This window comes from Schistocerca piceifrons, chromosome 2 (assembly GCF_021461385.2).
Source record: "Schistocerca piceifrons isolate TAMUIC-IGC-003096 chromosome 2, iqSchPice1.1, whole genome shotgun sequence".
Classification (NCBI taxonomy): domain Eukaryota; kingdom Metazoa; phylum Arthropoda; class Insecta; order Orthoptera; family Acrididae; genus Schistocerca; species Schistocerca piceifrons.
This window is the reverse complement of record NC_060139.1, coordinates 238,840,511-238,984,689: the sequence shown is the minus strand read 5'-3', so window position 1 is coordinate 238,984,689 and position 144,179 is coordinate 238,840,511. Positions and strand designations below refer to the sequence as shown.

Below are 144,179 nucleotides of genomic sequence, written 5' to 3'. Positions count from 1 at the left end.
GGATAATGCACGACCGCGTGTTGCAGGTCCTGTACGGGCCTTTCTGGATACAGAAAATGTTCGACTGCTGCCCTGGCCAGCACATTCTCCAGATCTCTCACCAATTGAAAACGTCTGGTCAATGGTGGTCGAGCAACTGGCTCGTCACAATACGCCTATCACTACTCTTGATGAACTGTGGTATCGTGTTGAAGCTGCATGGGCAGTTGAACCTGTACAAGCCATCCAAGCTCTGTTTGACTCAATGCCCAGGCGTATCAAGGCCGTTATTACGGCCAGAGGTGGTTGTTCTGGGTACTGATTTCTCGGAATATATGCACCCAAATTGCGTGAAAATGTAATCTCATGTCAGTCCTGGTATAATATATTTGTCCAATGAATACCAGCTTATCATCTGCATTTCTTCTTGGTGTAGCAATTTTAATGGCCAGTAGTGTATTATTATTATTATTTTTCTTTTCTTTTCTGCCTCGTTCTTTATATATGCTCTTCAGTTTTTTAATTTCTTTATATTCATCTGATCGTCTCCATAAGTGATAACGGGCGGGCTTATTACGAGTTCCGCCAAGTTAATATTGCTAAATTTTTTTTTTCTCTATAAGTGGTAGTGGACGGACGTATGAAGAGTTCCGCTGCAGTAATATTGTTCAAAAATGTGTATTCTAACTGGAGATTAAAGACGTGTTATAGAAGTTATTTGGGAGACGAAGTTTATTAAAAAAACATCTGTTCATCATTCCGCACCACGCCGAGAATCCTGCATCAAGGGGATCGAATCATACAAGAGGAATTTGCTTGAGCAGAGGAGGGGTGTTCGTCATAACCAGCTCTATGCACAATGGCGGTAACGAGAAGTACGAAAATGTAAATGGTGAATTTTGATCTTAAATGTATTGAATATTGAAGGTCTGTTGATATTAGTGGCAGTTAAAGTTCACCCAGGTTATGTGTATCTTCCAATTTCTTTCGCTTATTCTTTAAAAATTTCCGTCTTAAATTATTTAAACAGTAATTTTTAATCAGTTTCGATAGATATTACGTTTTATTCCCCCCCATCACTATCCAACTAGCAAACGTTTATATTGCTACTAATTACTAGCAATATAATTCACATCATACAACTGCTTATACTTTTGGAATGAGAGCACTTGAGTGGGGGGAGGTTTCACGCTTTGCGTAAATGATGCCCCTACATTCATTCACAAACTTAGAAACTAACCTAGTCGTGTCCTGACATAGGTGGGAGAGGGAAAAAGGGGTTGCTGGTCAGTCTGCGCTCCCGAGCGGTACAGAGCAGAAGGCAGAAGAACAATTCACAGTGAAGGCATTTGATTGTTTTCTTCTATCTGAGCCAACACTGGTACAGGCATTTACTAGAAATGCAGGTGGTGAGACTCGGTAGGGATCTCGTTGTGGAGACTCTTGGACGAACAGGGTTTTGAAATAGTTGTTTATTCCAGACAAGACTAACTAATACGCTGGACGTTAGTTCTAGGGCTGGAAAAAGCATGAATAACACTGTTACAACAGAAGCCAGTGCAGAAGTCCCAGGAGTGGATGCTAACCACAGTAGCAAACACTAGCAGCATCTTAAGGCAACAACTTAGTTGCAAAACAAAACATAATGAATGTGACACTGTTCATTGAGGCACTCCAAGAGAGAGAGCAGACATACGAGGAGCTGGACCGAGGCTGGAGTCGGCGGACGCGGATTCGGCGCCCTGATCGTCTGAATGAGAACTCTGCCAAAATGCGGAATCTAGGGGTTTTAAAGAGTCGCGTGGGGGCACTGTTTCCCCACTTAAAGCCACCCAGCCAGTCCCGTAGGTCTCTTGCAGGTCCCCTCTACTGCTCCTAAGGCGGGGATGCTAATGCAGTTGCACTAAGTCCGTATTTGGTATCAACATTGTTCAGCTGAAAGCTAAACGTAACTGCTGTGCCTAATAAGGCTTGAAACAATGTTGTTATACGTCATTTAGCCCCGCCCCTCGGGCTCCCCGGAGTAGGGACTGCTAGGTCAACAGTTTTTGGCGTTTTCGCTCTCTTTCTAACCCTTGTGAGTCTACTGACGTTGCTGTTCTCAGGGCTGGTATCAGGCTGGCTTTATACACTAGTACGTACCAGTTGGTTACAAAGTTCTACAGTGACAACTTACTACAGCGTCTAGACGACATATGAAGTTACATGTTAATTCCTTGAAGAGTAACTAACGCCCTGGAACCGCGTCTGGGGGCGTTTGCATTTTCGCAAGGCTCTCCACTTACTGTTTACTTCATGTAACAATATTTCTCCTAGTTTCGTCTGCCCTCAGCATCGTCTCTGCTTCCGCGCCTTGGAACGCCTGTCCTCCTTCCTCACAGCTTCAAGATAACAGTACAATAGCAAGGAATAATCAATATATTACACCTCCTCTCGTGGGAGAAATTTTTTGACAGTCACTTGTCAACATATTTGTAAACTGGCTTCTGTTGTGCTTTAAACATCTTATCACTAGAAATGATTTTAATTATATTCAATTTTTGCTAAACACTTCAGTCTATGAACAGTCCTTTAGTGTCTTGTCACAACGTAAAACACTTTCACTGCACACATAGATCATCACTATAAAATGGTTCTCTTTTACACGAAAACATCGTTTTCACATATTTTTTTTTACAAAATATTCACTTAACAAGTACGTCACATATGCATATACATCCAAAATTTAATACATTTACTTATTTAATTGCTATTTTTGGTTTATTGATTTTATTTACTCCAGAACATTTTTTTCATCACAGATACACATCAATACAGAAGTTGTATGTTGCATTTAATATAAGCAATATCAAAAGAGTACACATGTTTACATTATTCAGTTTATGTAGAGTGACATGAATTACAAAATTGGTTTCTTATGTACTAAGGGGGGTTTTCTGCAGTGTCTTGTTTTATCTTTGATCACTACTCGGAACTGGCATCGGTAGAGGAATACTTTCTTGATTGCGTGCTGAAGTAGCAGAGTCCTCATTTCGCTCGTCACTACTTCTAACGCTGTTTCGGAGGGGTCGTGTACTGCGGATGCGTGTCATTTCTGACCCTTCGCACGTATTTACTATTCTTGTTCGCACACATGTTCGGCCACAATATTCATCTCCAATGCCTTTCCACACGTATTTGAAACAATCTCGGAAACATTTGCAATATCGGTACAAACAACATACGAGGGCAGTTCAATAAGTAATGCAACACATTTTTTTTCTCGGCCAATTTTGGTTGAAAAAACCGGAAATTTCTTGTGGAATATTTTCAAACATTCCCGCTTCGTCTCGTATAGTTTCATTGACTTCCGACAGGTGGCAGCGCTGTACGGAGCTGTTAAAATGGCGTCTGTAACGGATGTGCGTTGCAAACAATGGGCAGTGATCGAGTTTCTTTTGGCGGAAAACCAGGGCATCTCAGATATTCATAGGCGCTTGCAGAATGTCTACGGTGATCTGGCAGTGGACAAAAGCACGGTGAGTCGTTGGGCAAAGCGTGTGTCATCATCGCCGCAAGGTCAAGCAAGACTGTCTGATCTCCCGCGTGCGGGCCGGCCGTGCACAGCTGTGACTCCTGCAATGGCGGAGCGTGCGAACACACTCGTTCGAGATGATCGACGGATCACCACCAAACAACTCAGTGCTCAACTTGACATCTCTGTTGGTAGTGCTGTCACAATTGTTCACCAGTTGGGATATTCAAAGGTTTGTTCCCTCTGGGTCCCTCGTTGTCTAACCGAACACCATAAAGAGCAAAGGAGAACCATCTGTGCGGAATTGCTTGCTCGTCATGTGGCTGAGGGTGACAATTTCTTGTCAAAGATTGTTACAGGCGATGAAACATGGGTTCATCACTTCAAACCTGAAACAAAACGGCAATCAATGGAGCGGCGCCACACCCACTCCCCTACCAAGAAAAAGTTTAAAGCCATACCCTCAGCCGGTAAAGTCATGGTTACAATCTTCTGGGACGCTGAAGGGGTTATTCTGTTCGACGTCCTTCCCCATGGTCAAACGATCAACTCTGAAGTGTATTGTGCTACTCTTCAGAAATTGAGGAAACGACTTCAGCGTGTTTGTAGGCACAAAAATCTGAACGAACTTCTCCTTCTTCATGACAACGCAAGACCTCACACAAGTCTTCGCACCCGAGAGGAGCTCACAAAACTTCAGTGGACTGTTCTTCCTCATGCACCCTACAGCCCCAATCTCGCACCGTCGGATTTCCATATGTTTGGCCCAATGAAGGACGCAATCCGTGGGAGGCACTACGCGGATGATGAAGAAGTTATTGATGCAGTACGACGTTGGCTCCGACATCGACCAGTGGAATGGTACCGTGCAGGCATACAGGCCCTCATTTCAAGGTGGCGTAAGGCCGTAGCATTGAATGGAGATTACGTTGAAAAATAGTGTTGTGTAGCTAAAAGATTGGAGAATAACCTGGTGTATTTCAATGCTGAATAAAACAACCCCTGTTTCAGAAAAAAAATATGTTGCATTACTTATTGAACTGCTCTCGTATAAACAAAATAGTCAGTATTACAACTGCTAGGTAAGGCCAGAACGAATGATGATACCAAGAAAATGGTTCAAATGGCTCTGAGCACTATGGGACTCAACTGCAGTGGTCATCAGTCCCCTAGAACTTAGAACTACTTAAACCTAACTAACCTAAGGACATCACACACATCCATGATCTAGGCAGGATTCGAACCTGCGACCGTAGCGGTCACGCGGTTCCAGACTGTAGCGCCTAGAACCGCTCGGCCACCCCGGCCGGCGATAATACCAAGAGATTTCCGAGAAATGTGCTGTTCTTGGAACGCAATCCCTTCCTCTGTTTCGACTAATTTTTGTGATGTGTTCACATCGAGGTAATAGAATCTATCTCCTCTGGTTCAAAGACTATGTACGCTAGCCAGTATCGATTTTGTCTCGCGCTGGCTGGGTATATAGCGCATGTCCGTGGCAACCGGGGGGGGGGGGGGGGGGGCGGACGGAGCTGAGCGACCAGGAGGCGCAACTGTGGTGCGCTGCGGCTGGAGCACAGTGTGCGAGAGAGGCGAGTGACGGCTGGCTGGAGTTTCAGTCTTGCCGATAATCTTTCTAGTGAGCATCATTCCAACGACAACTGTGGTTATCGCAAAAATTAAAGAATTGCGCAGGCTCGTTCGTCATATAAAAACTTTCTCAGTTCAGATTATGATACTGGTGCTGCTCATTACTTGTCGGTAATTAATATGCGACTAAGCCGGGACATGATAATTGGTTGCGAAAGGGGCATTTTGGTTTTCGTATGTGTATATCAGTGAATGTTCTTTTCATTAGTTAAAGAGAGATGTATAATTGTTAATTTTTTTTTACTCGTAATTGAGTTGCGGGGCTGTTTTCTTAATTGTATGGCCACTATTTTATTGTGTTTTATTTGCTTGTTAAAGACTGCAACGTATGTATAAGGCCGTGGGTAGAAATGTTTCTATTAGTAGATTTCTATGTGTTCTAGAAGGCTTTCTCGTTCTGGTTTCAATGTTTATGTACTTTGACCCGGAGGGGTACACGGGTCGTGTGGGTCTGTTCGGAGAGCAAGAAGGGCATTTGTCCAGAGCAGGACTGTAAAATTCTAAATTGTATTTTCTTCCTGTAACTTAGCACTCTTATTGAGCTATAACTGTCTGAGTAGCTTATGCTTAAATGTGTGGTAATTAAGCTTGCAGAAATTTTGCTTTGTTCAAGGCTTGCTAAGGTAATGTTGAACGTTCAATAATTTTATTAATTGGGTAAACATTTTTTTCTTTTTTATATGCAATTATGCTTGTGTCTTTTTAACGTTGAGTTTTTTAGTATATTTTATTTAAGGGAAAGGTAAACTTTAGCCTGGTTGTGAGGCGAGTTTCCTTCTGAGTTCACTTCGAAAGCCTTGGCTTACATTTTTGGTGTTCCTGAAATGGTTTAAAAAGAATTTGATAGTGATTGTATTTATTTCAAAATTTGTTTGCTACAGGATAAAGAGTGTAATTAATGTAAATTGTACAGTATATATATATTTTTTTTTATTTTTTGCTTCCCCCCATGAACCATGGACCTTGCCGTTGGTGGGGAGGCTTGCGTGCCTCAGCGATACAGATAGCCGTACCGTAGGTGCAACCACAACGGAGGGGTATCTGTTGAGAGGCCAGACAAACGTGTGGTTCCTGAAGAGGGGCAGCAGCCTTTTCAGTAGTTGCAAGGGCAACAGTCTGGATGATTGACTGATCTGGCCTTGTAACAATAACCAAAACGGCCTTGCTGTGCTGGTACTGCGAACGGCTGAAAGCAAGGGGAAACTACAGCCGTAATTTTTCCCGAGGGCATGCAGCTTTACTGTATGATTACATGATGATGGCGTCCTCTTGGGTAAAATATTCCGGAGGTAAAATAGTCCCCCATTCGGATCTCCGGGCGGGGACTACTCAAGAGGATGTCGTTATCAGGAGAAACAAAACTGGCGGATCGGAGCGTGGAATGTCAGATCCCTTAATCGGGCAGGTAGGTTAGAAAATTTAAAAAGGGAAATGGATAGGTTGAAGTTAGATATAGTGGGAATTAGTGAAGTGCGGTGGCAGGAGGAACAAGACTTCTGGTCAGGTGACTACAGGGTTATAAACACAAAATCAAATAGGGGTAATGCAGGAGTAGGTTTAATAATGAATAGGAAAATAGGAATGCGGGTAAGCTACTACAAACAGCATAGTGAACGCATTATTGTGGCCAAGATAGATACGAAGCCCACACCTACTACAGTAGTACAAGTTTATATGCCAACTAGCTCTGCAGATGACGAAGAAATTGAACAAATGTATGATGAAATAAAAGAAATTATTCAGATTGTGAAGGGAGACGAAAATTTAATAGTCATGGGTGACTGGAATTCGAGTGTAGGAAAAGGGAGAGAAGGAAACATAGTAGGTGAATATGGATTGGGGGACAGAAATGAAAGAGGAAGCCGCCTGGTCGAATTTTGCACAGAGCACAACATAATCATAACTAACACTTGGTTTAAGAATCATGAAAGAAGGTTGTATACATGGAAGAACCCTGGAGATACTAAAAGGTTTCAGATAGATTATATAATGGTAAGACAGAGATTTAGGAACCAGGTTTTAAATTGTAAGACATTTCCAGGGGCAGATGTGGACTCTGACCACAATCTATTGGTTATGACCTGTAGATTAAAACTGAAGAAACTGCAAAAAGGTGGGAATTTAAGGAGATGGGACCTGGATAAACTAAAAGAACCAGAGGTTGTACAGAGATTCAGGGAGAGCATAAGGGAGCAATTGACAGGAATGGGGGAAATAAATACAGTAGAAGAAGAATGGGTAGCTTTGAGGGATGAAGTAGTGAAGGCAGCAGAGGATCAAGTAGGTAAAAAGACGAGGGCTAGTAGAAATCCTTGGGTAACAGAAGAAATACTGAATTTAATTGATGAAAGGAGAAAATATAAAAATGCAGTAAGTGAAACAGGCAAAAAGGAATACAAACGTCTCAAAAATGAGATCGACAGGAAGTGCAAAATGGCTAAGCAGGGATGGCTAGAGGACAAATGTAAGGATGTAGAGGCCTATCTCACTAGGGGTAAGATAGATAGCGCCTACAGGAAAATTAAAGAGACCTTTGGAGATAAGAGAACGACTTGTATGAATATCAAGAGCTCAGATGGAAACCCAGTTCTAAGCAAAGAAGGGAAAGCAGAAAGGTGGAAGGAGTATATAGAGGGTCTATACAAGGGCGATGCACTTGAGGACAATATTATGGAAACGGAAGAGGATGTAGATGAAGATGAAATGGGAGATATGATACTGCATGAAGAGTTTGACAGAGCACTGAAAGACCTGAGTCGAAACAAGGCCCCCGGAGTAGACAATATTCCATTGGAACTACTGACGGCCGTGGGAGAGCCAGTCCTGACAAAACTCTACCATGTGGTGAGCAAGATGTATGAAACAGGCGAAATACCCTCAGACTTCAAGAATAATATAATAATTCCAATCCCAAAGAAAGCAGGTGTTGACAGATGTGAAAATTACCGAACTATCAGCTTAATAAGTCACAGCTGCAAAATACTAACACGAATTCTTTACAGACGAATGGAAAAACTAGTAGAAGCCAACCTCGGGGAAGATCAGTTTGGATTCCGTAGAAACACTGGAACACGTGAGGCAATACTGACCTTACGACTTATCTTAGAAGAAAGATTAAGAAAGGCAAACCTACGTTTCTAGCATTTGTAGACTTAGAGAAAGATTTTGACAATGTTGACTGGAATACTCTCTTTCAAATTCTAAAGGTGGCAGGGGTAAAATACAGGGAGCGAAAGGCTATTTACAATTTGTACAGAAACCAGATGGCAGTTATAAGAGTCGAGGGACATGAAAGGGAAGCAGTGGTTGGGAAGGGATTGAGACAGGGTTGTAGCCTCTCCCCGATGTTGTTCAATCTGTATATTGAGCAAGCAGTAAAGGAAACAAAAGAAAAATTAGGAGTAGGTATTAAAATTCATGGAGAAGAAATAAAAACTTTGAGGTTCGCCGATGACATTGTAATTCTGTCAGAGACAGCAAAGGACTTGGAAGAGCAGTTGAACGGAATGGACAGTGTCTTGAAAGGAGGATATAAGATGAATATCAACAAAAGCAAAACAAGGATAATGGAATGTAGTGTAATTAAGGCGGGTGATGCTGAGGGAATTAGATTAGGAAATGAGGCACTTAAAGTAGTAAAGGAGTTTTGCTATTTGGGGAGCAAAATAACTGATGATGGTCGAAGTAGAGAGGATATAAAATGTAGGCTGGCAATGGCAAGGAAAGCGTTTCTCAAGAAGAGAAATTTGTTAACATCCAGTATTGATTTAAGTGTCAGGAAGTCATTTATGAAAGTATTCGTATGGAGTGTAGCCATGTATGGAAGTGAAACATGGACGATAAATAGTTTGGACAAGAAGAGGATAGAAGCTTTCGAAATGTGGTGCTACAGAAGAATGCTGAAGATTAGATGGGTAGATCACATAACTAATGAGGAAGTATTGAATAGGATTGGGGAGAAGAGAAGTTTGTGGCACAACTTGACCAGAAGAAGGGATCGGTTGGTAGGACATGTTCTGAGGCATCAAGGGATCACCAATTTAGTATTGGAGGGCAGCGTGGAGGGTAAAAATCGTAGAGGGAGACCAAGAGATGAATACACTAAGCAGATTCAGAAGGATGTAGGTTGCAGTAGGTACTGGGAGATGAAAAAGCTTGCACAGGATAGAGTAGCATGGAGAGCTGCATCAAACCAGTCTCAGGACTGAAGACCACAACAACAACAACATATTTTTTTGAGTACCAAGGAATGTGAACATGTGCTGAGGAACTACACTAGAATAAAATTTATTATATGTGCGAACTTGGGCCTAGTCCTTCCTTAATCAAAAGTGAGAGCCTGTTCTAAAGTTTTTAAGTCATCGCTACCTTATGACCAGCGATCTTGAGGTCGTCTAAATGCTGTACTACGTGCTCTAACGGCATGTCTAACTTCAGCTCCGATATTTTTCTTTGTTCTTTGTTAATTATACAACAATCAAACTGCATCTTTAGAGCGGGCACTATATCCTCACTGGTCACGTTAGTTCTTATGATTTGTTCAGACTGTATGAACACTTGCGTTCCGTATGCCTTGCACCTGCCATAAAAGGCCAGTTGTCCTATACTTTTTACCAGTACATCTGTGGGTTTGTTATCGTTACACAAAACGCTCAACCCTTCCTCTTTCGGGACAACCATTGATCCTGACTCAAGGGAGTCCGTATACTATCATTCAATTTTACAAACTTTTTAATGCAATCACTAAGAATTTCCCTTATGGGTTGCAACATTCTAGCTTCACACGTTTCATGATCGTACTTGGACATTAAAACAAACTTTTGTTTACGAATTTTTCGAACACGATCTATTTCCTTACGCAATAGTTGTTCGCTACTCAGTTTGACATAGTGTCACTTAGCTTCGGCAATTAACAAATAATGTGTCTCGGGTTGTATGTACATGAATACATTCTGATTTCCATCAGTTTCTGAAGGTAAAGGTAACACTTTGTGTAAATTGAACAACTCATTTTCCACTAATGGAACATTATGTACATAACTTAGTATATTGCCTGACAAGAAAGCATCAACATCAATTATGTGTAGCAGCTGGTACCCACTCTGTTCTGTGAGCGTAATTGGGAACTTCTTATCTTTAATGTCGTCCGGAATTAATTGTAAGTATTTAACTATTTGAACTGGTTTAATTATATGAGGTTCCAGTATTCCTTTTTGTGCGTTTACGATTGCAGCAATTAACAACTCGTCTTCCCGTTCTAATTCCGTAAATATTGATACCAACTGTATCAGTTGTTCGTTAACAGTAGTAAGAACAGCTAAGTGTTGTATTTTTTGATCTGTGCTATTAGCATATTCATTCATGTATCTACGAAGTTTCTCCATGTTCTTGACAATAATTTCTTCGTTACGTGCAAGGCTAGATACTGTGTGATTGAAACTTGTCAAAGTGGCTTGTTCTTTTGTCAGCTTAAGCAACTGCCTCTGTTCGCTTTCAATTAAATCAATCTTTGGTTTGAAAAACGAGGCATCCTGTTCGTCTAGGGTTCTAAACATAATTTTACTGACTTCTCCCACAAAATTCAATACACCTCTTTTTCTACGAGTCTCATGCCTTGTTAATTGCCCAATTAGACCTTGTGCAGTTCATATCTTTCGGACATGCCATTCTAAAGCCTGTTCCACTAATGTGCATTCCCGATCGCCAACTCCCAGACTGGTAAATTTCTGTTTACAATAACTTATAGATAAATGTGCAAATTTCTCTGTTTCATCAGCTTTAGCTTGGAGTTCTCCGAAGTGAATATAACTTCGAATTTTTCACGTCACACTGTAGATCTGCACCTTGCCATTGCTGTTATAATACAAGCCTGGGGACAAAGGAAATTTTTCCACACTAAGATCTTGATAGTGTCTGAGGGTGCACACGGCGGCGATACAGCTCACCAGATACAACACTCCCGTCAGTTTCCTCATCTGTAATTTCAAGAAAATCCGGTTTTAGTAGAATTCCTTTAATCTGCTGGCGTGTACTGTTAAAAATTTGTTTCTTCTTAAACGGATAACTACATTCGGTCCTTTTGTCCTTACTACAGTGAAGGGGCCACGCCACTGGGTGTCTAGCTTACGACTTCTACCTCTTCTGACACTTGCATCGTACAACAGAAACTGATCACCTGTTTTGAAGTCCTTTGGGTTCTTCGTAATATCATAGTATTCCTTATTTTTGTTTACACTGTTTGTTATGATCTCTTGCGCACTGGTGCATTTGCCTCATTTTCTCTTTCAATTCAAGAACATAATCATCGAAATTATACGTAACACCAGTGGGATCTCTTTGCAGTGTTCCAGTTATTTTGCATTCTCTACCGAAAAACAACTCATGGGGTGTATAATTGGTTGCACTATGAGGTGTGGTATCGAACACGAAGACAGCGAATTGAAGCCAGTCGTCCCAGTCTGTTTGCTGTCTGTTGATATAGTGTCTTAGGAATTCTGTTATGGTGCAGTGCGACCTTCCCAATGCGCCGTTCGACTGCGGATTATAACAACAAGTTTGTACTCTGCTAATCCTCAACATTTTGCACACTCTCTTTAGCGTGTCACTCACGAAGTTGCTGCCATTGTCACTATTACCAAAAGCATTCCAAACTTCATAATTATTTTTTCCACGAGGACGCGAGCCACACAGCCTGCGTCCTGTTTTCTCTGTGGGTTCGGCCGCAATGAACTTCGTTAGCGCGTCTTGAAATGTCAGTATATACCTGTAGTTTTTCTCGGTTACCTTTAATGGGCCGACAATGTCAATATCACACCGATCAAATACGCCTTGCGGCGTTGGTGTTATAACCAAAGGCATTTTTGTCTTATTCTGTGTTATTTTGTTTTTCTGACAACTAGGGCATTTTCTAGTATAGTCCTCAATGTCCTCCTTCATACCGGGCCACGTTCAGTGTTTTCGTATACGATCGTAGGTTCTCACGGACCCTTGATGGCCACCTATGGGTGCGTCATGGAATTCTCGCAAAATTTTCGCCTTTTCTGCGTCAGTTATTTCCTGTTGTTCATCTACCTGACCTACCGGTGTTTCCTCACTTTTGTTTATACCTTCCGCCGTAATTGGCTCCGCTGGTGCACGGTCTCCTTGAGAGTCCGGGAGCTGCTCCGTGGCTGCCTCTTCGGCCGTGCCCTGACCTAGGCTACTGTCGCCGTCCGGGCTGTTATCAGACGCCCTGAACTTTCTCACTCTCGAGAGCGCGTCAGCAACCAGATTATTTTGCCCCTTTTTATACACAATTTCGTAATCGTATTCTTCTAATTTCAGTCTCATCTTCATTAAACGTGAGGACGGATCGCTATCCGATCCACTGTAATGGCTTATAATCAGTACAGATGGTGAACTTGCGACCAAACACATACGGTCTGAAATGTTTGACGGCCCAAACCACGGCCAATAATTCCCGTTCAATTGTACTATAATTTCGCTCTGCATTGTTTAGGGTTCTGGATGCAAAGGCCACGGGGAGGTCTTTGTCTATTTCTCCTTGTGATAGGACAGACACTATCGCAAATGAACTCGCGTCAGTTGTAATGATAGACCTTTTTGAAAAATCTGGATACTGTAATATCAAGGGGTTAAGTAGCTTCTCCTTCAGCATTCGGAACGCATTTTCTTGCTCTGCGCTCCATTCATACTTAACACCCTTTTTTAATAATTCATGGAGTGGTTTTGCCACTTCGCTGTGGTCACTCAAGAAACGCCGATAATATCCTATTAATCCAATAAAAGGCTTCAATTCTTTTGTTGTTTGTGGCTTCGGAAACTCCACCACTGCTTTCAATTTGTTGGGATCCAGTTTTAACTCATCTACAGTCAAAACATGCCCCAAATATGTGACTTTCCTCCTTAAGAATTCGCATTTATGAACCTGCAACTTCAAATTATGTTGTCTTAGTCTCTCGAAGGCTTCACCCAATCGGGAATTGTGCTCTTCCAAAGATGGACCAAAAACTACTATGTCATCTAAATAAATAAACATCTTGTCACCCTGCAACCCAGTTAATACGGCATTAATCAATTTTTGGAAGGTGGAAGGTGTTGAACGAACTCCCATGGGCATCCTTTTATACATATAATGAGCATATGGCGTACTAAAAGCTGTAAGTTCTCTATCGTTTTCTTCTAATAACACCTGATTATATCCTTTTGCCAAATCAAGTGTTGAAAAATATTTCGCTTTGCCTAAGCCATCCAGAATTTCATCAATTCGCGGAAGTGGAAACACTATGTTGACACTAATGTCATTTAGCTTCCTGAAGTCGGCAACTACTCGCCATTTCTTTTTACCTGATGCATCCATCATTTTTGTAATCATAATTAAAGGAAAGCTGAAAGGACTGGTGGAAGGAACGATTATATCGTCCTCTAACATTTGATTTCTCTCTTGTTGCAACGCTTCTTTCTGCGCTTCCGGGATTCGGTATGCGCGCGAACAAATAATTCGCCCCTGTGCCTCAGGAATCAATTGTATCCTATGACGAAGCGTCTCTGTACATGTCAACGTGTATCCAGGCAGATGGAAAATGTCATTATACGCAGAACACACCTCTATTATGGACTGTTTTTCTACATCATTTAAATGATCCAATCGTAAATTCTCCTGAAGTAAACTGATTCTAGACTTTTTCTTGCTCGAGACTTCTACGTTACGCACGGTCCGCTGCGGCCTAGTGTTGAAGTGTGAACTCCCTCCACTTTAATCCGAGGCATCTCAAGAGAAATCGCCTCGTCTCGTGTATTTAACACACTAATTAAACAAGAGTCGTTTCTTATTCTCACCAACGCTTCTGGGAGGTACACTCCTTGTAGCAATTCTTGCTTTTCCACAATGCCTTCCTCTAGGCTAGCATCTGCAACATCTATCCTCAAAACCTCTCCTCGCGAGGACCTAACTCTATTTTTGCCACCTGGCCTGTCCTAGGCTCGGTAGCGACTTTTTCTTGTAGGCGACATGTCTGTCTACCGGTATCCTGTGTACTGCATTCTCTCTCTGCAGTTTCATATTCCATCGGCAGCCCCTTAAGCCCCGGCTCTTGTGTACGTGGGCTTGGTGTCTCCACCCCCATACGCAGTTTAACTGATCTGCCCCTGATCCACAATGTTCCTTTTGCGTAGTCAATCACTACGCCATACTTCGTAAAGAAGTGTCTTCCAATTAAACCAGCATAGGGAATATGCAATTCGCCTCCTACCAGATGAAACGTGTTCTCAGTACATTCTCTAGCCATGTGTCTTGGCCTATGACACGCTTAACACACAACTGATTTAGCATTCTTGCAGGGACCTCGATGTCCCAATAAATTGCAACTTTCACATTTAACTGTTTTTGACGTCTCTGATTCTCGACACGCTTGCGCCGATTCGAGTTTGCGAATCCGTTTCTCAAGTCCGCAGTCTTGCGTTAAATGGCCCAATTTCCCACAAGTCTTGCACCTGATATTACTCCTGCAATCCTTTGAGGTATTCCCTACCCGACCACAGGTAAAACACTTGGAGTAGCTTTCCCCATTTTGCCCTGCTGACTTCTGTCATTAAATCCTTTCTCCTTGGTGGACCTAACTGCTGACTCTTCCGTCAAAGGGACCTCGACCGCTTCAGTCAGAGTAATGTTTTCGCCCTTTGCACGCACAATTGTCTGTATACGCTCATCATAGATCCCCTGAATGAATACTGCTCTGCTTGATTTTCCTACCATAGTTCAGTTCTTTTATCTTGGCGGCTCGCGCATGGCCGCCCAGACGCGGGAGATTGCTGCGTTGCCAGTTGCACGTGCCAAGAGAAGCAGCGCCATAGAATACTATAGTTCGCAAACTTCCGTTTAGGGGGGAGCGCGCAGTTTATGAAGTAAAGCCACCACGGCCGCAGTAACCCTTTCGCTGGTACAGAGACGTGCTCCCCGCATTCGGCGCTGTGCGCGATTTTGTCATCACTGCACTGCTCGCCTCTGCAGACACCTGGTGTTCCGACTGCTTCGACACACTTATCATTCAATTTCACAAAAACTATTTGGCCCAAAAACTTAATTTTTACACATCTTCTTGACTGATATCTTTCCCCCCATAAATGACTTAATTTTGTTTCGATATTCAATGCAGTTATTGTGCAGCATTAAATGTAGTAAACCATTGCACGAAATTTTGAAGAGTTTGCAGAGGTAAAAGTCCACAGCGTATACTTTCTGTACGGTCGATTTTAGTTGCGACTAGAAATTTCAAAAAATTACATTCAAACGAATAAAATTCATGAAGTAAGACACTTCGATATTGTTTTTAAATAAAGAAAATATTAAGCACTATACTGGGTTTGAACTCAGAACGTTTTCCTTAGCAGCCAAACACCTTTTTTTTTTATTCACCAAAAACAATAACAAAAATGGCTTAACCATTACGCTAATGCAGCTCATGATTCAACAGAATTCCTGGAGGATTTTAAACAATCACGCAAAATCTCGACAAACACTGTTAGTATGACTATGAATTACGTGTACGAGCAGTTTGATTCGTGCAGGACTCTAGATTCTTGTTTTGACAAATTTTAAAAGGATAGGATGATCTGCTTCAAGTACTAGTTCAAAGCCTATGTCCACATTATTTATAAATTCATTTAATGTTGACTTAGTGCTGAAAGGTGGCTACACTGTGCCACTGCGCCAGAGATTGCGCCAAAGAGTACTATTAAGCCGCCTCCACAGTGCTAGTAGAGAGCTCGTGGAAGTCAGTGGTTGTCGAGAGTTCATGGCAGTCAGTGCTTGTCGTGTCGTGAAGTCGGAGCGAGATGTTGTAGTAAAGAGTGTTGTTCCATGTTTTATGCAGTTATTTGATGGGAGAGATAGCAGATGCTATTGTAATGAGTGCATTTCGTCAATATATATGAAGGTAAAAACTACGATGTTCTTTTATTAATTGTGTGTCTGAAATAATGCGTCACTACAGGTTCAGTCAACAAAGCATCTGGCTTGTGTTCTTGTATTAGAGTGAATTCTGGTTTTCTTGCGTAATTATAGTTTTTCTAAATTTCTTTTGTCACGTCAGCATAGTTGGTATTTAAAAATTCTTGTCTTGTTGGAAAAGAACCGTGCCAGATGTGGACGTTGAGTCACACTCCCACATACAGAACAGTTACTCTTGTGCTTGTTGGCTTCGTAGATTTTATAGTTGCTGGGGACTTAATTAATTAACTGTGTTTACGAAAATTTTCTTACATTGTTTGTTGCAGTCAGATAGCGTAATAATACTAGTCAGGGCCAACCGTTTACGAGACACTACGTAATCGGACAGACAGCTACTAAAACAAAAAATCATTTTCAATCATTATATATTTAATTAAGCCCCCATGCACGTGGCGACCGCTGCTTCGGATCGTCCCTTGGATTCTTCTGATTGTAAAAATAGTAGACTGTAGTATTGTTGTGGTAATTTGTAGTTTAGTAATTGTAGTTTATATTGCATGTGTAGATTTGGTAATTGGCATTCTTCTAATGGTATTTTTCAAAATTTAATTTCTATTGCCTTGTATACGCGTTTGACAAATTAGTGCAATTATTTCAATTGTTCGATTGATCGTGTTTGAGGGAGACATTGCATGTAAATGGTTTTGTTGGAGATAAGGAGGCATTGTGTGTAATTTTCGAACAGTGACGAATTTTTTTATGTTTTGTAAATGATTACGCGGTCAATGAAACAGGCAAAAATGATGAATAGTCAGAATAACGAAATTGTTAACATGGCGAACTCGCCAACAGAGGAAAACAGTGTCATGAATAATGTAGTGGAAAACAATGTAATAAGTCGGGAAAATAGTCCGGAAACAGTTCAAAATTTTTCACAATCGAAAAATTTTCAGAATACGAGATTAACGACAGAAGAGATAGAGCAGTTGATGGGTGCAATATTAAATCTGGGATCACAAATGGGAACAATGGTAACACAGATGGAAGCAATGACAACACGGATATGCTCACAAATAGGGTCATGTTTCAAAAATACGAATGATGAATCAAAGAAAGAAATTAGAGAAGAAGTACAACCGATTTTGAATTCTCACAATAATAGTTTAATTTCAGTAGAAATCAGACAAAAGGAACAGGATAGAGAACAGGAAGAAAGAGATCGCGTGATAGCACAGAAATTTTCAGAGTTAAATTTTCAATGTGCACACGATAAGGAAGAAATACTTGAGAGAATCGAGGAATCCGTACCAAACGACAGAATAAATAACTTAACGCAACAGTATGAACAGTTCTCTACCAAATGTGACAATACTGAAACCCGAGTCGCGACACTTACGGAAAACGTAAATAAACAGAAAGAACAATTAGGTGACTTATCGGAAAGAGTTGAGGAAATTTCAGATAAACTGACAAATCTTAGTTTACATGGGGACAGAGATTCAGATGATACAGCTCCATTGCCATTTGCAAAAACCGAAGAATACCAGAACATAAATAAGCATGTTGAAAATCAGGGAAAATTTAATGAACGCGTGAAAAGGGAATTTGAGGCATTACGAAAGCAAGTCAAGCAGATCGAAGGCGAAATTGTAGGAAAAGACAGTAGAAGAAACTTAGATTCACAGATAGCAGAGGGGTATGAAGAAAGTAATTTATTTCATTTACGGGATGCAACAAGAGAGCGCCAGGCCCGTGAATTTAACAATAATCGTTATTGTGACTGGGACAGACGCGGTAGGTCTTTGTCGCCACGAGGCGAAAACTTTGACTATGAACACTTTTTAACTGTTCGGAAATTTAAGATCTTTCGTAATTCTAAGGATGACATACATCCATGTTCATGGCTAGATCAATTTATGTACGCACTTCCGCCAAAGTTGCCATTAAGTCGCAAACTGGAAATTATGTGCAGCTATTAAGGTCCTCAGGGGATTCACTACTCTAAGTGAATATGTGCCGTAGCGAGCATAGGGCCCCGAGCTGTAGGGGTGCTATTTCTCTTTTAGTTTTCTGGACCGCTGCCTACTCTTTTACTATTCTTTGCATCTGTCAAAACAACTCTTCGACTATCAATCTATCTAGTGAGTAAGTAAACAATAACCAGATTTGACTAATTTACCCAAAAGTGACTTCGAAAATTACTGTTTGGACTTAATGTACCTAATGCAGCATTCATTCGTAGTTTAAACGAAATTTTACCTGTTTATTTTCGTGACAATATTATTTCATATGTTGACGACATTCTTATTGTTAAACGTTCTTGGAGTGAGCACAACAAAATTTTGGATTCATTATTACGTATTTTTGCACGAGTTGGCATGACAGTGAACTTGGAAAAATCTGAATTTGGTCGTTCTCAGGTGAAATTTCTCGGTCACATTATTTCTACAGAAGGTATTCTTCCTGATCCAGAAAAATTAGATGCTATTCGTAATTATGCTGTTCCTACTACAAAACGTGATGTTCGTAGTTTCCTTGGTGTCTGTAATTTTCTTCGACGCTTTGTTAAATTGGACGATTTGGCCACACCACGTTTATGTGAACTATCTGGAAAGAAATCTAATTGGTGTTGGGATGAGGAAGCTCAGTCAGAATTTGAACAGCTTCGTGATGCTTTAGTTGCTGCTCCACTTCTTTCACATCCGGATTTATCTAAAGAATTTTGTTTGGCAACGGACTCATCATACAAGGGCCTAGGTGCGCATTTATTTCAAGAGATAGAAGAAAACGGCGTTGTAGTACAGAAAACTGTTGCATTTGGAAGTCGTGTTCTTTCTAAATCAGAAAAGAATTATTCGATTACGGAACTTGAAGCTTTGGCTGTTGTTTGGGCTTTCACAAAATTTCGCACATTTTTGTTTGGCAGACATACTAAGGTTTACACCGATCATCGAGCTCTGGAATTTCTTATGTCAACAAAATTAACTCATGGCAGATTGTCACGATGGGCGTTGTACCTACAGGAATTTGACTTTAGTATTGTTTACATACAGGGTTCTTCTAATATTGTTGCCGATGCTTTATCACGTGCACCTATGGGTTTGAAACAAAGTGCTGAAGAGGACTGCAAGGAAGACAATTATTGTTTGATGTGTATTCAAGGTGTTGCGTTTGAGAACTTTATTTCGTCTTCGCTCCAGGACATCGCTAAGGAGCAAAATAAGGATCCTATCTGGAAGGACATTAAGGAGAAGTGGAGGAAAAAGGAAAGCGTAGCGATTAGACAGCATTATCTAGTTCGCAATGACATTCTTTTTAAACGGAAATCGGTCGACAACTCCGTTTGGTTAGTTTGTATTCCTGATGAGTGGGTCAATAAATTGATTTGGTATACGCATTTCAGTTATGCACACTTTGGTCCCCGAAAATGCTTTCACAAATTACGAGAAAATTGTTACTTCAGTAATATGGAAAAACGTATTCGATCTGTTCTTGCCAAATGCAAATTATGTCAAATGGCTAAGCCTCCAACGATTTCTCACAGAGCACCGTTGTTTCCCATCATTCCAGCGAAATTAAAGGAGATGGCTGCAGTCGATTTGTTTGGTCCAGTGGTTCGTTCTACTAATGGTTTTGCGTACATTTTCGTAGTAGTGGAACTGACATCAAAATATGTGTGTTTTACACCTTTACGCAAAGCAACAGCTCGTTCAGTATCTAATGCTTTCATCAAACATTTTCTTAAAGAAGTTGGTCATGTTGATAAGGTTATATCAGATAATGGATCACAGTTTCGCTCTAAAATTTGGCTTCGTACTATACGGCGTCGTAAAATTAAACCAATCTTCATTTCACTTTTTCACCCTCAATCTAATGCTTCAGAGAGATGGATGAAGGAAATCAATAAATTGTGTCGTCTTTATTGTCATCAGAATCACAGAACTTGGGATCAGTATCTTCATATTTTTCAAAACATTCTGAATGAACTCCCTAATGATTCAACTTCTTTACCGCCTATAATGATACTAAAAAACAAAGCACCGACAAATCGCATTTCTGAAATCGTTCCTTTTCCGCCTTCACGGAAACTGCGACATTCTGAAGTTGTCAACCTGGCTCTACAAAATATTGCATCTGCGGCTGCTAGAAGAGAGAAATCAGCGAAACGTCCTGGTCGTTTAAAAACTTTTTCAGTTGGTCAGAAGGTATTAATTAAGTCCCACCGTTTGTCTCATAAAGGAAAAGGCTTGTGTCGCAAATTTTTTCTGCTTTATAACGGTCCATATAGGGTTCGCAAAATTATTCGTGATAACACTGTCGAAGTAGAAACTCTTAAATCACGACACTCTAAGGGAATACATCACATATCTAACGTAAAAATTTTTGTGGAATAACATACTTTAGAGAAACTAACAGCTAGATGTAAACATGCGGAGAATACAAGGATACCGCGCTGTGTTTTGGCGGCGGCACATACTCAAAGCAACAGTCAAGTCTGCGCGCCGCACAAGGCAGTCGTTGACCGCGAACAATAGCTTCCTACGTCACGCGCCTACAGCTGATCGAGCGCTCAGTGCGAATGCACTGACAGCCGTAAACAAATACACAGTTTAATTTCTCCGACTAAATTCAGTATAAAGCTATAGTGACTTGATGAATTATGTTATTAACATTCAGTATTTTTCAGGATACGGTTCTATAAAATATTTAAGAACTTCAGGTAAATTCTGTGCGTGTCCGACGTTAAGACGACTTGCTATCGAGAAAATTTCAGGAAGAATGTAATTTCGAAGAAGAAAGTAATAAACCAAAAAAAAGGTAACTATTAATTGAGTTCATTTTTCAGGTAACATATTTCCACTTAGGTACGTACTTTAGACGTAATTTGCTGCTTGCTTTACGTGACTCATACTTTGTGCTAAATTTTATGTTCTATGAACTTACTTGTGAAGCGACGTGCTTGTGTACATTTACTGATTTTGACAATTATTGATTAATGAACTGGGTTGTAACTTGTGTATATTATGCATCGCTTGGCTGCACTGCTTTTTCACTGATGTCATTTTTTTTTAATTATGTGCCTGCTGTGCTTATTTATTTAAATTATAATTGTCACCTGATTAATTGTGCTGATGTGGTTAGGTATGTAAGTTATACTATGTGATTTATCTGCTTGCGCCTTCATGTTTACTTATTAAGATTACATATGAACATTTATTTGCTTATGCTGATATGATGCTAATGACCTGTTTATTACGTAAGATATATGTTTGCTGCTTTTTGCATGGATTACATATTTATACATTTCTGTTTTGTTGCCATAACTGCTCTTTAATTTGGTGTATAGAAATGCTGATATACTGTGTATGAACATAGAGTTTAGGTCACACTGTGGTATTAATTATAGATTGTTCACTTGGCAGAGCCTCGTTGTAGGATTTGTGCTGCATCCACTTTTTGACATTCTGTTCTCTACTGGTATATTTACTCGCTATTGCAAGTTTTGCTTACGCTCAGTGCCTTATATTTTAAGATAAGAAAATGAACTGCTATAATTCGACGAACGACATTAGTACAAGAAAGTCGTTGAAGTCACATGAGCTGAGGTTTTATGGAAGCTGTATAATTTTATGCTAATAGGAAGGAAGCTAACGACATGACAGACCAAAACTAGGTTTAGACCATTGACAGTATCACACTGCATTTTCGTGAGCAATTGAAATAGGAAGTGACACTTGACACAAGAAATACTCCACATGTTTGCTTCTGCTATGATTCTTGAAGTGGTGTACACACTGTGAAATATTATGATCATTCACACTCCGTAATCGTACGTAATTACTGAGAGTTATTCGAACTAAGTCTGTTAGAGGTCAGGTATGCATTTCTTTTATTTAATGATGGACAAGGAACCAAAATGTATCTTATAATTTATAATGAGTAGAAAATTTGGGTCAGATGGATTACACAGAGGTTGTGTGTTGACAATGTGTCTTCGGATTGTATGGGATGATGAGGTTTGCATTAGGATTTTATCTGTACTTGTTCGAGGAGACTGACTAGAGGAAAGAGTTGTTATGGAAGTGTAATGATATTGGTGCTGAGGTTTATATATATCGACGTATTATTGAGGTATTGAGAGTATGTGAAGTAGATGATTATTGGAGTTTTCGTGGACAAGAGGTAAGGTAAATGCTGTTAATGATGAGGTTTATATGTATCGACGTATTGAAGAAGTATTAGTGACGTATTGAGATTAAGTTGATGATTATTGGAGTTTTGGTGTATAAGAGGTAAAGTAAGTGAGGAGCATATTCTTTTTTTGTTGGTCTTATGGAACAAGGAGGATGAAGATAGCAGACTAGAACACTAAAGTAGAAGGAAGATAGTCTATACACACACTTTGTTAAATCACTAAGCAGTATATACTTTTTTTTGGAGAGAGGAAGTAATTGCATATCTTGGCTCACTGACAGTTGTTCAGCAACAGTACATTTTGATCTGGCTTGGCAAACATTGGTCTTGACATGATAACTATGACGTTGACTAACTATTAGTGACTGTTATACATTGCTGTAACTACTACTTGATACACATGATGAACATTAAATTTTGACAGAATTGCATTTACACAATTAACACTATTCAATTACACAGTAGTACTTAATGTGGATGAAAGATGAGTGAGTGTGTTTTGTGTGTTTTCCTTTCTTAATCCTACCCACCTATCTTCTAAATATTATTTTATTTGTTGGTAGTGGCTTGCACTGACACCCATAAATATTATAGGTTTACTGGTATTTGTGTATTGTAATAGTTAATAGGACAATTATCTGATATCATTTGTGTGTTTGTTATGATTTGTATGTTAGTGTAAAAGCACTGTATGTGTATTCAAACTATTGTTCATGCCTGGACTGTCTGATTGTGAAGATAAATATTCTGAACTGTTACCTGCACTTTTCAACATGATGTGTGACATTTGGTCGTGTTTAATTTCTGCTGATGAACTGTGTGATCAGTGATTGTAAAAAAAATTATGGACTGTTACTTGTACCTTTCCTTCATGATTGGTGCCACTAGGACATGTTTAATTTCTGCTCATAAACTCTGATGAACAGTGTGATCAGTGTTAGTGAATTTTGTGGAACTGCTTCTGCTGAGAGATGTGACTTTTTGGTGTCTGCACCTGCTCAACATTGCTGGGTGCAACTGATGAACTGTTTCTACTGAAATGAAGTCACTTGTTGCTGTCTGCACCTACTCAACATTGCTGGGTGCAACTGATGAACTGTTTCTACTGAAATGAAGTCACTTGTTGCTGTCTGCACCTGCTCTCAACATTGCTGGGTGCAACTGATGGATTGCTTTTACTGAAATGATGTCACTTGTTGGTGTCTGCACCTACTCAACGTTGCTGGGCGCAACTGATGGACTGTTTCTACTGAAATGATGTCACTTGTTGGTGTCTGCACCTGCTCAACATTGCTGGGTGCAACTGATGAACTGTTTCTACTGAAATGAAGTCACTTGTTGCTGTCTGCATCTACTCAACATTGCTGGGTACCTCTGATGGATTGCCTCTACTGAACTAATGTGACTTGTTGCTGGGTGTACCTGCTAAACTTTACTGGGTGCAACTGATGGACTGCTTCTACTGAAAAGATGTCACCTGTTAGTATCTTTTTTTTTTGTATAAACTAATCATTGAAGGCATTTTATGTGAACATTTGTATAAACTGATTTTTTGTATATTGTGTAAACTATTATGTAAAGCCACATGCATGAAAAGAAGTTGTATTGCTTACTGTATTTCATATATTAGGTTAGTGAAAGGTCAGTGCAAAGCCAAAATTTTAACATAATTATGTGATATTTAGGTATTAATATTATCTTTTATTTTTGTCTGTATTTTTCTGGACGAATTTGGTGGTATTTTCACCACCAATGCTGGCAAAAATACCATCAAATTCTGGCCTGTGGAGGAGGGGCATATGAAAGGTGGCTACACTGTGCCACTGCGCCAGAGATTGCGCCAAAGAGTACTATTAAGCCGCCTCCACAGTGCTAGTAGAGAGCTCGTGGAAGTCAGTGGTTGTCGAGAGTTCATGGCAGTCAGTGCTTGTCGTGTCGTGAAGTCGGAGCGAGATGTTGTAGTAAAGAGTGTTGTTCCATGTTTTATGCAGTTATTTGATGGGAGAGATAGCAGATGTTATTGTAATGAGTGCATTTCGTCAATATATATGAAGGTAAAAACTACGATGTTCTTTTATTAATTGTGTGTCTGAAATAATGCGTCACTACAGGTTCAGTCAACAAAGCATCTGGCTTGTGTTCTTGTATTAGAGTGAATTCTGGTTTTCTTGCGTAATTATAGTTTTTCTAAATTTCTTTTGTCACGTCAGCATAGTTGGTATTTAAAAATTCTTGTCTTGTTGGAAAAGAACTGTGCCAGATGTGGACGTTGAGTCACACTCCCACATACAGAACAGTTACTCTTGTGCTTGTTGGCTTCGTAGATTTTATAGTTGCTGGGGACTTAATTAATTAACTGTGTTTACGAAAATTTTCTTACATTGTTTGTTGCAGTCAGATAGCGTAATAATACTAGTCAGGGCCAACCGATTACGAGACACTACGTAATCGGACAGACAGCTACTAAAACTAAAAATATTTTCAATCATATATTTAATTAAGCCCCCATGCAGTGCCATCAAAGGCCTGAGGGATCGAGTTTAACGCATCGCTTATTGAAATACTAGCCGTAGCCAGTCTGCTCTCAGTATTGGCAGGGTTAGGGGTCCTCATGAATTGCTGTGTTTGTGATGCAACGTGCTGAGTAGAGGCAAACTGGCGCTGCGCTAGACGCCTGCTGACGCCTGAAGGACGTGTCTCTGCGCTGCCCTGGCTTGGTGTCATGGGTGCGATGCCCTGGCAGTCCTCCCAGGACCGCAATAAGGCCCCGTCTCGTTGGCGCTCCGCTGCCACCACGACATCTGCTGTGTCGGTAGCCATGAAGACGGGCTGCCCTGGCCCCATCTCTCGGCGTCCAGCTTCAACGTCCGGCCTCCTCTTTTTCTTCTGTTCTTCTCGCTCCGTCTGCTCTCACTGAACTGCCAATGCTGCGGCTAACAGAGTCTCAAAGCCGTCAGTCCAGTCAAGGCCTCAGGCTGAGTAGGAACAAAGTATCTCTACCTATCTCAAAAATCAATTCCACCCAAAACAACCCCACACCTGGCACCAAAATATTACTCCTATCTTTATTTTTTTTGTCCAGTGTATAGAATGTGGAAAGGACGCTACAGATATTTTGTGTAATGCAACGGTATGAAAAGCGCTCAAAAACAAAGCTCAAAAACATACAAAACCTGCCTGCAAAGTGTTAAGTGCGCGTGTGAGATAGGTGGGTGTGCACATGATGAACTAAGAATGACAATACTTAGTGTGACATGAATTTCCTGTGCTCGACAATGTCATAAAAACAGGAATTTTCTGTGTTTGACAACATCGTAGAAGCGGCAAGAAACTTCCTTGTCGGCGGATGTCGGATGTACAGCTGGTATTCCTACTGAATAAGTGCGAGCGATGGGGTGAAATACATTCCCCAGGTCACTGATCCGGAAACCAGTTGTCACCGCATCGAGGATTTCACAAAGTAGCACGCCACTGAACACGAGCTTCACGAATTTGTGCAGCGAAGACTATGTGAACGCACGACACGGGCACTCTGACATTGTATTAAACGCGTGAAGTGAGCAGGGACAGTTAACGGGCGTCGACCTGCATGCACACGCTTTGCAAGCTAAACTCCAGGCATACACTGACTGACTATAATGGGACTATGCGCTTACAGCAAGCACTTTGTTATGAAGGAAAACTTATACATGTTTGTGTCAAGGGAGCTGACATACCTGTATAAACTGGTAACCATACAGGATAACTCAAATGGCCGAAATATAAAGGCTATGCCCATACTGGCCACAGTTATCAACACATAAAAAGAGAAATAAGCTCAGGCACTGTACACCTCCGTATGACATCAGTGCACAGCGGGGGGCAATTGTAATGTTGAGAGGTGGCAGAAGCCCCCTCTCATATTTCTATCTTACTCTGAGTAATTCGATTTTCCTCTCTAATTGCATGCGTTGAAAAGTTGCTATTCCTTCACCTGCGGACTTCCCATGAAGCATCTCTCGTCACCCGGGTGGTCCAGCGACAAGCGAGTTTCGGCTGGGCTTGAGATTCCGTTACTTCGCAGAAACTTAGTGTAAACCGTTTCTGGGGGCTACCATCAAGGCGTGGGAATGAATTGTGTTCCCAGGCAGTCTTGGCGGGCAAATTCCCGCGTTTTCTGCAAAATCGTAACTGTGATTGGCTTGCTCAGGGCATAGCTCCGTGACGTAGCAAAATCGGCGCAGAAATTGGCGCCACGAATTTCCATTGGTGGAATGATAGTGCTTCGGCAATAGAGTGGAATTTTCCGCTTGTTTTCGAGTTGCTGATTGGTATGTTTAACCACGGCCACTGTCGTGGGGGCGGGCATGCTCTGTGTTCAGCATGTACGGGTGCTTTTGAGAGAGTCGGCTCTCGCCTTTCAGTCGGCGTTGGTTACAAGACTGAGCCCTCGCTGCTCTGGACAGCCTGCCTTCTGTTGGCTGTCTAATATACTTTTATTTAATTGTAACTGTTTGACGAAGTTGCTGAAGTTTCGAACTCAACGTAACTTTCCGAGTACAGTTGGCAATTGAGAGTTCTGCGTACAAGCGGCCTATGTTGTCTGTCTTGAGCAGTTTTGGCTAAAGTTGACTGTATTGGAGTTACTGTGTGACTTCGCTTGTTAAAATCAATCACTGTACCGTCAGTGATCGTGTGGCGAACCTTCTTCATCTCCCTCAGAGGCGCATTTGTATTGCTAGGATGTCTTTAGTCTGGAATAACCAGACCAGGATAATTTGTTTCGGGCTATACTCGCGACATTATCATCACCACGACGGGATGTCAAAGAAACCAGCCATCGCCTTCAGTATACCAGATCGTGTCCTTGCAATTAAGAAGACAGCTTGGTAATGTACGTCCGCAGCACCGGCAAAGCAGGCAATTTTGCTAGGTGATAATCAGAGCTCAGCAGAGCGCGCCTGTTCGTCTTTTCTAACTTTGTTCTGTCTTGGGTGTTCATTGTCTGAGTTCTCACTACTGTAGCAGCAATTAATGTTGGGTTGGCTGTGTGTTTCTCTTAAGATTCGAGTTGCAAGGAATTGGCTCCACATACCATTTCGTCATAAATGTCACAATCTAGTTTAGGGACAACTTCACCTTCACAGCATTTATTTGAGTATCCACTTTGAGCCAATTTGATGTATTGTTATTTTGGACGGAACATTCATTCTGTTAATCGATAGAGCAACCCTATCATTTCTCACTACGTTAATGAAACTTTCCTTTATTTAACTTATTTATCAAATTAAATTATTGCAGGTGCCAAACTCTTTTCTACTCCACTTGCAGGGTCGATTACAGTCAGTTTGCGTTTCTTTTTAATCCATGTGCAACAGCAAAAGTCGGAGTTAGAATGGGGGGGGGGGCTTAGAGCGCCATTTACGTATGAAGATTCTAGAAGAATTTAGTGTTAAATACACTGCTAGCCCCGGCACCTCGCAATGTATCATATTACACAAGCTGGCCATGGTGGCCGAGCGGTTCTTGCCACTTCAGTCTGGAACCGCGCGACTGCTCCTGTCGCAGGTTGGAATCCTGCCTCGGGCATGGATGTGTGTGGTGTCCTTAGGTTAGTTAGGTTTAAGTAGTTCTAAGTTATTGGGGACTGATGACTTCAGACCTCCCATTGTGCTCAGACCCATTTGAACCCATATTACACTATTGGCCATTAAAATTGCTACAGCACGAAGATGAACGTGCTACAGACGCGAAATTTAACCGACAGGAAGAAGATGCTGTGACATGCAAATCATTAGCTTTTCAGAGCATTCACACAAGGCTGGCGCCGGCTGCGACACCTATAACGTGCTGACATGAGGAAAGTTTCCAACCGATTTCTCATACACAAACAGCAGTTGACCGGCGTTGCCTGGTGAAACATTGTTATGATGCCTCGTGTAAGGAGGAGAAATGCGTACCATCACGTTTCCGACTTTGATAAAGGTCGGATTGTAGCCTATCGCAATTGTGGTTTATCGTATCGCGACATCGCTGCTCGCGTTGGTTGAGATCCAATAACTGTTAGCAGAATATGGAATCAGTGGGATCATGAGGGTAATACGGAACGCCGTGCTGGATCCCAATGGCCTCGTATCACTAGCAGTCGAGATGACAGGCATCTTATCTGCATGGCTGTAACGGATCGTGCAGCCACGTCTCGATCCCTGAGTCAACAGATAGGGACGTTTGCAAGACAACAACCATTTGCACGAACAGTTCGACGACGTTTGCAGTAGCATGGACTGTCAGCTTGGAGACCATGGCTGTGCTTACCCTTGACGCTGCATCAGATACAGGAGCGCCAGCGATAGTGTACTCAACGACGAACCTGGGTGCACGAATGGCAAAACGTCATTTTTTCGGATGAATCCAGGTTCTGTTTACACCATCATGATGGTCGCATCCGTGTTTGGCGACATCGCAGTGAACGCACATTGGAAGCGTGTATGCGTCATCGCCATACTGGCGTATCACACGGCGTGATGGTATGGGGTGCCATTGGTTACACGTCTCGGTCACCTCTTGTTCGCATTGACAGCACTTTGAACAGTGGATGTTACGTTTCAGATGTGTTACGACCCATGGCTCTACCCTTCATTCGATCCCTGTGAAACCCTACATTTCAGCAGGATAACACACGACTATTTTTGCACAAAATATTTTCTTTTATTTCTTCCTTGAAATTTAGGTGTGTAGTTTATATCTGGCGGAAACATATTACTGGGTTAATATGCTGTTATTATTATTATTATTATTATTATTATTGTAGTTGTTAGTGGTGCACAGTAGTACAGTCTGGTACACTGTACTTCTGTGTAGCTGTTTTAGAAATGTATGTCAAATGAAACTCAAGTGAAACTCTTTTTAGACAGTGAAATCTTTTGTTATGTTCTCTTCAAAAAAAGAATTGTCTCGTTCTCCTACCTATGACAACAGGACTTTGACCTTGTGTGACTCCATTCTTACACTCCACACTCCTATTAATTCTTACCTTCCCAACCTACTGAGGTAAATGCCATGCCTAGTGAAACCCCATCTTACAGTAGTCATAACTGGTGCCATAAAATGTAGCCCCAGTCAGCAGTAATTAATGCCTTTTCCACCTCCAAATTAACATGCAGTATAACAATGCCAGAATGAGATCAATCATAGCAGCAGAACAGCTCGAGCATGAGCACATTCATGACACCAGTTAAGGAGGCTCTTTTTCTCAGGTTCATTTTTGGCTTGACATTATGAATCATTATTTACCTTTGTTCATTAGCAACGTAAAAGGTTACTTTTTTATAATTCCAGACAATCAGAGACACTGCATGAGTGTAGTACATTGAACATTTTCAGCATTGTTGAAATGTTTGTGAATTGAACTAAAGGCAAACGTTTCAGGTTCTAATCTCTGCATGACACACAATACTAAGGCCAATTTAGCCTGGCCATCATGTCATTGCACTGTCACATCAGAGTGTATTCACACTGTCTGCCACATCATGTTACATCAGTTCGCTTAGTCCACTAACAAAAGGTGAAAGTGAGGTTATGAGTTATCATCAGAGATACAAAATGTTGGAGTACCAGAATTGAGGAACTCGTAACAACACAGTTTATTAATTGTCAACTACATAGCATGTGTACTTTATCAATTTTGTGTGTTGCCAGCGAAAATTTGTACGTGCATACACATCAAACAGTAGTTACAATCGAATAAACAGAACCTATCTACTTTACCCATGTTTTTCTTATATAACTAATAACATCATAAACAACTGGACTTTTCTATTCATTAAGGCCAGTTCGCACTGGCCATCACTACACCACCTTGTCATGGTGCATTCACAGTTTCTGTCATGTCCCATTACCACAAGTCAGTTCAAGTCGTGTGAACTGAACTTACATGGCTGTCCTCAACTTCTTTCAATTTATAATAAATATCGAAAAATAACAAGAAACGAATAGATGTAGAATAACAATGATACCAATCACGAAAATCACGATCTCCGGAGAGTTTGATGAAACGAAGTATTGAGGATGAGAGTATGGCTGCGTATTGGGGGGAAATAAGGTTGGGGGTTATATGATCTGTGGTGTCTAGCCTGCATGCTCGGTTCGCTAGACAAACATTCAAACAAATCGTATTAAATAGTTTTAGTACAAAAAGAAGTTAACAATACTCAACTTTGCATTTGCACAGATGTGTCGCAAGCAAAGGGCGACGTACGAAATAAGCAATCTTCTTCAGTATAGGCAATTTCTAGTCTGTGCTACATAGAACGTACAAGCGAAGTAACAAGCGTTGACGTTTCTATAGAACTCGCTAATCTTGAAGCTGCTATTCAACTCGACCATCACCATTCGATCGTGGCACTTATGTCCTCTTTACATATGGACCGCTGCTGTCGCGTTGTCGTCCTGGAGGGAGGTCTGGTCAGTGTGTCATTGGCTGACTTCTTCTCACAGCCTTCACTTCTTTGTCGTTCTCGACTGGCGTGCCAGCGCTTGACTTTACGCCGTAACATTATCAACAACGGACGATGATGTCAGCTGTCAAAACTTTGTTCCTGAGAAATGTTGATGGCGCCATGACTTGACGTGATGTGAAGTGACAGCCAGTGTGTATGCCACCATTTGAAATACATTGCGGATTGCTTTAATGTGCTGTGACATGACGTGACGGCCATTGGAAATTGGCCTTTCTCACTTAAAGTGTTGTTTAATGAAAACTGTTTCAGCAACTTATGATAGTATTTATATACAGCCTCTGTTCTGTTATTTTAGAACCTAAATAATTATTAGCTTTCAGATATCAAAAAAATATTCAAGTCGTCATTTAATATTTGCCACGAAAACAAAGCACAATATAAGGTAATATTAAGAAGACGCAATGCACAAAATCCACTACTATAACGTGAGTGAGCGTGGTGAAAATAGGTTAACTTCCAATGTTAGCAGACTACATCACTGTCAAAACCTTTTCTCCCGAGAAACCTTGTGTTGGCAGTCCGCTGACGGCTACTGTCTGTGCTGACGTAAGCTGTTGCCAGTACACTGGGTGCAAAGAGGTTGCAAGAAGATGGATAGAGGCTAAAAGCAGACTCGCAGGCAACGCTCCGACGACATCCTCTCGACCGCCAGTACCTCGGTCGCCGCTGCGGTCTGGAGGGCCCAGTCAACCCCAGTCTGTCATCCAGTGAGTCAAGTCGAGTCTTCAGTCACAGCCCTGACAGCCGCAATCACTATCAGAGCCTCTGTCTCAGGCAGCACACAGCGATCAGAGTAGTGCGCATAGTGGGCCACGTACTTCACCTGCAGTGGGGCTAAAATGGACTGTTAAGGAAGAGCTTGTACCACCACAACTAGCTTCAGTTAAGTATCTTTCTTATTATGATGAATAAAAAACCCTGTTAATACATGAGTGCAGTTGTGTTATAGAAATAGGATATCGTCCACCAAACAACATCCTCTCCATGCTTCTCATGGTACAAGTCTACAGTGACAACGGGGCGACACAAAAATCTGTCGACAAGTATAATTCAGAGGAGATTTTGCTTTCTTCTCTTGTGCTTTAGCTTGTAGGGGTGTTCTCGTTCAAGTGTTTGATCATTTTTTTGTTGTGTTCTTGTAACATATTTGTGTAAACCATGGCTATCCCACCCCCTCCACCCCCTGGCCCTGGCCTCGCTGCAGATGGTCAATCTAATGGATCTAACACAAGCTTTTCAGTTTCAGAACAAAAAATTGCTGCCCTACTAACGACAGTACAACAGCTTCTGGTTGCACAAGCCATGTCGGCTGCACAATAACAATCGATCGACCGACCAGCCCAACAAGTGCTGCTGACCGGCATACCAACATTCCGGCAATTTAACGACTCCGAAGAGGAATGGCTCGAATACCTGACACTGTTCCAAGCACATTATGAAGTTCATCGAGTTGAAGGTACTCTGAAGCTAAAATGCTTTCTTTCGATTGCCGGTTCCCCAGTGTTCAGGTTAAAACAAAAACTGTTACCAACTGTGTCTCTCGATAACTCAGTTATGGTGAAATAATCGACGCATTAACTCAACATTATGACCAGCAAGTCCAAGCAGCTCCATCCAGATATCAGTTCTTTCGCTTGCAGAAAAAGCCGGAACAGCAGTATCATTAGTGGTACACAGAATGAACAGGCATGACTAGGAAGTGTAAATTTAAGTGTAGTTTTGGCAACTTTTACAGTGATTTAATGATTAGAGATGCAATAACATTCAAAGTCCCAGATAGTAGAATACTGTAACAGATCCTAAAGTACTCTGATCCATCACTTCCCTAGGTATGGCAAATATTAGAGCGATATGATTCGGATGCCATAGCACCCGATAAGTTTGACCAGGCCCTGAATTGTCAGATTGAGTCTCCCCCTGCTCGCGACCACCACAAGCAGTCACGACAACGACCACATGCACAGCTGTGTGGACAGTCAAGTAGACAGGCAAACAGACCTGTGAATTTCGTGAATTCTTACCCTAGATGTTTTTCTCGCCATAAAAAACAGGAGTGCCCATCACATAACACAACGTGTTCCATGTGTAGAAAACAAGGCCATGTCCAAGAAGTTTGTAAGCAATGGCACAAAAACGCCAATTTCGCCTGCTCCCAGAAAAAAACAATCTCGTGCACATGCAGTGAATGTTGAGTTTTCTATACCTATAAAGTAAGATTAAGCTTGTTCTTCCTTCTCGCCCTAGTGCTGTGCAACGATATTCCAACAAACTATTTGTCTCCTTACGAACTGCTGGCTGTTGTGTGAACTTTCAGTTAGACACAGGTGCCTCAGTAACTTTGCCTAATCGTGTCACGTATGAACAGTTAGGCTCACCATGGCTTTCTAAATCTAGCAAGCACCTCACTGCTTAAATAGACAGGAAATTCGAGTGCTTGGGTAGTGCAGTTTGCCTGCCACTTACAAATCTCACATTAGGACAGTGAATTTTATTGTGCAAAAATCAAGAGACAGTGAGAACATTTTTGTTTTAGATGCCTTTGAATTGTTTGGCCTTAGCATCAACGGCAATGTACTGTCCGTCTCGACATTTGTACCAAAAGACAGTGTAGATAGTTTGCTTAAAGAATTTGCTGAACTATTTTCAGAAAAGCTAATAACTTCGTAGCGCATGTTACTTTGAGAGACAATGCACAGCCTTAGTTTGTCTGGACCTGCCCTGTTCCAACTGGTTTAAGAGACAAAGTAGCCAGTGAATTGAAAGAATTGCAAGATAATGTTGTAATTGTTCCCATTCAAGCTAGTCAATGGCCAAGTCCTCTCGTTTTGTTGCCTAAGCCTTCTGGTCATATTAACATTTCTATTGACTTCAAGTCTACAGTCAACCAACAAACAATAGTTAACATTTATCCATTACCTCGCCCTGAGGAGCTCATGGACAGGCTTGGTGCAGGACGGTACTTTTCTAAGATAGATTTGCGTGATGCCTACTTGCAAATTCCGTTGGAAGAAGAATCACAGAACGTGTTCATTGTAAATACACATTAGGACTGTTCAAGTACATGCGTTTGCCTTTCGGCAGTGCTTCCGACCCGCTATTTTTCAAAGTTATTTGGAACAGCTGACGGCAAAAGTGCCATTTTGTTCAAACTACGATACTGTGGTCTCAAGCCGTGCACTAGAGAAACACATTGCCAATTCGCATACTCTTTTTCGAGTGTTGTCAGAAGCAGGACAGAAATGCTGTCTCTAAATGTGTGACTTTTTTCAAACTGAACTACAGTACTTAGGTCACGTGATAAACAGTCAGGGTGTGCACCCTCTTCAATCTCATTTGCTTGCAATCCGTGACCTGCCTGTTACTCGCAATGTGTCTGAACTGCAGTCAGCACTAGGCAAGATGACATACTACATTCGGTTCATACCGAATGCCGTTCAGATCGCGGCTCCATTCCATCGCTTGCGTCGCGAAAATGTATCTTTTATGTTGACTGAAACAGTCAATACGTCTTTCAGAAACTCAAAAATGCTTTGCTTAATGACAGATGTTTAGTGCATTTTGACCCTGCCAGGCCAGTAGTTTTGCAAGTCGACACTTCTTCCTACAGAATCGGCGCTGTACTTTCGCCCAGAATTGGTGCACAAGACAGACATATTGCTTTTGCCTCCAAGCTGCTCACACAAACTCAGTGCAACTATTCTCAAATTGAAAAAGAGGCTCTCGCTACTCTGTGACCAAATTCCATCACTATTTGTATGGTCACAAGTTCTGTATAGTGACAGATCACAAGCCTTTGCAATCCTTGTTTCATCCGTCAAAGCCGGTTCCTACACGCACTGCTCAAAAATTGCAATGCTGGGCTTTGTTGCTTTCACAGTATTAGTATGAAACTGTGTACAGACCTACAGCAAAGCATCGCAATGCAGACACTCTGTCTCGCCTTCCAATTGGCCCAGTCTCTGATTTTGATGCATCTGCCACATCTTCTTGCCAAATCGATGCGCAGGACTCTGAACTATTGGAATCTTTCCCCTTACACTGCAGAAAAATTGCACAGGCCACGGAAGCTGACCCAGATCTCAAGATTTTGTTGCATTACATTCGCATGTTTTGGCCGCGTTTATTGAACAGTATCCAGAACTCAGTTGTCCGCCGATATTTTGCATGTCACCATAACCTTTCAGTTCAACAGGGTGTGATTCTAGTTCAAAATGACAGTGAACAATCACTTGTGCTTATTCCCAAAGTGTTGTAAAAAGGTTACATGCGATTGATCCACCAAGGACATTGGAGAATTGTTCGTACTAAACAGTTAGTGCGCCTACACTGAACAGATGACGCCACAGTGCGCGGAAAACCAATCCGATCCGCCGCAGATGTTCTCAGCTTGGCCTAAGACTCAATCGCCACGGCAACGAGTGCCCATAGACTTTACAGGACTAGGTGGCTCATAGCCGTAGACTCTTTTACCGAGTTCCCATTTGTAGTGCCTACGAACTCTATCACATCATGTAGCACCATTCAAGCGTTGACCTCAATATTTTTCGTCGAAAGTTTGCCAGAAGTACTTGTGTTGGGCAATGGACCTTAGTTTACTTCATGTGATTTTGAACAATTTTGTAAATGAAACGGCATTCGTCATCTCACAAGTTCTCCGTTTCACCCACAGTCCAATGGAGAAGCAGAATGCTTTCTTTTAAGCAACATATGGCTAAGCTTCACACCACCCACACACACGGACAAGCCCTGCAACTCTTTCTCGCCTCTTATCACTCGAACCCACGAGACAGACCATCAACGGCGGAACTTCTGCATGGCCACTACAATCTGACGCTGCTACACCCATCACAGCATCTGGCGCCGCCCATGATCCATGAGTATCGATTTGTGCTGCACGATCTTCTTCTTTTCATGGTTTATGGCAACTGTGGGTGCTGGGAAAGAGGTGTAATCCAGGAACGCATAGGCTCTTCTTTGTATTTGATTACATGTCCCGATGGTTTGCAGTGCCACCATCAGAACCAAATTCCTGCAAGTCATTTGCCCCTGATTCTGATGCTTTTCTTCCCCCAGATTCAAGGGCTCACAGGACGGGGCAGCCTTCGCAGCCGCCTACTGGTGCCACCAGGGCACCCCAGGAGGAGCGGATGGACGAAGCGCCCTCGACTCCCAATCCCCAGTCGCTGACTCGGTGGACCTGGACCCGCCCTCGCCGTCGCCGTTGCCGTCATTGCCCCAGAAAATGCTCTCAGGCCTAGACATGTGCCATGGCAGCAGTTTTCCAGAGAATGTTCTTGTTGCCTCACAACCAGATGGTGGGGTATGGTTGGGAGTATGTTGTCCTCCACAGCTACAGCTCCCAGCTCATCTCTACATCCAGCGTCCTGCCTCCCTCCCTGTTGTCGTTCGCAGCCTCGCTACACTACAATTGTATGGCATTTCGAGGTCGGAGGAATGTACTGGAATAAGCTGTCATCAGCACATCGGGTGGCAAAGATATTGTGAGAAGAATGAGATTTTCACTCTGCAGCGGTGTGTGCGCTGATATGAAACTTCCTGGCAGATTAAAACTGTGTGCCCGACCGAGACTCGAACTCGGGAGTACCGGGCGTGAGTCGTGCTTCGGTAGCTCAGATGGTAGAGCACTTGCCCGTGGAAGGCAAACGTCCCGAGTTCGAGTCTCGGTCGGGCACACAGTTTTAATCCGCCAGGAAGTTTCATATCAGCGCACACTCCGCTGCAGAGTGAAAATCTTATTCTGGAAATATCCCCCAGGCTGTGGCTAAGCCATGTCTCCGCTATATCCTTTCTTTCAGGAGTGCTAGTTCTGCAAGGTTCGCAGGAGAGCTTCTGTAAAGTTTGGAAGGTAGGAGACGAGATACTGGCAGAAGTAAAGCTGTGAGTACTGGGCGTGAGTCGTGCTTCGGTAGCCCAGATGGTAGAGCACTTGCCCACGTAAGGCAAAGGTACCGAGTTCGAGTCTTGGTCGGGCACACAGTTTTAATCTGCCAGGATGTTTCAGATTGTGAGAAATTCGATAGAGGCCAAAAACAGACTTGCAGGCAATGCGCTGCCAACGCCCTCTCAACCAACAGTATTTAGATCGCCGCCACAGACAGGAGGGTCCAGTCAGTTTGAAGTCGTACCCCAGACGGTAGCAACTGCAATCAGAGTCTCTGTCTCAGGCAGCACATAGCGACCAGAGTAGTGTGCATAGTGGGACGAGTCCTTCACCAGCAGTGAGGCTAAAGTGGACTATTGAGGAAGAGCTTGCACCACCACAACTAGCTTAAGTTAGGTAGCTTTCTTATTCTGATGAATAAAGAACACGGTTAATACATGCGCGCCGTTGTGTTATTTATAGAGGTTGCCAACCACCAAACAACATCCTCTCCTTGCTTCCCATGGTACAAGCGTACAATGGCAACGAGACGACAGAAAACGTCAGTTCCGCCATTTGGGATGCACTGAGGAATGTTTTGACATGACGTGATGTGACAGCCAATGTGAATTGGCCTTTAATCTAGCAGGAAGTCTCAAACCAGAACACACTTTAGTGCTGGAGGGCGGGAGGCGAATTCAGCATGGAAACATACCCTACGTTGTGAATAAGCCATTTCTCCTCCACATCCTTTCTTCCAGGAATGCTAGTCTGACAGAGCACACAGAAGAACTTATCTGAAGTTAGGAAAGTAGGAGAGAGGTGCTTGGCACAGTAAGGCTTTGAGGCGCTTTTGAGTCATGCCTGGATAGCTCAGTTGATAGAGCATTTGCCTGGATCCCAGACTGCACACAGCTTTAATCTGCAAAGGCTGACATGGCCATCAATCGCTTCCGATTGACCCAGCTGGGCTAGAACGCAGAGTTTTGCTTTTTGCTTTGCTGCTGTAGAATGAAAACTTAGTCTGAAAAAAAAATAGTTTGAAATATTGCTTTTTTGTATCTTTTTTGAAAGTAGCGGTACACACAGAGACATAGTATACAAGGGGCATTCAAAAAGAAACGAGCTGGAAGCATAATTACAGAAACCAGTACTTGTATGTTAGAAATATTGACCTGGCTGTAGAGACACTTGTCCCACTGTGACACAAGGCAGTGAATGGCTGTCTCATAAAATTCCCAGGGCTGTGATGGTAACCAGTTTTGCATGTACAGCTGGACGTCGTCGTCCATACGAGTGCAGGAAAGGTTATGTTGACGTTCTTCTTTAACCAAGATGGCCCCACTGATCCACTTCCTGCAGCATGGGATAACAGTGAATGCCCAGTGTTACTCGCAAACCATGACCACCCTTCGCTGAGCGATCAAATCAAAACGACCAGCCCCGGGAATTTTGTGAGACAGCCATTCACCGCCTCGTGTCACAGTGGGATAAGTGTCTCAAAAGCCAGGGCCAATACTTCTAACATGCAGGTAATGATTTCTGTAATTATACCTCTGGCTCATTTCTTTTTGAACGCCCCTTATACTTTCCTTCAACTTATAACTCAATATTTAAGGCAACATCCAAACTGACCTCCTAAAGGTTGCCAAAGTTACGCCATTCCACGAAAAGGATCCTGAAAATTATGTAGTTAATTATGAGCCAGTAGCACAACTCAGCACATTTCTAGAAACATTTGAAAAATTGTCTTTTACCAGATTGGAAAGTTTTATTAACAGATTCTGTTTAATATCAAAGCACCAGCATGACGTTAGAAAAAAAAAAACAGTGGTGTATGAAGATCTCAACATTATTTTAAAATCATCAGATAATAAAGAAATTGCTACTGATATTTCTTAAAATCTGTCTAACGTTTTTGATATTGTCAACCACACGATACTCCTTAGAAAGGTACCTAATAAATGTGGAAGAGGAACTGCAAACCAATGGTTTGAATCATATCTGTTAGACAGAGTACAAAAAGTTGAAATGAAATAAAAAAAAAAGAATACTGATGTTCATCAGTATACTATGCACTCCTCTGAAGTTATGTCTGTTGCATATGGTGTGCTACGAGACTCAATGCTGTGGCCATACTGTTTCTGCTACATATGGATGAAATAGATATGAAGCCAACTTCAGGCCATACTAACCAGTTTTTGATGACACAAATCTCTGGCACGCTCCTAAACAGCCAAGAGCTATCCAATGAAAACTCTGTTAAGTTTCTTGGTATATGGCTTGAAGAAAATCTTAAATGCAACACACATATCAATTATATCTCTAATAAGGTGTAAACTGTGTGTTATGTTGTAACGGTACTCAGCAAATCAGTCATCAAATTATTCCTTATATAAGTATATTATTCTTACTTTTATTCCAGATTACCATATGGAATCATATTTTGAGGTAACTCACCCATCTACAAAACGCAAAAAAGAGTAATACTCGTACGTATAATATGTAATCTAAGATATAATGAATAATGCACGCAACGTTTTAAGAGACTTGGCATTATGACACTGATATTTGTTTAGATTTCATGTGTTACATCGTTCATTAAGATCTACCAACGAAACACAGACAGCTCATTAACATTAAATGAAACTGTTAATATCTATGAAACAAGGCAGCGGGCTGACTTACACATAATTCGGTCCAGAACAACTGGTCACCAGAAAGGTGTCCCAGATGTAGAGATACAGACCAGTCCAGTTCAATCCCCAACAATCAATCTTTCCTTCTCATTTTATCCCGTAAGTCTCTCCTGATTCGGGGTTCTGGGCGACTTTTGCGAACCCTCCCCATTTTCTAAACCTCACCAGCTCTTTTTCTTCGCTTCTTTGTCTTCCCCTTCAACCCTTCTGCCCGAAGAAGAAGGCAGTGGCCCCAAAAGCTTGTAAATGTAAATACCTTTATATGTGTGCTTTCATGCCAGCGCTTGGTGAGTAGATTTTTTTATCTGTCCAATTACGTTACATTTTCAAAAATTGATTATTTTTCATTTATACAAATTCATAGGTCGATTTTTCTCTATCGATCACACAGGACCTAGTTCATTGTATTCTCTGGGTTCGAAATGCCGGTGCGCATTCTGCCAACATTACTCGCAATATTAATAGATATTTGCTGATAATTTAATACAGGAAAAAACATGTTATCTCTTTATCGGATTCGGTTGTTTTTGTTTGATAAGTGTCAGCTTGAGGAAAATAAACATACATTCACACTGTCGTAAATGTACGATTCTGTTTACATTTCCTGTAGATACTGTTTTGGTTTTCGTTGTAATAAAGGCTTTAAAGCATAGCAATGTTATGAGTTTCATTCTGACACTTTCAATCTTGCAATAGATGTAGGGCTAATTTATGCAGAGAATGTCCATCGTGCGCAGAGCCGCGTGCATCGTTCAATACTTGTTTATGACGCCCAGACTTAAGAGTTTATAAAAGGCGACAGGATTTGAATTCGTACATTGCTGTGTGTTACAGTCATAATAGAAAACTGCTTTAAAGAATATATACCAGTTAGCACTCATTACCCTGTACCTGTTTATTGTTTGTGTTGGGGCTAGTATTTCGGTGGTTGAATGTACTGTTTTGTGTTGGCAGCATATTACAATATTGCCAGTCAGCTTTTAAACAAGTTTCCCACTTGGGTTCTTCGCTTCTTGCGTACTTGTTTGTTGACTGAGCAGCAAGTGGGTGGTGTTTGAATATCTCAGCGAAATGGCCAAGAAATCACAAACGAACGTGCGTAAAGGGCCCGGAACTCTAGGCACAGCGTATCTTTTCGCATATAACGTTGTCCAGTTCTTGGGGCAAGTATATAATGTGAAACGTACTTTTCATAATCATGAATGAAAATGTTGTTTAAATGATTATGTCGCGTTCCAGATGGTCGTATATTCTCTTCCTTACTATAAGACACCATTTGCAGCCCTCGAAAAGTGTTATATTGTGGGAAGTTGTTAAACTTCCTATATGCATCTTCCAGAATGCAGCTGCCCTAGAGGTAATAAAGTGATCTTTAAGAGGCAAATTTTCTATCAGCATTCTAATAAGATAGCATATTTTCTTCATTTTAGTGGGTTGCTGAATCAGCAATACTCTCAGTGTGTAACACTGTGATATTAATGAGTGTGAAGGGGTACATGCACTTAGAACTTGTTTGTGTATTAGCTTTTCCCCTGATTATTGTTCTCTTAGTATATGCTACATTGACTTTAGGGCCTGAACTTTATGGAAATGTTGCCATACAACTAGCATAAATATTAGTGATAATTTTGAGAAAATGTGAAAATCAAAACTAATGGAAGCGGTTGCTGTTCCTAGTATTATGCAATTTACATATTTCCCATGAAAATTTGTAAGGTTTTAGCGGTATTGTTTATGATGGTCTGTAAAGCCCAACAAGGAAATACCCTGATGGATGAGCAATGAGGGTGTTTCCTAAACTCAGTGTCTACAAATTATTACCATGTCTTTTGTGCAGTTTAAACTTGTCTATTCACTCTCTTTAGGTGCAGTCTGTAGTTGGATTGGAATATAATTGTAGAAGAATATAGGCCTATGTCTCAGTGCAACCCACTCACAGTTTCAATTGAAAAATATGATTCCAAATTTATTGAAATCTCAGTGCCGACTGAGATCTCTGCAGTTACTTTCTGCATAAAAGCAAGGCACATTCACATTGTCTGTTTTGTACTAATATACCCTTTAAGTTTTATAAGTGTTTCTTTCTTATATTCTCTTTATGTCTTCTGCCGATATCACACATTCCTAATCTAATTCCCATAGCAGCAACAAATTTAAGTCAATTACATACAGTTACTTATATTTAAATTTTCTCAGTGTTCATCTAGTAACCTCTTTCCAAGGCACTATACATTCTGGTTAACTAATCTTCAGAGTTCTTAGCAGTCACTGACAAAATTACATCAACAGAACTTAAAACTGTAACGTTTTCTCCCTGAACTTCAACATTCTTTCTAAATGTCTCTCAGGGTTCCTTTACAGCTTGCTCAGTGTACAGATTGAATAACGTGGGTGGTAGTCTACAGCCCTGTCTGAGTACCACCTCAATTACTGCCTCCCTTTTGAGTCCTTTCAATCTTACAACTGCTGTATGATTTCTGCATAAGTGGTATATAACCTTCTGTTTCCTGCACCTTTATCTGTGTTACCTTCAGAATTTCAAAAAGTTTGTTACCGTCAACATTGTCAGAAACTTAAAAATAAATAAATCTACAAATGCTATAAATTTAGGTCTGCCATTCCTCACAGTCTATCTTGTAAAATAAGTTGTTTGATGAAAATATTCTCTCTCATGTTGTTACATCTCTGTAACTGATCATCTCTTTGATATACTTATTTCCATTCTTCTGTAAGTAATTCATGTTAGTATTTTGGACTTCAGTGCATTAAACAGATTGTTAGGTAATATTCATACCTGCTAGGTCCTGGCTTGTGTGGAATTGGGTTGAGTACATTTTTCATTAAGTCACAGAGTGTTTTGTGTGTCTCTGTCACATTGATCCACCTCTCAAAAATGACCAGTGTCCATTTTTAAAGCATGACTAATATTATTTTATATTGAGAGCTTATTGTGTTAAAGTTTCTTTCCTGCCATTTTTCATCATTCTCCTCTCAGATTAGACTGGCTTTCCAGCTGAGGCCTTGATAATTCATACAAATACTTCTCCTAAGTCTTCTTTAATTTTCCTTTAAGTGGCATCTATCTTTCCAATAATCATGCAGCTTCTACAGTTTTTTATTTCATCTCTAGCAGTTCCTGCTTTGGCAGTTAGCATTTTCTGTCAATCTTATTTTTATATATGTCCAGCTTTAGTGCACTTGTGCCTACTAATGTTTCCAATAAGATTAAATGCGTGTTGCCACTACCATTCACAACTTGTTTACAGATACAATTGTCTCTGAATTTGATATTAAAACAACTAGTAAATTTATGTGCAAAGGCTTCCATGACCAGTATTGTCAATTTGAATAAAATCGTTTTGACATTAGATTGCATAACTGTAAATAATAGTTTTAGTTTTAAAATGAAGCAGCCAAATTCCCAATAGAAGTTTATTGCAACCAGTAAATTGTTTTCCTGGCACATTGGCCAAATGATAAGCTAAAATTAAATCACAAAACATTGTAAAAAAATAATAAACAATAACAATATAAATTGTTTACAAAGAACAAACAACCAGCACAGTTTTTGTACCTGAAGTATTCTAAAGTTCACTGTTCAGTTACTCTTGAAATTTTGTAGTTTCACCAAGTAAGGGGGCAGTTCAAATTCCCTTTGCTGATGCAGATTTAGCTTTCTTGTACTTTCCTGTATATGCTGGAATGGTTCCTTTGAAGGTGCATGGATCATTTCCTTTTCCAATCTAAGCTTCTCTTTCTTCTCTAATAACTGCATTGTCTGTGGGGCATTAAACCCCAATCTTCCTTCCTTTTTTCTCAATAATTTTCAAAGTTCAAAGGTGTAAATAAAAAATAAATTCAATAAAATTTCTCTTTTGCTGCTGCTATCATCATCATCTTCTTCTTCTTCTTCTTCTTCTTCTTCTTCTTCTTCTTCCTTTCAAGGGTTAGACTGTTGTCTGTTTTGAACTCACAAAAAAATCTTTCCCATCTTTTTCTAGGTCTTGCAATACCTCTTCTCATTTGGCTTGTCGCTCAGGGTCTTTTGAGGAATTCTGGGGCTTAGTATTATTATGAGGTGGTGTTTCCAATTTTCAGGGTATTTTTGAATTTTCTTCATTCACAACGAAAATATATTTAGTTCTGTTCTAATATCTTTGTTTCTAATCATATCTCTTCTTGTGCAGCCCTTTGATAATATAGGAACCACCATTACTTTATAGAATTTCATGATGGTTTCTTTTTGTACTTTATGGCCCAATATTCCACTAATGGTTCTACAGGCTGCTTGTAATTTGTGTATTTTATTTTCTGTATCATGGTCCAAATCAAAACTTATAGCACATCCTAAATAAGAGATTTGAGTCACTTGTTCTAAAACTGAGTGATCCAAAACTGTTTTTGCCCTGACTGGATATTTTCCGTGGATTGACATTTTTGTTTTGATGCTACAATTTTAAAGTTATACTTCATGCAAATTTCATTCAGCTGGTATATTGATGTTTGGAGGTCATCTTCATTCTTTTGAATAATAACGATGTCATCAGCAAACAAAAGTACTTCCAGATATTCCTCATTCTTTACCTTTATTTCTTTGTTTACTTTACATTTCCATTTGGGACACCACCAGCATGTTCATTGCTAGGCAGCAGGGTTCGCGTGCTTCGATGAAGTCAAGAGCTTGGCCAGGGATAGTGTAGCTACTAGCAGGGCAATCCTAGCTGGAGTGGTCTTGACTGAGGAGCCACGCGGAGTGTCCCACATCGTAGGACAGGCAGGGGTCTAGAGGCACGTTGAAATTAGCTTCCCTATGGGAGACAACCCCAACAAAAAATCTGGCATGTCGCGATACCTAGAGATGGCAGCGGTGCTTGTAACGCAACCAGGGGATTATAAAATTACTGGCAAACTCATAAACAGCCTCGAATACAGGACTGGATCAACTTTTGCCATGATTTGTTCTGTAGTTAGTATATTGGTGATTGATTGAAGCCCAAAATACAGACACAATTGTACACTGCCTGAGGAAAAAAGTGAAGCACCCAGAAGGGAAAATTCACACATTGAGAGTGTATTTGAGGTTCTTTAAGTGATTAAAATATCAAGTCACATTTACAAAGAGTGTGGCAGTATGAGCCCAGTAATCAGAATGAAGGTGCACTCTCTCTGATGTGGATGCATGCTCTGATTCTATTGGCAGGCTATTATAAAGTTGTTGAATCTTTTGCCGAGGCAAGCTGGCCCAGCAGTCATTATACTGGTCCATGTGTATACTGGAACTAGGGCAGAGTTGATGTCAGAGCTTGTCTCACATATGTTCTATTGGTGGAGGGGGGGGGGGGGGGGAGGTCATAGTGGGAATTTTACTGCTTTCAGGTGTCTCTTCATGCAGACAGTTCACAGAGACATGTACCATGTGTTGAAAAATAGTACTATAGTGCTATCGCATGAGAGGTAACACATGTGAGACGTTTCCTCAGTCTCTACTAGCGATGACCTTGTAAGGTTGCAGATACAGTTACTCCCTGAGTATTTATATCTGTACCTTACAATTAGCAGCTTTATGCAGTAACACTCTCACCAGGAGAACCCAAAGGGTTCGAGAAGCTCGGTTTGGCACCAGCTATCGGGTAGTATGGAATGCAAGAGTAGTGGGGAGTCATGGCGTAATGTCAGGCTTGGTTGAACGATATGTGACTGAGTGCCGTAAGAAGTTTGATAAATCTGTTAAATGTTGCAGTGTTCATGGATGAGATTGAGAACTCATCGTTATTAGAAGCAAGCCGTTAGAGCAAAGATCGGTAGAAGCAATGGTTACCCCATAAAAGTAATAACAAAGATGAAATAAGAGTGAACGTCAGTACGTGTGTGCAGAACTCTAGGAATGTGTACTGTGCCTTGTACTAGACAATAAACATATCAGTTCTGTGAAGCTGTTGTCTCCTTTTGAATCCTTTTCATATCTATTGGAACTGAGTGTGAAGATTTTTAGTAGCAAGTGTGGTGATTTTGATAGGGCATATATGGGTAGGCATATTCTTAGTCTTCAAGTGTACGCTCCTTTGGAGTAAGAGGCCCACTCTAAGCTGTACAGCATAAGCATTAATCCTATCACACAGTTAAATTAACACAGCTGGTTTTGTAGAGAAACTTGGCTGTGATAGAAACGAATAATGGAGTAGGCATCTTACAACCTGAGTTCATTCCCAGTGGCTCCCTGCACCGTGACACCAGGAGTAACACTGCTGTGTGTCATCTTCAACTTTTGTAGTCCTGTCTTCCTCAGTTGCATGTAATATTACGGTATATTGATAATTTTTACTTATGCTCCTTTGGAGTAAGAGGCCCACTCTAAGCTGTACAGCATAAGCATTAATCCTATCACACGGTTAAATTAACACAGCTGGTTTTGTAGAGAAACTTGGCTGTGATAGAAACGAATAATGGAGTAGGCATCTTACAACCTGAGTTCATTCCCGGTGGCTCCCTGCACCGTGACACCAGGAGTAACACTGCTGTGTGTCATCTTCAACTTTTGTAGTCCTGTCTTCCTCAGTTGCATGTAATATTACGGTATATTGATAATTTTTACTTATGGACTGTCTGACAGCAACTGAGTAAAACACAATTTTAGTGCCTTATGCGTTTTGCCTTTATTTTCTGCAAGGCATCTTCAGTGGCCTGGAATATGTACATATGTTTGCTATTTAATTTACATTTTTGTCACTGTACGTATAGGTTATAAACAGTTCTGGTGGTTGGTATTTCCTATTAAGTAGTAATGTCTTGAACTGTACTTACAGGTTGCGTGGACAGTTTCTTACATATTACGCTCCTGTTGCATTTTTGATGTTGTACTTCTTCTTATGAATGCAAATTTGTGTTTTTTTTTCCCCACATTCCATAGCACTATGAACTGAACGCTTGTTTCAATGCAATGTTTTGGTTTCTGTTGCGGACTGTCGAATGTTTTTGCCAAAGATCAAATGTTATTGCCAAACTTTCGAGTGTAATTATTGAAGTATCTGTGATCTATTCATGTATGCATTTGTGTGTGTGTGTGTGTGTGTGTGTGTGTGTGTGTGTTTTTTGGTGTGATATAATTTTTTTAAAGGTTATATATTCCTGATTGTTGAAATTTGTTCCTCTTGTTAGCTAGCTGGCTTAGGTGTGATTGGAGGGTTTGTCCAGGCTTATATGCTATTTTGAAGCCCTGTCTCGTTACGATGTTTGCAACTCTGTGTGTAGGTCATGGTGTACGATCTGGTTTTTTTCTGTGTGGTATTGTCATTGTGTGTGTTTTTTGAATGTGTTTGTAAGTTTTCAGCTTTTGAGTTCTCTTGTATTCTGGAAACGTTGTGTTTGTTTTGTATTTGTGTTTTTATTTTTTGATTGAGTCTGTGTGTCTCCAAGATGTTGAAAGAATGGTACCTCTCCTGAGGCCTCTGCAGTACTCACCAACAATGTTCATCAGGGATAATGCAGTATCATGATTCATCACTTAAAACGATGCGATGCCGTTGATCAGTCCATGCTTCCTGGTCACAGCACCACTCCAGATGCAGTATTTTGTGTTGTTGTGTTAATGGTTGTGTACGTGTGGGACAGTAATTCCCTAGTCTGGCTGCTGCTAGTCACCTCCGGCCAAGTGTGGGATGACACAGAATGTTGCTGGAAATCTGTTGTTTGTATTCAGGTGGTAGGCAAAGATGTGAAGGGCTGTGATGAGCTTGGTGCACAGTACGGTGATCCTCTCTTGTGAGATGTCGTTGACTGGAACACTGATGATTATACCTGCCCTCATTTCCTATGCAGTGCAACTCCAAGCCACTGTCACATCTGAATGACCTACAAATCTGGATATTGCACAATTTGACCAGCCTGCCAAATGATAAGTAATGAGGCCTCTTTCGAACTCAGTCAGGTGCTGATTGTTGTTGTTGTGGTCTTCAGTCCTGAAACTGGTTTGATGCAGCTCTCCATGCTACTCTATCCTGTGCAAGCTGCTACATCTCCCAGTACTTACTGCAACCTACATCCTTCTGAATCTGCTTAGCATATTCGTCTCTTGGTCTCCCTCTACGATTTTTACCCTCCACGCTGCCCTCCAATGCTAAATTGGTGATCCCTTGGTGCCTCAAAACATGTCCTACCAACCGATCTCTTCTTCTAGTCAAGTTGTGCCACAAACTCCTGTTCTCCCCAATTATATTCAATACTTCCTCATTAGTTATGTGATCAACCCATCTAATCTTCAGCATTCTTCTGTAGCACCACATTTCGAAAGCTTCTATTCTCTTCTGGCCCAAACTATTTATCGTCCATGTTTCACTTCCATACATGGCTACACTCCATACAAATACTTTCAGAAACGACTTCCTGACACTTAAATCTATACTTGATGTCAACAAATTTCTCTTCTTCAGAAACGCTTTCCTTGCCATTGCCAGTCTACATTTTATATCCTACTTCGACCAAAACTCCTTTACTACTTTAAGTGTCTCATTGCCTAATCTAATTCCCTCAGCATCACCCGACTTAATTTGACTACATTACATTATCCTCGTTTTGCTTTTATTGATGTTCATATTATATCCTCCTTTCAAGACACTGTCCATTCCGTTCAACTGCTCTTCCAAGTCCTTTGCTGTCTCTGACAGAATTACAATGTCATCCGCGAACCTCAAAGTTTTTATTTCTTCTCCATGGATTTTAACACCTACTCCGAATTTTTCTTTTGTTTCCTTTATTGCTTGCTCAATATGTAGATTGAATAACATCAGGGAGAGGCTACAACCCTGTCTCACTCCCTTCCCAACCACTGCTTCCCTTTCATGCCCCTCGACTCTCATAACTGCCATCTGGTTTCTGTACAAATTGTAAATAGCCTTTCGCTCCCTGTGCTGATAGTGCTCTATTACGTAAATATGCTCAATGTCCTCCACAGTGATCACTCAACAACTGAAGTTGTTTACGTGTCTCACCTTACCAGGTCTGATAACAATACTCAACATGAGCAGCTCTAATACACTTTGGTGTCTGTTCTTCCTGTCAAAGAGCATTTTAACTCTAATCAATGTAAATGTATATCTCTGTCAGTGGGGTGTACGTGTATGAAATTACATTGTCATCTGATCATGTCTCCAGATTGCTTCACATTTTTTGTCAGGCACTATGTTATTTTAGTGCCATGCAGTTATGCAGAATTTTAGGAAGAGATACTACAAAGACTTGTACTAAGCCAAACATAGGGCAGTTCACTCAGTGACAGGTGTGGTTTGTATCCCAAAACACTGTGTGCCAGTTACATACAATATCTTAGGTAAGCCTGGATACATTTCTATGTCAGGAAACATAGTACCTCAAATCAGTAAAGGTCAATGTTTCAACAAGAGATTCGTCTGTAAGGGTCTACTTAAATAAGGTGCATGGTACGCCTGTAAAATAAAAATTTGTCAACAAAACCAACTACACCATTATAATCATCTAAACATAAAAACTCTGTGAATAATAAGACCTAGAGTAACATAGATTGTGAAGTAAGTTTGATATTTACCAGATAATTACTTACTGAAAGTGAATTGCAGGAAGAACGAAAATTAGCTTTTATTTACTGTAGGAGACGGAGAGAACAAGTGTTTGCTCCACGTCATTACATTTCAGTTAGTGAGAAAAGTTCTACTGAGCAGTCACTGGAAATGATAAATTTAGAACCTTCTCTGAATATGTTCACATAGTGTGTCACGAGAAAGGAACATTTACACCAGACCATGATAGATCTCCTGCTTATTGCAAGTTGTCAGCTCAACCAAATAGGCCATCCAAACTATTAAGTCTAACCCTAAAATTCAGTGTTGTTTCTGTTTTTATCCAATTCTTGTGAATAAAGAGTCAGAAATTCTCCTATTGGGAATAACACAAGTCGTCTAATGGACATGTAGAACTAGGTCTTCCGCTGCCACAGGGATAACAAGTGATAGTGACACTGCAAGTTTGGGCTGGTCCTGCAGATAAGCTAGAAAAGCCCAGTTGCTTTAGATGACTGTCGATGATAAGCAGGAGATTTGATTAAAAATTGTTGTCTGCCTTAGATTTTTATTCATACCTGTGCATTCATAACGTTACAGGTTTAGCATTTCTAAATGGATTTCACTCATATCGTTTCAGCTCATTGCACTTCATTAAGTTCACTCTTGTTATCAACAAGCTTCCAGGTGGTACAGCAAGTAGTTTAAATTTTCTGCACAATATTTTGACAACTGACCTAGGTGTCATCTTAAAGTGCTGCGAGTTCTGCTGTTATGTGTATTCACTGCATGGACACCAATACGGCAGTGAACTGTTGTTGGACTCGTGCTGCTATTTACAGCCGAATGACTTATTATTCCACCTCCCCCCCTCCCCCCCCCCCCCCCCCCCTCCTCCCTGCCCCCCGGTCCTAGAGTTTACACTGATATTCTCGTGACAGGAATAATAAATCGTGTTGTGCTACCCGTACTTAATAAGTGCTCAATCACATGCTGAGAATAAACTTCAACACTTTTATTAATGCAAAATAACAGAAGGGAAAGAATCAGATGCTATAGGCGATGAGCTAATATAAGCAAGTAGAGAACAGAATAAATATGAAGTAAATGAGTTAAACTTCAAGGTGTAAGTAATAAGCATTAACACAGTGCTCCAAGCAGCGGACACAAACTTGGCAGGTGAAGCCATTCATCTGTCTCCTCAGTCATGCAACCCGCATCACTACTGCATCTCTGGACGAGTGCGAATGGAGGTAATGCGTGCGACCATAGCAGTTGACATGTATAGCACACTTAGTGAAAGCAGAACATGGAGCGTCTTTTCTGAGCCAGGCCAGTAAGCGGATATGTCGTCCAGAGTGGGTGGTGCATGTAGGTTCTGCAGCAACTTGTTGTGGCGGCAGGGCTGGAGGTCAGGGTCGTATGTGCCTGCTTTGCAGCACTTGACCACAACATAGGTGCCTTCTTGAAAATCACAAAAGTTGTTGGATAACCATGCCAGGATGCCTTTGTAGGTTTAATGCGGTTTACATGTTCCTGTAACTTGCAAAGAAACTCTCGTTGATCATCTGTTTCTGACAGTAGGATGGCATCAACTAAGTCCCCTAACAGGTGCACCACATCAAGATGAATGTGGGTGAAATGTGAAGCAGCATCTGGGAACTATTCAATTGGGGAATGAACCTGTAAGGTGATTTTGTAAAGTTAGCAACACTGGCAAGTTCTTTTCCAGTCATAGCAGTATCTGTCCCTGACCACAAGGGTCGCTTAGATACTAGCTTGAATGTTGACCGGACTCCAGGGTGACAAAGATTATGTAAGGCCTCAAACAATGGCCAGCAAAATGCAATGGAGATGAAAGGGCGTGATCTGCCACTTGACACCTCACAGTACAATTTCATGTTCTTGCCAGGCATGTTGTCTAGGTGTAGCTTAACTGTTGCAAGGGTCATTGTGCAATATGGTGAGCATTGCACAATGTGAGTGGAAATGAGAATTCAAACTTACCAGAGTAATCTCTACAAAATGTATTGTTATAACATCAAGTTGAACAAATATATTTCAAGGACGACACAATACATGTAAGTCACGGATCAAGTAAACAAAGTAAGACATGTGTACATGGTAACAGTCAAATCACCATTGAGTCCAAGTCTAGCGGCCGCTGGCTGGCTGGCCGCTTAGGTGGCGCGGCTGCTGCATGGCTGGCAGACAGCGCCGCATGTAGAGGGCGTGCGTAACTGCGGCAGCACTTTGAAAGATCGGCGAGTCACAACACTTTTCCCCCCTTTGAATTTTTTGCACTCAATGATTTAAGTCATCGCCATGTAATTCCCGATGTAGCGACACATGAAACGGGTGAAAGCGGTGACAATGCAGTATGCGCATGACACTACTTTGACTCAGTCCACCGGCTCTCGCAATGTCCCGTGTACTCATGTATGGGTTCATGGCAACAGCAGCTAACACACCAACTGCACATGCTTCTCCTGTGAAGGGCCTGTTATGGACCCGTTTGCGTGCTACGACCATACCTGTTGCGTACAGTTGGCAGTAGATGTTTTGCAATGTGCGGCACGTTGGATGCTCTCTGTCCGGGTACCGTTCTGCATACACCCTGCAGGCTTCAGCTGCATTTCGTCGACACTCACCATAGATGAGTATCATCTCTGCCTTTTCAGAGTTCGGATACACCATATTCACAGTTCCTACAACACTACACTATCACAGACGTCTGGTAACACGGTGTACTACAGTTGGTCTGCGTGCGGAGACGAATGCAGAATAACAATAGCAGCAAGCGCTACATGCGGACACTGTGACAGCTAGACCAAACCACAACAGTGCACTACAGCCACACTGGTAAACACGGTCATCATCGTAAACATGTCCCTGCAGATGCTGCTCGCCAACCGTGACCCGTGTTTGTTACAACACGCAACTGAACGTCGGAGGTTTCAAGCGTCAACTTTAGGTTACAATATCTCCAGATGTAATTAACATTTTACAATGCAACAAATGGCACTGATTACGTATTCATTTATATGTTCAGATGTGCTAACAAAACGAACGTGGTTCCATTTAAAAAAACGTAGGTTTGTGTTAAAAAACAGACTTCTGTGCATTTTTGTATGGTTTGTATTAAACAATTACACTAGCCCCTCTCCTCACGTTCGGTCTGTGGAATCGGTTCGTCAGTATTTGATGTGGTTTACAAAATATATCCAGCGGTAACGTTAGGTGACTCACCCTGTATAAATATATCCCTGTACATACCTTTATGTCATGTGGAACCATCACCTCACATAACCAGGTGCGCTTACCTATCACTGTGCACACTTTTCTCCCTCTAACACATGACGGTTCCCACATTATCTTAAACTGTACTCTTCCTGTTTATGTCTTTGTGTTTCATTGTGTGTATGCATATGGGTAGTCGTGTAGCCTGATTCTTTGGCCAGCTTATGGAAAATAAGTTGAAGGTTATAGAAAACCACAGAAATTGAGAAGACTTCAACGATAGAAGTGTATGCATATGGACAGAGGGAAAGATAGACTGGTACTCAAAAGAGAAGTAAGAAAGGAAAAAGTAGAAATGATTGCTAAGATCGAAACATAGAAAGAAGATAGCCCCAAAGGCAGGAAACCCTTCCCATCCCTCTTCCCCAGGATCCCCACTTCGCTGGTACTTGAGTGAGAAGCCGGAGGAGGTATGACGTTAAACATCTCATGCGGAATGGGCATTCTCACCTTCACCTTTGAAGTCCCTGAAGAAAGGTCTTAGCAGCTCCTATGGAATGGCAATGGTGACGAATCTCCCTCTTGTCTGTGAGGGTCGTTTGAAAGTTGTGGTGTGTGTGTAGGATTAGTCATGTTTGTACCTACTCTACCCACCCCTTTCAAAATTTATATAAACCCTCCCCATTATCATATTTCACAAAAGGCATAAATTATTCCATAATAAGTAGAAAACTATGTATCATATCATCATATGTAGAAATTATGTATCACATCATCATAAGCAGAAACTATGTATCATATCATCATAAGTAGAAATTATGTATCATATCATCATAAATATATAGTTATTCATATTACATCGTATCCTCCAATAGTTTAGGTCCAAAGCAGATCTAACTATACATTGGTTGGCTAGGCAAAAATATGACCTAACTATACGCGGATTCGAGATCCTTGATGACTACAGCGGAGCATGCTGTCAACTCACTTTTATATCGAGACTAAACCGGTTAACCCCACGGGCACCGGCAGTATCAGATGTTGGTGTCGACGTCAGCGGGTGCGAATTCAGCAACTCAAACAGCAACCAGCAGTGATGGCAGGTTACTGCGACTGGCTGGTTACTGCATCAGCATTGGCTGGTTACTGCGTGTGTGAGGATTGCTTCCTCCCCACAACCAAATCTTCTTAATCGAATCTTGCAGACCAATTTTTTGGTCTCGTCATTAGATGTTGCTATGGCAACTCTCAACTTTTTCTCATCTCAGTCTTCTTCAAAAAAATACATCCTTTGTGGCCTGCTCATTTTGGTTGCCTCGTTCTGGTGGTTTTGACATGACGATCTACTTTAGCAGTTAATCAATCAATTACGCAACAGCTATTGTACACTTCAAGTGGACAAAGCAACTATACACACTGAGATTCTCTCAATCCTTTGACACATGAATATTGACATTTAGTAAGTTCCCGTATATCTTCTTAACATCGGAAACTATTACGTACATTTTCAGTAAATAAAGTTTCGGAATTATCTGAAGTTTAACATGACAACTGTCCGGATCTTACAAAAGTAAGAGAATGAATGAATAAGTAATTGTATCTTCTCTTCTTTCAACAATGTTCAAATGTTCACACAATAATGTATGACATCGCACCGTCTCGGTTACTCCTTGTGCTGGACGTGTAACTTCTTAGGCGGGCTCGGCGACTACCTGCCTGCACTGATCATCAATCCGATACACGTCCGTCCTGCACACACATAATTGTGGTGCAGTAGACACAGTTCTACTTTACCACACTCATCTCTAAAATAATGTGTGTTAGAGACGGTGGAAATATGAGGGTCTCTAGTATTTACCCTGACATTCTCGAGGCACTACAGATTGTCATGTTGTTCTTGGCCAAAAAACTTCTCACGAACAGCAGTGAGTGAGCAGGTGCATTGTCGTGATGCAAAAGCCATGAATTGTTTTTCCACAATTGTGGACTTCATTGCATATTGATTCTCGCAAATGGCACAAAACATCAAGGTAATACTTCTTGTTGACCATATGACTTTCAGGCAAAAATTAATGATGCACTATGCCACGGCAATTAAAAAAAAAACAGTGAGCAAAACTTTGACATTTCATCAAACTTGGGATGCTTTTTTTGGTCTTAGCTCTCCAGGATGCTTCCATTGGGACGATCGGGTTTTGGTTTTGACATCATAACAATAAACCCATGTTTTGTCATCAGTTATGATCTTTTTGAACAAATCAGGATCATCACTGACGTCATTCAAGAGCTCCTGAGTGATGCTCATGCAATGGTTCTTCTGATCAAAGTTGAGGAGTTTTGGAACAAACTTTGCTAACACTCATTTCATGCTCAAAACATCTGAAAAAATTGCATGACATGAGTGAACCGATATGCCAACATCCTCAGCAACTTCTCTTATGGTAAGTCGATGATTTTCAAAAACAATTTACTTCACAGCTTCGACATTATCATCTGTTCTTGATATGCTGGGGCGTCCAGAGTGAAGTTCGTCAACGACATCTTCTCAGCCATCTTGGAAGAACTTGTGCCACTTGTAAACTTTTTTTTTTTTTTACTTAGAGCAGACTCACCGTAAGCCACAGTCAACTTTTCAAGTGTTTTAGAGCACTTGATTTGATTTTTCACACAAAATTAGATGCAAATTCTTTGCTCCATTTTTTACAATAATCAAAAATTCCGAGCTCACTAAAACACGTCTAACCTCTCTACCTGTCAAAACCAAAGTATACTGTTCACTTGAATCTGTGAACATATGTATGTGAACAAACATAAAAGATCGATATCGAATGTACATTGCCCGTGCAATTTGAAAAGTCACTTTAGTTTTTGAACAGCCCTCGTTCATCATGAACTCCCTATCCTCAACCTGTGGTTGGAAGTATTCAATTGCTTAATATATGGCTAAAAGTTCTCAATTGTATGTGCTACATCTTTGGTGGAAAGGTGATAGGCTGTGCGAAAAATAAGCCAGTGGCTGCCACACGTTTTCCAGCTATTGTGGAGAGCTACATCAATGGCTGGCTGGCTGATGTCCACTACTGATGCCAGTGGAGCTTCAAGCTTGGTGTGTGTCAGCAGTGCAGCTTCTTTTATGTCACTTCAAAAGCCACATTCATCTCCTCAGTCCACTGCACGGGAGAACTGCTCTTAACCTTGGGCCAGTGAGTAGTGCATTCAGCAGCGCCTGTCGTTCTGCAGTGTGTGGTAAATGTTGGCAGTAAAAATTGAGCATTCCAAATTATCTATGTAGCTCTTTTATTATAGAGAGCTAAGGTAGCTGTGATATGGCTTCAGTCTTCTCAGTGAGGGGTAAAGAGCCTGCTGAAGATATTCAATGACCAGGAATCCAACTTCAGGTTGTCCAAACACACATTTAGCTGTGTTCAACACCACGCTGTACTTTCTGAAACATCAGAAACTTCTTGCAGGTGCTGGTGATGTTGATCCTTGGACAATACATAAAGTAACACATTGTCCAAATAGGCCAAACAAAAGGTCAGCCCCACAAGATAGTTGATGAACCACTGCCAGGTTTGTACTGCATTATGTAGGCCGAAGGTCATAAACTTTCTGTCATAAAACCCAAACAGAGTAATAGTTGTATTCTTCAGAATATCCTGTGTTGCCATGGGAATCTGGGTTTGTGCCTTCATGCCGTTTATAATACTGAATGTAGTGGCTCTGTGCAGCATGTGGTTATAATCTCTTAATAGTGGCACTGGGCAGCGATCAGGCTCTGTAATTTCCACATGGACATCAGGCTACTCCCTTTTTGGGTACTCAATGCAGTGTGGATGTCCATGGCCTGCTGAAAGGTTGGACCCTGCCTTTTCACATAATGTGGAATTCCGCTTTAGCAATGTTGACGTGACCTAGAGCCAATCTTCTCAGCTGGCAAGGCATAGGCAGTCTTTCCTTGAATTTTATTTGGTAGACTGTATCGTGAAAAATTTGCTGTGGCACACATAGAGATCTCGTTAAGATTGGGAACTCCCACAGTAGTGAGCAGTACTTCTCATTCGCAACTTGTGTGACCTTGATGTCGTACGTTCTGGTATCAAGAAGGTACACAGTGGCCATAAGTCTGGAAATATTGTTCACTAGGCAGACATTTTGCAGGAACTGGTAGTGAGTTAGAAAATTAGCACTTATAATTGCTTTGGCCACAACTGCTGCAGTAAAATTCCAAGTGACAGAGTCCCAAATTAAACTCTTCACTCGACATGCCATAGTTCATAATTGCTGAATTATTTATGGCGAACAAGCAAAATGCAGTAGGAGCTCTGCAACCGTGCAGTGACGATCTGGGCAGGATACTACAGTGGGACCCTGTGTCTTAAATATGCTGGCCCTGTCATCAGGCCTGTTACCCTGTCAATAATGAGTGGGTGCTGGGACATAGTTTGGCAGACGGTGGCCCCTACAACTGACCACAGTTTGCATTTGGGTAGGCACAGAGGGTAGTGGACTTCTTTTGCCTGCTCTGCATATCTTCTGTGGTACCAGCAAGTTAAGGGACCAGCATCTGACACAGATTGAGTCAAGGAACAGCTCCTAGATCGCTTGTGGCTACATCCTCTGTAGCGACTAGGATTTCTTTGTGACATCAGTGTGCCAGTCTATGTGCTCAGTGCATCAACTTTGGCAGACAGAGCATCTAATTTATGTGTAACATGGGAAGGGTCATAGACACTCCATTACCAGACATTGTCACAACCCGAACCTTTTGGTTTGGAGTGACGACTTCTTGAATGCCATCAGCCAGTTCTGCAACAGTGTCCAGAGACATCTCTGTTTGTGACGTGAAGGTTGCCTTGACCTGCGAAAGCAGATGACTACTCCATAGTGTGTGCATGTCAGGCACTGTTCCAAAGTTCACCTTGCTGCGTAGGTGACGCATTTACGGGTACAAGTTGCCTATTGCTTCCTGATTCAGCAAATATCTGAATGGACTTCATGTGATTTTGCAACTCTTTGAATAAGTTCAGTCTTTCATCTTTCGTAGGTGTTCCTGCCGGTGGAGCTATGATTATATCCTGAACTTCATAAGCTACGTTGATTGAGTTGATTCACAATCAGTACAAATTTAGTTGCATCCACTGTAATTGTGGCATAGTAAAAGCTGGTCTTAGCCTGCACAAACTAGAGAATTGGATTATCAGCCAAAACAGTGGGAGATGAAATGCCAGTCACTATACTGCAGGCGGTTCCATCCTGTGATCAATGTTATTGCGAGCCAGTCTTCTCAGTCCAGATCACATTGGGGTCACCACCGATGGAAATATTAAATCGTATAGTGCAACCCATACTTATGAATTGCTCAATCACACGCCGAGAATAGCCTCAAACAGTTTTATTAACACTACAGGCAATTTGTCAGTATACAGCAAGCACAGAATAAACATAAAGTAAATGAATTACAATTCCAAGGAGTAAGTAATAAGCATTAACTCAGCACTCCAACTGATGAACACAAACTTGGTGGTTGATGCCATTCATTTGTCACTGCACAGTCACTCAGCTTGCTCTGCATCTCTGGATGGCATGAATGGAGCTAATGCGCGTGACTGCAGCAGTCAACATGTGTAGTGGTCACTACACCCTCATTGTTTTCCAGCTCTGATGGAAGTGATGGCTGACTAGATTGTAATAAAGCGGGTGCGAGGCCCAAAATGTAATTTAAATTGAAACCTCCATTCCTCTTTATTAGATTTTCTGACATCTTTATTTTGGTAGATTCCTTAATTTTGGTGTCCCAGAAATTTGATGTTTGCTCCACAAAACTAGTCTCATCATATTTCATTTCATGATTGTCTTAGAGGCAGCGCTCGGTGACATCCAGTTCGCTTGGTTGTTTTAATCGGGTGTGTCACTGAAGTTCCTTCCATCTCTTCTTGACTATTGGTCGTTGGGTTAGTCATCAAAATATTGTGCAAAAAATGGAAACAACAACTTGGCAGAACACCAGGAAGCTCATTATTAATCATTTGCACTGAGGAAACTTGAGAGATTGCTTCATCCTTGTTGATTCCATTCCTTTCATTATGGTGAATTCAATTTAGTTTATATGTTTATAACACACTTAGTTTAATATAAAACTAAATTATGGCTAACTTGAAGAAAAATTGGAGAGATACTTGGTTAAACATGTGGGATTAAAGTGATTTGTGTCAGAAAAAAAGATTTTCACTTAATTTGGAGAACTGAAAGTAATTTAGATCCAGAAGCTCTGCTACTTACAAGATGAAATTTTAAGTTTAGAATTTTGTAGTGTTCTGATTTCAGGATGAGTAAGTTTAACTGTCTATTGTGATTTAGATATTCTGTACTTTCCATTAATTGCCATATGAGAAGGATGCTCCTTGATGCTGGTCACGGATGCTTGCATCACAATCCTTTTACAACATAGTTAGTGCTCTGTTTGTAATGAATGGACATCAGTGATACGTTGAACACTAAACTTCCTTCCTTTTATACCCAGATGGGAAACAAATTCATAACCCAATAAATAAACTGATTCAGTCTGTATACACAAATAAATGTATCATGTTCTGTTAACCTGCAGACAATAGTGCTGTATTCCGTATACTTTTATTATCTACTACCTTATAAAGTTATCTTCCGTTGTAATATAGTCATTAAAGTTGTCAGAGTATTTATTGTGCAAAAATTAGCAGAAATGAAAACTTGACAATTTTCTCTCCAAGAATCTTGAGATTCTCACATTTACACATCACTCTGTCTAATCTTTAGTGATGTTTGTGGAAAATAAAATATTAGGTTTGAAAGAATTGTGATAGAAATGACTATGAAACAAGATTCGAAAATAAATTTCATAGAGATTTTTCCATTTTACAAAATAGAATTGTTTATCATGACCTCATTTGTAAACGACATGACAGGAAATCGGAATAAGTTCGCTGTTTAATTTCTACTGAGATTTCATTCTTTTTGTATATTTCTTATCCACAAGAAACATTTTCATCAATAACAAAATTCATGTTCAATAACCTTTGCCTTTCCCTACCATTATTCAATAGTGAGCACAGTAGTTGATGATTGTCTGTGTATTAATACACTGAAACAGTTATAATTCATTCACAATATAATTTGCTTCCAATAATTGCCTTGTTAGTTAGTTGTTCCATAGATCATATTCATAATAAAAGCTATGATGTGGAATGTGTCAACAGAATAAACATAGAACAGACAATAATGGAAACACTTGGATGGAGCAGTATGTAAAATAACGGAAATGCAACCACTAACTTATCGCAGACTGATGTGTCAAGCACAGAAATACGTAACAAGAGAAAGCATTCATTCTAGCTTTCAAGCTCTTGCTCTTTTCTAACAAAATTACGCCCATTCTTGTACACAACCACACACAGACGCCCAAATGCACACCTCCATGATCACATAGAGACCCAAATGCACACTCCCATGGCCACACATTGGTCTGCTATAGGTGAGTAATTGCCTTTCCCTTATTTTACCTATAGAATTTTCATCTATGTTTGAAAATAGTTGTGCTGTCTCTCAGACGTTTTACTTCCATGACTAGATTGCCAGACATTTTTATAGCTGACTATTTCAACCAATTTGTGCCAAAGTTAGGTTCAGTAAAAAGTAATGTAGATCACTTTCCTTCTGATGTTGTACTTGTGAATTTTCCCTATTACTCCTGTAGTCAGATGACTTGTTGATAACAAATTTCATAAGCAGTTAAATACGAGGCATGTTTTTTAAGTAAGTACTGTTTTGAAATTAAAACAAAAAAGACATGCTAAGATATCTCAATAATTTTATTTTTGCATGAAAGCCTGTACCTTAATCTACTTTTCTACAAAATTTTCGTCAATATTGAGGCACTTGGCATGTTGTTGTACCAGTTTTTGAATACCCTCCTTATAGAAGTCTGCTGCCTGACTTGTTAACCACTGTTTTGACTTCGTCATCATCTTGAAGACGCTGACGGCCCAGGTGTTTCTTCAAGTGCAGGAACAGATGGTAGTCACTGGTCGCAAGATCATGGCTGTATGGAGGATGATGTAGAGTTTCCCATTGAAAAGATGTGATGGGATCTTTGGTCTGATTTGCCACATGTGGATGAGCATTATCTTGCAGCAAAATGATGGCCTTGCTCAACTTGCCATGTCTTTTGTTCTGAATTGAACGGCATAGATTGTGCAATGTCTTACAGTAAGCTGCTGCATTGATTGTCTCATTACGAGACAGAAATTCCACAAGCCGTACTCCTTTTCTGTCCCAAAAAACTGTGCACATGATTTTCCGCGCAGAAATTGTTTGCTTAAACTTCACCTTTCTGGGTGAATCTGAATGCCGCCATTCCATGGATTGTTGCTTTGATTCTGGTGTGACGTAGGCCACCCATGTTTAATCGCCCATAACAATTTGGCTTAAGACATCATCACTGTCGTTGTGGTACTGCTCAAGGGAAGTCAATGCACTATCTAAACGTGTGGTTTTGTGCACATCTGTCAACATTTTCAGTACCCAATGTGCGCACAATTTTCGGTAATTCAAGTGCTCGGTCACAATGCCATACAAAACACTACAAGAAACATTAGGAAAGTTGTCCCGTAAGGGGGAAATTGTAAAGTGTCTGTCTTCTCTCACGTTATTGTCCACTTCCTGCACCAAACTTTCATTAACGACTGAAGGATGCCCACTCTGTTTTTCATCATGCACATTTGTGCGGCCATCTTTAAATGCTCTCACCCACTTTCTTACCATTCCATCACTCATAATGTTTTCTCTGTAAACTGCACAGATCTCACAGTGAATATCGATCGCATTAGCATAGGCCGCTCTCCATCCATTCTAGATCGTGACATCTGTAGGAGATCCCAGAGCACTAGTGTAAGACAAAAATACATGCCCCTACAAACAGGACAGTTAAAAAATTAGAAATCAGCTGTAGAAGCAGTCGCAACAAATTTCCAGAGTTTGAAGCACCTGTAAAAAGCATTGGATCGTACATAATAGTAGGTACAGAAAGCTGTCTAAAACCTGACATTGACAGTAGTGAGATTTTTTTGGGGTAAGTGCATATTGAAAGAATATGCTAATGGGAAATGGTGATGGTGTATTTGTCGTAGTAGGCAAGAAACACAACTCCATCAAGATAGAAATTAAATTTGCAAGTGAGTTTGTTTGGACAAGACTCGGTATTAGTGGTGTATAGGACCTTATAATTGGGTCTGTCTCTCGACTACCAGGCACACTGACAGATGTAACCAAATACTTTAAACCTCAGCTCTCTAATACACATGTTCTCTAATTGTACTGTCTTCAATGGAGGGGATTTTAATCATCCAACAGTTCATGGAAATGATTACAGTTTATAAGTGGTGGCTGTGAGAAGATATACCCTCATTAATTTGGACTTTTTTAATCTGAAATTTGCAATAATTTTGATTGTTTTTGTCGCAAAGTCAGTGCCACCTTACTGTAGCAGATGTCATTCACAGCAAGCACATTTATGGTTAAAAGCTGAACACATCCATTTGCTTCACCCATAGCTGATAACAAGTAACATATGCATCATTGTTGGTCGTAAGCATGCAATAAAGTCAGTGCCTGCTCTGTTGAAGTCCACATCACAAGTGGTGCAAAATTCCATCTCCACGATTTCTTCTAGGTGGTGGTGTTGTTGCTGTTCTTTTTCTAGTTCTTGTATTCCTCTGTCCAAAGAGTGGTTTGATGCATCTCTCAAGGCTAGTCTATCCTGTTTAACCTCTTCATCTCTACACAACTACAGCCATTTAAATCTGTTTAATGCAGTCTTTGTGGATTTAAAAAAAAAAATTTTTTTAGACAACCCTTCCCCTCACTTGGATTTCCAGGAGAGAATACCCACAAAAGAGAGAAGCAAAACTAAGAAATGATCAGAATTGGAACATGGGATGTATTAACGTTGCTGCAGAGAATGAAATTACAGAATTCCATATGATATACAGTAAAGAACGACCTGGATGTTCCCAGAATGAATTCTCCCTGTTCAGTGTGGATATGAAACATCATGGCAGATTAAAACTTTATGCCAGACTGGGACTTGATCCCAGTTCCTTTGCCTTTCACAGGCAAATTCTCTACCAACTGAGCTATCTAAGTGTGACCCACGATCCTTCCTCAGAGCTTTAAGTCCACCACTACTTCATCTCTACCTTCCATACTTCACAGGAAGTTTCCCGGTGTAGCATGTGGGATTAGCGCTCCTGGAAAAAAGGATATTGCGTAGACATGGCTTAGCCATAGCCAGGGGAATTGTTTCCAGAATGAATTTTCACTCTGCAGTGGAGTGTGTGCTGATAAGAAACTTCCTGGAAGATTAAAACTGTATCTCACTGGGACTTAATCTGGCATGAGGTATTGGCAGATGTAAAACTGTGAGGCTGGGTCATTTTTGTGCTCGGCTAGCTCAGTTGGTTACGCACATGCTTGTGAAAGGCGAAGGACCCAGGTTCAAGTCCCGGCCTGTTATGCTATTTTAATCTGCCAGAAAGTGTCAGTTTGGATGTACTTGGCATCTGCGAGGTGAGGTGGAGAGGAAATGGTGAATGTAGGCTGTAACAAAAGGTGGAGCAAATGGAGTGGGAGTGTTATTAGGGAATAATTTTTTTTTAAATGGGTGAAACAGATAAATATAGAAAGAAGACATGATGATGATGATGATGATGACACTACTGGGAGAATAAAAAAATGTATTATTATGAAAAGGATAGATTGCTACTCACCATAGGAGGAGACATTAAGTTGCAGACTGGCACAACAAACAGACTGCTTTACATGTGAGCTTTTGGCCAAAAAGCCTCCTCCTCATGTAGACCTCACGTACATATTCACGCGAATAACAGTGTATCCTTTTCATATTAATATCATTATTTCATCCTGGCTTCATCTATGGAATGAGAGAAGATGGATGGACTATGCACGGAGAATGGTAGAGGTGAAAGGGTAATTAAGTTCTGTAAAGAAGACTTGTTAGTTCCTGGCAACACCATTTAAGAACCATAAGAGGAGGTGATACACATGAGTTTCTAGTCTTATGGAAGAGAGGTAGCAATGGGGCTACATATTTATACAGAAAATATATAGGAACTGCCATAAGAATGCTGAAGCATAACAAGGAACTGACATAAATTTTGATCACAGCCTACTGGCTGGGGAAATACAAGCAAAGTTGAAGAAAGTGTGAAAATAAAAAGCTAAATAAAAATTAAATATAGATTCTCTAAAGAAGGCAGGTAAGGAATTGGAATTGGAAAAAAGATTTATAGAAAAACTAGGAAGAGATAATGAGGGAGAGAACATAAATGAGAAAGGGATAAAAATGAGGGTCAGTCTCATAATAGTTGTAAAGCAAATTGTACAAAATAGAAAGTCTAAAAACATCAGGAAGGAAAGGGTAATGGAAGATGTAGTGAAAAGATGGAAAAGTGGAGAAAATGTAAGAATATGGAGAATAGAGAAGGAAAAATGACATATGGGAAATTGTATAATGAATTAAGAAGAGAAACAGTACATGCCAGAGAAAAATGAACGAAAAGGAAATACAGAAATAGGGAAAGTACAAGAGATGTACAGATTAACTAGTGAGATGGTTTTTGAAATTAGGAAAAGGAAGAATAATATGGAAAATGAAAGAAAGGATGGAACGATTACCAAAGATACACGAGAGGTGTTAAACAGATGGTGAGTGTATATACAGTGTCTATATGAGATGAATCAAATATCATGCAATGTAAAGAGTGTCAAAGGCAAATGTGCCAGATGATGATCACAGTATTTTGGACAGAGAAGTGCAAAAATAACAAGTGGAAGTGACGATTTGCCAGTGGACATGAAGAAGAGCTTGGGGGAGAGAGGGAGGAGAGAGATAACCTACCTTTGTAATGAAATATATGAAAAAAGGAGAATGGTGGGAGGAATGTATCATAATAGTAATGATACCAACTGATAAAAAGAATAGTACTAAAAAATGTCAAAAAACATAGGCCTATCAGTTTAATTTCACATGCAGCCAAAATATTATTGAGGAGGGTGATCAGAGGGTTCTTTGAAGAACCTACTGGCACATTGCAAAGACACAGTTTGGATGTAGAAAGTATACAGAAACAAAGATGAAATCAGACTACTAAGAAGTGTAGGAGAGAGAGAGCTTTAGAGAGGAAGCGAAAATTTTTATTGTATTTGTCGACATAGAAAAGGCTTTCAACAGAATGCAATAGAGCAAGTTGACAAGTATTTTGAGGAATAAAGGAGTTGATTGTAAGAAGAGGAAATTGGTACGAATATTAATTTGAGAACAGGAGATATGAGTAAAGATTGGAAGTGAAATGTCTGAGGAAAGTTTGATCAGAAGTGGAATGAGTCGAGGCTGCTGTCTTTCACTATTGCTCCTTAACATGCATATAGAGGAAATTATTGAGAAATGCTCAGCTGAAAAAAGGAGTTTGTGTTAGGGGAAGAGCACATATATGATTTGTGGATGATGTAGTGATACTAGCAAGAAATGAAAGTGGTGCAAACAGTGTGTTAAAAGATCTAAATGGGTCCTGTGAAGAATTGTTGTTGTTGTCTTCAGTCCTGAGACTGGTTTGATGCAGCTCTCCATGCTACTCTATCCTGTGCAAGCTTCTTCGTCTCCCAGTACCTACTGCAGCCTACATCCTTCTGAATATGCTTAGTGTATTCACCTCTCGGTCTTCCTCTATGATTTTTACCCTCCACACTGCCCTCCAATACTAAATTGGTGATCCCGTGCTGCCTCAGAATATGTCCTACCAACCAATCCCTTCTTCTAGTCAAGTTGTGCCAAAAATTTCTCTTCTCCCCAATCCTATTCAATACCTCCTCATTAGTTACGTAATCTACCCATCTAATCTTCAGCATTCTTCTGTAGCACCACATTTCAAAAGCTTCTATTCTCTTCTTGTCCAAACTTTTTATTGTCCATGTTTCACTTCCATACATGGCTACACTCCATACAAATACTTTCAGAAATGACTTCCTGACACTTAAATCTATACCCGATATTAATATATTTCTCTTCTTCAGAAACGTTTTCCTTGCCATTGCCAGTCTACATTTTATATACTCTCTACTCCGACCATCATCAGTTATTTTGCTCCCCAAATAGCAAAACTCCTTTACTACTTTAAGTGTCTCATTTCCTAATCTAATTCCCTCAGCATCACCTGACTTAATTCGACTACATTCCATTATCCTCGTTTTACTTTTGTTGATGTTCATCTTATATCCTCCTTTCAAGACACTATCCATTCCATTCAACAGCTCTTCCAAGTCCTATGCTGTCTCTGACAGAATTACAATGTCATCGGCAAACCTCAAAGTTTTTGTTTCTTCTCCATGGATTTTAATACCTACTCCGAATTTTTCTTTTGTTTCCTTTACTGCTTGCTCAATATACAGATTGAATAACATCGGGGAGAGGCTACAACCCTGTCTCAATCCCTTCCCAACCACTGCTTCCTATTCATGTCCGTTGACTCTTATAACTGCCATCTGGTTTCTGTACAAAATGTAAATAGCCTTTCGCTCCCTGTATTTTACCCCTGCTACCTTCAGAATTTGAAAGAGAGTATTTCAGTCAACATTGTCAAAAGCTTTCTAGAAACGTAGGTTTGCCTTTCCTTAATCTAGCTTCTAAGATAAGTTGTAGGGTCAGTATTGCCTCACGTGTTCCAATATTTCTACGGAATCCAAACTGATCTTCCCCGAGGTTGGCTTCTACTAGTTTTTCCATTCGTCTGTAAAGAATTCGTGTTAATATTTTGCAGCCGTGACTTATTAAACTGATAGTTTGGTAATTTTCACATTTGTCAACACCTGCTTTCTTTGGGATTGGAATTATTATATTCTTCTTGACTTCTGAGGGTATTTTGCCTGTCTCATATATCTTGCTCACCAGATGGTAGAGTTTTGTCAGGACTGGCTCTCCCAAGGCTGTCAGTAGTTCTAATGGAATGATGTCTACTCCCGGGGCCTTGTTTCGACTCAGGTCTTTCAGTACTCTGTCAAACTCTTCATGCAGTATCATATCTCCCATTTCATCTTCATCTACATCCTCTTCCATTTCCATAATATTGTCCTCAAGAACATCGCCCTAGTATAGACCCTCTATATACTCCTTCCACCTTTCTGCCTTCCCTTCTTTGCTTAGAACTGGGTTTCCATCTGAGCTCTTGATATTCATACAGTGGTTCTCTTTTCTCCAAAGGTCTCTTTAATTTTCCTGTAGGCAGTATCTATCTTACCCCTAGTGAGATAAGCCCCTACATCCTTACATTTGTCCTGTAGCCATCCCTGCTTAACCATTTTGCACTTCCTGTCCATCTCATTTTTGAGACGTTTGTATTCTTTTTTGCCTGCTTCATTTACTGCATTTTTGTATTTTCTCCTTTCATCAATTAAATTCATTATCTCTTCTGTTACCCAAGGATTTCTAGCAGCCCTCGTCTTTTTACCTACTTGATTCTCTGCTGCCTTCACTACTTCATCCCTCAAAGCTACCCATTCTTCTTCTACTGTATTTCTTTCCCCCATTCCTGTCAATTGTTCCCTTATGCTCTCCTTGAAACTCTGTACAACCTCTGGTTCTTTCAGTTTATCCAGATCCCATCTCCTTAAATTCCCACCTTTCTGGAATTTCTTCAGTTTTAATCTACAGTTCATAACCGATAGATTGTGGTCAGAGTCCACATCTGCCCCTGGAAATGTCCTACAATTTAAAACCTGGTTCCTAAATCTCTCTCTTACCATTATATAATCTATCTGATACCTTTTAGTATCTCCAGGATTCTTTCATGTATACAACCTTCTTTTACGATTCTTGAACCAAGTGTTAGCTATGATTAAGTTGTGCTCTGTGCAAAATTCTACCAGGCGGGTTCCTCTTTCATTTCTTCCCCCAAATCCATATTCACCTACTAAGTTTCCTTCTCTATCTTTTCCTACTACCGAATTCCAGTCATCCATGACTATTAAATTTTTGTCTCCCTTCACTATCTGAATAACTTCTTTTGTTTCATCATACATTTTTCAATTTCTTTGTCATCTGCAGAGCTAGTTAGCATATAAACTTGTACTACTGTGGTAGACGTGGGCTTCGTGTCTATCTTGGCTGTTTGTAGTAGCTTACCCATACTCCTATTTTTTTTATTTATTATTAAACCTACTCCTGCATTACCCCTATTTGATTTTGTATTTATAACCCTGTATTCGCCTGACCAAAAGTCTTGTTCCTCCTGCCACCGAACTTCACTAATTCCCACTATATCTAACTTTAACCTATGCATTTCCCTTTTTAATTTTTCTAACCTACCTGCCCGATTAAGGGATCTGACATTCCACGCTCCGATCCGTAGAATGCCAGTTTTCTTTCTCCTGATAACGACATCCTCCTGAGTAGTCCCTGCCCAGAGATCCGAATGGGAGACCATTTTACCTCTGGAATATTTTACCCAAGAGGACGCCATAATCATTTAACCATACAGTAAAGCTGCATGCCCTCGGGAAAAATTACGGCCGTAATTTTCCCTTGCTTTCAGCCGTTGGCAGTACCAGCACAGCAAGGCTGTTTTGGTTAGTGTTACAAGGCCAGATCAGTCAATCATCCAGACTGTTGCCCCTGCAACTACTGAAAAGGCTGCTGCCCCTCTTCAGGAACCACACGTTTGTCTGACCTCTCAACAGATACGCCTTGTTGTGGTTGCACCTACGGTACGGCTATCTGTATCGCTGAGGCACGCAAGCCTTCCTACCGACGGCAAGGTCCATGGTTCATGGGGGAGGCTGTGAAGAATATAATATGCAAATCAGTGAGAGAAGAACAAATTTCGTAATAACTGGCAAAGAAGGAGGTAAAATGGCTGATGTTAAGACAAGACAAATTAAAATTATCCAAATGATAGCTTCCAAGTACCTAGGAAGCATAATAATGGGAGATCTGAGGTGCCACCAGAGGTCAAAGCTTGAATTGCAGTAGCCAAGGAAGCTTTCAGTAGAAAGAAAAACTTCTTTCATGAAAAACTAGATAAAGAGCCCAGGAATGGACTTGCTAAGTGTTTTGTCTGGAGTATGGCACTCTATACAGCTGAAACGTGGACAAGGAGAAGATGAAAGGTGGTTGGAAGCATTTGAGATGTGGGTGTGGCGGATGGGAAGGAATAGTTGGGTACAGAGAGTGACTAATAAAAACTTGCTGGAAAGAATAGAGAGAAAGACTGTTTGAAGTTACAAGAAAAAGAAAGAAGAATTGGCTTGGTCACATGCTGTGGCAAGACTGTGTGATGGTGAATGCATTGGGTGATAGTGTGTGAGAGAAGAATGAAAGGAAGGAGAAGATACAAGATGGTAGATGGCATTAAAGGAAGTAAGATGGTGGATGGCATTAAAGGAAGTGGGGCTACAGGGAAATGTAGAGAGCAACAGAAAACAGAAGGATGAGAAGAGCATTTGTTTGAAGACTTGCCTTTGAGTAGAAGACATAATAATAAACACTATCCTCTGTTACCTAATTGAGAATTGCTTGCTGCCTCTGGATGTGTTATGTCTACTGATCTCTTATCCTATTCAAGTCATAAATTTATTGTCACCTAGTTTGATTCAGTGCTTCCTCATTAGTTATTCAGTCTATCCATCTAATGTACAGCAGTTTTCTATAGTGTTTTCTATAGTGTTTCAAAAGCTAGTATTTTCTTAGCAAATGAAATATTTCACTTCCATACAAGACTACACTCAAGATAAATACCTTCAGAAAATAATTTCTTCCTCATATTTTGATATTTGATGTTGATAAATTTCTCTTTTTCAGGAATTCATTGCTTGTTGTTGGCAATCTGCATATTATATCCTCTCTACTTTGGCAGTCATCAGTTTTTGCTGCCAAATAGCAAACTCGTGTACTACTTTTAGTGTCTCATTTCCTAATCCAGTTCTCTTGCCATTATTTGATATAATTTGACTACAGTCCATCATCCTTGTTTGACTTAATGTTGATAGTCAACTTCTAGCCTCCTTTCAAGATACTATCCATTGCATTCATCTGCTCTCCATAGTCTCTGACAGAATTACAATGTCATCAGTCGGCCACAGAATTTTTATGTCTTCGTCCTGAACTTTAACTGCTGTTCCAAAGTTGTCACGGATATTCTCTACTGTTTTCTTAACGTCCAGCTTGAATAACATCTGTGACAGACTACAACCATTTCTCACTCCCTTCTCAACTACTGCTTCCTATTCATGTTCTTTTACTCTGATAACTGCAATCTGATTTCTGTACAAGTTGTCGATAACCTTTTTCATCCCGTATTTTATCCCTACTACCTTAAGAATTTCAAAGAGTGTATTCCAGTCTCATTGTCAAAAACTTCCTCTGAGTCTACAAATGCCGTAAATATAAGTATACCTTTCGTCAACTTATCTCCTGAGATAAGTCACCGGGTCAGCTTTACCTTGCATTTTCTTAAGTTCTGAGGTAATGTTGTCTATTTCTGGTGCCTTGTTCTGTCTTAGGTCTTTCAGCACTCTGATAAATTTATTTTGCTGCACCATATCCCTTCTCATCTTCATCCGTATCCTCTTTTTTTCAATAATATTGTCATATAATTCATTTCTCTTGTATAGCACTTATGGGTATTCCCTCCGCCTTTCAGTCTTAGCCTTCCTTTCTTTGCTTAGTACTAGCTTGCCCTCTGAGCAGCCAATATTCAAACAGCTGCTTCTCTTTTCTCCAAAGGTTTCTATAATTTTCTTATAGGCAGCATCTGTCTGTCCCCTAGCTTCTTATAAAAAGAGTCTACAGCCCCTATAAATTCTTCAAATGAGTCTCTTTCCACATTTGTGTGTAATAGTTTCATTGTGCACAATAATACAGCCAAATGAAGAAAATATCATAATTTAAAGTATGTTTCACTAGTCAGACATGCTTCTGGAGCCTTTCATTTGTTGTCTAGTCATTCTTGCTTAGTGAATGTGCACTTTCTGTTAATCTCATTTTTAGATGTTTCTGTTATTCTCTTTTGCCTGCTTCATTTATTACATTTTATATTTTCTTCTGTTAGCAATTAAATACATGGCATTTTACACATGTACAACCTTCTTTCATGTTCCTTAAACCAACTTTTAGCAATAATTCATAAATTTGTAGGAATTCAGCCATACTCTAACTTACGTGTAGCAACAGTATTAGCTGATGGTGTTATTCTTGCTACAAATAAATAAAACAGCTGCTGTCCCACTATCCATCAGAAGATGGGTGTACAGTAATCAGACTTTCTCTGCTGCTAATGGTTATAAGCCGTTCAGTCATTTTGAACTGAGTCAGAAAGACTGACAGTAAAGCACTCTGTCCACACAATATAATGGTAAGACAAGCCAAGTGTGTATGAGTACTCCACGAATCATGGTGAGTTCATTGTTAATTTGTACTACTTTCCTTCCACTATTCCCACTTTTTGTGACAATATGTGACTGAACCCTGCCATGAACCTTGGACCTTGCCTTGGTGTGGTGGCTTTTTTGCCTCACCAATTCGGACAGCCTTACTGTAGGTGTAGCCACAACAGAGGGGTACCTGTGGTTCCTAAAGAGGGCCTTTTCAGTAGTTGCAGGGGCAACAGTGTGGGTGGTTGACTGATCTGACATTGTGCTGGTTCTGCAAATGGCTGAAAGCAAGGGAAACTACATCCATTATTATTCTGGAGAGCATGCAGCTCTGTTGTATGGTTAAATAATGGAATCCTCTTGGATAGAATACCCAGAGGTAAAATAGTCTTCCATTTGGATCTCCTGGTGGGGACTACTCAGGAAGATTTTGTCATCAGGAAAATCAAAGCTGAAATTCTATGGGCTGCATCTTGGAATTTTAGGACCCTGAATTGGGCACGTAGGTTAGAAAATTTGAAAAGAGAAATTTGTTATAGTGGGGAATTAGTGACATTCACTAGCTGGAGAAGCAGAACTTCTGATCAGATGAATATGGGGTTACAAATACAAAACATAATATGTATAATGCAGGAGTATATCTAATAATGAAGAAGAAAATAGGAATGTGAATAAGCTCCTATGAACAAAATATTGAATGTATCATCATAACCAAGATATAGATGAAGCTAGCACCCACCACAGTTTTACAAGTTTGTATGCCAGCTAGCACCACTGATGATGAAGAGATTGAAAGAATGTGTGCTGAGATAAAATAAATTATTCAGCTAGTTAATGGATAGAAAAATTCAACTGTGATGTGGAGCTGAGATTCAGTAGTAGGAAAAGGAAGAGAAGAAAAACTAGAAGTGAATATGAATGGAGGGAAAGGAATGGGAGAGGGAGCCACCTGGTAAAGTTTTGCACAGAGCATAATTTAATCATCACTAACACTTGGTTTAAGATTTGTGAAAGAAGATTACGTATCTGGAAGAGACCTGGAGACACTGGAAGATTTTCAGGTAGATTATATAATGGTAAGGCAGAGATTTCGGAATGAAATTTTAAACTGTAAGACATATCCAGGGGCAGATGTTGGTTATGAACTTTTTATTAAAACTGAACAAATTGCAAAAAAGGTAGGAAATTATGAAGATGGAGTCTTGATAATTTGAAAGTCTGGAAGTTGTTGAGAGCTTTGGATGGAGCATTAGGAAATGAGTGTCTAAAATGGGAGAGAAATACTGTAGAAGGTGAATTAGCATTTTTGAGAGAGAAAATAATGAATGCAGAAACCTGTGGATGTTACTGGTGATACAGAACTTAATTGATGAACGGAGAAAATAGAAAAAAGAAGCACGAAAAGGGAATGCAGACATCTAAAAAATGGCTAGCCAGGAATTACAAGAAGTACAAATGCAAGACTATAGAAGTATGTCTAACTGTGGAAAATATAGATACTGCGTACAGGAAAATTAAAGAGGCATTTGGAAAATAGAGAAGCAGCTGTATGAATATCAAGAGCTCAGATGGAAAACCAGTACTAGGCAAAGAAGAGAAAGCTGAAAGTTGGAAGGAGAATGTAAATGGACTGTACACGGGAAATGAACTTGAAGGCAATATTATAGAAAGTGAAGGGCTGTAGATGAAGATGATATAGGAGATTTGATACTCTGAGAAGAATTTGACAGAGAATTGAAATATCTAAGTTGAAACAAGGCCGCTGGAGTAGACATTCTGTCTGAACTACTGATATCTGCAGAAGAGCCAGCCATGACAAAACTATTCCATTTGATGGCAAGATGTATGAGACAGGTGAAATTACCTGACTTCAAGGAGAATGTAATAATTTCAATTCCAAAGAAAGCAGGTGCTGACAGTTATGATATTACTGAACTATCTGTTTAAGTCATGGTTGCAAAATACAACACAAATTATTTACTGAAGAATGGAAAAAGTGATAAAAGCCTACTTCAGGGAGGGTCAGTTTGGGTTCTGGAGAAATATAGGTTCAGGCAAGGCAATATTGACCCCACTAATTGTCTTGGTGAATAGGTTAAGGAAAGGCAAACCTGTGTTTATAGTGTTGCAGACTTAGATAAAGTTTTGACAATTTTGAGTGGAATACACACTTTGAAATTCTGAAGGTAGCAGGGGTAAAACACAGGAAACAAAATGTTATTTACAACTTGTACAGAAACTAGACAGCAGTTATGTGCCAAGGGCCATTGAAAGGGAAGCTGTGGTTGAGAAGTCAGAGAGACAAGATTGTAGCCTATCTTTGATGTCATTCAGTCTGTACATTGAGCAAGCAGTAAAGGAAATTGAAGAAAATTTGGAGAAGGAATTATAGTTCAGAGAGAATAAATCAGAACTTTGAGGTTTGCCAATGACTTTATAATTTTGTCAGAGACAGCAAAGAACTTGGGAGAGCAGTTGAAGGGAATGGAGAGTGTCTTGGAAGGAGGATATTAGATGAAGATTAACAAAAGCAAAAGAAAGTTAATGGAATGTAGTCAGATTAAATCAGGTGTAGCTGAGGGTATTGGAAGAAAATGAGGCATTGAACTAGTAGATGAGTTTTGCTATTTGGGCAGTAAGATGACTGATGATGACCAAAGTGGAGAGGATATAAAATCTAGACTGGCTGTAGCTAGAAAATTATTACTGAGGAAGAGAAATTTCTTAACACTGAATACAAATTTAACTGTTAGGACGTCTTTCTGAAGATACATGTTTACAGTGTAGCCTTGTATGGAAGTGAAACATCGATGATAAGCAGTTCAGACAAGATGAGAATAGAAGCTTTTGAAATGTGGTACTACAGAAGAATGCTGAATGTGTAGATCATGTAACTAATAAGGGGCCACTGAATAGAACTGGGGAGAAAAGAAATTTGTGGCGTAACTTGACTAAAAGAAGGGATGAGTTGTTAGGACACATTCTGAGGCATCAAGGATTTGCCAGTTTAGTACTGGAGAGAAATATGGAGGATACAAATTGTAGAGGGAGACCAATAGAGGAATACAGTAAGCAGGCACAAATGGATGTAGATTGCAGCAGTTATTCAGAGATGAAGAGGTTTGCACAGGATAAAGTACTGTGGTGAGTGACACCAATCCAGTATTCGGACACCCCCCCCCCCCCCCCCCCTGCGGGTCTGGGGTAAGAATAGGCCCGAGGTATTCCTGCCTGTCGTAAGAGGTGACTAAAAGGAGTTTCAACCGTTTCGGCATTCCATGTGATGGTCCCCCTGGGGGTTTGACCTCCTTCTTTCAAAATTCTACAGAAGTACGAGCCTTTCGGGGAAGGACGCCTTACGTGGTGTATCACTGGTCCTCAGTGCACTAAGACCTTGGCACTCAGCATTGCAACGGCGTTGTAACCACACCCACTATTCCTCCAATTGGGCCTAAACGCCTGATGGGTTGCACACGTTCTGCCCATAGTGCGTCCCCATCTGCACCTACGATCATGATGGACTTTCCATGGCACCCGAAATCCAGCACGGTAGCCAGCCCGTTGTGGTGGGGTCGTCATGTACCCTCTAGGTTGTAGCCCCCTGACAACACAGGGATCGTACTCCCGATACCTGAGCTGCACCCTCCCCACGTTGGCCAAGGAGTAGATGCCTGTCTCCTTGGGGCATCAGGACTCCCGGCAACGGTCATCCTGCCAGGTGGCCCTTGCTGAGGCTGGGTGGCGCCCGTGGGGAGAGTCCCTGGTCGGAGTGGGTGGTATCGGGGCGGACGTTTCGCAGATGAAACGCCAACATGTATCAGGTCGCTCTGCGGCCGAGTCTTTTAAAAAGAAAGGTACTGTCTCTGGTTCTGGTTCTGGTTCTCCTGCCCTTTCCCCCTTGGTCACTCACTGGGAGGAAGGACAGGGCCGCCAGCTTGGGGCGAAGTACTTCCTCCGCTATTTAGTCTGTTCTCAGACCGATGGGGGGACATTCGCCACCTCCAAGCCCATGTTCTTTGTCCAGCACATCGAGGACATCTTCGGGGAAATCGAGGCTCTCAGTAAAATGCGTTCGGGGTCCGTTCTTATAAAGACCGCCTCCGCCATACAGTCGGCGGTGCTCCAGGCGTGCGACTGACTAGGGGACATCCCAGTGTCCATTGTCCCGCATCTGGCACTGAATAGGACGCAGGGGGTTATTTCTCATCGGGACCTCCTGCTGCAATCTGATGAGGAGCTCAGGGCCAACCTGGAGCGCCGAGGCGTGCATTTCGTCCGGCGAGTTCAGCACGGCCCCAAAGACCGTCGCATCGACACCGGAGCCTTTATCCTCACCTTCAAGGGGGACGTTCTCCCGGAGAAGGTAAAGGTGATGTGCTACCGGTGTGACGTGCGACCTTACGTCTCGCCTCCTATGCGCTGCTTTCGGTGTTTGCCCTTTGGGCACATGTCGTCACGGTGTGAGGCTGAGCCCCTTTGTGGCGATTGTGGACGTCCTCTTCGTGAGGAACGTACATGCACCCCACCACCTCGGTGTGTCAATTGTCCTGGCATCCACTCGCCTAGATCTTTAGACTGCCCCGCGTATCAGAAGGAGAAGAAGATTCAAGAATTAAAAACTTTGGATCGTCTCTCTTATTCTGAGGCCAGGAAGAAGTATGACCGCCTCCATCCCGTGACGTTGACAACTTCGTTTGCCTCAGTCGTGTCCACTCCTTCCACAGTATCCTCACCCCTATCCTGTCCCCCCTCCACCTCCTCACCCCATCTGGGGTCTATGCCTCCACCTCCCAAATCCCTCCCTTCCAAATCCTCCTCCCTCGTGGCCCCTGCCCCCTCTGCCCCAGGGGCCACCCTTCCTCCTCCTCCTCCTCCTCCTCCTCCTCCTGAGAAGCGATCCTCTTCTCAGGCGTCCATCGGGGAAACGTTCCGGACCCCGGCTTCCGAGGTCCAGCGTTCCAAAACGGACCGCGCGCGTGAGGACCTTCTTCGGGTCCAGCCCACCATCCCCGTGCCTCATCGGGCTTCCAAGAAGGCCTCCAAGAAGAAATCTTTATCCCCCTCTCCACCCCGGCGCGTTTCGTCTGACGCTCCATCCGCGAGTCGCTGCTCCCGGCCGTCCTCAGTTTCGCCGGGACGCTCTGCTGCCAGGCGCTCAGCTGGCCTCTTGTCGGCGAATGATGCTTCCCCTCCTACGCAACCCGGGAAAGCGGCCGCAGCTGGCGATGACTCGATGGAACAGGATCCGCCTCCCGCCGGTTGTAGCGTTGTTCCCTCGAAACCTGGCCCTCCGCGGCCTTCGAGGTGACCATCTCTTCACCCGTTTCGTTCCCCCCTTTTTTCTGACTAGCGATGGCTTTGTTACATTGGAACATCAGAGGTATTCGATCTAATCGGGAGGAATTACAACTGCTCCTCCACCTGCACTGTCCGCTCGTCCTTGGTCTCCAGGAAACCAAGTTGCGCCCAACTGACTGTATTGCTTTCACCCACTATACCTCGGAGCGGTCTGACCTCACCCCTGCGGACGGTATTCCAGCTCATGGTGGGGTCATGTTGCTCGTTCGGGACGATGTCTATTACCATCCCATCCCATTGACCACCCCACTCCAAGCAATAGCTGTCCATATTACTCTTTCTGCCTTTACTTTTTCTGTTTGTACCGTCTACACTCCATCGTTATCCGCAGTTAGTCGGGCTGACATGATGCACCTGATTGTTCAGCTTCCTCCGCTGTTTTTATTGTTTGGCGACTTCAGTGTCCATCATCCCCTTTGGGGCTCTCCTGCATCCTGTCAGAGAGGCTCCCTCTTGGCGGATGTCTCCAACCATCTCAATCTTGTCTGCCTCAATACTGGCGCCCCGACTTTCCTCTCGGACTCCACTCATACCTACTCCCACTTGGACCTCTCGATCTGTTCTACCACTCTTGCCCGTTGGTTCGAGTGGTATGTCCTTTCTGACACCTATTCGAGCGACCACTTCCCCTGTGTCGTTCGTCTCCTACACCACACCCCATCCCCACGTCCTTCAAGCTGGAACATACCGAAAGCTGACTGGGGACTTTACTCCTCCCTGGCGACCTTTCCGGACCACGATTTTCTCAGCTGTGACAGTCAGGTCGAATACCTCACGGCTGTTATCATCAATGCTGCCGAATGTTCCATTCCTCGTACTACCTCTTCTTCACGTCGCGTTTCTGTCCCCTAGTGGAATGAGGCTTGTAGAGACGCTATCCGTGCTCGACGACGTGCTTTACGCACCTTTCGCCGCTATCCTACGTTGGCGAATTGTATTGGATACAAACGACTCCAAGCGCAATGCCGTAGAGTCATCAAAGACAGCAAAAAAGCTTGTTGGGCCTCTTTCACCAGCTGCTTTAACCGTTTTACTCCCTCTTCTGTCGTCTGGGGTGGCCTGCGCCAGCTGTCGGGCATTAAGGCCCACTCCTCGGTACCTGGCCTGACTTCAGGTAATGAGGTCCTTGTTGATCCTGTGGATGTCTCCAACGCCTTCGGCCGCTTTTTCACGGAGGTTTCAAGCTCCGCCCATTACCACCCTGCCTTCCTTCCCAGGAAAGAGGCAGAAGAGGCTCGGCGACCTTCCTTCCACTCACTGAATCTGGAACATTATAATGCCCCCTTTACTATGCGGGAACTTGAACGTGCACTTGCACTGTCCCGGTCCTCTGCTCTGGGGCCAGAGGCCATTCACATTCAGATGCTGGCACACCTTTCTCCGGCAGGCAAAAGCTTCCTTCTTCGTACCTACAATCGCGTCTGGACCAAAGGTCAAGTCCCCATGCGTTGGCGTGACGCTGTCGTTGTTCCTATACCCAAACCCGGGAAGGATAGACACCTTCCTTCTAGTTACCGCCCCATTTCTCTTACAAGCTGTGTCTGTAAGGTGATGGAGCGCATGGTTAACGCTCGGTTAGTTTGGATTCTTGAATCTCGACGGCTACTTACCAATGTTCAATGTGGCTTTCGTCGCCACCGCTCCGCTGTTGACCACCTTGTGACCTTGTCGACATTCATCATGAACAACTTTTTGCGAAAGCGCCAAACGGTAGCCGTGTTCTTCGATTTGGAGAAGGCTTATGATACCTGTTGGAGAGGAGGTATCCTCCGCACTATGCACAGGTGGGGTCTACGCGGTCGCCTGCCCCTTTTTATTGATTCCTTTTTAACAGACCGAAAGTTTAGGGTATGTGTGGGTTCCGCCTTGTCCGACGTCTTCCTCCAGGAGAACGGAGTGCCGCAGGGCTCCGTCTTGAGCGTAGCCCTTTTTGCCATAGCGATCAATCCTATTATGGATTGCATTCCACCTAATGTCTCAAGCTCTCTTTTTGTCGATGACTTCGCGATCTACTGCAGTGCCCAGAGAACATGCCTCCTAGAGCGCTGCCTTCAGCATTGTCTAGACAGCCTATACTCATGGAGTGTGGCAAATGGCTTCTGGTTCTCTGAAGAGAAGATGGTTTGCATCAACTTTTGGCGATATAAAGCGTTCCTTCCACCATCCTTACATCTCGGTCCTGTTGTTCTCCCATTCGTGGAAACAACTAAGTTTCTAGGGCTCACACTGGACAGGAAACTTTGTTGGTCTCCACACGTCTCTTATTTGGCTGCCCGTCGTACACATTCCCTTAATGTCCTCAGAGTTCTTAGTGGTTCATCTTGGGGAGCGAATCGCACCGTCCTGCTTCGCTTGTATCGGTCCATAGTCCGATCGAAGCTGGATTATGGGAGCCTCGTCTATTCGTCTGCTCGGCCATCCCTCTTACGCTGTCTCAACTCCATCCACCATAGGGGGTTACGTCTTGGGACCGGAGCCTTCTACACTAGTCCCGTCGAAAGTCTTTATGCTGAAGCTGCCGAATTACCATTGACCTACTGGCGCGACGTACTGCTTTGTCGGTATGCCTGCCGGCTGTTGTCAATGCCCGACCACCCCTCTTATCAGTCCTTCTTTGCTGATTCTCTCGACCGTCAGTATGGGTTGTATGTGTCTGCCCTGCTGCCCCCTGGAGTCCGCTTTCGTCGCCTGCTTCAACAATTGGATTTTGCCCTCCCTACCACCTTCAGAGAGGGTGAGAGCCCGACTCCACCTTGGCTCCAGGCTCCGGTTCATATTTATCTCGACCTCAGCTCGCTTCCGAAGGAGGGTACTCTGGCTGCAGTGTATTGCTCACGGTTTGTCGAACTTCGTGCGCGACTTGCCAGTCACACCTTTATTTACACTGATGGCTCCAAAACTGACGATGGTGTCGGCTGTGCCTTTGTCGTCGGGGCCATCACCTTTAAATACCGGCTCCTCGACCAATGTTCCAGCTTTACGGCCGAGCTTTTTACTCTCCATCAGGCCGTTCAGTATGCCCACCGCCACCGCCATTCATTGTACGTACTCTGCTCTGATTCACTCAGTGCTCTTCAGAGCCTTGGAGCTCCATATCCGATCCACCCCTTGGTGCAACGGATCCAGCAGTCCCTCCATTCTTTTGCTGACGGTGGTTCTCCTGTCAGCTTTCTGTGGGTTCCTGGCCATGTAGGAGTGCCTGGGAATGAGGCTGCTCAGCCAGCCTCCCATTGTGTCCTGTCATCTGATGTTAGTGGGATTGTTTGTAAGAGGCTTGTGTCATTGTGGTGGGATGCTTGGTCCTCCCTTCAAGGAAACAAGCTCCGGGCAGTAAAACCGTTCCCAACTGCCTGGACAACCTCCTCCCGACCATATCGGCGAGAAGAGGTCCTTCTGACCAGGTTGCGGATTGGGCATTGCTGGTTTAGCCACTGCTACATGCTCTCCGGTGACCCAGCCCCGCAGTGCCCTTGTGGTCATGTATTAACAGTGCGCCATGTTTTATTGTCGTGTCCCCGTTTTAGTCAATCTCGTGTTGTCCTGTCTCTGCCATCTACTTTACAGGATATTTTAGCTGATGACACTCGAGCAGCTGCTCGTGTTCTTCGTTTTATTACTTTGACTGGCTTATCCAAAGACATCTAACTGTTTCACTTATTTTATCTGCATCTTTGTAAGAACTTTCTGGTCCCCCCCCCCCCCCCCTTGAGTTTTACTAGATTCTATGTGCTCTAACAATTGTGACTGGGCGCTAATGACCTCAGTAGTTGAGCGCCCTTAACCCCCCCCCCCCCCCCCCCCCCCCCAAAAAAAAAAAAAAAGTCTTTGGACTGAAGACCACAGCAGCAGCAGCAGCAGCAGCTGACAGTCACTTGGACTGAAATGAGACCCAGGTGAGGAATTTCTGAGAAGAAATCAAGACATTGTTGAGTAAAACTGCCAGAGAGCACTTGGGCAGAGGTATAAGCTGTTACTTCATTATTTTGTTTTCATAATATCAATGCTTTCTTGGAATGTTTTTTAGTTTTGTTTCTGCTATTGCATGAAACTGTGATGCCATGGTTGGAATTACATGTAATATACATTTTTCAGATACTTCATGCAGCCTTGAAGCTTGTACCATCCAGTGTAGTGGTAACAACATTCCAAGTCTTTTCACGAGTATTTGCAGTTTGTGGTGTTCTTCTTGCAACTCCTACAGCACCACTTAGTATTGGTGTATCCCTTGCTATGTTGGCTTGGTCTATATCAGAAATAACTCGTTACCTATATTATGCACTCAACATTGCGGGATTTGTGCCATACGCTTTGATATGGTGCAGGTATGTATGAATATATGACTAAATCCTTATTTAATTTATTTGAATTAAAAGTTATTCACTTCCTGGTTCAGTGCAGTTGGTGAGAGGGTGGGGAGTGGGAGTAGTATTTGGCATTAATGCTGAACAATTAAAATTGCAGCAAGAAGTAGACTCATTCTATAGGGATATGTATGTGGACAGTTATTTACAGAAAGGGGAAACAAAGAGATGTTTTAGGTAATTAGGATTAAAGTCTTGAGAACCAAAAGCTTTTGTTTGAGCAAATTACACAAAAAATGCCAAGATGAGTTACATAATGGAGAAGTTTCAAAAGACAATGTAACCAACTAAAACTTCAAATACTGAGGAAAGATACAGTCCACTTCTAACCATTTAGAGGAAATGTTATCAGTGACTGGTGCAAAACCAAAGCATTGCAGGTTGGCATTTAAACTAACGTTCACCCCTCAGGGTCCACAGTTTGGGGGGTGGGGAGAGGAGAGGTTTGTGCTATTTCATTACTTCTGTGGTACGAGTTTACTTTTGGAGTAGGAGTTTAATTTTGGAGCAATCATTCTCTAAAGATGGTTCCGAGATAAAAAGAAATATTATTTGAGAAGGGTTAAATGCAGCCAGTTATTGCACTAAACAGAAAGAACTGATGCAAATAAGGTATGGAGATGCTGTGGTGAGATATATGAAAAATGAGATTTAAGTAGTTATTTAAAGAAAGACATTTGGATACACAGGATGAGTCACTAACTGTTGCATGGGACAAAAGGGGTCACATAGTATGATGTTGGTTTTTTGTTGCTAGGTGGGGTCGCGTCCGAGATATGAAGGTCAACTTTGTTTTTCTAAATGGGATGCTATAGTTTGGTACTTATTTCCTGATAGCAGCTATTGAGACAAATCAAGTGATGTGTAAGAGTAACTTCTTTGAAGGTCACAAAGGTGGCGTGAACGTCTGTTTACAGAAGGTGTTCGAAGTGATGACCATTGGTATCAAAGCAGTGCTGCAATCTTCTTATCATGGATTTTTGGCATTTATTGAAGCACATGCTCTGACAATTCTCTTTCACATATCTTCAGGTGTAGTTGGAATGTCTTTATAAACAATGTCTTTTATGAATCCCCCCAAGAAAAAATTCAGACACATCAAGTCTGGCTAACAAGTCAGCCACTACACATCTCCTCTGCATCCAATCCAACAATTTGGCAATTGTCTCTGCAACTCATTTCTAGCCATCAGCAAAAAATGTGCCGGACATCCATCGTGTTGATAACACATTCAGTTCCTTGTTCCTAAAGGTATTTCTTCCAATAAAAGACCTAATGTTTCTTGCAGGAATGTGGTGTACTTCCTACCAGTAAGATTTCCTTTGATGAAATAGGGGCCTATAATTCTGTCCTCCAGAATCCGTACCATACATTCATTGACCATGGTTTTTGGTGGGCTACTTGCCACAGCCAACATGGATTTTCAATTGTCCAGTAATTCATGTTATGCAAATTAACATTTCCTTGGTTTGTGAATGTAGCCTTGTCAGTGAGACCATCGACAGAATTCAATGTGATGCATACAATCTGTACCAGTTAATTCTTGGTGGAGACTGATGTGGTAAAGATGATATTTATGGCGATGCAGAACTTGAACAACACTACTCTGGCTCATGCCAGATTCCCTTGCGATTTGATGCGAACTAACACAAGGATCTCGAATCACAGTGGCAAGAGTACCAATTTCCGTTTCCTTGTTTGTAACTTTCCTTTGCCAGATATGTTTCCGATGCATTAAAGATCCAGTTGTTCTCAATTTATCATAGTCATATTTAAATGTATGACATGTAGGGTGAGTATGTTGAGCTCTCACTGAATTTCGTTGGCATTGTCCATAAACGAGAAGCACATTGACTTGTTCTTCAAAGGAATACATCATTCACATTCACTTGATTTGACGATACTAGTCTTACTGTTCCTATTAGTGTTATATTGTGAAACCATTGAATGGTGTTTACATATCAATGGCACACTAGATGTATACGCCATATTCGGTGAATATTTACTATTTGCACGATATATGAGAGAGAATTGTCAGAGCATGTGCTTCGATAAGTGCCAAAATGATAAGGAATACCACTCAGTCCATAATAAGAAAGTTGCAGCACTGCATTTGTACCAATGGTCATCACTTCGAACACCTTCTCTAAATGAACATTCATGCTACCTTTGTGACCTTCATTGACTTTTGAAGACCTTACTGTTACACATCACTGGATTCGTCTCAATAGCGCTCTCGGAAAATAGCTAGCCAGTAATCATATTACATATTGAAGCCATCTACTAAAGCTGTAATGCTTTTCCATGCAATAAAAGCCCTGATTCAAATATCAGAATTTTAATAGTGAACTGTTCGTTGTTACTGGAGACTATGAAGAAAGCTGTTGCGATGTTGGTAGGTTTAGGTGAGCTGCAGCTATGGCATTGATTAGCAGGTGCCTTACGGTTTCAATCATCTCAAAGTTGTGGAGCAATGAGAATTTTGTGTTTGCAGCAGCAGCAGCATATTCAAGAAACGAAGATTTTGTTATGGCAACATAGAGATTTCTGAACCAACACTTACTCAACTTGTGTAGATTCATGGAAGGAAGGCAGTTTTAGATGGTCTGTGCTGGCAGAAGAAGAAACTTTGCTTCAAAAACTACATTGTCTAGAAGTCACTTAAGGGTGCAGCGGCCACAAAATGTTGAAATTGTGTGACAGGCATTTGTTTAATGGTTACATACACTGTTTCAAATAAGTGCAAGTTGCTGTTAAAAATTCTAATCCACAATTGAGGAGGATTTTAAATTTAAACATCAGGTCCCATTCTATAGGAACTTACCGAGTACAACTGGACTAAACAAAGTTCATCTGAAGATTTGCAGCAAACTTGTTCATTTACCTTAGCTCTGATCTCAGGTGATGAATCACGTTTTCATGTCATGCTGTGTGAGAAAACACAACAGATACTGGGCAAAAGAAATCCTTGAAGACATTGTTAATTTCTTCTCCATTCTGAACACATTTCCATTTTGTCTGCTGTAGTTTGTTTTGGTGCCAAGGGCTATTGATTCTGATGGAGGAATTTGGTGTGTGTGTGGAGAGGGAGGTATATCTGAGAAGCACCTAGTGAATTTAATAATTTGCCGTGATGAAAATGGCTACAATAAAATAAGAATGGAAATGGAAAATGTTCTAAGTGCTAGATCTGATCTTTGTTAGGACACTGAGAAAAACAATGTATATCTGTTTGTACATAACTCATTTGTATCCAAAAAAAATTGAGGGGGTACTTTGATACCATAGAATTGTGTTGCTCACTGCATTACTGGAAAAATAATGAGATAAATTAGAAAAGAAATACTTTATTAAGAATGTTCTAAGTGCTATACTAGGAAACTGACTGCTTCTAGGTGCTAATAAGAAAGTTTTTACAAGTTGTTCTTACAAAGAAGAAAACAGCAACCAGCCACTGTTAATAATGCTGTTTATGTACCCAAATAGTGTTGTTACAAGTTTTTTAAAGAACTAATGTAAGCAGCAACCAATGTAATATCATTTTTGAAGAGCTGTCTGAAGATGAATTTTGGAGTTCAAAAATGGTAGCAGCACAATTTGTGTAGATAAGTAGAATTATTAACTGTGGCTGGCTGTTGTTTTCTTCTTTGCAAAAATCAACTTGTATTTGTACACAGCCACTGTCTCAAAAATGTCAGTTTTCTACAAAATAGCAGAAAGAAAGTTTTTGTTCAAAGTGCTCTTAATGCTAAGGCACAACATTTTATTTGTGATATAAAAATACAGAAATACAGCATTAAGTTTTTACGTTGTAGAACTGTAGCCAACAAAAACCACTTCTCATATCTTTTAAGTTTTGTAACTCCAGACAGAAGCACAGCTTGGCGTAAAGTCCATGCATAATTTACTAACACATATTTGAAAGGCTTTCACCATGATTTGGCATGTGGGTCTAGGAACATTCAACAGAACACAAAGAACGCAATAGCACTGAAAACACATTTTGTGAAAAAATGACACGTAGAATATTTACCATTCCCTTCTGTTTGGAGTGCATTTAAACAGCTCCCGAAGGTGATATTCAATAAGTTGATTTTAGTTGCTTTCAGAGAGCACATGAAGGCCAAGGGTCACAAAGATAGGTTGATGACAAATGAAGTACTGAAATGTGCTATATGTAAAATAGTCAGGAAAACAATAGCGGAAATGATGATGAGGGTAATGTAGAATTTCAGTGTGAGTGAGTGTGAGACACTTGAATGATGTTACATTTAGAATGAAGTGAATGTAAATGCAGGAAAAAATACGGGCAATATTGTTCTTTCAAACTATGAAATGAAATTCTGATGCCTGGCAACTACTACTCTGGAATTTAAATCTGAAATCTGGGAGTTCATTATGCTGTATCTGGATGGCACAGTGGTCAGTGCATCTACCTAGTAAGCAGGAGCCCCAGGTTCAAATCCTGGTCTGGTGAAAATTTTCAACATTCTCCATTGATTTAAATCAGTGCCCAGTGGTAAGTAATGTCATTAATTCATTTGTTTCTGGATGTGTTTGTATGGTTTTGAAATATCAGTGAATCATAAAGATTGTTCAATGTGTCAAATAGTGCTTTTGTGGTCTGGAATAATCAGATTTCAGTTAATCAATTATATTCCTGAGCAGACAGCATGCCTTCAAACTGAAACATAAGGCTCAAATATCATATCCTAGTACTGACAAAATATTATGTACAACATTTTCACATTTTTCGAAATACAACTTTCAGTAGGTGTGTATCATTGTTGTTGCTTATTTGACTGATGAGAGAGGGGATAGAGAGAGTGAGAGAAAGAGAAAGAGTGAGAGTGATTTCATGTGTGCACAAACACTTTTGTGTGTGTTTCTTCATAATTGTCCACTTATTTCCAGGTATACTTTTTTCATGGTTTTATATCCAATTGGTATAACAGGAGAACTGCTGTGCATGTATGCTGCCCAAACATACATTTCAAAGACCAACATGTGGAGTGTCAGTTTACCAAATCCATTTAATTTCACATTTAGTTACAGCTATTTTGTCATTATTATTATGCTGCTTTACATACCAAGTAAGTGAAAATCATGACTGATTTTAATTATGAATACCTATCAAATAATATGTGTTATAGAAAATATGTACTTGCCACCATTTTACATATCTTCTATCACCTGACTGGTGATAGGATGTTTATTTGTGGGGCTAGTAACCAGTGTGTATGTTTTGGGAGCCATACTTCATCAGAAAACTTTAATAATGACAGTGTGTTTTTAATAACTTTGATTAGTTGGTGCTGATCATAAATATTTCAAGAAGAATGAATCTCTTTTTTGACAGTCTAATCATTGGATGATAGATGTCTTTTATTTTTCCACACTGTGAACGTAGTTTATTTAGAACAAGTATTTTACAAATCCATTAAACAGCACATTTTCTAGCTCAGGGACTTTTTGTTCACTGGATAAATAAATAATATATTTTAGCAGCTGATGTCCTCACACTTTTCAACAAAACTATCTCATTTAAAATGATACATATCACACAGCAACAGATAGTACAGTGACATCATTTCATGATATCAGTGGGAGTAGTAACATTTTGATGAAGAAATTGTCAGTTGAGTAGTGACTAAAAAGTAAATGAAGCAGAAAAATGCCTACTACTTCTTGGATGTTTCCCATCTACTGCTACTTATTGGTGTCTGTGTTTATTCTGTATGTAAATTTGCCCTATATTCTGTTACATTACTTAGCAGCACAGGTGTAATGTTAAGAAACTGCTTTGAGTATTTCTCACATTACAGGTGTTTCCTCTTGCATATTCAGGTGAATGATTCTTATATTTCCAAGATGTGTGTTTAATAGTGATCTTCCAGGAATACTGTTGAGCTATTAGTTCCATTTTATGCCCAGTAATTCAATGGTCAACCCAGTCATCTTCTTCAGGTGCTGTAAGCTGTGTTGTTCTATGCAGTTGCTGCCTGGAATCGCATAACAACTCATCTTGCAGCACCTGAAGAAGATGTGTGGGTCGCTCATGTAAATAATGTGCATGAAATGGAACTAACAACTCAGCTGTAAACACAAAAGCAAAACACTGATTAATCACGCATGGAAAACATTGCTGTGGCCAGACTGAATCATAACTGTGCCTGATAGGAGAGCAAACCAGTGGTGGGAGGTAATGAGGCAGTATGGGGTGGTGAGGGAGGGGAAACCAGGGTGGAGTAGGGGAAGATGTAACAAGCTTGTGGTAGTATGCAGGGACATGGTGTGGATACCGTAGAGCTGCTAGGTGCAGTTGGGAGATATGAGGAAGAGGGAAAGTTGCAGGAAAGGAGAGAAGTAGAGAAGGGGGGAAAGGACTAGGAGGTATGTTGGTGGAATGGAAGGCTGTGTGGTGCTGGAGTGGGAACAAGGAGGGGATAGGTAAGTGAAGGACCGGGAATAGTGAAGGTTCAGGCTAAGGGGGTTATGAGAACATAGGATGTTTTGCAGAGAAAGTTCCCATCTGTGCAATTCAGAAAAGCTGGTGATGGTAGGAAGCATCCAGGTGGCACAGGCTGTGAAGCAATAATTGAAGTGAAGCACATTGTGTTTGGCAGCATGTTCAGTGACCATGTGGTCCAGTTGTCCCTGTGCCACAGATTGTCAGTTGCCACTCACTCAGACAGATAGCTTGTTAGTCTTCGTGCCCATGTAAAAAGCAGCACAGTGGTTGCAGCTTGGTTTTTAGATCACATGACTGCTTTCACTGGTAGCACTAGCTACTATCCACTTAGGGCACCAATCAAACCCATGGCCCAAGTGCAGTCGCTGTGAGGTAGGCACTGGCAGGTGGCCGGGTGTTGGCTAGAACAGATGAAGCAGCATACAGGGCTGGCAGCCATGAAGCACCTCCTTGAGAACCTGTCAAGGGCTTCCTTGGGAAAAGATTGAGTGATATACTTTTTCATCTGGGTTTTGAATGTACAGACAAGTCACTCCATCTCTCCATTGGGCTGCGGATGACGGGGAGGGGCTGTAACATGCTGAATGCCATTCTTTGTACAAAAATCTTCAAATGTTGAGACACAAACTGAGGGCTGTTGTCCATCACATGCATACACAGCTGTCATCTTTGAGAGGGTCGTGGCCAGAGCCACCATGGATAGGCTGCGAACTACGTAAGGAAATTTTGAGAAAGCATCAACTACTTCAAGCTAAAATGAGTTAAGGAATGGACTTGCAAAATCAGCATCAATACGCCTCCAGGGGTACTGGAGTGCAGGCCACAGGGAAACAGGTCTGTGGTACTGCTTGATGGGTGGCACACTGCAGGCAGGCTTCCACAGAGCACATGTTCTCATTATCAACACCTGAGGTGCTAACTCTGGCGGGCCAGCAATTTTGTATGAGAAACGTCCAGGTGTGGAAAGCACATGATGTCCCGCCACAGTGCAGGTGGGACCCTAACTCTGTGGGCCGACTCTTCAGTAGCCAATAGTAACACACCATCGAGAACTGAAAGATGATGGTGGTGGAGAGCAAAAGATTTGATGCTCTGCTCGGTTGCTCAGTGATTTATCCATCCAGCTCCCCCCCCCCCCCCCCCCCCCCCCCGTCCCTGCGGGTCCGGGGGTTAGAATAGGCCTAAGGTATTCCTGCCTGTCGTAAGAGGCGACTAAAAGGAGTCTCTCACATTTCAGCCTTTGTGATGGTCCCCTGTAGGGTTTGACCTCCATTTTTCAAAATTTTCCCGAAGAGCGGGCCAATTGGGGAAGGGCACCTTACATAGTGCATTGTGTCGATCATGCGCTGAGACCTATCTCATCCTTCGTTGATGTGAATCTGCACTTCTGCTCATTCTCCAAATGTTAGGCGTGGTCACCCTCCTGGGTGCAGATTTTGCCATCAACTGTGCAGTATTGTTTTCTGCACTGATAATGATAATGGACTTGTTTGCTTGGTTGCACCTGATATCCAGCACAGTAGCCAGTCCATTGTGGTGGGGCTGCCATGTACCCTGTTGGTTGTAGCCCCCTGATCACACAGGGATCGCTTTGCTGATGCCTGCACCGTTAACTCCACATGTACACCAAGGAATAGGTGCCTGCCACCCTGAGGGATCAGGACTTCCGGCAATGCCCATCATGCCAGATGGCCTTTGCTGCGGCTGGGTGGTGCCCGTGGGGAGGGCTCCTGGTCAGAGTGGGTGGCATCAGGTTAGATGACACGTGATGAAGCGTAGTGCATAATCTCTTGCTGGTGGTCAAATACCAGCAGTCTCTAAGTGTTCACGGACTCAATTCAGTGCACGGAAGTATGACCTTAAATTGTTCCCCTCCCTGGCCACACCATGGGAGAAAAGTCAGGCTAAGGAGGGCAGTGGCTCTTATTCGCCCTGGTACCTTGTATGTTCGAGAGCTGATGGGGAATCTTTCATGACAAAGAAGCCTCAGTTTTTTGCTGAGCATTTAGAGGACAAGTTTGCAGAGGCGGAAGGCTTGTCCAAAATGAGATCTGGGTCAGTCTTGATCAAAACAGCATCCTCTGCCCAGTCACAGGTGTTATTCACTTGTGACAAGCTGGGGGATGTTCCTGTAACCATTACGCCCCATAAAAGCTTAAATATGGTCCAGGGTATCATATTTCACAGGGACCTTCTTTTTGCAGTCCGATGAGCTGCGCACCAATTTAGAACGGCGAGGTGTACATTTATTTGGCATGTCCACTGGGGTCCAAGGGATAATCAGGTTGCCACCAGTGCATTCATCTTGGCATTCGAAGGTAATACACTACCCGAGAAGGTCAAGGTGATAGTCTGCTGCTGTGATGTAAAACCCTATATCCCTCCCCCAATGCAGTGCTTTAAATGTGGGAAGTTTGGTCATGTGTCTTCCCACTGTACTTTCAACATCACATGTCGAGACTGCTGATACCCATCACATCCCAATACTCCCTGTGCCCCGCCTCCCTTCTGTTGCAACTGTGGAGAGCACCATTCACCTTGCTCACCAGACTGAAGGATTATCCAGAAAGAAAGGAACATCATGGAGTACAAGACCTTGGACCGACTGACCTACACTGAGGCTAAGAGGAAATTTGAACGCCTACATCCCGTACGCGTGACATCGTCTAACGCCACCGCTACAACAGTTCTAGCCCCATCAGCTCCGCCAACTCCGGTCACCTTTCAGTGCCAGAAGACTACACCTGCCACCTTGATGGTGGGGGAACTTCCGTCTGTGTTGCTCCTGCACCACCTACGTCTGTCCTAACTTCTAAGCCAGAGAAGCGTAAAACTTCTTCAGCTTCTCTCGTTAGGAAGGGGTCCCTGGGGCCACTCCTTTCCAAGGTTTCTGCTAGTGGGAAAGATGACACCTGCCAGTGGCTGAAGAGCCCAAAAGCAGCTGGTCACAGGGCTTCACACTCATCCTCATTCCTGGAGACTGAATCAGTGAAGTCCTCCCAGCCAGGGAAACCCAAGGAACAATGAGAGAAATCCAAAAAGAAGGTCCCCCAAGACCAAGGGAATTGCGGTGGCACCCACACCATCACTGCCTCCAAGCTCTGCATCTGCAGATTAGGTGGAGATTCTGGCGTCCGCTGAGGACCTAGATCTTGCCAGACCCTCAGACAAAATGGATATAGATTGCGCAGGCAAAAAGTCGGTGGCAGCAGGTGACCCTGAGGTGCAAACTGCTTCATTGAATGGTTCATGCCTTCCCAGTCTCAAGATGATATCATCCTCCAGTGGAATTGTGGCGGTTTTTTCCACTGCCTGGCTGAGCTACAGCAACTGGTAAGCTTTACACCTGCTTTCTGCATTGCCCTCCAGGAAACCTGGTTCCCAGCAATGCAGACCCCTGCCCTCTGCGGTCATTAGGGATACTACAGGAACTGTACCGACTGTAATCGAGTTTCAGGTGGAGTTTGCGTTTATGTCCTAAACTCAGTCTGTAGTGAACCTGTTCCCCTTCAGACCCCTCTTGAAGCTGTGGCTGTCAGAATAAGGACAACACAGGAAATAACTGTCTGCAATGTATATCTTCCTCCAGATGGTGTAATATACCTGAATGTATTAACTGCACTGATTGATCAACTCCCTAAACCTTTCCTACTTTTGGTAGATTTTAATGCTCATAACCCCTTGTGGGATGGCATTGTGCTTACTGGCTGAGGCAGAGATGTCGAAAATTTACTGTCACAACTCGACCTCTACCTCTTAAATACGGGGGCTCCCACACATTTCATTGTGGCACAAGGCACATATTCGGCCATTGATCTCTCAGTCTGCTGCCCTGGACTTCTCCCATCTACCCACTGGAGAGCACATGATGACCTGTGTGGTAGTAACCACTTCCCCATCTTCCTGTCATTGCCCCAGCGTCAAGCCCATAGACACCTGCCCACATGGGCTTTAAACAAGGTGGACTGGGTAACTTTCACTTCTGCTGTCACCATTGAATCTCCCCCCACACAGGAACATCGATATGATGGTTGAGCAGGTGACAACAACAATAATTTCTGTGGCAGAAAACATGATCCCTCTCTATTTAGGGTGCCCCTGGCGAAAGACAGTCCATTGGTGGTCGCTGGAAGTCGCTGAAGCAATTAAGGAGCATCAGCGAGCTCTACAGAGGCATAAGCGGCACCCTTCCGTGGAGCACCTCATAGCCTTTAAACACCTCCATGCTCGCATTTGCCAACTTATCAAACGATGGAAGCAGGAGTGCTGGGAGAGATATGTCTCGACCATTGGGTGCCATACATCACCTTTCCAAGTCCGGGCAAAGATCAAATATGTTTTCAGGTACCAGACCCCAACAGGTGTTCCCGGTGTTGACATAAATGATGTGTTATCTACCGATGCAAACGCGATTGCTGAGCACTTTACTGAGCATTATGCTCGAGCCTCTGCATTGGAGAATTACCCCCAGCCTTTCGCACAAACCCGCTAAAAACCAACTTGATGTGGATAGCTATTGGCCCACCAGCCTCACCAACATTCTTTGTAAGCTGCTGCAACATATGGTGTCGGCAGTTGGGTTGGGTCCTGGAGTCATATGGCCTACTGGCTCCATGTGTTGGGCAGCTTGTGCCAGGGTTGCTCTGCCACTGATAATCTTGTCTCCCTAGAGTCTGCCATCCGAACAGCCTTTTCCAGACGCCAACACCTGGTTGCCGTCTTTTTTTTTAAGTACAAAAAGCATATGACATGACCTGGCGACATCGTATCCTTGCCACATTATACAAGTGGGGTCTCAAAGGCTCACTCCTGATTTTTATCCAGAATTTCCTGTCGCTTCATATTTTCCTCATACAAGTTGGTGCCTCCCATAGTTCCCCCCATATCCAGGAGAATGGGGTCCCGCAGGGCTCTGTATTGATGTCTCTCTAGTTTTAGTGGTCATTAATGGTCTAGCAGCAGCTTTAGGGCCGTCTGTATGCAGACGACTTCTGCATTTCATACTGCTCCACCAGTACTGGTATTGCTGAGTAGCGCCTACAGTGAGCAATCCACAAGGTGCAGTCATGGGCTCTAGCCCACGGTTTCCAGTTTTTGGCTGTGAAGTCGGGTGTTTTTCACTTCTGTCGGTGTCTTACCATTCATCTAGAACCAGAACTTTATGTTAATGACAATCCACTCACTGTAGTGGAGACATATCGATTCTTAGGACTGGTTTTTGATGCCCAATTGACTTGGCTTCCTCACCTTCGTCAGCTTAAGCAGAAGTGCTGGCAGCACCTCAATACACTCCACTGCCTGAGCCACACCAGCTGGGGTGCAGATCACTCTATGCTGCTGCAGCTCTACAGAGCCTTTGTTCAATCCCGCCTTGACTATGGAAATCTGGTTTATGGTTGGCGATGCCCTCAGCATTGTGTTTACCCGACCCAGTGCACCACTGTGGTGTTCGCCTAGCGACAGGAGCTCTTAGGATGAGTGCAGTGACCAGCGTCATTGTGGAAGCCGAAGTCCCTCCATTGAAGATTAGGCATGCACAACTGCTGGCCAGTTATGTAGCACACATTTGTAGTTCTCCTGCACATCCGATTCATTGTCTCCTTCTCCCACCCAAGGTGGTTCATCTCCCACATCGGCGGCCCACGTCAGGGCTTCCAATTGCAGTTCATGTCTGATCCCTTCTTTCTGAACTGGAGTCCTTGCCTTTACCATCTACACTTGAGGTCCATTCACGTACAACTCCACAGCGTAAACTTAGGGTGCAGCTTCGCCTGGACATATCACATGGCCCTAAGGACTCAGTTAATGCCGCGGCTCTCTGCTGCCACTTCCTCTCGATTCTTGTCAAGTACCGAGGCCACGAAGTGGTTTACGTCGACGGCTTGATGGCTGATGCTCACGTCGTCTTCGTGTATGTCCATGAAGGATATATTGAACAGCGTTCCTTGCCTGATGGCTGCAGTGTTTTCACTGCTAAATTGGCGGCTATATCTTGGGCTCTTGAGCACATCTGTTTATGCCCTGGGGAGGTGTTTCTTCTGTGTACTGACTCATTGAGCTGCCTACAAGCTCTTGACCAGTGCTACCCTCGTCATCTTTTGATAGTGACCATCCAGGAGTCCATCTGTGCCCTTGAATGGTCCGGTCGTTTAGTAGTGCTTGTCTGGACCCCAGGTCACGTCAGAATCCCAGGCAAAGGACTTGCCGACTGGCTGGCCAAACAGGCTACTCGGAAACTGCTTATGGAGATCGGCTTCTCTGCAGCTGATCTGCATTCAGTACTATGCCACAAGGTTTTGCAGCTTTGGGAGACGAAATGGCATATCCTCAGCACGCACAACAAACTGCGTGCCATGAAGGAGACTACAAATACGTGGCAGTCCTCCATGCGGGCCTCTCGCAGGATCTCTGTGACTCTCTAGTGGTTCCACATTGGCCATGCTTGGGTGACACACGGGTACCTCCTGCGCCATAATGACCCACCCGAGTGTTGGTGCAGTGCCTGGCTGACCGTGGCCCATATCTTGGTGAGTTGTCCTCCTTTGGCTACCCTACTACGGACTCTAACTTAGTTTTACGTTTTATATGCGACTGTGGGTTTTATCATTCTACACTCCTGGAAATAGAAATAAGAACACTGTGAATTCATTGTCCCAGGAAGGGGAAACTTTATTGACACATTCCTGGGGTCAGATACATCACATGATCACACTGACAGAACTACAGGCACATAGACACAGGCAACAGAGCATGCACAAAGTCGGCACTAGTACAGTGTATATCCACCTTTCGCAGCAATGCTGGCTGCTATTCTCCCATGGAGACGATCGTAGAGATGCTGGATGTAGTCCTGTGGAACGGCTTGCCATGCCATTTCCACCTGGCGCCTCAGTTGGACCAGCGTTCGTGCTGGACGTGCAGACCGCGTGAGACGACGCTTCATCCAGTCCCAAACATGCTCAATGGGGGACAGATCCGGAGATCTTGCTGGCCAGGGTAGTTGACTTACACCTTCTAGAGCACGTTGGGTGGCACGGGATACATGCGGACGTGCATTGTCCTGTTGGAACAGCAAGTTCCCTTGCCGGTCTAGGAATGGTAGAACGATGGGTTCGATGACGGTTTGGATGTACCGTGCACTATTCAGTGTCCCCTCTACGATCACCAGTGGTGTACGGCCAGTGTAGGAGATCGCTCCCCACACCATGATTCCGGGTGTTGGCCCTGTGTGCCTCGGTCGTATGCAGTCCTGATTGTGGCGCTCACCTGCACGGCGCCAAACACGCATACGACCATCATTGGCACCAAGGCAGAAGCGACTCTCATCGCTGAAGACGACACGTCTCCATTCGTCCCTCCATTCACGCCTGTCGCGACACCACTGGAGGCGGGCTGCACGATGTTGGGGCGTGAGCGGAAGACGGCCTAACGGTGTGCGGGACCGTAGCCCAGCTTCATGGAGACGGTTGCGAATGGTCCTCGCCGATACCCCAGGAGCAACAGTGTCCCTAATTTGCTGGGAAGTGGCGGTGCGGTCCCCTACGGCACTGCGTAGGATCCTACGGTCTTGGCGTGCATCCGTGCGTCGCTGCGGTCCGGTCTCAGGTCGACGGGCACGTGCACCTTCCGCCGACCACTGGCGACAACATCGATGTACTGTGGAGACCTCACGCCCCACGTGTTGAGCAATTCGGCGGTACGTCCACCCGGCCTCCCGCATGCCCACTATACGCCCTCGCTCAAAGTCCGTCAACTGCACATACGGTTCACGTCCACGCTGTCGCGGCATGCTACCAGTGTTAAAGACTGCGATGGAGCTCCGTATGCCACGGCAAACTGGCTGACACTGACGGCGGCGGTGCACAAATGCTGCGCAGCTAGCGCCATTCGACGGCCAACGCCGCAGTTCCTGGTGTGTCCGCTGTGCCGTGCGTGTGATCATTGCTTGTACAGCCCTCTCGCAGTGTCCGGAGCAAGTATGGTGGGTCTGACACACCGGTGTCAATGTGTTCTTTTTTCCATTTCCAGGAGTGTATATAAGTTTTAGTGCATGTCCTTTGTCTCTTTGTGTTCTCCACTCTCCCTTCTACCTGTTTCTTGCTTCTCTCGATCGTTTCCTTTTCCTGTTTTTGTCCATAGTTGTGTTGGTTGTTCTTCTGTCGTTCTTCTAGTTCTTCCTTTCTCTTGTTATTGTGCTCTACATTCCCTTCCTTTTCTTCTTTCCATTGTGTAATTATGTTACTGTGAGCAAGGGACCGATGACCTCGCAATATGGTTGTACGTCATCCAAAGCTTTGGGCACGCTGTCCATTAATATTGAACAAAACGTAAGAGCATGATGGTAGAGGAGCATGCAGCTATTGTTGTGATACTATCTGCTGCTGCTGCTTAGAATGGTGCGGCCCTATGCAGCATGAACATTACGGTTACACAGCTGCATCATCATCTTGCCCTTATGAGCTAACTGACGGCGGCTGAGGGGGAGAGGAAACAAAGGCGGCTACTTCACACAATGCTTCTGTGTCTGATTACTTGCTGCCCTAAATACTTCAAAATATTGAGCAATGTTCAGAACATCTGTGAGCGAGCATGTTCACGAACTTTCCTATCAGGGGACAAGCATATTATAGCATCACAAACCGTCAAATCAGCATATGAGTCCTGGTGGGCCTCAGTAACAAACTGGCAATGATAGCTGAGCCCATGAAGTTCTACTGCCCAAGCTCTGTATGACTGATGTTGCTGATTTGACAGTGGTAGAACTCAATGTGAGCAGCAGTGATAATTAGAGAGCAACTGGCACATTTCATCAAAAGAGATACTGACAGATTCATGAATAGGAGCTAGCTGCCACAAAAGGTGATAAACATGAAGAGAAATCCATGATAATATTAAAGCCCACATGTATTGGAGTTGGTAGCTCAAAAAGCTTGAAAATGTTTGCTGAAGGCATTTTTAATGTGTGTCTCAATCTTCTGCAGAATCATCATAAGGGGGATTGATGGCAGTGGAACCTGGTACTTCAGTGAGGCTGCCAAATTGTTTATTGGCACGGAGAGAGCCTTATACTGGTTGGTTAAAGCTTGCTGCTGTTCAACAAGAGATGAAGAATTTCTTCCAATAATACTGCACTTTTTGCCAAGTATGTTGTAACACTGTACGTGCGCAATATGAGAAGTAATACGAACCAAGTTTTATTCTTCTTCCACATGAAGAGATCCACAGTAACACCAAATTAAGTATGGAACAGTACAAAGTCTCATAACTATAGAACAAATCAATATACAGTCTCATAAGTGAGCATTACAAAAAGCAGGTAAACATAAGTGAAATTGTAATGAATCCAGACCTTTAGCTGCTTACAGGCTTTGATAAATATCAGCGGGGACAGTTGAAAAATGTGTGTCACGACCGGGACTCTAACCTGGGATCTCCTGTCCAAGAGAACAGATACCATCTTCATGTAGATAAAGCTTGCCGGCCAATGAACTCCTTCAGTGCAGATGCACTCACATTGCCCAAACTCTTACGGGAATTGGTAGATTGACTACCGCGAGTAGTATGTTGGGCAGGGGCTCTACAAATGTAGTGTGTGGACAGAAAGTTGGAAAGTGTGGGTCTCACGGGGAGCGTGGCCGAGATAAGTCCCTGCAGTCGCACTATCATCTGTGTCCTCAGGGGCTCAGTTGGATAGAGCATCTACCAAGGAAGCAGGAGATCCCGGATTTGAGTCCTGGTCCGGGCACACATTTTTCAACTGTCACTGTTGATATTTATCAATGCCTGTAAGTAGCTAAAGGTCTGGATTCATTATAGTTTCATTCTTCAAGAGCTGCAAGATCACCAAAGGTTATCTTTACAGATACCAGCTTCATAAACGTAAGTGAGGCTGAGGGCCCGGCTTGATGGGCTTTTATTGCGCCATTGCGCATTTGGTACAGTGCTTACTGTGCCATCTGTCCAGAGTGTGAGCTACCTCTCTAGGCCACCATGGAGGCATTTATATCACACACTGTTTTACAATGCATGCTCTCACTACATGGTTACAGCAGTATCCTCCCCCCCAGGGGATCCACAACTCTTTTGTGGATACGTGCGTAGCGAGCACGGGGCCCCGAGCTAATGTGGCCTTCCTTCCTTTCCGGGCTGCATACCTTCCCTTTCCGCATCCTTCCCCATCCCCTGTCTTCACCCCCCCCCCCCCTCACCTCTTGCTCTTTCCTTCACTTTCTCCCCCTCTGGGAGTATGGTTTGCGCCTACGTCCGGAGACGGACGCTTGTAAATGTACCGCATTCTTCTTCTTCCTTGCTTGTATGTCTTCTTCCTTCCTTTGTCCATCTCCTTTCCTTCCCTCTTCTCTTTACCCTTTTCTCCGCTGCGGCGTTTGAGACCCCCTCTTCTTTCCTTTCCCTTTCTCTTTCTTCCTCCCTGTGCGTGTCTGAAGGCCGACCCACGCACTTCCATGCGTAGCCGGTGACGGGGTAACGCGTAATTCCCCGCCCCGGGTAGACAGGTAGGACACGTACGTACCCCCTGGTAAAGGCCAGGCCCAGGGAGGGGTGATTACCCGAGCTGATACCTTCCGAAAGTGCCGATTGGTCCCTCCGTCCGTATGTCGGGAGGTGTGACCTGAGGTGTGAACAATCACCTAAGGCGGGTGTGCCCTCGGTGAGGGCCCCCACAAGGGAGGAGCGCGCCATCGGAGACGCCGGTAATCATGGGGGATTCTTCCGCAATGGTTTCCTCACCTTCCACTATGTCTGCTCACAAACGTAAGTTCACTGAGTCTCAGCCACAGACGGTTCTTCCATCGTTGCCACAGTTCCTTGTTGTTTCTCGGTCTGACGAAGGTCACGACTTTTCCACGGTCAACCCTTTCATTATTCAGAAAGGTGTCGACGCAATTGCGGGTCCTGTAAAGTCTTGTTCCAGATTACGGAATGGTACCCTGTTGTTAGAAACACACAGTGCCCTCCAGGCTCAAAAATTGCTGCGTACTTCTCTGCTCCACACCTTCCCTGTCCGGGTGGAACCGCACCGTACCTTAAATTCCTCGCGTGGAGTCGTTTATACACGCTCCCTCGATGGATTGTCTGACGAAGAAATTCAGCACTACCTGTCTGACCAGGGCGTCACCGCTGTTCATCGGGTTATGAAAAGGGTTGACTCGAACATCATTCCAACCCGCACTGTCTTCTTGACTTTTGACAAAGTTCAACTCCCATCAAAAATCAAAGCAGGCTATGAGATAATTTCCGTTCGCCCTTATGTCCCAAACCCTACGCGTTGCTATCGATGTCAGCGGTTTAATCACACCAGCCAGTCCTGTTCCAATCCGGCCAAATGTGTTACGTGTGGCAGGGATGCCCATGAGGGTGCTTGTCCACCTCCATCCCCTCGCTGCATCAACTGTATGGGTGACCACGCTGCTTCCTCTCGAGATTGCCCTGTTTTTAAGGACGAAAAGCTGATCCAGGAAATAAGAGTGAAGGAAAAGGTGTCGACCTTTGCTGCTCGAAAGTTACTCGCCAGTCGACAGCCCACCGTGCCTCAGAAAGGAAAATACAGCGCTGTCCTTGCTTCTTCTCGGCCAACAAAGGAGGCGGCCACGCAGACTTGCGACCTCACATTTAGTACCACGGTCGTCAGATCGGCCAGCGCAAAGATCGCCCGTTCAACCTCACCTCTTTCGCCTGCCCACTCTATGGCTCACCCTTCGTCGGGTTCTGCTAAATCTCGAGCCCAAAAGTCAGACGCCAAGTCTACAAAAAAAGAGCATTCTCGTGAAGAGTTTTTACGTACTGCAACTTCACAACCATCGGTTCCTCCTTCATCTAAACATACCTCCAAGAAGGCTACGAAGAAACACAGTTCCTCTCCTTCTCCGCCAAGGCGTGTCCCATCTACAGCACCACCTGGCGGAAATCGCCCTCGGCCATCTTCTGTGTCGCCGAGGCGCACTGTTGGTGGCCGGTCAACTGGCCGATCGTTGGTGGCAGGAGCTGCTCCTGACCAACCTATGGATCAGGATCTTCTGCCTTCGACTGAATGCCATTCCATGCTGTCGGTCGCAAGCTCTGAGCAGTCGTTGAGTTGACAGCACCCTTGGTGCCGTTCCTCCATTTTCTGTTCACCCTATGTCCATTATCCACTGGAATATCCGCGGCATTCGCGCCAATTGGGAGGAATTGTCGATCCTCTTACGATCCTACTCGCCGGTCATCTTCTGTCTTCAGGAAACAAAGCTGCGTCCCCATGACCGCTTTGTTCTCCCTCATTTTCAGTCTGTCCGATATGACCTCCCCTCAGTTGAAGGCACTCCAGCCCATGGAGGACTCATGATTCTGCTCCATGATACTCTCCATTATCACCCAATCCCCTTAAACACTTCCTTCCAAGCTGTCGCCGTCCGTCTTTCCCTTTCTGGATACACGTTCTCTCTTTGTACGGTATACATTCCATCGTCTACACCAATGGCACGAGCTGATCTCCTTCATCTTCTTGATCAGCTTCCACCCCCCTATTTGCTGGTTGGGGACTTCAATGCCCACCACCCGCTTTGGGGATCTCCACATCCTTGTCCACGTGGCTCACTATTGCTAGACGTCTTCCACCAAGCGGATCTAGTCTGCCTCAACACTGGGGTCCCTACATTTTTGTCTGCCTCCACGGCAAATTTATCCCATTTGGACCTTGCGGTCGGTACTGTTCCGCTAGCTCGGCGCTTCGAATGGTTCGCCCTTGATGATACACACTCGAGTGACCACTTTCCATGTGTTCTTCGACTGCAGCCTCAACTGCCATATATGCGCTCGCGACGCTGGAAGTTTGCCCAAGCCGATTGGACACTTTTTTCGTCTCTAGCGACATTCGATGACCGTCGCTTTCCCAGCGTCGACGATGAGGTCACACATTTTACCGACGTTATTCTCACAGCTGCGGAACGTTCAATACCACGCACCTCCGAATTGCCCCGGCGCCCTCCAGTTCCTTGGTGGAACGAGGCCTGCCGTGACGCAATACGTGAGCGGCGACGTGCTCTTCGCATTTTCCGTCACCATCCAACTTTGGCCAACTGTATCCGATATAAGCAGCTCCGTGCGCGATGCCGTCGCGTCATCCGCGATAGCAAGAAGGCAAGCTGGAAATTCTTTACTAGCTCATTTAACAACTTCAATCCCTCCTCGGAAGTTTGGAGTCGGCTTCGACGGTTCTCAGGCGCGCCTAGTTTCTCCCCGGTCTCTGGGCTCACTGTCGCGCATGATACCTTAGTGGACCCCGTCGCAATTTCTAACTCATTGGGTCAGCACTTTGCTGAGATTTCGAGCTCTTCAAATTACCCGCCAGCGTTTCTCCCGAAGAAACGTGCAGCAGAAGTGCGGCATCTTGCTTTCTCCTCTCAAAATCGCGAAAGCTACAATACTGTTTTCTCCATGCGCGAACTCCAACATGCACTCTCTACTTCTCGCTCCTCCGCCCCAGGACCGGATGGTATCCATGTCCAAATGTTGCTGCATTTATCAACCCATAGCCTGCGTCACCTCCTTCGCCTTTATAATCGAATTTGGACCGACAGTACCTTTCCCAGGCGATGGCGGGAAGCTATTGTCGTTCCCGTTCCGAAACCTGGAAAGGACAAACATCTCCCCTCTAGCTATCGCCCCATTTCTCTCACGAGTAGTGTCTGTAAGGTTTTGGAGCGTATGGTGAATTACCGTTTAGCTTGGTGGCTGGAGTCCCGCAGTCTTTTAACACCAGCCCAATGCGGATTCCGAAAGCATCGTTCTGCTGTTGACCATCTTGTTGCTCTCTCCACTTATATCATGAACAATTTTCTCCGGAACCGCCAAACGGTAGCAATATTTTTTGATCTGGAGAGAGCGTACGATACCTGTTGGAGGACAGGCATCCTCCGCACACTGTTCTCTTGGGGCTTTCGAGGCCGGCTGCCCCTTTTTCTTCGCGAATTTATGGCAGAGCGCACATTTAGGGTGCGGGTGAACACTACTCTCTCCCGTACTTTCTCCCAAGAAAACGGGGTAACCCAGGGCTCCGTGCTGAGTGTTGTACTGTTTGCCATCGCCATTAATCCAATTATGGATTGTCTCCTTCCTGATGTCTCGGGCTCCCTCTTTGTGGACGATTTTGCGATCTACTACAGTTCTCAAAGGACCAGCCTTCTTGAAAGACGTCTTCAAGGATGTCTCGATCGCCTCTACTCGTGGAGCATCGAAACCGGCTTCCGTTTCTCACCCAGTAAGACCGTTTGTGTTAATTTTTGGCGACGTAAGGAGTTTCTTCCGCCCTCCTTACATCTAGGTCCTGTCAACCTTCCGTTTTCCGACGTCGCTAAATTCTTGGGTCTTATGTTTGACAGAAAACTGTGCTGGTCCTCCCACGTTTCCTATCTTTCGGCTCGCTGTCTGCGTTCCCTTAACACCCTCCGTGTCCTGAATGGTACCTCTTGGGGAGCGGACCGGGTGGTCCTTCTCCGCCTCTTTCGCGCCTTAGTGCGCTCGAAATTGGATTATGGAAGCATAGTCTACTCCTCTGCTCGGCCGTCTATTCTTCGGCGTCTCGACTCTATCCACCACCGTGGATTACGTTTAGTGTCTGGAGCTTTTTACACCAGCCCTGTGGAAAGCCTTTATGCTGAGACTGCTGAACCTCCGCTGTCCAATCGGCGGGCAGTCCTTCTGAGTCGTTATGCTAGCCATCTGTCTTCCATGCCTGCTAATCCAGCCCATAACCTTTTTTTCGACGCCTCCATTGATGTCGGGTATGCAGGCCGCTCCTCCTCCCTACTACCCCCGGGAGTCCGCTTCCGTCAACTGCTCCATTCTCTTTCCTTCCGCTTTCCTAAAACCTTCTTGACAACTTGGGGTACAGCACCGCCTTGGCACCGTCCCCGGATCGACTTGCTCAGAGACCTATGTCAATTTCCCAAAGATGGTACCCCTACACTTGTTTACCGTCGGGCATTTGCTGCTCTGTGTGCACAAATGACGGAAGCCACATTTATTTACACCGATGGCTCGAAAACATCGTTAGGTGTAGGGAGTGCCTATATTGTTGGCGACACCCCAAATCACTTTCGGCTTCCCGACCAGTGTTCGGTTTATACTGCAGAGCTTTACGCTGTTCTCCAGGCTGTCCACTACATCCGCCGCCATCAGCGGATACAGTACGTAATCTGCTCAGATTCTCTCAGCTCTCTCCTAAGTCTCCAAGCTCTTTACCCTGTGCACCCTCTGGTCCACCGGATTCAGGACTGTCTGCGCTTGCTCCACCTGGGGGGCGTCTCAGTGGCGTTCCTCTGGCTCCCGGGACACGCTGGTATCTGTGGAAATGAGGCGGCCGATATAGCGGCCAAGGCTGCAGTCTCTCTTCCTCGGCCAGCTCTTCAGTCTCTTCCGTTTACCGATCTACGGAGCGGTTTATGTCGCCAAGTTACTCATTTATGGCATGCGCATTGGTCAACACTTCCCCACAATAAATTGCGGGAAGTGAAAGCCGTTCCTTGCGCTTGGACCTCTTCCTCCCGAACGCGTCGTCGGGAGGAGGTAATTTTAGCTCGACTCCGGATAGGGCACTGTCTTTTTAGTCATCGACATCTTTTAAGCGGTGATCCTCCCCCACTCTGTCCCCACTGCTCTCAGCTGTGGACGGTCAGACACCTTTTAATTGAATGCCCCTATTTTAATCCGTTACGCTCCCGTCTACAGCTATCGCCTGATCTATCGTCGATTTTAGCAGATGACACGCGCTCAGCTGACCGCGTTCTACAGTTTATTAGTGACAGTGAAATGACGTCAGTCATTTGAAGCTTTTTTTTTGTGGACAACCAACCCCTTTCTATAGTGGACTTTTAAGCATTCCTTCTGCCTTTAGTTTCTCCAATTTTCTGACTATGTTTCCATTGCTGCTGATTTTAAATTTCGTTTTTTTCCTGTTTTCTACGTCACGGGCTGGGCGCTAATGACCATAGAAGTTTTGCGCCCTAAAACCACAAAAAAAAAAAAAAAAAACAAAAAAAAAAAAAAAAAACAGTATCCTCACCCTCAATCCAGATGACAAAGATATCATCATTGAATCTGAACTAGTTGAGGACTTGGATGGTTATGAAGGATTCCTCTGGAAGGCCCTTGAATAGGTTACCATAGGTGGTGTCATGGGGTCCACTTTGCTGTACCACAGATTTCTTTGTAAGTGTTGTTTTCAAAGGAGAAGTAATTGCAGGTGAAGATATAGCTGATTGTGGTGACTAGGAAAAAGGTTTTAGGTTTGGAGTCAGTCGGGCATGGAGAAAGGTAGTATTCAGTAGTAGTGAGGCCATGGACATTGGGGATGGTAGTTTAAAGGTAGGTGGCATCAACAATTATGAGCAGGCCACTGTGTGGTAAAGGAACAGGAACTGTGGAAATCTGCCAGCCACTCTATACTGAGAAGTCTCTTCCATACTGCCAAGTTATTCATCTACAGTGACGAGCAGTCCCTCTCCAAATATACCAAGGGTCTTAATGAGACATTCACAGACAAAATCACCCATCCAAACTTGCATAGAAACAGATATCTCACACTTTGTCTCTCCAGTCACCTACCACTTTCCATAATCCCAAGGTTTCACCTACCTCTTGTTGTGCCCTGAAACAAGGACTATCCTACTCACTGTCCTTCCCACCCCTCCCACAATAGTATTCCACCACTCACCAAACTATGCAATATCTTTGTCCATCCCTACTCCACTCTTGCCCCCAAACTCTTATCTCATTGCTCATATCCCTGCAATAGACCTAGATGCAATATCTGTCCTGCACATCCTCCCACTACCACCTACTCTAGTCTGGTCAGAGACATCTCCTGTTCCATCAAAGGCAAAGCTACCTGTAAAAGCGGTCATGTGATCTATAAACTAAGCGGCAACCAACGCGCTACTTTCTACGTGGATATGATGACTAATAAGTTGTCTGTCCGCATGAATGGCCACTGACAAACTGTGACCAAGAGACAACTGATCCATCCAGTCACTGAATATGGTGCCTAACATCACGTGCTTCACTTCAGCACTTGCTATCAACACCAGCTTTTATGAACTGCGCAGGTAAGATCTCTCCCTGCAATGTATCTTATGTTCCCGTAACCCCCTTGGAATCAACCTTTGCTAGTCCCTGTTCTCGACCTGCCTATCCCCTTCCTGCTCCCACTCCAGCACAACACAGGCTTCTATTCCATCACAACACATCCCCTAGACCTTTTCCCCTTCTCTATTTCTCTCCTTTCCCACTATCCCCCCCCCCCCCCCCCCAAATCTTCCAACTACACCTAGCAGCCCTACCCTGTCCCCACCACATTCTTGCATGCTACCACAAGCTGTGTTACACCTTCCTCCACCCAATGCTGCTTTCTCCCGCCTTCACCACCCCATGCTGCCTACTTACCCCCATCACTGGTTTTCTGCTTCCATCAGGTGCAGATGTGAGTCAGAGACAGTGTCTTTTGTGTGTGTGTGTGTGTGTGTGTGTGTGTGTGTGTGTGTGTGTAGGATTCTTCTTCTCTCTTTTTTTTTTTCTTCTAGTTCAGGAGGAGGCCTTGTAACCAAAAGCTAAATTGTACAGCTGTCTGCGACTCAGTGCTCCCCTATATGGTAAACAGTGATCTGTCCTTTTCAAACAATTGTCATAAATTAACTTAAGTGCACAACTCAAAAGGTTTTGCATCACTTGGATATATGACAAATGTGTGTGGGCTTAAATTCAAGGAGAATAGGGAGTTAAAGATTTAGTTTTATGGAAAAAAGTAACTTTACTGTGAAATAAGAAGAAAGGCAATCAATTTGAAAGTGTACATCTTTCAAATATAAACCTGCAGCTAGGCTACGTTCCGTACGTTGTTGCTCCATCTTGTCCATTGTTAACACACTTGGATTATAATTGACATGAGATGTTGCTGAACTAACCTACTCAACCTTTGATAATGGCACTTGTGAGGTCACTCAGTTCCTGCAGTGATGCACTGCAAGTCTCAACTTGTCTCAAGCACACTAACTTTGATTTGTGTCAGCATATACTGCAGATTTTTCATTTGGCTGATTTCTGCCTCCTGGAGGCAGGTGTTCATAATGTGGGAGATATAGTCTTGAGAATTATCATCTTGAAAGACAAATGCACTCCAAAATGTTGTCTGATGTGCTGGACAGCAAGCTGGAGGATCCAGTCACAATACAGCATAGCCCTCAAATTACCCCTGATAGTGTGAGAGGCATCAGAGACACCAGCCCTATACTTCACTTACTACTTGTAAGAGAATTTCCATCTAATGCAAGACAAAATTAATTTACGGATAGATTGCTGCTAACCATAGAGGACGCATTGAGTCACAGACAGACACAATGAAAAGACTGCTAAACTTATAGCTTTTGGACAAAAAGTCTTTCCTCAGAAGGAGAAAATGCCCACCACACTCACTCCAGTTACACCTGATGCCCCCTTTCTTCACATATATCAGTTGTACGATCTACAGCCCACTATTGTAGTCATTTTATTTATTTTTCATGTTGATGTGTTGTGTTTTCTTGTTGATTTTGTTCATTTTCATCTTTCACCATCGGCTCTGCCCCCTCAGATCTCACCTTTTTTGCCCCATATCTGATCCATTTCAGCTTTTTATGCTCTTGTTTTTCCTCACATTTTTATGTATTTTTTAATCCTTAATTATGGATCCTTGGTCGTTGCATGTGCACCAATACAGAAAAGTTTCCCTATTCCCAGCTAGAATACAGTCCCACATTCTGTTCTTGCATTGTTGCCTAGCTCACGGAATCCCCACAAATGGCCTGACAATCAAATTATCAGTTGCTGGCTGAGAACACTCCTCCCACACTGACCTCTATCAGTTCAAATTCAGTCAGTCTGTAGCCCTCACCACAATAGTCCTGCAAAACCATATGTATCAGGCCCAAACCTCCTTGCAGTATTTCTTCTCCATCCATAAAATTCTCCTATTCTGCACTCCCAAATTCCTACATCCCATCTTCCAGATTGAAACTTTCATTCTCCAGGAACTAGAGCAGCATGCACAATGCAGCCTGTAAAAACTCTCCAACCTGATGAGTTTCCCAACTTGCATTACCAATGTCCACCAGCTCTACAAAAACTCCCACTGCCTCTCCCTCCCCCCCCCCCCCCCCAACCCCCGATATCCTGTCTTACAGACTTAGTCCATTTACCACACCCTCAGAAACTCCCTCCCACCACCATACAGTATCCAAACCTAAACAAACGCAAAACACTGTCATGAACCAATCCTGCAAAAGCCTCAGTCCTACAGATGTGTCAGTCCTTTCCAAAGGCCTTGCCCTTTGCCCCAATACCAAATTCAGACATCCTGGACTTAAAGACCTTCTCTCCTTCTCCCGGTCCCTACTGTGGTAACACTTTTTCTCACCAATGCAACCAATCCAACCAATCCAAAACCAATATTGAAACTTGCCTGACCCAGTTCATTCCTCCATCAAACCATGATCCATCCCCATTGCCCCCAAATCATCCCTTATTAACTTTCCAGATTTTTTTTAACATTGAACCTTGCCTTACTATCGTTACCCAAATCCCTGAACATGGAAACCAGCCTTACATCTGCACCTCCAGCCTAAAAACTGAACACGAACTTATAATCCTACATGCCAACAAAGGCCTCTCCCTCTCCCTCTCCCTCTCCCTCTCCCTCCTCACTCCCACTGCTTCCCAAACTCCTACCTTCTGCATGGATCCTCAAATCCATAATCTCAACTACCCAGGACACCCCATTGTGGCCCCTTACTCACAGAATATCTGTTTCGTGGACCAGCACCTTCGCCTATTACCTCCCATATAAAATATACCAATCATTTCCCCATCAGCTCTCCACAGTTCCTGTTCCTTTAATACCTGATGCCCTACTCATCACTGTTGACACCACATCCCTTTACACCAACATTCCCAATGCCCATGGCCTTGCCACTATTGAACACTACCTTTCTCAGTGGCCCAGCAAACCAACAACTCATACATATTTAAAAACAATTACTTATCCTTTAATGTTACACTGTACAGACAAATTCATGATACAGCAATGGGCACCTATGTGGCACCACCCTATTCATGGGTAATCTAGAGGAATCCTTAACCACATAGTATCCCAAACTCCTCACCTGGTTCGGATTCATTTATGGCTTCTACATGATTTGGACTGAGGGTGAAAGCACTGCATTCCTCCAGAACCTCAACACCTTCTCCCCCATTCACTTCATCTGGTCCTGCTCAACCCCTACAAGCCACCTTCCTCAATATTGACCTCATCTCAAAAATGGCTACATCTCAAAAATGGCTACATCAGTACCTCTGTCTACACCTAACCTGCCAACCACCAACAGTACCTCCACAGCTGCAACCCATTTCAGCCACCCACGATTATCACATCTATAGTGAAGGGCAGTCCCTGTCCAAATTTGCCAAAAGTCCCACTGAGGCCTTAACAGGGTGAAATTACCCTCCCAACCTTGATCCAGAAACAGATCTCCTGTCTCTTGTCTGTTCAGTCATCTACCATCTCCCACATACCCATTGTCAGACACCGAGGAGCACACCACATATGATTCATTGAAACCTGAAATTGATAACAGTGAGATTTTTGAGTGCATTTCGAAAGGGTATACAAACGAGAAACGGTGATGGTGTATTTGTTGCAGTAGACAAGAAGAAACTCAACTCCACCAAGACAGAAATTGAAGCAACATTTGAGATTGTTTGGGGCAAGATTCAGTATCAGAGGTGGGCATAAAGTGATAATTGGATCCTTCTATTGCTCACCAGCTCATCTCCTGATGTAACAGAAAACTTCAGGGGTAACCTCAGCTAACTTGTACATAAGTGCCGCAGTCATACTGTAATCATCGGAGGAGACTTTAATCATCCAACAATTAATTGGGAAAATTACAATTTTGTTATTGGTGGGCATTATAAGACATCCTGTGGAATATTACTAAATGCCTTCTCTGGAAACTGCCTAGAATAGATAGTAACACCACTCATAATGAGAATATATTGGATCTAATGGCCACAAATAGACCTTACCTCTTTGGATTTCTACATTGAAACTGGTATCAGTGATCAGGACGTGGTTGTGGCAACAATGATTATGAAAGTACAAAGGACAAAGGACAACTAAAAAAAGGAGAAAAATCTTTATATTCAGTCAAATTATTTGACTGAGTAGATAAAGAATCTACTCACCAAGTGGTGTCAGAACACACAAAAAAAAGACTGTTGTGATTGGGAAGCTTTCGGAGCCAGTGGCTCCTTCTTCAGGCAGAAGGGTTGAAGGGGAAGGAAGAAGGGTGAAGGAAAAGGACTGCAGAGGTCTAGGAAAAGGCGTAGATTTTGGGAAAGTCACCCAGAACTGCAGATCAGGGGAGACTTACCATACGGGATGAGAAGGAAAGACTGATTGTTGGGGACTGCATCGGATGATATTTGAAAACCTGAGAGCTTAAAGGTGGACGACAGGGTAATACACAAGACAGAGATTACTACTAAAACATCATGCACAACTTAATAAGAGTCAGAAGCTAAGTGCATTGTACGTAATAGAGGTGGGAGGGGATGGTGAAAAATAGAAGGAAAGACAATAAAAGACGTAGAAAACTAAAATGGGGTGAAGTAAAGAGTAGTTACAATGAAGATAAGTTGAGATAGAAGAAATTAATGTAAATTAAGATATGGTGGGTGGTAACCAAAGACATGTCATAGTGCTAGTTCCCACCTGCGGAGTTCTGAGAAACTGGTGTCTGGGGAAAGAACCCAGATGGCACGTGTGGTGAAACAGGCGCCAAGGTCACAAATGTCATGTTGTAGAGCATGCTCTGCAACAGAATATTGTGCGTTGCCAGTATATACCCTCTGCCTGTGCCCACTCATCATAATTGATAATTTGGTGGTAGTCATGCAGATGTAGAAGGCTGAACAGTGTTTACATGACATGTCGTTTCGCAGGTGGCTCTCCCTTTGATAGTATGTGTTTTGCCAGTTACAGGGCTATTGTAGGTGGTGGTAGGAGGGTGCATAGGGCAAGTCTTGCAGTGGGGACAGTCACAGGGATTGAAGCCATAGGTTAGGGAGATAGGTGCAGAAGCAGCATAGGGTTTGACAAGAATATTGCAGAGATTGGGAGGGCAACAGAAAGCTATTCTAAGTCCAGTGGGCAAAATCCTGCAACTCATCAGTAAAATTAAAAGTCTTACACCTCCCCAGCAGCATTTCACTGTCCCCCACCCTTACCCTACTATCCCTCTCCCCCTTCCCCGTCCCCAACCCAGCCTCCACCTTACCCCCAACCAGTCACCATTCCTATCATGCACTGGTGCTTCTGCTCACATTATGGCTTCAGTTGCCAGAGACTGCAGTCTGTGTGTGTGTGTGTGTGTGTGTGTGTGTGTGTGTGTGTGTGTGTGTGTGGTTTTTTTTTTTCCAAAGGCCTTGCTGGCTGAAAGCTTATTTGTGACAGTCTTTTTGTTGGGCATATTTGTGACTCAGCAAGAGATCTGCCCCACCTGAAAAGGTGAATGAACTGAGTAGTGTTGAGAAACAGCTGAAATCGTTAAAATTGAATTAAGCTCCACGGCCCAAAGGAATTCTGTACAGAATTTGCAGCTGAGTTATCCCCTTTTCCAACTATAATCTATCATATATACCTTGAACAAAAAACTGTGCCCAGCACAGGTCACACTTTTCTACAAGAAGGATAGTAGAAGTGATTCATAAAACTACCATCCAGTATTGTTGACATTTATTTGTTGTAGAATTTAGAACATATTCTGAGCTCAAACATAATGAGGTACCTTGGACAGACTAATCTTCTCAATTCCAAACAGCATGGATTCCGAAAACTTTGGTCATGTGAAACCCAGCTCGCACCTTTCTCACAAGATATACTGAAAGCTTTGGATCAAGGCAGTCAGGCAGATGCAGAATTTCTTGACTTCTGAAAAGCATTAGACTCAATCCACACATAAGCTTACTGTCAAAAATATTATCATATGGGGTATCAAGTGAAATTTGTGACTGGATTGAGGACTTTTGTGGTAGGGAGGACACAGCATGTTATCTTGGTTGGAGAGTTATCATCAGATGTAGTCCAGGGAAGTGTGTTGAGACTCTTGTTGTTCATGTTATATATTAATGACGTTGCAGGCAATACTGGTAGTACCTGATTTTTTGTAACTGATGCAGTTATCTATGATGAAGTACTGTCTGAAAGAAGCTGCATAAATATTGAGTCAGAAATTAAGATTTCAAAGTGGTGCAAAGATTGGTAACTTGCTTTAAATGTTCAGAAATGTAAAATTGTGCACTTAAACAACATAGTATCCTATAACATCAGTCACTGTTGGAAACAACCAGCTCATTCAAATACCTGGGTGAGATGTGAAATGGAACAATCACACAGTCTCAGTTGTAGGTAAAGTGGGTGGTAGACATTGGTTTATTGCTAGAATACTGGGGAAGTGCAGTCAGTCTACAAAGGAGATTGCTTACAAATCACTTGTGTACTTGCTTTAGAATATCGCTCAAGTATCTGGGTGGACCTGTACCAGATAGGACAAACAGGTGATGTTGAATGTATATACAGAAGGGCAGCACAAATGGTCACAGGTATGTTTGATCCGTGGGAGAGCGTCATAGAGATACTGAAGGAACTGAACTGGCATACTCTCGAATATAGACATAAAATGTCCTGAGAAAGTCTATTAACAAAGTTTCAAGAACCAGCTTCAAATGATGACATTACGAATTACTACAACCCCCTATGGGGCACTCGCATAGGATTTTTAAGGGTAAGATTAAAACAATTATTGCTTGTGCAGAGACAGTCTGTCTGTCAGTCTTCACCCCGCTCCATACTTGAATGAAATGGAAAGAAACCCTAATAACTTGTACAAAGTGGTGTACCCTCTGCTATGCACCTCACCATGGTTTGCAGAGTATACATGTAGATGTAGACTCAGAACCACTCAAGACTGGAGCAACTGAATCACATTCTCCAGCAGGGTTTTGGCTACCTCTCGTTGTTTCCTGAAATGAGGAATGTCCGTCCCTACACTAACCCTGGTCCCAGCCCCTAGCCTCATGGCTCATATCCCTGAAATGGACCTAAAAGTAGAACCTGTCCAATACGTCCTCCCACCACCATATACTCCAATCCTGTCAGAGGCATCTCTTACCCCATTCAATGCAAGGCTACCTGTGAAAGCAGCCATGTGATATACAAAAACTAAGCTGCACCCACTGTGCCACTTTCTATTTGGAGATAACAGCTAACAGGCTCTCTGTCTGCGTGAATGGCCACAACCAAACTGTGGTCAAGTGACAGCTGGACCATCCAGTTGCTGAACATGCTGCCAAGCATGATGTGTTTCACTTCAATGACTGCATCACAGCCTGTGCCATCGGGATCCTTCCTACCAACACCAGCTTTTCTGAACTGCGTAGGTGGGAACTTCATTCTCATAAACCCCCTGGCCTCAACTTTCACTAGTGCCTCTCCTTCACCCCCTTCCCTGCTCCTGCTCCTGCTCCAGCACTACAAATGCCCTCCTTTCCTCCTTGCACTTACTAGTCTTTCCCCTTTTCTATGTCTCTCCTATCCCCTTCTATAGCACAACCTCCCGGCACTGCACCAAGCATTTCTATCATGTCACTCCATAGCAGCACATCATCTTTCCTGTTTGCTACTGTGATAATCGTCCCTCACCTGACCCATGCCTCCTTGTTAAACTCATTACCCACCCCAGATTGCTGTCTGCATCAGACGAATGAACAGAGCTCACAGTTGGGTCAGAGAGACCCTAAACAGTAGCCATGTGTGGTCAAGGCGCGCGCGCGCGCGCGTGTGTGTGTGTGTGTGTGTGTGTGTGTGTGTGTGTGTGTGTGTGTGTGTGTGTGTGTGTGATGCTAATTTAAGATAGTACTCATACATAGCTAAGGGACTGCGTACCTGAAACATATGTTGGTACCTAGCTGCTTCCACAGTCTTTGATGATCATTGGATAAATCCTGCACTTATCAGTAAAGAGAACCCAACACCATAGAACCTGGCTTTATTTCAGTTGTTCCCTTGCCTACATTTTTAACACATGATGCTGCTGCATAGTTTCTTCTGTTGTTTGCAGTGTATACTCAAGAAGTGAAATCACTTTGTGTAGATGGTTGTGTACTGTTTGGATAGCCACATCCCTTCTAGTTGCCTCCAGAAAGACCACCTGCAGTTCTGTTGCATTCTCATCAGGTTATGTAAGAGCCACAATTTGTAGGTAGTGGTTATTGCCTGGTTGTTTCTGACTGCTGGTGACCACTAAGAGGCAGATTTTCAATGTTTTATGTCTCACAGTTGTGGTTGAATGTTGGCATGAAATCACTGCAGTGTACACCAGTTCACTGACAACTTTCCATATTGGCAGTCCTTCTTGCTGTTAAGTGACAATGCTCACACTTGAAACTTAGATGACTGTTGGATCCATGTTGACAGATTGAAATGAGTCCTCATGGTGCATTGCTCCATTCATGATAGGAGACGTAGCTTGTTCCACTGAACTACGCTGAATACAGTTTTAGTTTTACCTCCTTTACACATGTAGCTGTATGTAGTGATTTTCTGTCACCCAAGGAATATTGAGAAATAATGTGTGTTGCTGACTAAAAAACACCAACTATGAAGTCATGGAGGTAAAAAACCTTATCAGTTTTTCACTGTGTGCAGCACAATTTTGACAAAGTGGGTCTGTAGTGTTTGTGGAAAAGGGTTGTGGTATGAGAGAATGGAAATTGCTTCCAGCAGCAGCAGAAGATTATTTTTACTTTTTTTGTTTATATTAAGTTGTATTGGTTTTAGAAACAATTTTTTGTTGGCAAAGGGGAAAGTAAAGATGTGTGGTATAGTAAAATACTTTCCTCTACCTTGAATAAAAAGGTTATCAAAGTTTTTGGTAAAGCATAAAGCCTTGAAATAACAGTATATATTTACTAGAGAATTACAGCTCAGAAACTGTCCTACTGCAAAAAATTCTAATCTACTAATTATCATAACAAATTACTGTTACAAGATTTAAAAAATAACTCACAAATACTATTGGAAAATTGAATTTTCAAAAAGAAATGAGTGTAGAAGTAAACAAATGAATGTTGCCGTAGTACTAAAATAATATGGACATAAATGACAGGAGGTATTTCTTTATTGCTTTTCTTCTGCACAGCTCTGAGGAAAGGTTCCAAAAATATTGAGTGAATGATATTTACATATAATTTCATATGTATTGCACACTTAAGATAACAAGGTTGGCCCTATGCTCTCAAATTTTGAAAAGTTTTTCATTCAGTGCTTAAGTACATATGTGTAGAGGGAAAAAATGTTCACATTGTCGATCTAGAAAGACTTGTTATTGAAAAACAGACAAAAGTAAATGGCTTGTTGGAAAGAAGATTTCTTGGCAGATACGACTAAAAAAAATGCTTATTTGCAAATAAACTGAGGAGCATTTTTTCAGAACTTGATTTATGCAAAAAAAAAAATTTTAAAGTTGAGTTGGGTATGATATTGACCTTTCACATCAACTCCTGAACCAAGTTTTGCAAAAGTCGACTACTGCCGTGTATATGAACACTTCAAATAACAAGTTTTTAGCGAAATATGATATATGCATTCTTACAGTTACAGCAACAGTCAAGAAATGCAAAATAATTACTCTCTCGTCTTGGCTCTGTTTCCGCAGAAAACAGTGAACAATAATGGCATATATTGGTTGCATTAATTGACGTTACTCATTGTTGTAACAATATTTATGGCGAGAATAGTGTTGCAACCAGATTTCATTGCCATTAGAACACCTGTAGCTTACTTTTACACAAGTGTTCACTCAATGCTCACGTGTACACCTCCAAAGAAGTATAGCAGTTAGAGTGGATGATTCTGAAAATGACATACAGGTTAAAGAATGTTCTGATGCGAGAAAATCCCAATTCAAGAAAAGCTTACATCAACCTAAAATGCAAAGAAGAACGTAAAAATGAACTTATTATTAAATGTAATAATGGACTTGATGTTTTGCCTTCTAAAGCTACAGAAATGAAAGAATACAAAGCTTCTGAACTCTGCTATGAAGATATTTTCCACTTTCATTATCACATAACATCATTGAATAAAATGGATCAAGCTAAGTTTATGTTAAGATTTATTAATATTTCTCCACCTCAGTGCAGAGTAGTGGACACCCAGAAAGCAAAAAGGAAAAAAAGCAGTGACACTCAAGTATACCATCAGAGAAAGGAGGAGTGAAGTAGTGCCTGTTGGTGCTGCCATATTCCAAGGAGTACCTGGCTTGTCAAAGAATAGGTTATACTATCCAATAATCAGGTTCCATAAAGAAAGAATATTGCCAACAAAGGACGAGGAGCTATAGAACAGGAAAGGATCATAAGGAGGTAACTATTGCCTTTAAGAATGATATGAAAAAATATATAAATGCAGAGACAGCCACCATGAAAGGGGGAAGTCTATGAGAGGTTATTTGCCTTCAGATCTCACAGTCAATAAAATGTTCAAGAGGTTCTGAAAAAATTTGGACTGAAACAGTGTTCCTTTTCAAAATACAAGCATATATTTGACAAACATTTCAACCCACTATTCAGGACACCTCATTCCAATACTTGTTCCACTTGTTAGTTTGGTTTAATGAAAATAAAAGCTGAAACATGTCTGCAGAAGAAGAGTCAACTACAAACTAGACACAGATTACATAAAATTTGTGCAAAACCATTTTTTGATATAAAGAAGGAAGATGATGATAGTTTCATTAAGGTATGCTTTGATGTGCAACAAAAGCAGCGTATTCCAAGACTATTAATTAGTGAGGTTTTCTGTGTTGGACAAGTACAGTTACACAATCCATACTAAGAAGCAAAAAAGTGAAATCATTATTTTCTACACCTGGCTGGAGACAGAATCTTCAAAAGGATGCAGTGAAGTTGCTTTGGCTTTGCTGGACTTTCTTTCTGACTTGATGAGAAATACCAGTTGATGGCGCCAATACTATACACCTGTTCTCAGATTCTTGCAGCAGCCAAAGTAAAAACAGCTGTGTGATAGTGATGCTTACAGAATTTTTGGAAAACAGCTCAAAATTCAATAACATTCATCTCTTCTTCCTTGTTCATGGCTTTAGCTACATGTCTACAGACAGTGTGTTTGGTAGAAATGAGAAGTCTTACAGAAAAAAGAAAGCATCTGGTCTTCTAAAGAATATTACAGTATTTTAGAAGAGCATGGTACCATCAAAGTTCTAAATACAGACTGGACTGTGTTAAAAATCTTAAAGATAGTGCACAGAGAGTACTAAAAGCCAAACTGTTATTCTAAATGAACAGCCAGCATGTCATCTCATACAGGAAAACAAAGAAAATTGTTAATGTGTCACTAAGTGCTACATTCTTCGGAGATCCAGTACAAGTTGACATCCTGAAATGAAAGAAATCATGCATAAATCAGTACTACCATCCACCCTTTTACCAAAACAAAATATGGTAAGCAAAGAAAAGAAGAAAGATTTTCTGCCTTGCTAAAGTATTTTGAAATTCGAGAGGATGCAAAGGAGTTTTACAAAGATGTCCTACACAGGGAACGTATAAATGTAAGAGGGAAAACTTGACAATAACACTGTGACTGTAACATGCAATACTTTTGTGTAATTTATTTCATACTTCATGTAGTATTGACAAGCTAAACAACTACCTGAAGATAGTTATTACTGCTGTTATTTTATTATGCCACTGTATTTCTATCATTATTGTTTGTATTTCATTACAACACTTTTAATAATGTCAGTGAGATGTAGTAGTTGTGTAAAAATTCAAATGCTCAAACATATCTATCTAGGTGAAAACAGGAAAACTCATTTTATGAAAAACTGTACCTGTTGTATTTATCAAGATTTGAAAAAATGCTCCTCAATTTTGAGTGTGACTCAGACCAGTCTGCATTACTGTTTATATCTACTATTAAACAGTTGTCAGAATTTCTGAAGACCACATAATTGTTTATGGGAGACTATTCTGAGGAAAAGTGCACTATTAACCTGGCTTTTACAATATTTCAGCATTGTGTAAAGACTGGTAAACAGCTGTAAATGTATTGAATGATATGATTTTGAACTGAAGTAAATACACATTTTGTGACATATGACAGCAAGATAAAAGAAAGTTAAATATTGGGCACAAAGTTCAATTCAAATGGGAATGCCTCAGCATGCAAAAGAGAATGAACATATATTGGGTTATGCACACAGCAGATGTATTAGATCGAAAAGTGCAGTTCATCTCTGAATAAGACTGCTTATGAAACGGTTGTGTGTTGCATAACAGAGTATTAATATGGCATGGAAGATGTGAGAAGAATGTAAATAATTTGGGAGAAAAAGTAACAACTCATTGAATAATAGAAATATTGAGTCACAGATAGACACACAAAAGAGACTGGAAATGTGGTTAGCTTAAGGACATATGTTTCAAGTCACAATACAGAAAAAGAATTTGTCTGAAGGCTAACAAAGTTTTCAGAGTGGAATATTGCTCAGATTGTGAAATTGACGTAAGATTAGACTAACAATGGATATCCCCCCCCCCCCCCCCCCCCACACACACACACACACACACAAGTTGACAGCACAGATGATCATGTGTTTAACTTATCGTTTCTTATAAATCAGTATTGGCAGACACTTGAGAAAAAAGCTGACACTGTTGGGGGGGATACTAAAATTAAATAAATGCTTTCCTATCCACATGCCATCCACGAATGGAAACACTTAATATATGATGCACTGAAGATTTGCTGTATATTTCATAACAATTCTAGTTTGTATTAGTAAAGACACCCTAAATGTGCTTTTGATTATGAATAGGCCAAAGTGAAACTGACTCCACTTGACTTACTATCACCTTGTGTCTCTTCCTAACCAACTCTTGTTCTAGGCCAGATATACAGTTAAAATGAGACAATTCTAAGAACTGAGATGAATACCCCTCACAGCATACCGCATATTTGTTCTCATACTTATTACATATTTGTTCAGGCCAAATCATCCTTCACATGATTTGTGCAATTTGACAGTTGCAATTACTTACTTTGGTTGCTACCTCATACACAGCATATTGTCCATAACTCAAGGGTATTCCCATGTCACCAAGACTACCTATTGTACCTCTGAACCTTTATTTATTTTAACACTGTCTGTGAGGTGACATAGGTATCACATTAGAAATTCAGAAGTGCACACACACTAAAAGCAACATTGGGGTGGATTTCTACTTTACTTCTTACAGACTTTTTAATAGAATTAAAAATTATAAAACTTACATGTTCGTGTGATTTAGTTTATGACATTTTATAAGCACTTTAACATAAAGTTTCATTTGCTTGCAGTATTCCCACAATTGTTCCTGCATATGGTTTCTCAAAGAAGGAAGTTTTTAGGAAGTCCTTCCACCAAGAAGGAAAAATAAATAAAGGGAGAGAAAAGGGTGTTTGAATAAGAAAATAATTGTGTTGAAGGCAAAGGAATATATATATATATGTATGGTTTGTAAGAGAATCTTGTTTTATACATATTTTATATTGATGTTCTAAAAATAAAAACTGTTGTAAAACTATAATCTTTGTTTTTGTGGCTGAATTATTCACACAGTACTTTTAAAGCCCTCTTCAGTCTGAACACACACTATCCCATAATAGCACTCTAAAGTTGTGCTTTTAGATATCGTTTGCCTACTTCATTTGTATAGCAATGCAATATTTTCCATTTTTGAAATAATATAAGGTGTAGACTCATTCATGGCATTTATGAGTTTAAATTTAATATATGGAAGTTCCAAGTTTTTCATTGCTGCCATGTCTGGAGAAACATTGATATTTTTCCATGTATTTCCATGCCAGATCACATTCTAGCATGCCCATATGTATCCTTTTCTTCAGACATGTATAATATACACAGTGACAAGAACAGATTGTAATGACCTTGCATAAAGACATGTTTGAATATGTTATCAATGCATTATAGACTAACATTAAAAAAAAACTGTAACACCAAGGAGGAGTCATGGGGCTGAACTGAACTTTATGCCATACATCAAGTTTGCAACAACACCCAAATGATTAAGATGCCAGAATCTCAGAATTTGGTGTGGTGTGTGAAGCCCCATATGCAACAATTAGAGCCTTTAAACAACATGACATGGAATCAAATAGGACCTGTTCATGATCCTGGGGAACATGTGGGGTCCTGCCCACTCGTCTCATATAGGGTGCCTAAAGGATCTGCATTCTCAGAATGCTATACAACAATTCAAGCAAATCATGTTAATAGGTTTCATTATGAATAAGAAGATTGATAATACTTATCTTTGAACTTACAATGGTGTTGCAAGTGATGGGTGACATTCAAACAATCAAAGTCCTTTGCTGTATACAAGGTCCATGGAAGCAGTTGGTATGGATCACACGTCACTGCTATTGTAGTGCTCTCCTAGTACTGTGCTAATATGGCCAGCTGAGGCTAGCAGGAGCAGCACTTAATTCTCTTTGGCTGGAGGGCGTTCCTGGCATGGTGTGGTCCTAGTCAGTGCGCCTTTGGCCAACGACGTCTCACCACCTTCTCTGCTCTTGCATTCTTCATCTTCATTCCGGTGCTTGTGGTTATGCCAGAACATAACATTATTCCCACACTTTAGTCTACAAAGCATCAACAGTGCTTACTGGAGGGCCATGACATCCAAATTGCCAGCCAACCAATCCCTAAGCATCTTGGAATGGCAACATGATAGGCACATTTACAGACCATGTAAACAATACTTTCTGTGTCACTTGTGGTAGTACATTGTCCTACTGAAATATGAATTGTGAAATTACTTAATGGAAGAACTGTACCTGGGGCCCTAGAACCTCTTGTAGGTGATACCTGCTGTCCAGACTGCCTTCAGTATGTAGTTTCCAGCTGGCCAAGTGTGATGCTGAGTGGTGGGGCTCAGTGACAGACTGGTTGTTGAAACGACACATTCTTGCTTTTAATTACATTTCTCCATTTACACTGAGAGGCAGTCACACTTCATTCTGGCATTGCAGGCTGGGTACAGTCAGTGAGTGGCAAATCCTTTATAATGCAGCTTCCAATTGCCTCTCTTAGCACCGTCGAAGTGTATCATGCTAAGGCTAGCCACATACTGCGTGCCATTCGCACAAAGGAGCCACACAGTTTGACTGCCAAACCCACGTTTTACATTGCACCATGCCACTTCCACTGCAGAGGGACTTCCCTACAGCTTTCACACGTTACAAATACAATTGCCATAAGCATGAACCAGCTTTCAATAAACATATTATATTATATAAACATATTCATATTATAATAATTTAAAACTTCAATGTATTCTTTTGTTTTTTCATCTATACATTACAAAAAAACTAATTTTCTCCCCATACATCAAGGAGTTTAAACAACAAAGAATACACACTTCATAATTTTAGATACTCGGTCAAATAAAATAAACCTGCTCCTAATTGATATGTGTTACAAGGTGACAGGGGTTAAGGCACTGGAGTTGTACTAAATCATTTAAGATGAATGTCACAATGGTTCCTTTGAAAAAGACGTAGTTGATATCCTTCCCTATCCTTGTGCTACCTAAGTTTGCACAGCCTATGATGACCTTATCATCAATGAGATGTTAAATCCCAATCTTCCTTCCTTGCTTTTTTGTTGTATCTTGTGATGACCAAACGAATCACACATGGGGGGCTCTTCACCACATTGCAAGAAAATGCAGAATGCCAGAGTGTGGTCACCATGCTGGGGTCCAAGACATAGATGGTCATCACTATAGGACATATTGTAGCGGGGATCTTTCGAAAATGTTTCATTTTGCTGCCCAGCACACCATTGATTTAAATGCAGCAATTGCAGTATTTGGTGTTCGGCTTTTCTGTATAATGGAAGCCAATGCAGTGGTATTCACATGAGCAGTCCACCTTGCAGGAGACATCACCGTACCATCAATGTATACTGATTCAAACCAATTGCAGTTCTTAATTATTGAGATGGTGCTGTGGATGAAGCTGTATGATCTGTTACAGCCACATGGATGAGAGGATAGTGATCACATGCTACAGTTAATTTCCTGGGCCAGCACGTTTGTCATTGCATACAATTCTCATCTATCCACTGGCTTTACAACCATATAACTGCTGTATCAGCATATTATGTATGCACAAAAATGTCACAGTATGACAAATCCATTTTCTGTAAATCAATTGTTATGTCCCTTTGAACTCAGTCAGATTTAATATTATACCCTTAGGTGTCAACAACACGTATTGGGACTTACTTTCACATTCCTACTTCTCTTGACTGCACTTAATTTCATAAAGTAGGTGCAACACCGCAAGAGATATTGCTTCTGCGTGAACATGCATGTAATCTCTCAGCTATCTTAACCGAGTAAAGGTAGCACAGTGGTTAACAGAGCTGACTCACATTCAGAAGGATAGCAGTTCAATCCCCCATCCAGTATTAGGGTTTCCATGGCTTCCTTAAATTGACTAAGGGTAATAATGGGATTGTTGTCATGAGAAGGACAGGCCAATTTCCTTCATAATGTCCTTATTGTCAATGGATTATTAAATCTCAATCTTCCCTCCTTCCCTACAATCTTGCTTGTTGCTGGTACAATATTTTACACATCATCTAAAATTGGATTCATTCAAACAGTTTTTTCTGGATATTACAGTTGCCACAGCCGTTTGTGTACGAGGTACCCCTGGCTCCGAATGCAACTAATTTTTGTTATATAAACTGTACAAAGAGCCTGCCTGTAATGTCTATCGCCTTTCAACAGATGACCAATCCACACTGTTATAGGTCGAATTGTCATCACTAAAGCCACCTTGCCAATCAAATCACAATGCCAAATCACCTGACAGGTGATAAAGAGGGCTCTCAGAGCTATGACCAGAAAATTTCAATCTCTCTCTCTCTCTCTCTCTCTCTCTGGCGTGGAGATAACGAATATTGGCAGCAACCAGGACCAAGCCATTGGCAACCGTCGCAAGGTTCTTTTCATACAGGCCAGCCAATAAACTATGTCCAAGCTATTCCAATGTCAAACAGTCAATATCCACCATGGTGGGATACAAGCAGGCCACCTCCAACTCCAACAGAAAATTCACAAAATGTGAAAATAACAGAGGTACCTTCTGATACCAAACAAAATTCACAGAAGCCGACAAACTAATTGCGGTCCCTGTAGGCCTTCGCCAGGCAACCGAGGGCAACAAGGAAGGCAATAGGTCAAAGAAGCACAATGTAAACATGATTCGATATCAGGATGGAAATAAATTAGAAGATGAGCTATATCAAGAACTTGTCATTTCTGATAAGATAGAAAAGGAAATAATTCAAGGAAGTGTCACCGGGAGTATAAATGGGATACCAACTACAATTCTGTTTGATACAGGTGCAAATGTATCCATGATGAATATGCAATTTTTCAAGAAGGTTTCGCAACTAGGAAAATTACCAATCTTAGCCATCGCAAATTGCAAGGTTATTGGAGCATTGGGAAATAAGACACAAACCATAAAATTCCAGACACAGGTGGAAGTTACCTTAGGAAATGAGAAATGATCGCTTGACATGCTTGTTCCTATTGATTGATAACTTATTCGTACCAGTGCTACTTGGACTCGAGTTCCTTCGGGAAAAGGAAGGTATAATTAATCTCGCCTGGGGCACGTGTGATCTTAATCACCAACAGCGACCGAAAACTTTGATGTTGAATCGGGAGTTCGGTGCAAACCTTCCATTAATGCAAAAGGTACATCTTTCTGTCAGTAAACAGAAGATGTTAACGTTGAACCAAGAGCACCCGCAGATATGTAGTCAAAATCCAAAATAACGATGTACCCAGCAATGTGAATGACATCGTGGCAACAATACAAGAAAAAATAAAGGAGACAACTTGCATTAATACTTCTGAGGCTAAGCAATTGCCAAATTATTGTCTGAATATCATGAAGTATTCGTTGAACAAACTGGTATCATAAAAGATTATCAATATAAAATGAATGTATTCCCGCACAAGACCTATTGTAGAGCAGCTTACTCGGTTCCCTGGACTAAGAAGAACGAAGTCATGAAAGCAATATGCCAAATGCTGGATTGGGGAGAATTATTTGTGCAAGAAGTAAAGAATCTCCTTGATAAACACATTTTAATAAAAGAAATCAGTATCTTCATAAAAGTTCACTTAAATATTATTGTATTAAATGTAATAAATTTTGTTATTTTTTTTATGTAGCGTACATATCAATGAAATGCATAAAATATTTTAAATGAGATTGAGTCATATAGTCCCATACATGCAAAGTGTGTTGGTCATGTGTGGGCTGTAAGATCATGGAAATGTACTGTTATCTCAATTGTTCAAGAATGATCTAATGATCACAACAATGTAGGAGATTCCTAAAGTTTTATACTGTATTATGTTTACGTAACTGGATAAAATTTTGATCTTGTTATTCAGTTATTGTAATGCGAAAATATGTGCAAATGTACCGGACCTCTTTTCATGAAAGGTGTCATGCGCATATAGACTGTGTATAAGTACTATGGACATGTACTGACAGCAATCAGAAAGTTGATCTGTGTCTTACAAGAACTGCACAAAAGTCTAGTGGACACTGATTTATTTAGCGAAAAATGTGAACAGTGATAAACTGTGGTCAAGAAACCTTAAGAACACTCATGTAGTGTCAAAGGTAACAGCAATGCTATGGACGTTAAATTCTGTTGCCAATATTGGCAGTTAAAAGGAACTCGTGACCTCTAATAATTTGATTCAGAGCATCTTTGCGGGTAAAATATGTGACTGACTGTAGAGCCAGCCGCGCCACACAAAAACAATGCAACGTTGGCTTCACAGCGCTTGCGAGAGAGAAAGTGTAATCACATTCTCCGAGTATACACAAAGCGCGCTACGGACACGTGTGTGATTAACAGTGCCGTGATTGAAATGTGCTTATTGTTATGAATTCCTAAATGAATCACTACATTGTGTTGAACAGTGTCAAGATACAGGACATACGTACTTAAAAAAACTAAATTAATTCCTTCTGTGTGTCCACTGCTAGAATTGATGCCCTTAACTTAAGAACAGCCATAGAAAGTAGTTCAAATGATTGTCTGAGCAGCGTACTACTACATCCAGAACAATTGTTACAGATCCTACTATCAATTGAACAAAAGCTAGATGTAACACATACCATGATTTACCCTGTTAACTCTTACAATTTATATGCTTACTGTAAGTTAACCACCACACACTTCCTAATGATTGAAGATGAATTAACTGTTATTGTTTCTATTCCCATTGCTAGATCAAAGCATAATTTTGAAATGTATAAGATTTATACTTACCCTGTGAAATGGAGACAGGCAGGTATTCATGTAAAGTATGTACTGAATGATTATCTACTGATAAGCAAGGATCGAAGATATTTTGTGTCCCTAAATGAAAATGATTTGCATATGTGTAAATATAGTCATAATTTAATTTGCCCTGAATCAGCAGTATTCTTAGACAGTAGAGTGTACAGCTGTGAGAAAGAATTGTTTATGAATCATCCCCCAACAGATGACTGAACGTATCTTTATCGTCCATTTCTTAAACGATGTTCTGAAGGTATAATTTTCTCATTTAACTCCACCCTTGATGTCACATTTACATGTAAAAACTATGATACACCTGAGCTACCCTTTACACTAAAATTGAACAATAGTGGGTTAATCTTGAATGCCACACATTGTGATTTATCATGTGAACTATTTGATATATCTAGTGCATTGCCAACTACATTTGCCATTAACTAGAATGTTATCTGTTTATTACAATGATTCATACATATTAACATATGGAAAGCATTCCTTATCAAGTTTTTCTGAAGACAATAATTTGATTAAGGACATCCATGAAAATGTAATCTCTTCAAATAATGAGTTAAATTTCATTGAAGCAGCAAATAGAATTGAGTCCTTCGATCCCTCCAGTAATGTTAATAAATACTTGATTGTCAGTATTGTGTTTTTATTGCTTTTATTAATTTGTCTTTTGTCAACAGCATTTGTCATGTATGAAATTGTCATCTTGAAGGCACGCTTTTCTGTACTGAACGTTACTGTGCCTGCAAATGAAATACATGTTGCAATGCCTTCTTATGCCACAAATGGCGAAATAGAGTCATAACGCCCAGGAGGTCGTTTTGAGCCACCTATGGTTGCTCTTTTTCTCTGAGGAGAGTGATGTAAGGGTCTACGGATTGCTCGCAGCCGTACTGTGTATTAACACGTGCTCACCAGCCGACCTGTCTGGAATGCTGACGATTTGCTTGGTCAGTAGACTCACGTCCAGCCTCACTGCGACGGAGTATGCGACTGGCCACTGTTCGCAGGCAGTATTAACTAGCGTGGCCTCGGGCGCGAATGTCTCTCTTTTCTTAGCTCACCATGGAGCCTTTCGATACAACTGTAATTAGCCGGTGTTAGGATGTCAGACACAGTGACGATGGGTGCGCATAGCGTGCATGTTTTATAATCCACCTTTGTTAATAAAACTGTTTAAACTTACTTCTCATGTTCATGTATTGCTGTACCTCAAGGACCCACCACTTACAAATCCTGTCAAAATATTCGTGTAATCATCATCTGGGGCAACAACACAGACTAACCCCCTTGTAGGCAGAAATAAGCACTGTAATGTTACATAAATATTGTTTGAAGTATTATATTAAAACAGTAGCTGAATAGTATAAGAGAGGAAACAGTGATATTTTTTCAAAAAAAAAAAAATATTCCAAAGTACCTGATTTCTCCTAATAATCATATATGAAGTACTCTAGAAGCAAGTACTGTGATTACCATGGTGAGAAAGAGAAGTTGTGGTTAGCCTACTTTACAGAACTATCTGCAGTGGCTGCTTGTGCTGTTAATGAGTAACTTACTTGTTCCACATCCATGAAGGTAGGGAGGACGCAGCATGTTATCTTGGATGGAGAGTCATCATAAGATGTAGAAATAACTTCTGGTGTGCCCCACATAAATATGTTGGGACACTTGGTGTTCACATTGTTTATTAATGACCTTGCAAAATATTAATAGTAACCTCAGACTTTTTGCACATGATGCAGGTATCTATGATGAAGTACTGAGTGAAAGGTGGTCCATAAATATTAACTCGGATCTTGAGAAGATTTCAGAGTAATGCAAATATTGGCAGCTTGCTTTAAATGTTCATAAAAGTAAAATTGTGCGCTTCACAAAATGAAAATACAGTCCCCAATGACTATAACATCAATGAATCACTGTTGGAATTGTCCAACTCATATAAATAGCTGGGTATATCACTTAGTAGGGATATGAAATGGAATGATTACATAGGCTCAGTCGTGGGTAAACAGGTGGTAGACTTTGGTTTATGGTAGACTACTAGGGAAGTGCAGTCAGTCCACAAAAGAGATTGCTTACAAATCACCCGTGTGACTCATTTTAGAATATTGCTCAAGTGCTTGGGACCTGTACCAAATAGGAAGAACAGGCGATATATACAGATGCGGTCAGCATGAATGGTCACAGGTTTGTTTGCTGCATGGGAGAGTGTCACAGAGATACCGAAGAAACTGCTGGCACTCTCTTGAAGATAGGCAAAAACTATCCCAAGAAAGCATATTAACAAAGTTTCAAGAACCAGCTTTAAATTACGACTGGAGGTAGAAACTGTTGTGCAGTCCTGCTGTACCCTGCGCAGCTAAGTTCCACAAGAAACTAAGTCCTTTCCTCGAAGCAGAATAATATAGGTCCAGCGTCTGAGGCAGACTGAGTTTGGAATTCCTAGCATGCCAGCAATGCTTATAATGACTCTCATGATGCAGTTCCCACGCAATCATATGCCATCCTCCTGATATCTGGTCATTCTAGAAGCTGCTTCTACAGCTGGTCATGTAGGCTGACATTAGGTTACTCCTTTACATGCATACATCATGCAACATTTCCAGTCTGGCTACTCACTCGTCATTTTTCATGCAACTTGTTTGAGCCACCTCCCTCGATGAGGGAAAATTTTGTAGTTTCTGTCCTCAGAGACTGCAACTTCTGTGTCAGCTGTGTTAGTATGTGCCTCATGAATTCATTACTTTGTTTGCAATTTCCCATACATTAATCTTTTAAAAGTAAATCTTTTTCTTCATTTACACGTACATTTTCTAAACACTTTCACTTTTGCAACCATTCATCAATCTTGAAACACTTATCTTTTCTATACACACCATTAATCATATATCTTTCTCAACTAAAACATCTACTACACAGAATTATTTCACATTTTCTGTCACAGTACTTATATGCTGCACGCAGCAGTATTAACTTTGTATCTTGAATTACACACTTTCTTTACAATGCATGCTTTTGCACAAAGCAGCTTCTTTAACAAAAACACATTATAACCTTTCACTTATCTAGGGCAACATACATTACCATTTCATCATAAATTCACAAGTCACAGTATACATATTTGCACAAAGAAACTTTTTAACATAAACATATTATGATCTATTTTCTTTTCAATGGTACAAAACAATTGTCCTTTCTGGCTACACACTCATTACAATTACAACAGAAGTGAACTGTTTCATTCTCTTACTACTTCAGCTCTTCAGTTTCACTTTTGTCTCTTCTTGACACTAGCATTAAGGGCTCTCTACATCTTACAAATATCTTGTTAGTACAAGACTTTGTTCATATGTCAAATTACCACTATTTCTAGCTTCATATTGAATAGATATTCTCTCGACATCAACTTCTTCATTTGCTCTTAAATCTCTTCGAGCAGGCTGGTAGTATCTGACCAGTTATCTACGGGCTACTGGTTCACTGTATTATTTCTTGCAACAGTTGTCACCCGTGATTCTAAACATGACCTGAAAACAATCCTTACAACATTTACACTGTTTGGTAAATACACAGAATTACAATTATAATCACTATACATGATCTCATATAACTCCAAGTAGGTATAATGCTAAATGAAAATCCACTAAAAGCTGCTCCTTGCTGATATAAAATTCCATTCTTTAAGTCATCCAGTTTGTGACCTACTATATTTAAATCCCCCTACTGCCTAACCACATGATCAACAGGTAAATTCAAAGCAAGTTCTGTTACACCCCTTTTTCTTGGTTAATATTGCATTGCTCTACATCCATATTCAAGTTTGGAACTATATCATTATTTGTTATGTTTGTTCTAACAATATTCTATCAGTTTTTGAGCTCCGTATCCTCTATATTTATCGAGAAATTTCAATTTACCTTTACAATGAGTAACTACATCACTCGGTTCATTATCACTGCATAACACTGTAAGACCTCCATATTTCAGAGTAACAAATAACCATTCATTACCACATATGTGTCCAAAGACTTTTATTTAATACTATATACTTTGGGGTCCGCCCCTCGTGGTCTCGCGGTAGCGTTCTCGCTTCCCAAGCACGGGGTCCCGGGTTCGATTCCCGGCGGGGTCAGAGATTTTTCCTGCCTCGAGATGACTGGGTGTTGTTGTGTCGTCTTCATCATCATCATTCATCCCCATTACGGTCGGAGGAAGGCAACGGCAAACCACCTCCATTAGGACCTTGCCTAGGAAGGCGGTGCGGGTCTCTCGCATCGTTCCCCTACGCTCTGTAAACAAGCATGGGACTTCATTTTCATTTCATATAGTTTGGGATACAGTCTTTGGGTATCTTTGTAACAGGTTGTAACATTATTACTTCACTCATCTTATGATCATATGTTGACAATAGAAAAAGTGTCTGTTTACACACACTGTGACTTTGATCTACCTTTTACATAACTGATCGTTACTCAGCTCATATGTTGGCTTTTAGAATAATCTATGAACAGCATTTCTTTCTCTGGAGCAATTTAGTTTTCTTGCATTAACTTCTACAGGAAATGGCCAAATTTTGTACATGTCAAACACATCTTACCTACAAAGGGAATATTTAATATGTGGATTAAGATATTTTCAGTAATGAATACACCAAGATCTGTATTACTTCACGCAGTGGATGATCATTATCCCCTGTAAGAGCTATTGGAAATGTCTTATCCTTAATATCATCTTTTGTCAGCTCTAGGTAATTTCACTACTTGCACAGTGCTCACCAAGTGCAGTTCCAAAATACCTTTCTGTACATTTACAATTGCTGTAATTAGCAATTCATGTTCCTGTTCAATCTCATTAAAGAAATGCAGCAGCTGAATGAGTCACATATTAATGGTTATCAACATAACAGCTCTCTGTACCCTTCTCTCAGTGCTGTTCTAGAACTCTATGATGATGTACTGACTGAGCCCTTTCATCCTTTGTGTAATGACCTGTTCGTTTCTCTTGATGGAACATACTGTTTGATTAAAACTTGTTAACATGGCTTTTACTGTTGTAACTGACTCTATGGTTAATCATAACAGCTGTTTTTTTCTGCCTGTAGCACAAAATTTTTTTCCATAAAATAAGATGCAATAAAATTCAGTACTCCACATTTTGTTATTCTTCGTTCATGGCGAGTTGATTGTCCAATTCAACTGAGATTTCTCAGTTTTACGAATGTGCCATTGTAATGCCTGTTTTGCACCTTCACACTCTAAAGCACTCATGTTAAGTAGAGTGATTCTTCTCTGGCAGAATTCTGCAGCTCTGGCAGCTATTATTATGGTGTTTTCAAATTTATTCTTTAATTCTACTTAATTGAAACAACTTTCGATTTCCCGTGTTACACTGTAAAGACTGACTTTCCTCATGTTGTCCCGGGAAGGACTGGAGTTTCATAAGCTGTAGATCTGAATACTGTAACATTGTTTGGACTGAAGTAATCCTGACAGCTAGAATGGTAATTCCCACTACCAGACGTGTTACTGTCTGAGTAATTGAAGGAACTCTTTCAGGCAATTGGTGTGTACTGTGATACTTATTCCCTCTTAAATGTATGACCACATTTGATCCTTTACCTTGATTTGCAATACATGGGCCCTGCCATTGACTATCTAATTTCTTTGACCTTCCGCTGTGTACACTTTTGCCAAATAACAAAACTTTATCTCCTGATTGGAACTCTGTGGATGTTGGGCTCTAGTATAATATTCCTCGTTCTTCAATTTAGTCTGAGTGTCAAAAGTTTGTGCATACTGATACCTCGTTCTCATTCACTCTTTTAACTTAAGTACATAATCAGCATGATTGTAAATTATTTTTGCTGGATTCTTTTGTAAAACTTCAGTACATTACTCTCTCTTCCAAAGAATAACTCATGAGGTGTGTACCCGGTTGCATCATGCAGCATTGAGTTGAATACAAAAAACGCATATTGGACCCAGATATCTCTGTCAGTCTGTGCTCATTCTACATAGTGGCTGAGCATTTCTGTTGGAGTTCCATGTGTTCTTTCTAATGCTCCATTACTCTGTAGCTGGTAACACATGGTTTGGACTTTCTCTGTACCCCAGTAGTGTACATGCTCATCACATTGTTTCACTGGTAAAATTACTACCCCTATCATTCAGTAGTATCAATGGTATTCCAAACTTTAAAATAATCTTTTCTGCTAGAACTCTTGCTACCATTTCTGAGTCTTGTTTCTCAATGGGTTCTGCAACTAAAAATTTTATCAGTGTTTTCTGGAAGGTAAAGACGTACTTATTAACGTTATCTGTTCGAAAAAGTGGACCTACAGAGGATGACGATTTGCTCGATTCTGATGATGACGTAGACTATATTCAAGAAGAAGATTCTGAGTCTTCAGGTAAGGAATGCAGATAACAAAATACACAATACTTTTATTCAGATTTCAATTGAAAGAGCTTTCAATACAAAACTACTGTAGTAAGTGATTTTATTTGCAAATACTACTTTTATGGTAGATTCAGACAAGGAGAGGGAGTGTCCAAGTTCTTCAGAAGCATGTATTGCCATTGTTGCTGCTGATACCATACCTGAAGTGCGTGGGCGACCAAGGGTGAGTGAGAGACCGAGAACTACGCACCGTACTGATTCTCAGGAGGGCTGGATGACTACTGATCATGTTCCAAATATATATCCATTCTCAGGACACTCTGGAAAGTGCAGCCTTACCAGTTTAGACCAGAACAGCACACCTCTAGACTCTTTGTTTTTACTTACAGAAGACAGTATGGTGAATCATATAAAGCAGAATACTCATCTGTATGCTCAATAAAGCACAAGAAAATTATGAAGCACGAATTCCCTTTCCCCTACCTGCTCGCTATCAAAGTGGAAAGGAGTTACTCTCATAGAAATAAGAAAGTTTCTGGCAATTGTAGTCCGTATGTGTGTAAGTGTGAGACCAACTTTGAACATGACTGACATTTGCAGCAACCGTATACACAAATTTGAAAAATATGTGAAAATCAGCCAACCAGTTGGCTGATTTTTACATATTAAAAAAAAAAAAAAAGTGAGAGACCACGTATATGAGAGCACTGGTCTAAGAATCCTGTTGTGTCATGTTATTTCTGTCCAAACATCCTGAGCCATGACAGGTTTCTTTCTGTTTTGTGAAACTTGCACACATCAGTGACAATTCAGTTGCTAAGAAAAAAGGAGAAGCTTGCTATGACTCACTGCACAAGGTGAGACCCCTCCTGGATATGGTGTGTGCTAATTTCCAGCAAGCATATACACCCTCTCAAAACGTTACTATTGATGAAGGCATGTGCAAATTTAGTGGCCATGTGTATTTCAAACAGTACATGCCACAGAAGCCAAATAAGTATGTTATAAAACTGTACATGTTGTCAGAGGCAGAGACAGGTTATGTCTGGAAATTTTGTGTTTATGTAGGTAAGATGTCTGACACAGTGACACTTGTAAAGACATTGCTTGGGAGTCTGTCAGTAAAAGGTTACACTTTGTTTACAGATGGATTCTACACCAGTCCAGTCCTTGCTACAGAATTGGGAGCTGCAAAAACTGCTCTTGTGGGAACTACAAAAAACTCTAGACAGGAATTACCTTCTGCTACAGAAGATCCAAGACTTCAACGAGGTGAACTAATATTTAGGCGTAAAGGAAATATCTTGGCATTCTGTTGGAAGGACAAAAGAAATGTGCACATGATAAGTATAAGACACACTGCTGCAATTGTGACATTTATTGATAAAAGGCAGAGAGGTCAAAACCAGCCTGTGTGGTGGACTATAATAAAAACAAGTTGGGTGTTGACTTATCAGACCGACTATCATACGGGGCTTTTGAGCGTCGAACTTTGAAGTAGTGGAGAAAGTTGTCATTCCGCATAATACTAATGATAGTAATAAATTCAGGTATATTGTACAGCAAGGTAACTGGAAAATGCCTCACAACATCACAGTTTATGACAACTATCTGTGCAGGTCTTGCAGACAGCAGAGATCTTGAAACACAACCTGGTACATCAGGACTCCACAGACTATCAACTGGAAACCATTTCCTGGAAAAGACTGAGACAGAAATAGGCAAGAAAGAGAAGCAAAAACAGTGTGTTGTGTGTTCTCTGAGAGGCAAAAAGCTTACTGGGAAAATGTGGTGCAAAGACACAAGCTACCAATGTAGTGAATACGAAGTGGCATTATGCAAACCACCGTGTTTCAAAATTTATCACACAAAGACCAAAATTGCATCTTAAAATAAAGCCAAAGGAGGTAACTGTATATAAAACAAGCAGTATAAATAATTAGAGGAGGAGGAGGAGGAGATTAGTGTTTAACATCCCATCAACAACGAGGTCAGTAGAGACGGAGCGCAAGCTCGGGTAAGGGAAGGATTGGGAAGGAAATTGGCCGTGCCCTTTCAAAGGAACCATCCCGGCATTTGTCTGAAGCGATTTAGGGAAATCACGGAAAACCTAAATCAAGATGGCCGGAGATGGGATTGAACTGTCGTCCTCCCGAATGCGAGTCCAGTGTGCTAACCACTGCGCCACCTCACTCGGTTATAAATAATTATTAAAATTCTCGTTTAAAATAATGTAGTTTTCCTTCTGAGCATTAAGTGCATATATCCTTGACCAATTTTTCCTTTTTTTCAAAAACAATGCTATAATTGAAAGTTTCATGAAAGCGAATATTAATTAAAAGAACAAAGTATTATACATAACTTCAAACTAGAAAGTTCAGGCTTTACAATAAGAGCAATGTCATTACTATAACAAAAACCATTTAAGAGCTATAGTAAATTAAAATTCACTAAAAACAGCTAGGACTTGTGGTAGAGCTTCATGCACTATGGCTCAGGGCCCAAAGTGTTAAGTAATTGTTCTTCAAGGTAAAGTTCTGGTTGTGAATGAACAGTATGACAGTGACAGAAGTGCATGATGTGAGTCTTGTCAGCAAAAATTGAAAGCCATGAGTGAGGGCCCATGACTGTGCCTTATGAATGGCGCCCTACAGTTAGAATTCAGCAACACCCACACTCCAGGAGCAATAGTAAAAGCTAAAATCATTGACAGACAAGGAAGCTGACACTGAAGACCTCACAGCTACTGTTAATACAGAGCCTTGCAGGACCCCATACTCTTGGATATGGGGGGATACTTGTGGGAAGGACCAACTCTAATGCGAAAAGCACAGTGGGACAAGAAGTTCTGGATAAAAAACCAGAAGTGGGCCCTGGCGACCACACTCATGTAAGTTAGCGAGAATATGCTGTTGCTATGAGATGTCACAAGTCTTTTGTAGGCCAAAGAAGACAGCAATAAGTTGTTGACATTGGTCAAAAGCTGTCCGGATGGCAGACTCCAGCAAACCAAATTATCAGCAGTGGAATGGCCTTGACAAAATCTGTCCTGGGTCAGAGCCAGAAGGAGCCAACACAGCCACTGGCTCACCATGCATTCAAGCAACTTATAGAGAACATTGGTGACAGCTGTCTGTCTCTAGGGGATGCTCTCACACCATCAACATGGGAGCTCACCCTCATTCCAGATACAGTTACAGATGATAAGGTGGTGTGTTACCCAGGCCAGTGAAACATGTCACTTGACAGCTCGCGTGTGGTTGGCTAGACTGCGATTGCGAGGTTGCAATAGCTGCTACCACACACGCCCACAACTCCGAAATACATTTTATAAATGTAAGCCACAATCAATGTTTATACGTAACCGCACCAAGGTACGTTTTTCTAACAATGGAGAGAACAACGACAGAGACTAAGCATTTGATAGTATGTGAAACAGGGAAATAAAAACACCTGAAGTTGATGACAATATCTGTGAAAAGTCGTTCCAAATTGTTACAGTAATAGCTGTATGTAAAATGTCGTATAATAATGTAAATGTAAGCATACCAAATAGCACACTATCCACACTCATAGAAAGAAATTTATCATCCGTGTTTCACTTTCATACAGGGCTACACTCCATACAAATACTTTCAGAAAATACTTCCTGACACTTAAATCTACACTCGATGTTAACAAATTTCTCTTTTTCAGAAATGCTTTCCTTGCCATTGCCAGTCTGCATTTTAAATCCTCTCTACTTCGACCATCATCAGTTATTTTGCTCCACAAATAGCAAAACTCACCTAGTAATTTAAGTGTCTCATTTCCTAATCTAATTCCCACAGCATTATCCGATTTAATGTGACTACATTCCATTATCCTCATTTTGATTTTCTTGATGTTCATCTCATATCCTCCTTTCAAGAAACTGTCCATTCCATTGAACTGCTCTTCCAGGTCCTCTGCTATCTGACAAAATTACAATTTCATCGGCAAATCTCAGTTTTTATTTCTTCTCCATGGATTTTAATTCCTACTCCCAATTTTTCTTTTGTTTCCATTTGAGGACAAATTAATGGGTTCCATTACTTGGGGTGTACCTCTGTTCTGCTTTCCATGAAGCCACCATGTCCACATTATCCGAAGTATTGTGTTACCGCATACACATCATGTATAACCGTACCATTCTTATCAATTCTGTTCTCTCCACTGCAGAAATACTGAATCTATTTGCATCCTTCATTTGATGTCTTCATTCCTCTCCCTGCCCATGACTGGTTTTTCAAAATTTTCCTCAGTTGTTACTACAGGTTAATTGTCTTTAGCTGACTGTATTCTAATTAAAAAGAATTACACCAGATGCATTTCGCTTTTATTTGCAAAGCATCTTCTGTGGTTATTGGTCTTTCTTTACATAATCTGCTCCTTCCCTTCTTGCTAGCAGTGGTTGATGTTGACAGGCTTCATTTCACATCTGCTCTTGACAGTTTCTAACATTCTGCAGTATTTCCTGTGCTGCATTATTTACAACTGAATTTCTTAACTGTTTTTCATTCTGCGCTAACACCAGCCACTGCTATTAAGAAGGGAAGGAGCAGAGTATGTAAAGAAACACCAATAACCACGGAAGGTGCTTTGTCAATACAAGCAAAATGCATCTGGTGTAATTCTTTTTAATCAGACTGCAGTCAGCTAAAGACAGATAACCTATGTTAACAGCTGCTGCAGAAGATGGCCATGCAAACAAACATATTTTCTTTGGCAGTGTTGTGCCACATGTAGCACAGTGTTTTCTACAAAAATCTCACACAGTTTCCTTCATTGTAACTTGAGGTTTTGTCATTTCAGAATACTTAATGTAGCTGCTTGGTTATGACATTTTCTTTCCATATTTTACTTTGAACAGCCCTTGCATCAGCTCTGTATGTGACACCCAATTAAGAGGCTGTCTTTTTAATTATTTCCATCTTGGTTTTTAATTCTTTCTTTTCAACTCCTATGATCATATACTTTTTTCCAACATTTTTTCTGTACCTCAATCTCTGCACTCTTCTTGTGCTATTTTTTTTTTAAATTGAAAGAAAAATGAAAATTTGGCCTTTTTCTTATTTAGATGAGGGCCACAAATCCATGTCCAGAATTGTCATGGCTTGAGAGGTGTGGGAACCACACCATTCTTTGTGGACAAAAAAATCTTAAAGAAATGACAAAATTTAAAATAAAACAGGCTTTGCTATGCCTCTTCAAAACTTTATCAAGACTTTGACAGATGGAGGTGGCAGAGCCATGAATATGCTAACATCCACTAATACTCTCCCACACTGCAAAATTCTTCCTGTCCAAAGTCATGCTTAGTAGTTCTTTTGGGCCTCTCTGCTTTTTGGCAAGTACAGAGAGCTTCTTTACTCTCATCTTGTCACCATTTTCTCAGTTAATATGAAATGCCTTCTGCTACAGGAACAACTGGCCGAATACATTCTCATATACTGACAGTACTGTAGCTACTTCTCATAAGTAAGGCAAGGTTTAAAACTAAGTCCTCCCTGTTATTAATTTTTTGTCTTTTATATAACTGTTGTTGCAGCTCACTTGTAATATTTGATAAAATCTCACTGCAGTATTGGAAGTAGTGAATGTGCCTAAGTCATGTTTAGTGACAAATCTCAGCAGAAAGAAGGGCTGTTCAGAGTTGAAATTCAGCGAGTTCTTGCCAAAAGGTGGTACTTTTAATTGTTACAGTACAAAGCCACCATATACAAAGAATCAGAAACATGGTCACATCCTGTGACTGAAACGAGTCCATGAATCTGATATTCTGAAAAAAAACACAAAATATGATCATTTTTCTTAGAATGATGAGCAAACATTGCATCAGTTGCAACTCTCACATTAATTTGTATGCTTAAAATGCCCCCTGCTAGTACCAAACTGTCCAAAAAGTGTCCTGTTTGATGTAAAAAATGGAAGTTTGTCCCAAGTACTGACTGGACAGTATTCTAATAGTAAAGATAACTACTGTCATCTGCTACAGGAGGTTGTGAATTTGTGCCTTATGTGAGAGCTTACCATTCCCTTCACCCCCATTGAGTTTGTTTAGCTCCACTAATCATGCTACTATTGGAAGAACATCAAATGTTGCTATTAACAGGATTCCACATATGAAACTAAGTGCACTGTATTTTATTGCAGCTAAATCTGCCTATTAGCCCCCAGGGGGCTCAACTGTTTTGTGAGTGCATGCTTGGCTACCACAGGGCCCCATCTCTGTGCTGCAAGCCCATACTTCCACCATCCCTTTCCATTCTGCCTTTCTAGTGAATGGTCTTTCTGGTGTAGTACCTGCATGGACCTGGATTTGATTAAGGATCCTGGATTTCCATTTAATTTTCAGTGCTCTTTACACCTTTTCATTAATAAATACATGGTCCCCATTGTTGGGTTTGACTTGTCATCACTTTTCTAAATTTTTCAGAAGTGTGGATCACACAGGGAAGGTCATTCAATGTGCTGTTTGCTTCACCTTTGTGCCTTTCCTGTAAGATAATGCACCCAAAACCCAGCACAGTAGCCACCCCATTGTGGGGTGGTCATAAAGTACCTGCATGATAGTAGACCCTGACCATGCAGGGATGAGCTGATTCCTCCCCATGTGTGCCCATTGTGACTGGGCATGGGGACTCCAAGCAATGGATTACTGGCCAGGTAGCTGTTGCTGAGGCTGGATGGTGCCCATGCGGAGAGCCGTCATTCAGAGTGGATGGCACTGTGGCGGATGACTTGCATATGAAACAGATGAAGCTTTCTCCCGCTGGTGGTCATATGGCTCCAGCAGTCTCTTAAGAAGGAAAGAACTTGTTCAATGCAGAGATACAACCCCAAAATGTTTCCTTCCCTGGTTACACTGTGGGAGGAATGTCAGGCTAAGCAACAAGCAGAGAAATAGTCTCCCAAATACCTGGTTTGTATAAGGGCAGATGGGGATTCTTTTTTTGGCCACAATTGTGGAGACAATAGAGGCCTCAAGTTTGGGAAAGTTGCAGCCATATCCAAAATGAAGAGTGGGTCAGTTTTGATTAAAACAGCATCCCCTGCCCAGTTACAGTTGTTGCTTGCTGGTGACAAGCTAGACAACATTCCAGTGAATGTCACTCCACTTAATAGTCTAAACATGGTTCAGGGCATCATTTTTCCCTTGTGACTTCCTCTTGCAGTCTGATGAGCTACAATCCAACTTGGAGTGTACACTTCACCTGTCTTGTCCACAAGAGGGCCAAAGAACAATAGGTTTGCTACTGGGGCCTTCGTCTTGGCCACTGAGAGCAATTCGTGGACTGGAAGGGTCAAGGTGATGGTATACCGATGTGATGTGAAACTTGTAAGGGGTCCGCAGGCCCTTACTACTAGGTTTGCACTCACACAGGTCGACAGGGCAACTATCGATTAGTGTGTCGGGTCGCGAGAGTTGAGTCAAGTCAGTGCGTGTTGTAGGTTCCCGCGAGGCGGGCAGAGCTGAGCAGAAGCCAGCAATTGATAGAAATTACTGACAAAGGGAGTGGCCATCGCCGCGGTTCACCCCCTTTGTGTTAGTATTATACGGGAAAGTGAGAAAGTATAATTAACAGAGTGATTCAGTGATATTTATGTGCCGTTATTGAGATTCCACGTCTACCGCGCCGGCATTATTTGGATTACAGTGTTGGATTACAGTGATTGTATGTTGCGTGTGACGATTATGAATAGCGAGGAAGCCTGTGCTGAGATTAGCCGTTATTAACAGTGTATTGACGAAGGCAGTGGCTGTCTCCTTATCTTTGTGGTTTTTGATAAGAATATAGGTTTTGTTTAGTGAAGCTGTGTTTGTTGTTCTTCTTGCCACCAAACAGTATATTATTACAGCATTTGAGAAGGACAAAATGGAATGAAACAACTCCGTAGCAGTCCAATCCGATTGCCAGCCCCATTAGGCACACGGTCACATTAATTAATATCTATCTGGGCTGCTATCAGATCCCGATCGAGCAGGATAAGTAAGTAGATCAAACAGGAGTGTTACACCCTTGGCTTACCGTGAAAGGACTAGTGCAATTTTCGGACGAGAAGTAAAGAACAATAGATAATTTTACCTTGCTTAACGCAAGAAAGTGTTTTTTCAATTTGGGTCGAGACAGAGTAGGAACTGTAAAATCACGACAAGGAACAGTGCATTTTTGAACAATACGAAGTAATAATATCTTACGATTGTGACTAAACTGTTTTTTTTGCCATGTTAAATAGGGCAATAGTGTCAATAAACTGTGTTATAATGTGCAAATGCATAAATCTGCGCGAAAAACTGTGAAAAGTAAACGCCAAAGAAAGACACGTGTGAACAGTAAAATAGTAAAACGAGCCAAGAATCCGTCACGAAAGTTTTTAAAGAAGTGTTTAGCGGTAGTATTTTGACTGAAATTGCTTTTTGAATAGTGAAAATCGGAAAGCTTCATGTGGACCCATAAACTGCTATGCGGACGACAATGTATTGTGGCGACGCAATTATTGAGTGACGTCACGCAGACCCGTGTAGCAGTTGCACCAAAGAGCTTTGATCCGCGAGGTGATTTCACACGACATCCCACCACGGAGCGGCCGGCTGAGCGACGCGACTTCGAGACACCGAGCGCAGTCCCGGCACCTAGCGGCCAAACTACAAACTACGCCCGCCTGCAGCGCCACGGAGCGGCCGACGGAGAACTACGACGACTTGCAACAGCAGCGCAACCTCACGCAGCTCCAGCGGCAGTACAGCGCCACACCCACCTCAAACATCAAAACATCGCGACTCGCGGTAACGTCAGTTGGTGAGTGAAGACGACTGGTTGACATAACATTAAATTGCGGTGTGCAGTCTTCGCGATAAATAAACAAGTTTTAACTGATATTCACATTAGGACAAGTGCCCAATTATAGTAATTTCCGAAAAATTTGCGAAGCATACTCTGAAATATAGCATACTTATTTATGCCCACTGCACTGTCTAAATGGTAATTATACAGATATGCTCATTGTTTTTGGGGATTTTACATATATAGATTTTATGAGTGTTGTGATTATCTTGTTTAAAACATTTTTACATAAACTGTGTATGTGGAAGTTGTTATTGGAAATTATTAGGTTTTTGAGAGTAGTTGTGTTCGATGCTCTTGCATATTGTATCAGTTTAGGGATTAATTGAATAATACTTCAGGTACTGTTTGATTAGTTTCATGGTAATTAGGAGTGTTTTGGGTTACTAGAGGTTATTCTATATTACTTACCTGTGCATTAAAAATAAACAAACATGTCTACTGAAGATAAGCAGGTTTGTGAGGCAGTAGTTGAAAGGAAATGGATACGACAGGAAGACAGAGATGATTCGGGAATCAGTGATTATGGAGTGTCATTAGATAGCCCATTAGCACATTCAACCAGTTATCCCGAGACACCGGGACAAACAATGAGAAATAAGCCAGTTTCAGAGGATGCAGATATACGATCGATGTTGGCAGCCTTGCTAAAAGAAACTAGAGAGAGGGAAGAAAAGTTCCACAAATCACTAAAGGGTTTACAAGAAACTAACGCATCATTAGAGAAAGGTTTACAAGGAACTAACGCATCATTAGAGAAGAGTGCACAGGAAGCTAGAGAAGAGTCCACAGGAAGCTAGAGAAAAGGAAGAAATATTTCGCAAATCATTAAAGGAAGATTTGCAAGAAACTATAGCACAAGAGATCAAAACATCGCAGATGAAGATGGAATGTAATCTGAAGAAGGAAATACAGGAGCTACAAGAACAGTTGAAAATGGATATCAACGAGAGAGAGAATAAGCTGCAGAAGAGTATAGACCAAGTCCAGGGAGACGTGGAGAAGATGGAAGGAAAGTTAACAAAAAAGATAGAAGACGATATTGAAGAAACGAAAGCCGAATTGGGAGAAAGAATCAACGAAGTGGAAACAAATTGCAATCATCGAATCGCCGAGGTGGCGCAGATGCAGAAACAATGCAATGATGCGGTTAAGGGGATAGGACATAGGCAAAACCAACTAGCTGTCAATCTGAGAAATGCCATAGCCGTGCAATGAGAAGAGGATAACAAGAGGGTTGAAATGGAGGTCAGGCAGTTACAACAGGGAGTGCAGCAATTGGAGAGCAAGACAGAAGAAATTGATAAACGAATTAGCAACGCCACCTTAGCCATTGGGGGAGGTAAGATCGTTACATTGATGAGCAGTGATAATCGGTGCGTCCAAAATAATACAGGGCAGAAATTTAGACCGAAAGGAGGGTTGCACCCAATGATATTTATGAAATGGCTAAAAGAAGTTTTCCCAGCACATCTTAAGGACTCAGACAAGATTCAATTTGCAATAGATAGAATGGAAGGTGAGGCCTTCACTTGGGGGGTCAGGAAGAAGGAAGGGACTACTAGTTATGATCAGTTTGAAGAGGAATTCTTGAAGAAATACTGGTCCAAAAGCCATCAATGTGCAGCGATTGAGGACCTACTCCATCGCAAGTCACTTAGTACATGGAGAGGAACGTTGAGAGAGTTTGCCAAACATTTGTGGGAATTGAACGAGACCCTGGAACAACCCCTGAGTGATGACGTAATGATATCTGCGATAAAAAGAAGATTGAATCAGAAAATGCAAGAAACTGTATCTGGGAGCCTAATTAAAAATAGGCAAGCTTTGATGGAGATACTGGAACAGTTGGAATCTGTTCGATCACAGGGACACAGTCAAGCTAATGATCAAAACCGAGGGGGAGGTAATGACCCAAGGAATCATTTTGGTAATTCATCTAATTATAGAGGAAGAGGTGGTGGTCATAGGTACAGGAACCATGGTGGTGAACGTCAATGGAGAAATGATTGGAGAAGGAGTGAAGAACCAAGAGATCATGAGAGAAGATGGGATAGGCGAATGAATGACACGGTGCATATAGAAGAGGTGGAGAGACCGGAAAACTGAATGACACTCCAGATGAGGTCCGATCGGGAGTGAGAGCTACGAGGACCAGGGTAAACCTACTAAGACATGACAATGGTGGAGACCTAAGAGAAGATCTACTGGAGGAAAGAAGTGGGATTCCCAAAGAACCCATGCTACCCACGATAGGGATCAAGTTATGTGGACTGAATATCGAGGCATTAGTCGATACAGGAAGTGAAGCATGTGCAGTATCCAAAACGTTATATGAACAGATACTAAAAGCAAATATTAGCTTGCCTAGTTTCCCAGTGAGTGGAGTGAGAATTGTGAACGCGTTGGGTGCAAGGAGTAAACCTATTAAAGAACAAGTGTTGATTACCTTCGAGATAGAAGGAGAAGAATACGAAGCAACATTTTTGGTGGTGGCCGGATTGAACACATCAATTATTTTAGGGATAGATTGGTTGAATGAAGTTGATGCAGTAGTGAGTTTTGATGAAGGTACTATCAAGGTCAAGGGAAGAAAGGGAGAAGAGAAGAGGTTAAAGTTTGCTGAGGGGAGGGCAATCGAAGAAGAGGAAGAATTCAGAAGAGTAAATTTGTGTCATGAAGAGGAACCCACCACGGGATACGGGGAAGAGGAACTAGGAGGAGAAGTGTTGATATACCTTGAGGGATTAGCACGAGAGGATAGGCATAAAGAGGATAAGATCAGGAAAAAGTTGGAGGAGATGACACACCTAGATGAGAGGACTAAGAAGAAATTAGCCACAGTATTATACAGGCATTGTAAAGTATTTTCTCAACGGCCAGGTATCATGAAAGGGGTGGAGTGTAAGCTAAAGATAAAGAACCATAAACCGTTCAATATAAAACAGTATTCCATTCCCCAGGCGAAACGAAGAGCAGTAGATGAAGAAATACAGAGGATGATGGACCTTGGTGTTATAGAAAGGACCAATAGTCAATACAACAACCCCCTATTTGTCGTTGATAAGAAGGATGGAAAGGTGAGGATAGTTTTGGATGCACGAACAGTGAACAAAATCATCGAACCGGAGAGGGACAAACCAGAGACTATAGAAGAACTGATTCAAAAATTCCGAGGAGCAAAGGTGCTTAGTAGTATCGACTTGACTGCTGGTTACTGGCAGATACCATTGGCCACAGAGTCTCGCCAGTATACGGCATTTACTTATGGAGGAAGGTGCTATCAATTTAGGGTGTTGCCGTTTGGACTTAATGTGTCAGTGTCTGAATTTATAAGAGCGATGGATAAGATACTAGGCGAGGAGTTACTTAAGAAGGTCACCGTCTACGTGGATGACCTCTTGATAGCAAGCGAATCATGGGAAGAACATTTGAATAGACTTGATGCAATCTTGGCAGCTTTTGAAACCGCAGGGGTAACTGTAAACCTGGACAAGTCGGAATTTGGCAAATCAAAGATAAAATTTCTGGGCCATATAATATCCAAGGAGGGTATCTATCCTGATCCTAGTAAAATGGAGGCTATTAGAAATTTTCCGACCCCCCATAGTAAGAAACAGTTGCGAGCATTCTTCGGGGTTTGTGAGTTTTATAGAAAATTTGTCAAAGGATCTGTACTTAATGCCCCGAGTATGAGGGAATTGACTAAGGCGAGGATGCCGTGGCATTGGAGTGCAGAGTGCCAAACCGAGTTTGAGAATATCAAGGAAGCACTATATAGTGCGGATATATTGTACCACCCGGATTTTTCCAAGGATTTTTATTTAGGAGCAGACAGCTCTGACTATGGACTAGGAATACATTTGTACCAAATAGAGAGGAGCGAAAATGGTGAGAGTGTAAGAACAATAGCGTTCGGTAGCAGAAGTTTAAATGTTTGGGAGAGGAAATATTCGATTACTGAAAGGGAGGCATTGGCAATTGTGTGGGGGTTTAAGCGTTTCCGGTACTTTTTGGCCGGGAGGCATGTGAAAGTCGTGACTGACCATAAGGCCCTTACATTTCTGACTACAAGCAAGTTGAGGCATAGCAGACTAACGCGATGGGCCCTGGCATTACAGGACTATGACTTCAAGATAATTTATGAACCAGGAGCAACACACATAATACCTGACGCTCTGTCAAGATTACCAGCTGACTCAAGAGGAATGTTGGTGGACAGGCTGGAAGGAGAAGGAGTTAGAATTAACCTGATGAGGGGAGTACAGTATGAAGAATGCATAAGGAAGTTCCTAAAGAATGTGCGTAGGGAACAGAACGAGGACGAGAAATTAAAGACAATTAAAAACAAATACAGGTGTGCAGGAGAGGAAAGAATTCGCACATTTTATTATATTCACAATGGGATACTTTATAAAAGGAACAAGGAGAGTGAGGAGAACTGGAAACTCTGTGTGCCTGAGCATGTGGTAGAAAAATTAATTTGGTATACGCACTATAGTAATGCGCATTATGGACCGAAGAAATGCCTGGAAAAGTTGAAATTAGATTGTGCATTCAACAACATGGGAAGGCGTATACGTAAAATACTGAGTACATGTGACACCTGTCAAAAATCTAAAACGACTACAGTACAGCACAAAGGATATATACATCCAATTGTACCAACAGCAATTAAGGACATAGTTGCAGTGGATCTCTTTGGGCCACTTCCTGCCTCACGAGGGAATTACACACAAATCTTAGTAGTGGAAGAACTGGTTTCCAAGTACATAAAATTTTACCCATTGAAGAAAGCTACTAGTAGAGCCATCATTAACCATTTTGAGAAAGACGATTTTCAAAAGGTGTGTATTCCTAAGCGAATTTTGAGTGATAATGGGTCACAGTTCAGGTCAAAGGAATGGACAGAGATGCTAAGTAAGCACGGAATAGAGCAAATTGCCATTTCTAGGTATAGGCCAGCTTCTAACCCAGCGGAACGAACAATGAAGGAATTGAACCGTTTATGCCGAACCTACTGTCATAGGAAGCATGGTTCATGGAAAGAATATCTGGAAGAATTTGAGCGGGTTAGGAATCACCTCCCATATGATTCTACAGGGTTTGCCCCATGTGAAGTATTGCTCAATCAAGAACACAATAGTATTTTTCGTGAGTTGGTAGTCTACCCACCAGGAAGTTCATTGACCTGGGAAAGGAAATTGGAGCTGGTGGAATTAAGTATGAAGGAGAAGGCTAGGAAAAGACAGGAAAGACACGACAAGCTAGTGAAACCGATAACTTACCGAGTGGGAGACCTGGTATTAGTAAAGGTTCATGCTAGATCAAAGAAAATAAACTCTGAAATACATAAGTTTAACCACGTTTATAAGGGACCGCACAGGATTATAAAAATTGGTCATCCTAACACTGTGGAGTTGGAATATGCACGGACAAAGAGAGTGCATGGTAAGGAGCATGTGGAAAACATAAAAAGGTACTACTCCCACGAGAGCAGAAATGACCCAGATGAGAAAGAGGAACTCGATTAGGGCCAATGTCT

The 144,179-nt window shown here is 41.9% G+C and overlaps 1 protein-coding gene and 1 non-coding gene across 3 annotated transcripts; both read left to right on the top strand.

The window, feature by feature from the left end:
• Nucleotides 1–39,778: 39,778 nt before the first annotated feature.
• On the top strand, nucleotides 39,779–117,531 carry LOC124777659 (very-long-chain (3R)-3-hydroxyacyl-CoA dehydratase 2). Of its 2 annotated transcripts, XM_047253140.1 has the most exons (6): nucleotides 39,779–39,947; nucleotides 40,319–40,527; nucleotides 40,604–40,721; nucleotides 80,056–80,285; nucleotides 85,239–85,417; nucleotides 117,302–117,531. In XM_047253140.1, exons 2-6 carry the CDS (start codon nucleotides 40,436–40,438, stop codon nucleotides 117,379–117,381), a joined length of 699 nt encoding a protein of 232 aa, XP_047109096.1. In that variant the 5' UTR covers nucleotides 39,779–39,947; nucleotides 40,319–40,435; the 3' UTR covers nucleotides 117,382–117,531. The 2 variants fall into 2 exon arrangements, with proteins under 2 accessions (XP_047109096.1, XP_047109097.1); XM_047253141.1 differs by lacking the exon at nucleotides 39,779–39,947 and having other exon boundaries at nucleotides 40,023–40,527.
• Nucleotides 84,731–84,803, top strand: Trnat-agu. Its single transcript has one exon. It is a non-coding gene; the product is annotated as a tRNA-Thr (tRNA).
• Nucleotides 117,532–144,179: the final 26,648 nt, after the last annotated feature.

Excerpts from the sequence above, each read along its gene's own strand:
- LOC124777659 (XM_047253140.1), top strand. The coding sequence starts at position 40,436 with ATGGCCAAGAAATCACAAACGAACGTGCGTAAAGGGCCCGGAACTCTA. Across the intron at positions 40,528-40,603 it reads AACGTTGTCCAGTTCTTGGG|ATGGTCGTATATTCTCTTCC; the intron begins GCAAGTATATAA and ends GTCGCGTTCCAG. Across the intron at positions 40,722-80,055 it reads AGAATGCAGCTGCCCTAGAG|ATACTTCATGCAGCCTTGAA; the intron begins GTAATAAAGTGA and ends TACATTTTTCAG.